The 121,896-nt window shown below is 42.9% G+C and overlaps 1 protein-coding gene across 3 annotated transcripts; it reads left to right on the forward strand.

Annotated features, from left to right (window-relative positions):
- Positions 1 to 22,927: 22,927 nt before the first annotated feature.
- Positions 22,928 to 117,512, forward strand: AGPAT3 (1-acylglycerol-3-phosphate O-acyltransferase 3). 3 transcript variants are annotated; one of them, XM_035546005.2, is made up of 11 exons: positions 22,971 to 23,179; positions 63,659 to 63,779; positions 64,306 to 64,385; positions 96,403 to 96,629; positions 101,316 to 101,485; positions 101,665 to 101,826; positions 104,435 to 104,588; positions 105,034 to 105,136; positions 108,113 to 108,188; positions 110,451 to 110,649; positions 111,136 to 117,512. In XM_035546005.2, exons 4-11 carry the CDS (start codon positions 96,452 to 96,454, stop codon positions 111,222 to 111,224), a joined length of 1,131 nt encoding a protein of 376 aa, XP_035401898.1. In that variant the 5' UTR covers positions 22,971 to 23,179; positions 63,659 to 63,779; positions 64,306 to 64,385; positions 96,403 to 96,451; the 3' UTR covers positions 111,225 to 117,512. The 3 variants fall into 3 exon arrangements, with proteins under 3 accessions (XP_035401895.1, XP_035401896.1, XP_035401898.1); XM_035546002.2 differs by lacking the exon at positions 64,306 to 64,385 and having other exon boundaries at positions 22,928 to 23,179; XM_035546003.2 differs by lacking the exons at positions 63,659 to 63,779; positions 64,306 to 64,385 and having other exon boundaries at positions 22,960 to 23,179.
- The last annotated feature ends 4,384 nt before the right edge of the window (positions 117,513 to 121,896 follow it).

Consider the following 121,896-nt stretch of genomic DNA (forward strand, 5'->3'; position numbering starts at 1 on the left):
GTAGCATCCAAATGTTACATGGCATCTAAAACAAGCAAACAAAAACAACTCTCACACATAGAAGACAAGCCTCTCATTGTATTAGCAAGCCTACACCGTGTCTCTGATATTTAGAATAAGCAACTTCCTCTTGTGTGGGTTTGCTAACACATGGTGTAAAACAGTTGTAAGAAGTATATCCATCCTATTTTTCCAGAAATGTGAGTGTCAGTTCTGTCTTTTGTGGCTCAGAGGAGTTCTCATCTTCTGAAAACTACTGAAGTACAAATTGTTTTTTTCCTTCCATATAGCATGGATAACAGGGGAGGGAAAAAGGTCTTTGTTTAGCTGGAAGTACTGTAGTTACCGCAGATGGCTCATGATCTGCAGGGTTAATATGGATTATGAGAACTCAGTACTCATATGTACTCGTTATGAGTACACTATCATACAGATGAAGTATTCCATAATTTATACAGGTTCAGATAAAAGTAGGTAGAGCGGCCTTCAGCTTGTGGAGGTGTTCGCTTTAAAGTCTTGGCCAAGCTGAGCCCTGGCTGTACCCTTATTTAATAATATGTATCAACATTTTCCACAGAAATGATGTGCTATCATAGATACATAAATATTTAAGATGAAATGTGAAAGTTGCTGTTCTTTCTGGAAGGCCTATCACTGTTGTGATAGAAATACTCCACTGGTGAGCAGAGACAGCAGTTTTCAAAGCCAGAACTTGTCTCTGTAAGGCAACTGGCAAGCAATGCCATAAAACAATTCTTCTTGTTGAGTAGTGTGAGCCATACGTTTGCATTTAGACAGCCTTTTTGTTAACCAGAGTGGTCGCATTTCAGTAAGCTCATGCTGGTTGCAAACCAAATATCACACGTGTTATTTGTCCCTTCTACCAGTAGGTATAGGGGAGCAGTTGGCTCCAGTTATAAGCAGTCACAAAACAAGTTTGTGAAAAAGCTGGGATCAAATAAGGAGTTTTTCTTTTCCCGTTCCTAATATTTATATTTAGAAGAAGTTGCAGCATAGATATAAAGCTTAATCCTCTCCCGCTCCCCCAAAGTGAACCTCCAAATAAGAATTCACACAGGGAATCTCCTGCCTAGGTGTCAGCTCAGATCCTCACTATCACAGTCCACTGGGCAGCAAGGAAAAAACTTAGCTTAGGTATACAGATGAGTATTTCCAAAAAAAAGGACCACAGACCGGGCATGGTGTAAAGCTCTTCAAGTGGACAGGGAGGAATGGGGAGACAGCTCAATTCTCCCCAAAAGAGGAAAAAGGCGCTTAGTTTTGGATCACCCTAAAGCATGAGTGGAGAAGGGAAGAGCAGTGAAGACCCCGGGGAGCTGTGGAATGCTCTAGTGAGCAGCTGGGCGTAGCAATGCGGGTCCTGGGAGGGGAGATATCCCACTTGTTCTCAAGCAGCCTGACCCCTGCTAAAAGCCTTCATCCCCTCCACCTATGTCATGTCTCTGCTTTACCCACTTTGCGGTAAAAGCCTTTTCACACCTTGCATGACCAGATTGTAAGATGCTCAGTGGGATGGTAGCTGTTCTCTAATGACCCCAACAAAGCATCTCAAATTCCTGAAAAATAAGGAAGACACATTAAATTTAGGATTACTCTGCACCTGTTAAATGGAGAAAAATGACCCATCCAAGAAATGGGGTTAGCTTTGTGTATATAACTGTCATGGGATATTGGAGATTTCATTAAGCATTAGGCAGACTCGGGGCAAAAAGGAGCACTGAACATAAGAAGGAACTCTGTAGGAAGCACTTGCTTTGAAGAGCAATTAAGAGAAGGTTTCAGAGGGATATGACAGGTCACAGCCTGATGCTTCAGTCATCTTGATGGAAATCTGGTTTCTTGCAGATCCATTTCTTGCTGTTGTCACTAGATGAAGGCAGAAATTGGAAATGCTTAGAAGAAAAGGATCATTTACCTCGTTGCTGACATTTCCCAGATATAGTGGTCTATAGTTGAAGTTAGGGAGGAGAATTAGGAACGGGGGATACGACCCACTCCTTCCAATAAAGCAGCAGAAGAAGTGGAAGAAAAGACCCAGGAGATAAAGGAGATGATCTTGGAAAGCTGCCAATTTTAAAACCCTTTCCACTTTTAAACCCTATCTATCTGTTCAAATACCTCCAGATATACATAAACATAAGTGTTAATACTAAAAATTAGCTGGTAAGTGTAATCATTTAGGAGAACATAGCGCTACAACTGAGGGGGTCAACTGGTCAATAGATTGTGTTTCCATTTGGTGTCAGAATTAGGAACTCTTTTAATTTGTTTGCCTTTCTGCTTTCAGATGCAGGAAATCAGCGCAGCAGAGCTCAAAGTGAGATTTCAGTGAAATGTAAAGATTTTTATACTAAATGCAACTGATTTCACCCACTGACACTCACACCATGTTCCAGCTGTGTGCAGTGAGATGTGTGAACCCAAGTGTTCTGGCCAAGGGTTGCTCGTGCGTTATGTAGAAAAAGAGACACGGGCCAGCAGTTCCTCCTCATTGGTGATGGCAAATAGGTTTTGGGATGATTAGAGGCCAACAGTTATGGTATGGCCCTTTGGCCTCATAGAATGAATCACCTAGGTTGGAAAAGACACAGTTTTGCTTACTTCATCCTCCATAAAGTTTAACAAAATCTGCCGTGCTTTGTTTGCATTTTCACATTTGGGGTATCTCAGAGGTGCCACCGAGAGGAATGGCACAGGCAGGGCGCTGTAATTTTGTTGCTTTCCTCCAGTGGGATCTTCTGTTGACGAATCATCAGAGCTGTGGGTTTATCCGAGCACAGGCCTTCTGGTCTTGGCATAAACAACATCTTCATTAGCATATCATTGCTGCCAGTGGGTCCTTGGGTACTGGCAGAGGCTGCTTCATTAACCCTGGCGATGCTGTTTTTCTGGTGTTTTGCACATGCATTTCCATTCATGCTTCATTCAGTCCAGACTTATTCCTGTTATAAACCTCCACAAAAGAGTAGCTTTGGCTTGGTGATGGACATGCTGTGTTCGTTTGGTTTCCTCACCACTTCCCAGAAGATGTTTTCTGAAATCCCTGGGCTTTTTGTGTCTCGTTTCTTTTGTTATTTCATCGGTTGAGTTTTTTCGCCTGGTTGAGGACAATCACTGCTGTTTTCAGCAGTGGCAGCAGCTGCTCTGCGAATCTAGCTCTCAGGTGACTGTGTCCACACAGGCTTTTTGCAGACTGAGGTGAGTTGAATTTGCTCATGCTCTGAGCAGCAGCAATGCTCCTGAAGTCATAAAAATCTCCCAGCCAGGATTATAAGCCCTCAGAGACTTGCAGCAGGGCAGGGATGCCTCCAGCTAAGGAAGAGCTTCAGCATTCCTCATTATTATCTGGGGAAAATGACCAACACTGGTATTAGCCCAGCTTTTACCTCACTGAGCTCTGAGGACTGGGTCCCTACATTCAACTTTAAAGTAGGCAGGCAGAAGAAAGTCAGAGAGAATGGCTGGATAACACCACGCAGGCCTGGGCCTTGCCATCACCCAGTTGCACGACCACAACTGCAAACCCTCTTGTGCTTTCTGGACAGATCTCCTGAGGAAGCAAAGCTCATGCGATCACGCTGCCTGTCACTTCCCCCCTCAAAACTGACCATTTTCATCCGAATTTAAGAAATGACTTGAAAACACAGAGCTGCTGAAGTTTTCATATGTGCCACCCTTTGCAGTTTGCACCAGCAGCTGCAGGTTGTGTTTGGCACCAGCACAGCTGTGGCTTAGGGATGGCCACAGGGGAAACTGCCTTTGGCTTAGGTGGTCCATGGGGACAGGGGAGGAGGTCGGATGTAGGATGTGCACATCCAGGGGTGGTGGACATCAGCAGATGTGAGGGGAGCTGGAGAAATAAGAGGGAAAGGGTGAACCACAGGTGACATATGGAAGGAATCGGGAGATATTGTGTGAAGAGGAGAGAGTAGGGCTGTAGGATGCAAGCCCATAGAAAATCGGGCTTCCTCAGCTCTGCTTCTGGCAGAGCAGTGTTTATTTTCCTTAATGTCAGCTCAGGGAGCTGTAGCTATACAGCTTGTACCTCATTAAGGATTATGACTCAGAGGCCCAGCAAAATTGAGGTGTTTGGTCTCTAATGTTGCAGATTTTTGTCTGTGTGTGCGGAGGCACCGTTCTAGTTCTTGCAGAGTAGTGCTTGCTTGCAGCAGGAGAGCAGGGCTGGAGCTAGATACACATTACTGCATTTCATCTTTCTTAGGACATTTGGTATATTAGGAAAAAAGGGACTGACTTTCAGGGGCTTTTACGTGACAGTGTGGCTATAAATCTACCACTTACACCTAACACACAAGAAGCGGTGAATAGAAGCTGGCTTTTTTTTGAAGAGCACAAGTATCCTTTTTTCTTGCTTTTTTCTCCATAGCCTTCCTAGCTATTCAGCTTACATAACCCTTTTCAACTGACTAGTGGACAAAGCATATATACTGTGATTTTTTTTTCCTCAATGTGAGAGGATAGCTTTCATTCACTTTGGTTCATCACAGGAGATATGACTAGGCACTGCCCATGCCCTGGTGCCTGCGGACAGGGCACTCCTCAGCTTTTTCTCAGGAACACCCCTCTTCTCTGCTGCTCTTCTTGCTGGGACCAAGAACAGCAGAGTTACCTCCTCTGTGCTGAAGGTACTTCTGCCTTCACCAAGGGCTTTTGGAAGCCAAAATTCCTATTTGTATACCCCTCCTTAATTTAAGCTACATGCTCTGGGGAGAAACACTCCTCTGGCTCAGTGGCTGAAGGGAAGGCCAAGGTAAGTGAGGAGCTGGGTTCCTTGCTTGTGGAATAGGAACACAGCATGCACAGACCCTCTGGATCACTGTTCCTGACTTCTCATCTGCCTCGAGTCTCATCAAGGTCCTCAACACCCTGACTTTGGCCTTGTTTGTTTTTCCCATTACTGTTTTTGTTGACCATAAGCTCCTGGTCTAACTGCCCTCTTCCTGGTTGGGAAGACCTGATGAAAGACAACTTTCTAATAGCAGTTAACTCTGTCAAACACATGTATACTTGGGGGGGAGTGAGGGTTAGTCCATGTGAGAGATAGTAAACAGGGTGGGGAGTGAGCAAGTGGTATGCAAACAGGAAGCAGAGGGGAATGATTTGTGTTTATGCCCAAGTGTGTTTATGCCTTGGTGTTTATGTCCAAGCACACATACCTGAGTCAGACCAAAGGTCTGTCTGGCTTAATATCCTGTCTCCAGCTCTGTGTACAAATACTTAAGGAAAGAGCATAAGAAATGAGGCATTCACATATTTTTAACATGTTAAACAGACGGTTTCTTTGCATAGACTGTGAGTGTTGCTGTGGGTTGTTACCTGGCCTCCACCAAAACATATTTCTATTGTTAATACCTATTTTTTTTTCAATGAGTTATTTACTTTTAGCATTATAAATTAATGTTGCAGTTCTGAGGAGGAGTGACCTGCTGAGAGTTAGAGTCAAGTTTTCTGTAGTCTCAAGTTTTCTGCAGCCAAATTGAGCCATACGTAGAGAAATATTACAGATGTATAGAACGCAATACAGTGCTTGCACACACTAGCCAGTATCCAGCTATTGATAAATACTTACATTTCTTATTGCCACTGTTGTGTTTTTATGACACCTTGTTCAATCTTTACAACCTTTCAGCAATCACTGTCACAGCTTTTGAGTCGAGGCTAATATAGGACAACTTGGGGTGGCCTCCATAATTCACTGCAAAATTAAGCTAGACATTTATGGAGTTGTCCCTTCAGTGCTGTAAATAAGTAGAATTGGAATGTGCATATAATTTACCTAGCTGTTTGAAATAACTTGTTAGAAAAGGGGAAGAAATAAAAAAGTAATTAACCTACTGCCACGGAAACGGCTCTAATGGAAAATGACTTTCATGTGAAACAGGCGAAGGGTGGAAATTGAATCTTACTAATTACTGCTGCAGCCCTTGCAGTTCATTGTGAATTTCTAGTTTGTTACTCAGATTTGGGAATACCTGCATCACTGTGATAGGCAACACAGAAAGTCATCATAATATGCAAACAAAAGGTCAAAAACTGAATGTACACAATCCCGACATCCATCAGTTTTACAGTATGACAGCTTAGGTGTCTTCTGTAGTCCTCTGATTAGCCCTCCAGTATCTCTTGGCATGAGGATGACCTATACTAGCTTCTTCATTTATTTTTATTCAGACACAGTACCGGATCTGTTTTTTAATTTACAAAGTCATGTATGGTTTTCACTCTCTCAGTATTTTACAAAATCTCCTTCTTAACATATCAATATGACAGTAGTGGGGAAGCTCATTTTCTGGACGTCTGAGACAAGACACTCGATGAGCTTGTGGGAAGAATACACAGCTTTTAGAAGGAGGTCAAGCTAAGGTTTGCTTAGGTTTTTGCTCAGTGTGGATTCTGTAGAAATAGGATCTCTGGAAAAGAGGATACACCAACAATATCACACCATAAGCTTGCTTTCACTCCATGCTTCCATTCTTTTACACCTTTATTATCTAGCTGGGAAATCACCAAAGAAACCCCAAACCCAATTTCCACTGGAATAAACAGAACACAGGACCTGGCATCAAGACTTCCATCCCACAGTGCAGCAACAGATGCAGACTGCCAAGCTGACACTGTCCATAAGGCCCTGAAAGCAGAATCTCACCCCCCGAAGTCAGTGGAGCGTTATTACTGACTGCTGTGAGGTCAGGGTCTCACCTGGGAGATTCATCCAGATCATGAGCTCTGTACAGTAACTAGTAATACTTAATGTGAACGCATACTTTGTGCCCTTTTCCATCTGTGTATCTTAAAACCGCTTTACAAAGGAGACAAATACTGTGCAGCTACAGCAAAATGAAAGAAAAAACACTCCTACAAGTGATGACAGTGAAATTTTTCAGATACAGTTTTCCTTCCTTGTGTCCATATTTAAAAAGCGAAGCAGGGAAAATTTCTGAAGAGCCTTGAATAATATCCAGTTTCAGTGCAGAATCCTCCACATAGTTCTGTTAGGCTGCAGACAGTGCAAACCATATCGTCCTTGCAGGAAATGGCCATAGTGAGCCCTCCATAGCCACCTAGCCCTCCCAATTAAACCTCCTGCAATACTGTGCATGAGCAACCTGACTCCAAGAGTATTAACAGTAACGTGTGACTCTGCAATCTAACAACATGCTTACATTAATATTATGAAATTACTGTTTGCATTGCAGTAATTCCCAGATACTCCAGTCAAGAGCAGAGCCCCTATAGTGCTGCTCTATTGTAGATTAAAGCTCAATTTATGCCCCAGGGAGCAAGCTTTCTAAAGAGAAAAAGAGAGTCCCTGCTGGTATACAGAAGGAAGTTTAATTGACTCCTGCCTGGGTGTGCTGCATTACCCCAGCTGAGGATACAGCCCAAAGTAGCTGTGACAGAAGGGGGATAAAGGCCAAGTGCTTGTGCTGATTGTATGCACAAGCCACTCTTGTGTTTCCCACCCTACTTTTATGTCATGGCTATGTCATCTCACCTCATCTGCCTGTTCCTCAGTGCATACTTTTAACCTCCCCCTGTCCAGCCACCACACACACGTCCATTGATTAACCTTTCTTTCTCTTCATATGTACGGATGGTCAGTTCCTAAAGCCACACTTCCCTACCAAGACCTCCTCCAAACAAGTCTCCACCCCTGTCCACCCTGAGGACACCTTCCAGCTGATCCCATCCCCACCAGAGCTCCTTCCATCCTGCCAGTGAGCATCTTGTGGATGTTCCCATATCCCTGGGGAAGTACTACTCTGACCTCAAGGCCAGCACGCTCAGGGGTCAGGACCCAGAAGCAGGGTTGGTGCCTGGTGTAAGGTTTTTGGGCAAGGGGCAAGGAGGAACACTTCAGCTCCCCCACCTGTGTGTATTGCTGCGAATCATCTATTAATTGTGTTGAACGAAAGGCAAATGCCACGATGGTATTTCTCATCAGTATCTCACCCTGGGAATTGCAGCCTTTCTAATTGAGACAGAATAAGGGAGTTTGACTTCACATTTTTGTTTTCCCAAATTCTGGAGAGCTCAGACGTGACTGCTTACACAAGCAGTAACCCCACTGTTTAAATGACAAGTTAAAGCTCCAGGGTTCAGCAGCCATGGCTGCTTAAAAGTAACCACAGTGCTTGATTTTGATTAATAAGAGTTTTGCAAATGGAGCTGGTAGAAATGTCTCATTCCCTGATCTCCTCTTGGATGCTAATCTGTAACGCTGTAAGCAGACTGGTTTGTTATATTCCTAGGAGAGGTGAAAAACAGATTGGTAAGGAAATATCCCCAAATATATCAAACTGTACTAGGGTAGAAAACGAGCATCAGTTTGATACAATGGGGAGAGATTTTCCTTTTCAAAATTGGACTGGTATCACTTTTTTTTTTTTAAAGTACATAATTTTATCTTCCTAGGTGATACAAAACCACCTTCATTACCATCTCAGCAACCTGGTAAAATCCTAGCTATGTTTTCAGTGTTGCTGCTTATCTACGGTGACTCACACAAGAGCTGTTCCACTAGTATTATTCTTCACAATCAAAGCTAAAAATAATTGATGTCCCTGTAAAGGGACAAAGACTCCATCAGATAGGAAGAGTTTTTATTAAGCAATGGGAGTTTGTTGTGTTTTGTTTTTTTTTTTCTAATTTTGAGAGACTCGCTTGCAGAAGCAGCCTCTTCTGTTGTACAAGATTTTCTTAGGAGCAAATCAATGCATTTAATTTGATTTTGAACCTTGCTGCACAATCAATAATGCCTCAAGTCTGGAAGCAAACCTCATGGAAAGTGACTTCAATCTGAGATTGCAAATTAGTATCCCTAAAATTCAGATATGAAATCCCTTTCCCAAAAACCAGGAGTGGTTTGCTTTTCACCGAATGCATATTAAGAAGAGGGCTATACATGCTAGTTATAAGAAGAGGCCAAACTCTGGTGTTGCTCTGAAAAGCTGCAAAAATAAGGTGTAGAAATACCCAAAAGACTGCACTCCATGTCTTTATAGCCCTACAGGGTAGTCTGTTCTCATATGTGGATAAGTATATTTGCTACTTCAGATGCCAGTGATGGCCATGCACACTTGCCCAAACCCTCGGGCTCTTGCCTCTGCAGAGACGTGCTTGTGCATGCATTGGATGGGAAGACAGAATAAGGGCAGGCAGCATCTCCTCTTTATTGGCTCTCTGCCCCGATTTTTTTGCAAACCAAGGCACATCCCAGGCACGTTCACACTTTGCGTGACTGGGCAGTCCATCTTACTGTGCGACTGCATCATCCACGTTACTCACTGCAGGAGGCTAGAGAGGTAAGCATTTACACCGGGACTGGATTAAGCAACTGGCCAATCTCTGCCAAAACTTTTCTCCTTTTTATAAAACACCAGCTATCTAGCTTTTAGGCCTTCCCTTCACCCTTTACCCAATTTCATCAGTTCTCTTGATACTCACATTATGGTCTATTTAGCCCAGCCCCCATTAGTCATGCATTTCCAATGAAAAACATGCATTTCCAGAGGAAAAATAATTGAGCTCTTTATTGCTTCGTGGCACACGCATGTGTAAAGAAGCCTGACTGCAAACTGTGAGCATTTTGGGGAGGAGACAAGAGACAATGTAAGAATGACCTTTATCTTTTTGTGACAGATGGGAATTTGGAAGCAATTCTTGATTAGTGTAAGCTGTCCTCAGATTTATGTCCATAGATTCGATGGATGTGACAGTTAATTTTGACTGCAGACTTTCTTTTGCTTTTGAATTATTTCATTTTTTTCCTGTTTATATGTGCTTGCAAAAATTCTCTGCAGAGCATTGTAATTTAACCAGTGCTGGTCTACGTAGCTCTGGCTCTTTCTCACACGTTATTCGTAATTTCAAAGGGAGCTTTATTTAACAGGAATACCATAGTGAAGGTCTGCCAATATTTTGACAAGCAGTTCCCACAGAAATTTACCCCTTTAGCCTGTGACAGACCCTACTAAGCACCTTGAATGGATGAGTTCACACAGAAGAGGGATTTGCAGATTATAAACCACATGGAGTTGTGATTATGTAGGGTGAGGATCTCTACAACACAAGCCACCTTCCCAAAAATTGTATTAGAGCCTTGTCATCTGGGGGAAAACACCCTCAAAAAAGAAAAAAAAAAATATATACATATATATATATATATTTTTTTTTCAATTTTAAGGTTGCCAGAAGTAGGAAATCCACCATAACCATTGATACAGCTTTCTAATGGATTGCCAGAAATGGGAAACCCAGTGTTAGTACAGCTTGGTAGTGGTTATCTCTGGCCTCACATTCTGGATTTTGCATGATATTTTTAGTTTGGGTTTATAGCTTCGGTGAGTCAATTGGAGTTTTTGTTTGGTAGATGGAAGAGCCATTACTTATCAGATTTCTGTCCTCATGTAGGTATTTACACCATATGATCTAATTATCATTCTCTCCTTATTAAGCTAAATGGTCTGAGCTACCTGAGAAATCCCAAATCTAATTTATTACCCAGTCATCAAGAACTGATGTGTAGAGAATTAAGGACATTCTTCTTGTCATGTCTTTGTTGTCTTGATTAAGTTTGTCTTCAGGCATGATTTTGGGCTAGATCAATGCTTATTAATTTCTTCTTCTTTTCAACTTGTTGCTAACATGTTGCCCTCCTGAATGACTCCGTCAGGACTATTTTCTTCAAAGACAGGTCCTCCTGAGGCTGTGGTGAGGCCACACTGGTTGCCCAGCTTTCTAACTACATAGGAGTTGGAGTGTCAAAACTGAACCCCTCGGTCCATGTCACTCTTCCTAAGTGCACCTCCCTTCCAGAGCCATTGGCTGTCCGTGTGCGCTCCTTTTCCTAATTCAGAAATTCTTTTCTCTCAGTAGTCTAGAGATTCCCCAAAAGGACTACAATTTATTGTGTGTCACGTGAAGATGTGATGCTGATGCTGGAGTGCACCCTTACAAATTAATGGCCTGTTAATCAGTTCGGTAGGCCATATGATATGAGTTACACTGGGAGGCTTGGCCCCAAGAAAGGCAGAGCACTACTTCTGTGGTCTCCGGGCTTGTCTCGAGCAGGATGTTGGTCTCCTTTGTTTTAGAGTAAACTTCCCAACACATATCACCTGTATTTCTTGGGCAGTTGGATTTGCATTTTGAGAGCACGCTTGACTACTTCATGGTTTCTGTTGAGCAATCGTCCACAGTGTTATCCCATACAGCTCTCCTCTGTGATCAGGCGTCTCATTATTTGTTCCCTAATAACAACTTCTGGCTGTGCAGGATTCCACAGATCCTCTCCCCACAGCTTGTGGAGCTCTGCTCACCCCTTGCTGCACAAAATACCACGTTGTCTCCCCAGCTGCCAAGAACTCCTCCCTGCCCTCCTCCCTCTGTGATTAATTCCTTTCTGCCTTGAATTTGGGAGGAACATGGCATTCAGAAAGCATTTTCCCCTTCCATTTGATATGGACTTTATCTTAATATTACCTAATGAATGAATTCAGGCAAATGACAAACAAAATCGCCATATACTATTTACTACAACTCTTTGTACATATTTTCTGGTGTGTTATAGAATAGAATGCTTCCATGTAAAATGTTCAGTAAATACAAATTGGAGAAAAAAAAAAAAAAAAGAAAAAGAAAGAAAGGGAGAAGTGGACAAAATGGAAAATGAAGATACTTTCTTTGGAGAAGGGGAGGAAAAAGAAGGAACTGATTTTGGCACCTCACCGGGTGTGTGAAAAAATGTGCCATATAGTCACTATCTAGAGCTTTTAAAAAGAAAAAAATAATAATTTTAAGGACTGTAAAGGTCCTAGTTTCTGGTAGGTAAGTTTCAGAACAACAGTAGGTTTGAATTTAAGAGAAATTCTTTGGGGAAATCCTATCAAACTTCCCTTCTGTTTCTTGCTAGAGTAGTAATGAAGGGCTCCTTGGAACCGCTGCCAGCACTCACTGTGCTGTGCCATGACTGGAGATTATGGCTTCACTGTTTGGCCCAGCCATAAGATTACAGCCAAATCAGAGCTGTGATTGCATCAGTTTCACTTAATTCCCTTTCTTGATTTAGGGGAAGAGAAAACAATGTGAACATGAAATTTTCTTCCTCTTTCTGACAAGGCAATTATGCTGAATGAATCTTTCTTAAGACTTATCTTAATTGTTTCTGGTTTTCTGCAGTACATTTTCTGTGTTGCTGGGGGGTTTTGTGTGTGTCTGTGTTGTTTTTTTTATTTATTTTTTCTCTGAGAGAAGCTGCCCTTAAACTCCTAACTTAATAATTTCAAACTACTTTGCACGGCAGGTAGAACAACAGCTATAAAATTTAATGCTGCTAAAGGAATTGTCTATATCTATATATTAGAACCATAAATGTGTATGATCTGCAGGCAGTGAGCCTAGAAAATCTTTAATTCAAGATTGCAGATACTTCCTCTTATCTCAGTGACATTGCAAAGCATTACTTAATCAAAACTCCTCGCTTCTGTGTCATCCCATGCTGACGGCCAGAAGCTCCCTACACAAGTTCAGCACTCGATACTAAGACATTGCTGGTGAAGCTCTGAAAATTGTTAGCAAACCCAAATGGCCCAAGCCTGCTTGGCCTCCTGATTACAGTCAATGCAGAAGGTCCTATTGCTTTAATAGGTGTCGAATCAGGTTCACGAGGAACAAGACTGGGTAAAAACCATCTCCACACAGCAAGTCACTGGGCAGTCATGAAAGACTATCCTGGTCCACACTCCCTCCCCAGCTGTGAGAAGGTGCCTGTATCCCCCTGCCCAATATTCAGGGCTTGCCTGCCTGGACTGGTGATGGGGCCAAGGCTGTAGAGCACTGCTCAGTGAGATGAGGCTGATGCCAGCAGCTAGGAACACGGCAGGGAAGAGAGTTTACTCTGAAAGAGTTTACTTAAAGTCAATGAGATGGCACAGGAGGCATCTTTCAGGTACAGGTCCCACTTTACAGTCAAATAATTAATGCCCCCTAAAAACTAGTACCATCCCCAAGTTTAGAGGTAGGTAAATAAATGTTGAGATGTCGGTGTGCTTCATCCACTGTTGTAATGAGTGCTATTACAGCAGAACCCAGGAGTCCTTGGCAATTAAACCCATGGAAAAAAATACAGAAAGCTAAGAGCAGATTTTTTTTTTTAAAGTCTCCAAAGAGTTAACTGAAAGCATCCTCTTTGTTAAATATGTCTTAAATTTCAAGCAAGGCAAATATTCCATACCAGTAGCACACTACCTTGGGATCTTTTTCCTTTCTTGTTTCTCCCTCTCGGCAGAATTTGAGCTGATTTCGTGCCTTTTAATGAGCTGCCTCCCAGCTGGAAATTACAACTTCTACTGTTTCCCAAACATCCCTGTTCAGACTGTTTTATCAAATACACTAATCATCAGTATTTGTTCTGCATGCTGCTTGGTGGAATATGTTGTAAGGAAGCAACGTCTTGTTGATTTGAAGAAGGAAAATCAGGTTATTAACTTTTACTCTCTACCTTCTCAGTACTTCCAGCAGTTAGTACTAAGGCTGGAAAGCTGGTCTGTCCACATGGGGAATGAAAGCAGGTTAATATACCAATTTAGGACAACGAATTTTGTTTCAGGATCCAAACAAGAAGAATTTGTTTCTTGCTTGGGCTTTATGGCCACTTTATTTTAATCTGGGAAAAGCTGAAGGCATCACAGCAATGGACCTCTCAGCTGTTCTTTCTGCGTGGCAGGAGCGACGGCACTTAGCTCAGTCCTCAGCCATTATCTGAAATTTCTCATCCGGGCTGAGGGCACAACAGGTTGTGATGGATGGCTCATTTGGACTAATTTCTCTCCTGCTTCGTCATGCCTCTTTTCCCCAGATGTGAGATGCAAACCCAGCCAGAGTGTGCAGCCTTGGGTGAGACCGTGGCTCCTTGCAGCCCATTCATCTTCATTACCTGCCTCAGCTGCCAGCAGCGACAGCAAAACAGCTCTCCAGACCAGCGCCACCGGTGGTTTTCCCTGTGGGAGGTGTAGAACAATTCGGTTTCTCCTCAGTCCCACCTAATGCCCAGGCGGCATCAGCCTGCCTGCCTCTGTGGGCTCCCCAGATAGAAGTGAGCTCCTTGGCCTGCCTGGCTGCCTTCCCCGACCACCTACACAGCAGTAACGCAGGCTGTTGTGCTACCCATGCCTCTGCGCCCATGCTGCTGGGCCCCAGCGGGCTCCCCGGGCTGTATTTACTCAAGATGCTGGGCTGCAGTTTGCTCATCCCTGCTCTACAGGGCTGCTTTGTCCACAAAAGCAACTGGGGAGCTGCAGCCATGCAAAATGTACCTGCATCTGTTCGTGCGTGCGCGCGCTGTATCCCACCTGCAGTACTTCAACACCTAGTTCTCTAACAGTTCTGTCGCAACAAATATTCCAATGTCAAATTCTGTATAAGCAAAAAATCCCTTTTTTATATGCAAAGGTTTTTCATGGATCGGAAATTATTGCAACCAATAGTTCTATTTTGAATCCATAGTAATTTCAGTCATGATTTAAGGCATAGATGAAGTTTGCTCATTTATAGAATCAGTCTTAGGCTTCCTTGTGGTTCATTTTTCAGCTCTTTTCATTTAGAAAATTTGATTACTATTGCATTAAAACCATTAAAATAGATCATTTAAAAATTATATATAGTTTTACACTACTTCATACTTCTTTTTCCCAAACAGAACCTGTGTAAGTTCTTACTAAAATAATTACCTAATTTAACATACATTTATTCCAGTGCTTAATTTTTGCATTCTTAATGTACTGAGTAATATAATGTCAGTAAAAAAAAAGAAAATTAATTGGATGCTAATTTGTGCCAAGCACTATTAATAAAGAATGGAACTCATTTAAAAATGTGGGGAGTCAGTATTTCATATTTGAGATTTATTTGCAATAGAGCATTCACTGGCTACCCGTTGGCATTTAAATTTTTAAACAAAGGAAAGACTACCTGCTCCTAATTCTCTAACTTAAAAGTATCTCTTAGATGTTCTAATTGCTCAAGTGATTGGACTTCTTCACATTTTTTGAATTTAACAAGACTTAGAAAGAAAATCTTTCAACAATGCTTCTTTCCAGCCCTGAACAGCTGCTGATTTTAGTATCTTGCCACATATTCCCTTTCTTTAATTTAATTTTATTTTTTTTTCTGTTTCATGCTTTGTGGATAGTGTGAATTTTAAAAAGGGCAAAAGTGTCCTTTTATTAAATTCTCTGAAGATGATAATACAACAGCAAAACCAGAGCATACTGCTTCTTTTACTCTTTAAGGGTCATACAATCAAGGAGGCTAATGTGGAAACTTCAGCTCTTGGTACCACTAAAGGCAGAAAATTGTAAAGATGCTTTTTAGGGAAACATCTATATTTTTAGGCTTGGTTTACATATGATAATATTCTCTTGGTAGTAGTTTATCAATAATTAATCAGTAATCAGTAGTTGCTGCATGGCCATAAGAGACTGGTGTTAATTCCTATCTCCTGGCTCTCTCCACGCCCACGTTTGGCACAGAGGAGTGTGCGGCTTGTGAATCCCACAGTTTCTGTTGGGAACCCCTGTGATTATCCAAGTCAGCGAAAAGCCTGTGAACCGGGGGGCTCCAAGCTCTGTGTTGCCTGCAGAAACACTAATGAGCGCTGTCTCATCCCAAAAGCCAGTCCTCAGGGAAGAGGCATTATTATTGTCAGTGAATCTTGCCCCAGGACAGTTTCTGGAAAACAAAAACAGCAAGAACAAACAAACAAACAACAGCTACAAAGAGAAAGAAGCAGCAGCTTTCTGATACTCCAACACAGTACAGCACTGCGGAATTCAAGGCATGTCATGAAGCTTCTGCGCCTTTAGTGATGATTGATTTGGTCCCACCATCCAGCAGAATACTAAGTCTGTGTGTATCCTCCTGTGATGACTTAGGAAGCTCTGTTTCCCCACTGTGGTCTTCAGTTAGATCAAAGCAGAATTCATGTTTGGGACAAAGAACTTTGTCATGCAGCTTCATGTGATAATTTGATGATTCCTCGTTTATAGATAGGGCTATACAAAAAAAACCCAAACATCTCTTTCTTAGACTCTGTGCCAATGCTAATGGCTTTTGCAGCTCCTGTGTCACAACTGAAACTCATGAAGCACCTGTTGTCCATTTTCTCTGCAGCCATTTTTCTTACCTGGGGGCTTGAAGTACATTACACTTACCCAGCACTTCACAAATCCCTGGTTTTTTTTTCAAAGATTTTTTTTTCATGACAACAGAGACAGTCTGCTTCTTATGACGATCTACTTTGATCTGCCTCAGAGGCTTCCTATCAGTAATTGCTGCTTTTTTCTTCTGACACAAATGCATCCAAACATTTCTTCCTAACTGCAGAGATGCTAAAGCAATTCTGATAATACCGAATCTGCCGTACCTTACTTTCACTTCCATTTCTGGCAAATCCAGGCTGTAACATGACTGCAGAACTGGCATTTCTCAGCACTTGTGTTTCCTGAATTTGAAGCAATTCAACATCAGCCACGGGATTTCTAAAGCTGTGTGAATTATCAATGACTTCCATGCTCACTTGTGGGGGGACAATGTTCACCGTCTCCTTTCTCCTCTCTACAAAGCTCCAGAAATGTGACAGTTACATTGAAATCTGCTATAAAAAAATGGTATGTGCAATAAACTGCAAACAATTCACCAGCATTTTGTAAACCAGAGCATCAGTAACAGATGTACAGACCAAACAGATACTATGATAGTCAATTTTCACTTTGGTGATGTCTTGGGAAAATTATTCATGCGGAAAGATTAACATATATAGAAAGACTACAAAACCATACAGATAAGCCTATCTGAATGAAACGTTGCCACAACCTTGCATACTAGTCCCCATCTTGATCTGAGGGGTAATTTAATATAATACCCTTAGCCTACTGCATTTACTGATGTCACAAACAGGGTCTGGGTTTTGTCTTGCATATATTGTTGTAGCACCAGTCTGACTCTGCTAGTATCACCAAAGCCACACCTGAGAAACCCAGAAAGGAGCCAGGTCCATGGATCAGGGGTTGTATATGATGTCAACAGATAATGCTGGACAATCATCTTGGGCTTCATTCATACCTTAGGGAGAGAAAAGTGATTTACTTTGTGATACATACAGCAATATCACTAAATCTTTGTCATTTTAAAAGAATGTTTACTGAGTTTCAGGCTGGCAAAGCCACAGATTGCTAAAGAAAAGCATTTTGAAGTACATCAAAACCGTAGGGGGAAAGCAAATTCCTTTCCACATAACAGCACTTCGATGCACTACACAAACCATGCTTCCCAAACCAAAAGAGAACATCTCCTTCCACACAGCCATAGGAAATCAGTTGTCATCTATATCAGGGATCTGGCACGCTGCAGTCTTTTATCTTGTCATGTTTTACATGTTTATACATAACAGGGCAGCCTGCCAGCAGCTCAGGCCAATAACAGCAGCAATGGCTGAGCTACGAGTGGGTAGGTTTTTGCTGGAGCAGCACACGAAATAGGTATGGTGGTTTGTCAACATTCAGTTCTGAGTACTGGGGCACTTCCCACAGTGCTGACTGCCATTAAAAACACAACAAAACGGAAACGTATTCTAGTGCTGTTTGCGCTAGAATGCAAGGTGCTGCAGCTGACAGAAAAGCTCTCCTTATGCAGGACGGAAGCTGAGGAATCCGATTTGCATTCACATTTTGGCCCCCATCCACCATTCTTGATGGGCAAAGGAAAATCAATTCAACAAGCTCCCAAAATTCCTTTAAAGACTCAGAAAAATAATTTAAAAAAAAAGGCCAACTCCATTTTCTATGTCTATGGCAAGTATCAGAAAATTCAGAATTAAGAAACACCAGTAAATTCAGCTCTGTCTCCTTGATGCCATGTGTTAAGTAGGGTTTTCATTTTCGTTAGGTCATCCTGCTTTGCCCAGATGTTTCCTATGGATGGACTGGGTCAGTTTTTCTCACACTGTGGTCTGGGAACCAGGCATGATTCATAACTTGTTGGCACGTGGCAGACAGAACAGGCTACCAAAACTCAGCATCAAACATACATGTCTCTTTCCCTGTATGCAAGCAAGAAAATAGGCAGGGTTCACAAAAGGAAACCTAACAAAGAGATAAGCCAAGGCTTTCTGTGGAGCGTTATGTAGCCCTTGGACTGGATAAAGGAGCATCAGACTATGCGGTCTCCAGGGTCCTTTCTAGAGCCAGACTTCTGTAGCCTCACAACACACCACGTGTTGGATTTGTTCCACCCAACACAGGTGTTTATACCCAGCCAGGCTCCCCCTTTTGTCATGGGGAGCCAGGCCTTGCTAGGAGAGCAAGCCTTGCTTGGCACATACTGCTGACAGGAGTCAAACCAAGGTAGCTTTTACCCAACATTTCCTCAGATCTAATTACATATATGACTGTGATCCTGCTTTCCATGTAGAGAAAAACTCCCACTAATGTTAATGGGCATTTTTTCCTTAAGAAGTACCAGATACGGCCCTTAGATTACATAGAAAAATATATAATTTCGATATAAGTCAACAGCGTTTGGTTCAGCTCAGAATGCCTTGTAAGAAGAACAGGACTAAAACTCACCTCAGGGCATCCAAAGATAAAGAATGCAATTTGCAGAAAAAGTATAGGGAGCTGTAGTTACAGAAAAATGTGTATTGTGTATTTGTATTGTGCAAGGTTTTGTTATTTGCCTAGCAGCATGACCTATTTCTCAGCATCATGTGATATTTGTATTGGAAGACTTCTGTAAAGAAGTAGAATTGCTTTTCCAGTGGGAAGGATACAAATCTGATTTTCCTTAATTCTGCCTGATAAAATATTATAATGTAATTTTTCTTTTTTTGTGTTTAAACTTCATAAGCCTTTTGAAAGTTACATATGTGTAAAGCATATGCATCTATGTATCAGTTGTTGGCAGCATGTAGCTTCATTAAGTTTTTATTCAGAAAATGTACAGCACGGAGAGAAAATCCAAATTAAATTACACTTGGATTTAATATGATTTAAAGACCATCTCCCACCACAATCGTGGTTAAGCACTTATCTAAAATGAATGAAGGGAATCTAAGCCACCTTCCATGCCTCTTGACTTATGCTGGTGCCTAAGTTTTCTGCTTGAATTTGGCTTAGCTGCCTGAAGTTTTTTCAATTATGCACACACAGATGAAAATCTGTGTATGTATGTCACTACTGGCTGAAACGATTTGGCATTCCTAAAACACTAGCTTTGAGAGAAGACAGAAAAAAATCACAACATAACTGAGACATTTAGAAAGGAGCTAGCTATACAAACTCAACAGCTTTTGAAAAGCAGGTCCCTTGAAGTATGTGCAGTTAGACACTCAAAGTTGGCAGTCCCTTCTGAGATGGTTGATATATCTATTTTAAGCTTGTGACTTCTTCGTTTCTAGTTGTATTTCTTCTAACACACTGGAAGCATTGTAATTCCAGTGATAGGGCAGTTTTAAGGCTTGTATAACTCAAAAGTGACCAAATGAAAGCTGACTACACTTTCCCAAAGGAAAAAAAATGCTTTGTGAGCTGAGAAATTTCAGCTCTAGCAGTAATTATTTTTCAGGCAATTGCTAGAAAGTATGTATTTGTCAAAATCATCAGTGTGACAATACTGAGAACACAACAAAGTAGAAAAAACTAGAAATGATTATAAATGCAATGTTGAACATTTGGTAAGCTAAGAGGATATTCAGTTAGGTTGGATTTAAAATACTAACCTCTTAGATGAATTCTGTCTTGATATCCTTTGTATTACAAGCACATCAATGTGTTGTATCTGCATGGCTTTTTTTTTTTTTTTTTTTGGTTAAGACCTCCAATTAATTAGGAAATTGGGCTTAAATTTAAGATAGGATGTGGCAGCACGAGCAAATAACAGTGTTGCTGCTAGGTCATGCTTCTACTTGTGTGACCAATGCTGTGTACTGGCATTTGCTGGAGTGCCCCTGGATTTTGAAGACCCCATCCAGCAACCAATTCAAGCCTCCTTGACCTTTCAGCAGCTGATGCATCACGGCTCAAGCAGCGAGCATGTGGAGAACTACAAATGGTTGCCTGGCTTCTGCTCACTCCCAAAGTTAATCAGCACTTCGCGGCAGTTGACGGGAAGTAATGAGGAGCTGTCTTTGGAACGAGGTGTTGAACATGACTCAGATACAGCTCAGTATTGAAAACTAACATGGAAACATCCTCCAGCGATTTCTAACCGTTTGAGAAACCAGAATGAGATTTTTGGGGGGCTATACTGGGTGTGATGGGTACAAAAGGGATACATTTCAAAAACAAAGAGAACTAACCCCGAGTAATGCTGAAGAGAAAGTCTCTTCAGATGGAGAGGAAATCTGTATCTCGTAATTATATTCATATTTTCAGAAAAAAATGACAAGACAATTAAAGATCAATGTAAGACACTTCCCTTCAATCAGACCCTGTAGACCAGTTCGGGTGACATGAAACAGCTGCTTTCCCGATACTCTTAGATAGGTTTCAGCCACTTTGATGTTTTAAGTGGTTTTTGCTCAATAGAAAAGACTAGTACTGCTTTATTTGAAATCTTGCTTCATGCACACAGTGAGCATTGCTTCTGTGGAACAACTCATTTTAAGCCTGGGGATGATAATGGATGAACATCAGGACATTTGCTCTCAGTTTCACTCCATGGTAATGGTCAGCAATTTACAGAGCTGTCAGTAACTCAGAAAGAGAAGATGCTGCTTGCCAGTAAGATGTCAGAGTGCAGTCGAGTAGGAAGGTGGAAATAAATTTCTTGGCAAACTTTACAGATACTACTTTATTTTTTATTTTTTTTAATGCTGTTTCTATATTCACCATTTCTATTCCCAAACTTTAAATATATTTTATTTTCTTTCTCTGCCTATCTCTCAGGCTAAAATATCCCCTCCACATTCAGATCTCAGTTCTGATAATTTGATTGTTATATACACAATGCTCGTATAGACTTCAAAGGACATTACAAGCACATAAGGACTGCAAAGTGGGATTGCCAAAGTATGATAAAAGTAGGGTATTTTCACTTTTCTGTAGTTAAAATTTGGGTGGAGCAGAAATGGGGTCAGGCAAGCTTAACTGTCTTCCTGTTAGTGATACAATCTGAAAAGTCTTCTGACTGAAGAAATTAGGTTTTTACAATTAAACTGTCACAAGCTACTTCTCTTAGATCATTTCCTTGAATGAGCCTTTGTTATCTGGAAACAAACTTGTGAGGTACACTAAAAGTTCACGCAAGGGAAAAACGGAAGCTGTGCAACACCCCCATTTTCTCCATCCTCATGCAAAACCAGATGTAGCACAAAGCCAAGCTGCAATCACCTGTGTACTACTACCACAGAAAACGAAGACAAACAGGAGGCTCAGCACTGGAACCCTCAGAGGAATGGTAGATTGCTTCTGTTTCGAGCTACACAGGAGACTGCAATCATCTGTGATGTTGTTCGGGAGTCACAGAGGCTGCTTTAATTTATGGCAGCCTACTATAAAAATACAGTAGGACAGGAGACCGGCCAAAGATTTTGTGATTGGACAAGCTGGCATGGGCTGAGCAGCACTAGATAAGGCTGGTCAGAACTGCCAGCAAGAGGCTGAGCTGGGGGAGGAGATATCAAAAGAGGGAGAGAAGAGAAAGCTACGTACGCACCTGACCTAGGGCAGAATCTCTGCCTCGTACTAGAATCCACACTCAACTGGAAACCGGTAGTGAGTCCTGCGATAGTAAAAGCACAGCAATTAAAGGATTTAATGGCACCTCGAGTAAACACAGGACATGAATATTTAGATATCACTTGCGTGTACTTTTCTAAAGTAGATCCTGTTACTACGTTCTGAATGTCATAGACTGCAAGTGAAAGAGGGGAACATTCAGAACCTAAGCAAACGATAAAAATGCTTTTTTTTTTTTTTTTCCCCCCCCAAGATCTCGCATGCCTGCTGAGGGTAGCATGTTTTATTCTGATGATCTGGAGTGCGTTATGACCACTGTTTTTCAGCGTTACTGCCTCATGCTAGCCTCCTCAAAATCCCCATTCTGGAACGAGACGAACTGATTTCAGAGGTAATGAACGTTCACAATTTCATTTAAAAGGCTCTGAGAGTTGCAAGCCGTCATTACCTTGAAAAGCAAAACCAATTTAATAGAGGCATCAGGAAGGCTTTGGGAGGATAACCTCAGGTACTCGTATTTCAAACCGGTGTCCCAGCAGCAAAGGCTTTAGGGCAGGTTCGTGACTTCCACTGCACCGGGAGGGAGGAGGAAGAGGGGAGGAAGAGCTCCCTGCTCGGGGCTACTTGTGGGGGGGCCTCATGGAGCTCTGGTTTTTGGCCCAGGACCAAGGGAGCTGTCATGGCCCTGTACCGCTGCATCCTGATGAGAGTGGGCGAGGGTCTGAACAAAAATGCTCCTTTGTGAGATCTTGTTTTTCTTATGAAAAGAGGTCCCAGCCTGTATTCCTTTTAGTCTACCTTGCTGTGGTGGGACCGGGACACAAAGACATTGTCGCTCTAGAGCGTTTCATCTTCTTAAATTTTCCATTTTTCGGTGCGCGGTGACCACCCCCAATTCCTCCCTTTTTCCCCTCAATTCGCAGCCGGAGCCGGGCCGTTACCTGCCGGCAGCGTGCCCGTTACCGGCCCCTCACGGCGCCGAGCCCACCCCGCCGGGCCCTACCGACCCCGACCCCGCTCTCCCCTCGGGGGTCCCGGGGCGGGGGCGCTCCCCCTGGCGGCCGCCCCCGCCGCCTGCCCCGACCTTCCTCCTCCTCCTCCTCCTCCTCCTCCTCCTCCTCCTCCTCCTCCTCCTCCTCCTCCTCCTCCAGCCCGGCTTCTCCTGCCCCCAGCGGCCCGGGAGGAACTGAACGGGCGCCGCACAGGAAGTAGCGGCTGCGGGGAGCGGCGGCGCCAGCTGGGGCTGCGGCGCTCCATGAGACCAGGCTCCCGCAGCCGCCCGGCCCCGCTCTTCTCCGCCTCCCGGCACCGGCATCAGCGGCCGAGCCCGGGGGCTGGAGCCGGAGGCTGAGCCGGCCGCAGGCGGCTCCGGCTTCTTCCCGAGGAGGCGGCGGGGAACGCAGGTCGGTGCTGGGATGGGGAGGGGGGTGCCGTGCCGTGCCGTGCCGTGCCGAACCGGGCTGAGCCGTGCCAGCGCCCCCACCCCGCTACCGGTGCTGGCGGCTCCCCCCCCCCCGCCAGGCCCCAGCGCCGCTGCTGCTGCGGCGGAGACAGCGGGAGCCGCGCCGGGCCCGGCTCGGTCCGGTGGGGTGGGGGGAAAGGAGGCACCCTTGGGTAAAAGGGGGCACCCTTGGGTGTGGGGGGACACCCTGAGGTGGAGGGGGGGGGACAGCCTTTGTGCGGGGGTGGCCGCCTTGCGGTGTGTCCCCCGCCCCCCCCCCCCCCCGGGTGTGCGGAGGGTGGGCGAAAAGTGAGGGAGCAGCCGTGGAAATATGATGGTGTGGGCAGGGGGAGACCTGCTTGTGAGGGCAAGATGGAGAAGAGCAGACCCTATCGATCGGGGAGGGTGAGCCCGGTAGGATGTTGCTGTGCCTGGGTGCTGCCCTGGTGATGCTGATGGGTTTAATCAGCCGCTAACCTGACGTGCGGGCATCCGAATCGATAAGCACGTTGGTTATCCCCTTGTAGCTTTTAATGCCCTGTGTTTAAAGGCAACTTAAGAGTTGAGGCAGAGCGCTACCTGCTAGACACCTCACCTGTGTGTTCATCTCTGGTGTTCCCTCCTCTGTGAGCCTTCCTCTCCCGTCCTCGGTCAGGCGGCGAGCAGCTGCGCAGCAAGCACGGGGCAGAGTTTGCAGTGATCTTGGGGCTCTTTCTTCAAAGCAATAGTAATCTCATTAGCTCAACCTGTGCCTCATGTTTATCAAACTCATTGATTCCAAGTCCAATATAAACTTAACGGCCTTTCCCCCCTCTCCTGCGCTGAGGGGAAGAGGCAAGGGTACAAGATCATGAGTTTGCCGTGGGAGAATTGCTGATAGGTACAAGCGTGTTTTGGAGGTAAAGTGGCAAGCGCTCCACTCGTCCTGGCGGTGTTTCTGGTGCTGGACTCGAGCACTGCTACCTCTTCCCCTCTGCACTTGAGGCTCTTTGTTTGAACTACAGGTCGTTGGGTGAAGTTCAACATAATCACAGATAGGTATGTGTATTTTATGTTTTCTTAAGTTTGGTTCTATCAGCAGTAACACCCGTACAGTCATTTGTTTTAAGACCGCAGCTGGATATGAGGTGATGGAGTGTAACGGAGCTGTAGCCTGCAGTGAACTCGCTTTGCTGCTGCGAGTGCTGGGCTGGTACAAAGCTCCTTGCAGTGTGAACAATTCCAGGCCCTTGGCTTTTAAACATGAATGTCCTGGTCTTTCTTGTCACTTCCACAAGAACCTTGGCTTTTGGTTCCCTTTGTGCTCTAGTCCTTCCCCTTCTTAACTGTTGTTACTGAACCTTCAGTACTAAAGTTAGGTGCGTTAAATTCAGTACCTTTGTTCAACCTTATTTAAAGACAATCTTAAGTACTCTAAGGAACTTTTATTATCCCTTTCTGTCTTTAACTTCCACCTTCACCTCTCCACCCCATGCCCACACTTAATTGGAGGAAGCAGGGTAGAGAACAGTGGGTCTCTGAATATAGCTTGAATTCAACAAGTACTGGAAGAACGCCTGACCAGACGGTCTGCGCTGCGCACGACTGAAGCGGCAGCACCACTCACCAGAACTTTGTTCTGTGGTTTAGCAGCGCCTTGCGCATAGCTCAGGCGTGGCCTTGCTCGAGAGTGCCTGAGTTGTACCTGACAAGCGCTGAAAGCAGACCTGGCTGCAGTGGACGTGATGTTGAGCAGAAGTAAGGATGCTATTTACTTTTCCCTGTTTAATTTCTTTCACCCCCAAAGAGGTGTATAAACAAATAGGACAAAATTCTGTTTACAGTTACGTGGAGCTCTGCTAGTGCCAAGTGTGCGTCCTTTTTCCAGTAGGAGCAAGAACGCTGTCTGCCCGGTATTAATCTTCTTACGAAATGAAACTATTGCATAGTCCTGTGCTAGCTTAAGTTTTTTTTTTTTTTTTTAAATTTCTTTCTGCTTATGTTTGTAGAAAGGTGCATTGTTTTCAAATCCTAAATGATGTTTTGCATACTTGAGAAACTATTACGGAATGATTGGATTTGAGGCTTACTTTTTATGGGGAATTGGTGTGAATAAAGTATTGCTGTTAACTGAAATGAGTTCACCTATACTAAATCTATGATAGCTATAAATTACTGTGGGCTGCTTCTATGCTTTATAGAAATACAAAAACCCCAACAGAGGTTGCGTTCAGTCTTGCTCCTTTGGCTTATGAGAACATAAATCTTGTTAGCAATGGCCAAGGTGCTGACAAATGTAATTGGCATCTGCAACGGCTAATAATGCCTTGTTCTTTCAGTGCTTTTTGAGTGTTAATGCTGATTATTGGTGGCTGTGTGATAGTCTGCTTATAGTCAGTGCTTGAACAAAGAAGAGGTAATTGGTACCTTGAATATTACTAGAAATGACAAAACGTGAATGGAACCATAAATCTCATTGCATCCTGGACTGTTCCACTACCTTCTAGTGCCGAGCCCCTGGTACATTCTCTGTCTACATTTACATTTCAGGCTAATGTCAGGAAACTTTGGCTTGTGGTTAGTTTTTAATAACAATCGATATCATCTTTTGAAGTAAAACTAAAAGGGAGGGAATGTGGAGGCATTAGAAGGTGTTACCCAATTTTCTTGCTTAACTATGAGCAGAAGAAACACAAATTCCCAGGCCTCTGCAGTGTATGTGATGAAGACATTCTTAAAAGTGTTGCGTTAAAATCACTTTGCCGTCCGATAGGTGCTCTGTGGGGATTCTAGACGTGAGTCAGCACCCGAGATGGGGACCGATTAGAGGCAGTACACAGGCACCAACAGGTGAGATCCAGATGATCTCTGAGGTGCTTTGGGGTACCAGCAAATGAAACAATAATCTCTGCTTTCTGTTTTGGCGTGTTAATTGCAGAAGTCCAAACTGAAAATGGCTCAGAAGGAAACAAACCCTTGGTTTACGTAGTTCTGATGCTCCTGAGATCAGCGCATACCTACAATTTACCAGTAAAATGTTCTTGTGCCTTTGAGTCTGGATGTGTTCAGGAGCGTGCGAGACGTGACCTTGGTGAGAAGCTGGGCGCTTACAGCTGCTACGGACAAGTCATAGCAAAAATGAAAGAAACGTGTGTCTCGTTTGTAAAGACCAGCCTGGGAGCACTGCTTTCGGACCCAGTCCTTTACCACAGCACCTTCGTCTGCTGTGTCTTTATCTGTCGCTATCTAAGCCTGCAGGAGGTAGACAGCATGACTGTGTGGTTTAGTAGATGGGAGGCAGGAGGTTTGGGTTCATCTGTGCCCAGGTGAGGTTTCTGTATCGAGAGCCAGGGTGACTCTTTTTCCACTCCAGGTCTGTCAAACCGAACTTTTTCAGTAGGAGAGGGCAGCGACCAGCCAGGCTGGGATACTCTGGTGTGTTACCAAGGCAGTGCTGGGTGAAGGTTATGGTACCTTCTGGAGACGAGGGAAGGAAAGCCGTATCAATGCTACGTATAGCTCAAGCCATGTGAGGATACAGCCCATCAGGCTGCTGGACAAAAGAGAGTATTGTTCTCACTTTTCTGTTTCATTCCTCTGTTTCATGAAGAAGTTGATGCAGTTCTGGCACCCTGACCTTTCCCAGAAGTTGTTGACCTCTACCTGAAATAAACCTGGGGGAAAGCTTGTACTTGTTACATCTCCTTGCTGTGTGCTACTGGTGCTTGTGTTGCTTTTTTGTCTCTTATTTCCTCTCTTTGCTGTTCTCAGGCATGCAACTTCTAATGTGTATTTTGTAGGGAGAGGGCATAATTTTGGGTTACTGATTGCCCTGGGAACCTGGGACTTGGGCTTTGTGAGACCTACTAGTGCAATGCTGACTTTTTTTGTGTACCTGTAGGTGCCAATTCCTTGGTAGGGAGCTAAGATGAAGTAGTAGCAGAAGGGAATAAACTTTCTGCTGCATCTTGGATGGGGAATGAAAGCCAGTGTACTGACTAGTCCTAGTACTATTATTTGTCTTGCAGTAGTATCAATAACACGTTGTTTGCTTTCCAAACAAAAGATGTGGTCTGTGTCCCATGGATCCTTTGAAACTTTTTGTAGTGGAAACGGTAGTTCTCATGGCCAGCCTTGGTGCGGTCTTGTTGTCTAATTGTGACTACCGCTGTTGTTTGAGACTGCTCGAAAAAATGCTTGTCCTTGAAGGAGGTGTTGAGCTCCCAGTGGTTCATGAGAATGAAGGGGCATGTAGATTCCCTGTACTTTTGGAGTGCAACAGTTTTAAAAAAAAGAAAATTACAAAGGGAAGAGGTGGATCAGAGTGTATGTTCAAACACTTTCAATCCAACTCCTCCTCTGTATTTGTATCTGTGGAAGAGCTGTTTAAAACCTTCAAAATGTTTCTGCCTTGGTGTTTAGAGCTCTGCAGTGGTCAGGTTTAAGTAGTACGCCCCTGGCCCCTCTCCGTGTGTAGCACCTCTTCTCCATGCTGACAGGCTCTCGTTTGCTGTAAAGGAAATGGGATTTCAGCACAATTTTTAGTATTCCGTTTTTTTTCTTTCTGTTATTGTTCGCATGTGTTAGCATTACTTAGGTAATTATAGTGTGTTTGGTAGGAGTCCTGACAGCCTAAACTGAGTTCTTTGTCAAAAATGTAATGTTTCCCTTTTAATTAAGAAAGACTAGAACCAGCACCTGAATCTATTAATTAAATAGTCAAAGTTGATATCTATTTAGGATATATTAGTGAGCAAAACAAAATGCATTTCTCCCTGAAATATTGCCCAGAGTAAATGAGCTTCTGTGAGGCTTTTCTGTGGTGGAGAAAAAAAAAAAAAAAATGTTGGTACTGCATCTGTCGCAGATGCGTGGTCGTGCAAAATTCATGTGAAATCTTTCCAAATTCTATGGGACACAAAACAATAGGCACTATTTCTTCTTCAGAGCTCTTCAGAAATGTTAAATAATCCTTGTGACAGCCCTGTGAAGTGGGCATTGTGGTAATTTTTTAATGGATGGCAAAACAATTAATCGGCATTGTCTCCATCTGTACGGTGGCAGTGGGATTTTTCACAGTGCCCGAGGCCTGGCCTGCTGCTGCTGAAACTTGCAGCCCCATTAGCAAGGGGTGGCTCAGTGCATCTTTCTGCTTTTTCCCCTGCTGTAGCAGTGCTGATGAGAACTTCTCGCAGGTGTGGTCGTCGTCAGCATGCAGGTGCGTACCTCAGGATGGTCCCTGCGTGTCCTCACGTGGGAGGAATTTCATGTCTTCTATCTTTTTCCGGCCAGCATCGCTTCTTGGAGGAGAGGCGTGCAGAGCTGTTGGCTGTGCTGGCATCTGTAGAAGTTACAGTTTGCCTGGAAGAGCAGTGTTGCTCGAATTGACTTAGTGCAAGTTTGTTCATCCGTGGGATGAGGTCCTGGTAGAGCCCTTCCTGCTGGGCTCCTGCCAGGCTGGCCTCGTGCAGGGTTACCTGCTGCCTCGAGGCTGGGCTCTCCAGTCCCTCTGATCTGAAAACGCTGCAGATGCTGCTGTTTCTTTTGCTATGTGAACACTGGGGGTATCGGTAAGGTGAAAGAGGTCTGGGTCAGCTGGACCAGAACTTCCCGTTCCAGGTGCTGTATCCGTGCTGTTCCAGGTCACGCCAGCATCTCGGCCTTTCTTTGCAGCCTGGCTTTGGTTGCTGAGATGTCTCATCTCTTCTCCTCCACCATTGCTGCACCATGTAACCCTTCCAGGAGTTGTAAATGCCACAGCAGATGGCTTGGGGAGGCAGTATCTGTAATTACTCTTGCAAGATTTGCCTAAGCTTGACTCTGTACAAAGAACGCTTTTTTTTTTTTCCCTAGAGATTCAAAGTTGTCAGTACTGCAAATGCAGATTTGGTCTTTTCGGGGAACACGATAGTTGAAATGTATGTGTTATGTGCTGATTCAAAAATGTTCTGCCTTTCCTTGTAACGTAATTCGTATGATGGTTTAGTGTTAGCAGTTTTCAGTCTTCTCCTGCTGGGTCAGGTTTCAGGTTCCTGGTAGCGTTGTAGGCTAGACTGCTTATGGACCCAAATTTTGATAATGGCTGACACGCTGTTAAATAACACAGCCAGAATCAGTTTATTAGATAAAGGTGGATTTTTAAACCCATTAGCTTGACTGGTAGTGTTACACAGGTTGCAGTGGTAATGTCGTTCCTTCTCCCTGCTGACCAGAGACGCGTGGCTATGTGGTTGACCTGTGCATCTTTAATACCTAATGCAAGTCTTTTTGTCTCCCAGTTGCAGCTGTGATTGATTGATCCCATGCCTTGCATGCATGGGGGGCTCTTCCAAGGGCTCCCTTGCTCCAGCCACCTTCCTGCAGTCCTGGGCTCCCTACCAGGGTGTCTGAGAAGAGCTACTCCTCATTCAACAGTCTGGTGCCCATGGTGCTTGGTTTATTGACTGTATAGCCCGTCTCCACGTTAAACTGGAGTTAGAAGAGGGATGAATCGAAAGGAGAAGAGAGGTTTTCATTTCTTCAGTTCAGTTAAGGCGCTGTAAGCCAAAGCGTGCAGGCCTGCTGAACAGCGTTTTATTTCCTTCTGGTTTTCACAGCAGAGGGTGACACCTCTGGTTCTTCCAACAGCTTCCTGGAGATGCTCGCAGGTCAGAGCTGGAGTCCCTCCTTTCCTAGGGAGCGTGAGGATCTGGTCAATGTTTCAGAGATTTTTAAAATTCACCTTGTCTGTAAAATACTTCTGGCTAAAATTTTAAGCAGCAGTTAGAATTTGGACCAGATTCCAGATCCTGCTAATGTTCTTTTTCTCTGTTTGTTTATCACTGGAATCGTGGAATCAAGGTGTTTTTGTTTGTTTGTTTGTTTTTTTAATTATTTATTTTATTACTATTTTACTTGTCTTTAGCTTTCCTGGCCACCCACTGGCAAGCTTTCCTTGAAGGAACAGAGTCCCATGTCTTCAGTAGTCTCTGTTCATAACTAACTCTTTTGAAACTTGTAAATGTTTTTCTTGTTGAATTTGTGTGTGGCGTCCCTCTTGGCAGCTCTTTGAAAATAGATGTTTCGTTTACAGCTAGCACTGTGACAAGGACGTTTTTATGAGCTTTCTTAAGAATTGAGATTGCGTAAGCTGAAATGTAATGTACCCTAAGTAATGTAGTTTGATTTTTGTCCCCTCAGGTTCAGTTGTTTTTGATGGTGGAAACTGAGCTGGCTAGCTTAACTTTCCAGTTGCATTTTCCCCAATGTCTGTCTTTGATGATGGTTCGAGACCTATCACCACCAAATGCTGCTGGACTCCTTTCAAGCCTTCCTACCCAAATACACGACCAGAAAACAATCGATGAGCTCCCTCCTACACACCCAGAAAGTACTGAGTTTGCATGCCTTTCCTTAAAGCCATACAGCAGCATGTCTTAAGCTGAGCTCCAAAGGCAGGAGCACTCCTCCTGCCCTATGGATCACTGGATGCTGGGAGGCTGTGCAGCAGCAGGGTCACAGTATAGGATCACAGAATATCCCGAGTTGGAAGGGACCCATGAGGATCATTGGGTCCAGCTCCTGGCTCCATGCGGGACCAGCCACAAATCAAATTGTATGCTTGCCATGGTCCTCTGCTCTTCCCCGGCTATTACGTGCTGGCCTCTGCAAGGGATGTATTGAGTCTGGGTGGATCTTGGCTATGACCTGGTGTAGATATGCCTGTTTTCTACCTGGATCGTGCTCAGCCCAAGAAAGCACATTCAGCCTTGCATTTGAAATTAAAACTTTGATCAAAATGGCATTTCTTCAACTTGCTTCTTGCAGCTGAGGGGATGGCTGTGAGCTGGGCACTGTAACTTTATTCGTGAGAGAGGCTTTGAAGCATAGTCTTAGAATGAAGATGTCAGCTAAACATATATGTATGCTTATGCTATTAGATGTGTACAGTTAACAAGCAAGCTTTCCTGTGCATGTAGGGAAACCCTCTTGATGATAGTTTTCTTTTTCTTTAATCTATAAACTTTTGCCGGCAACTAACTACCTGAAAGGAAGGTGTGGGGAGCTGGGAATTGGCCTCTTCTCCCAGATAACTAGTGATAGGACTAGAGGGAATAGCCTCAAGTTGCACCAGGGGAGGTTTAGGTTAGAAATTATGAGACATTTCTTCTCAGAAAGAGCAGTCAGGCCTTGGAACGGGTTGCCCAGGGAGGTGGTGGAGTCACCATCCCTGGGGGTGTTCAAGGAAAGGCTGGACGTGGTGCTTAGGGACATGGTTTAGTGGGTGACATGGGTGGTAGGGGGATGGTTGGACCAGGTGATCTTGGAGGTCTTTTCCAAACTTAATGATTCTGTGATTCTAAGGAATTAAGCTTTATTGGCTGAAGAGTTTCATTTTAGTCTGTGTATTATAGGTTTTGTTGGATTTTCAGTAGCAATATTATGCTGGCCAACGAGAACTGACCTAGGTGGTGCTGATATTAAATGGAATTTTTTGTAGCAGCTTGGAAAGTAGGCTTCGTAGCTTTCCAGGATTCAAAGGTATTAATAGCTGTCCTGGAAAAAAAAAAAGCAGGTTTCCTTGGTTTGCTGTATACGGGCACTCACAGCATCATCTTCATTATATTTCACAGTAAAAGCCAGGTAAACAGCATTCATCGTCACTGAAATAATAGGACCTGCTGTATGCAACCTGTTTTGAGCCTTACCTCTTTAAAGTAACATGCCTGTATTTTTCTTGAAGCAATATAATCTCTTCCTTTCTTTTTCTCTTGTGACTTTTTTTTTAATATGCTAAACATTAAACATTTTCCACAAGTGCAGGGATCTCGGTTTCTTCAAGCTCCCTGGCTCTCAGTAAGCACCCATATGGTAGGTCGATGTTTGAAGGTTGAACCTTTGCTTTTCTTTGAAGGCACTGCGAGTGGGAAGGCAGTGCTTTACATTCGTCTGCACTAGTTCTTCAGACACCAATTTAAAGGCTGCCTTGATGGATCCCAAAGGAAGACATGAACCACCAGGAAGAGTTATCCGTGGATAGCTTGGCTTGCTGTGCCTGAGAAAGGAAGAGGAGGAGTTTTTGTTTGAGGGAAACAGTCAAAAGCTTTACAGCTCTTGGCATTGCATTTGAAATTAATGCTGGTTGCTCTTCACACCCACAACTGCTGCGAACGAAGGAACATCCGTTGAGGACGTGATTGGGTTTATAGCATCGGAGTGAAGGAACGTCCAAAGAGAATGTGGGTTTAGGATTGGCTTAACACGTGTTTCCTTAGTCGATTTATTTTGATTAAAATCTTTGCGTAGATGGCTTTTTTAACTGAATATTTAAGCAAGTTGAAAGCAGGCATTTTACTGTCTCTCTTTAATTTGTGCTCTTGCTTGGTTTAGCATTTTTTTCTTTTTTTTTTTGAAAAGATGGTGCTCTCCTCCTCCTTCAAGAAAAAGTGGATTTGTTTGGAAAGAAATGCCTACTATATTGTAACTCTGACAAAGAGGCACGTGGGTTAGGTAAAGAAACTGCTGGCTTTTAAGGGGATGGGCTCAGTCCAAAAAGCTTTGAGAATGGCCTAAATCACGCTGTGCAGTTTGTAAGCTCCCTTTATGACCCTTACCCATTCTGTTCTAAGTGTGAGCCTAGCAGTGTTACGTAGATGCTTTCACTGGCTGACCTAAAATAACCAACTTAAGATTTCCTTTGTTGTTTTTTTTTTTTTTTTTTGTCTTTCCCCCTCCTGCAACAGGCCTGTCCTTTTTGAATTGGTCGGTGTTACCTTTCCTGAGCTCTGGCTGCACAAAGAGGGCACAGAGCCACATTACCGTGTGTTCAGGTTTCTGCCTGACCCGGCAGCACGATGTGGGGCCGAGGAGCAGGGGAGAGCTCCTGGGTGGGAGCATTTCGTCTCAGGGCAGATGGGGCTGGCTGTGTACCACATGTGTAGTTGGCTCCTTGCTCCTCCCCAGCGCATGGGGACGTCAGCACTGAGGAAAGGTTGGCAGCATCTTTTCCAGTGGGATTGCAATTTAGTCTGGAAGGGGAGGAGTCCATTTGCTGGCACTCTTAATCCCTCTGCCTGAATAAGATCAACCACAGCAGCCTCACTTTTTGGTGATATCATTGCCTGTGTTCATTTGTGCCTCAGTGCACTGGAGTCTCTTTAGTTCTGTTCATTAACACTGCTAGGTTGGCAGAACGTCTAAGCAAAAAGAGAGCCCTAGGCTTGCCTGTGTTTGTACCAAATACCTGTTTTGATAATAACGCAAACCGTAGTGCTTCCACTTAGCGGTTCATAAACTTGAACGTGAGTCGGTCTTACAAAAAACCCAACCAAGCAGCCCACAAAGCCTCCTGCCCCAGAAGAAGAAAACAGACGTGGTAGGTTGGGATGCATGCACGCTGCTGTGATATGAGTCTTCACAGCTTGTTTTAGGCATCGCCTCGTAAGGAACCCCTTTTCCCAAGGTCAGATCTGTGAGAAGAAATGGAAAAAAGTCACTGGGAAGTCTGGAGAACGTTACCAAAGGGGAGGCTTACAGAATGAAGTTTCCTCTATGAAGAGGATGCTTGAAAGCCTGCTGCAGAGGAGAAGGGAGTGATCTGCTCTCCGTGCCCACTGTAGAGAGGACAAGAAGTTACAGGCTTAAGATGCAGAAGGAAGGGCTGGAAAGCTTTGGAAAAAGCTTTCTGTTGCCAAATGGAAGTTATGAAATCTCTGATGCTGGAAAGAACTCAGAAAGAAAGGATCCTGGCAGATGCCTCTGGGAAGAGTTGGGGCTTGGTGCTCCCGCTCTGGGGACGAGGGTGCTGTGTCCTGTGTGGGAAATGCACTGTCATTAGATGTGGGCAAGGGGCAGGGAGGAGCCCAAGGACGTACATTCTGGCAGCCCTCCCCTGTCCTCAATGCTGCTGTGCAGAAATGAGTGGGTTGAGGGTGAGAAATTAGTGTTCATGATGAAGCGAAAGGTGATGGAGAAGCTTGGCTATGAAAGGTTGAGGACAGCAGGGTGAGGTGACCTGTTGGAATCCCCTTCAGCTGTGCACGCTGCAGTTTTGTTTTGACAGAAGCTCATGCTCCAAGTTTGCTCTCCTCTAGGAGCCTGGCGTGCTGTAAATCCCAGCACAGGGCAACACAGACCAGTCTGTAAGTCAGAGTGACCCTGGAGGGGTATTGGGATTTTTGCCCTTCTGGCAAGGGGTCCTTTCAGACAGAGGCATCCTCACATCCTATTTTCTAAGCATGTGGGAACAATTCAGTTGTGGCCCACGTGTGCTCCGTGCAGAAGGTGGAGCGAGGGAGGGTGTGCTGACCTTACAGATCAGCCTGAATCCGGGTACTGCAAGGATCGTGGTGTCTGCTTCCTTTGTTTTGCTGTTTTTCAGCCGCTGAGCTCTCGGTAAATTTCTGTGGCACTGAATTAATTCCCGACAAGCAGCCAGAGTACCTTAGAGTTGCTCCGGCCAGAAGCTGTAACTACCAGCGATGTGTGGAGGGCACTAAACAGCAGCTGAAAGGCTGGGCAAACCTCATTCAGAAGTAGCCAGCGTGTGCCCTCGGAATTTCAATGCGAGCTCTGGTCCGCTCTACAGGAGAGCACTGCTTGCCTTTTTGGCATTACAGCCACTGCAAAAAGCTGGTGGGTGCCGGAGTAGTTTTGCAAAATGAGAAGTGATGAATTAGAATCTTGAGTCAAGTTTCTGGCTCGCTGTACTGGCGAATGAGTATTAGAGACGAAGTAGCAGAAAATTATGGGCTGCGATGGTCTGTCACTCCGTACGAACAGCAGAGAAATACCATCCAGCTTCCTGAAATGCTGTCTTTTATGCGTGGTATGCCTAAAATTGTTTGGCAGGACATATGGTCTTCGCATGTTGGTAAAACACAGGCGATCTAGGATGCTCCACACAAGGAACTTCTTGTTCTTTGTGTTCTCTCCTCGGCAGTGGCCAATGCCTAACCTTGGCAGTACTGAACCGCCGTCAGCTGCATCTGAAAAACTCATTGGAAGTGTGGATATCTCTCATGTAAATGAGACACAGCTTGCCTCCTTATGGCTGTGAGGAGCTTCAGTCTTCCTGTCACTGACTGTAGAGTGTGTGCATAGGTAGGAGAGACAGAAGAGATAAATTAAGCCTCTATTGAATGACTCAATAGCTTTTGTGTGAGTTCGTAACACGCTGCTTTTTAAAATGCCATATGTTCTTATGAGAGGGGAGCCCTGCTGGGTTTCTGCCTTAATTCCAGAGTGCCCTTAAAATGTGATCCGATAAGATGGAAGCAGTGTGGATGCTAGCGTCTAGTACACGGATCCCATATCTTGGAAGACCCTGTTTTTTTTGGCAAATACAGCAATATCTATGGTTCACAAACATGATGTAATCCAGTGGAACTACACCTGTGAGAGGATATAAGCAGCAGAAAGCTAATGCCTGCACTTCACCCTGCTTGTTTGCTCTGACAGGCCAGCTAGTCCTTGTTAGCTATGTGCTTCTAAACCTGAGAGTAATTGCTGTACAAATTAAAAGCCTGCTGCACTGATACAGATCCTCCCTGCAGCTGCAACTGTCCTACGGCAACTGTGTTTAACAAGTTCTAACAGTGTCAAGTGCACACCGTTGATGGTGATTTTTCTTTTCTGCCCCCAGCTGAATTCCTGCAGGAAACTTTAGCTAAGAAAGAGGGTGGATCTGCTCAGGCGGGTGAATTTATGCGTATCCGCCTTATCCTGAAATCTTGGTGTAATTTTCTCTTGTTCACCTCTTCCTCCTCTTCCTCATTTCGTCCCACTTACTGTGGGTTTTGTCGGGGCTCTTTTTAAGCATTTAATTCAGTCGCCAAATTGCAGTAATGAGCAGGTAAGTTTAATGCTGTGTTGCATGATAGATGAAGTGATTGTGCTAGCACTGCTTAATCTTGATCTCTGTATTTGATTTTTGTATTTCCAGTGTAATTGGATCAGCTTTTCTGTATTGTACCTGCAACCATTTCTTTTGTATACTGGCAGTGTGAGAGAGGGGAAGGAGGAGCATGGAGGGAATGAAAAGGACTTTTCACTACTCCTGTGTTTTCCTGGATTTGTGTTTATGTGTGCATGTCCGCTGACAACGAGCGGTACTGGCAAGAGGACTATGGACCAAGCCTGAGGTGTGAGGTCTCCAGAGCCGGTGGGACCTGGGCTCCTGAGGGGTGAGGACCCTCTCTGCTCCGTCTGGGCCTGGGTGACCTTGGCCTGGGGCTGCAGTGCTTCTCCCTGAGGCTAACAGCAGCCTGTGTAGGTAGTGCCAGCATTTCAGCTATAAACGAAGCCGGGGGGCTTGGGGAAGGGTCTTTGCTGAAACAGAGGAGGGTGCAGAGGGACATGCTGAGGGGGGAGGCTGTACAGTCATCCACTCTGCCTGTCGCTTCCTTGCACTCCTTTGCTCTGAATTCCTGGAGCAGATCTCTCCCGGCCTCTCCTTACGTCTTCTCCCACCTCCCTTTCTCCACCCCCTCACCCACAGCTCTCTCCCTTTTGCCTGGTGGAAGTGAGTTTAGATCTTGAATCTGCTCGTTGCCAGACTCCTTTCTTTCCTCCAGCATGTCCTCGTCGCATTGCTTCTGCTTCTCCCTCCCCTCTCCCCCAGCCGAGAAGCTTCCCACAGCTCTGGTAGAGGACGGGAGGGCAGAGCTGTTCTCCAGAGCACTCATGCAAGTGTCTAAGAGCCGCTTCCCATTTTTAGGGTGGCAGTGTCTCTGCTTTTTCTAGGGAGTCCTAGTTTGCTGCTTCGGGTCTGGATGCAATCCTAATTTATGTAGAGATCCTATCTTAAGACTTGTTCAGATGTTAGCTGTGCACAGACAGCTTTGCAGTTCCTGTGATGGAAGTGATAGTTTCTGCATGCTGAGGGAGTTGTGTAAGCTTGCTAAAGACCATGGTTATATTGGCCAGTTCTCGACAGCAGCTTTGTAAGTTATTTGATGAGAAGTTATTTTGGGAAGAAGAATGTAATCGGGTCAAAAATCAAACTTCAGCAAAGGCTCATTTATTGTGTACGGGTATGTTTCGGTTGCTGGGCGTTACTCACAATGGAAGAATTCAAGTGTTCAAACTCATTTTTACTGGTGGTCTTTCCTCTTGGTCATGTGTGGCTTTCTGACATGGTTTCATTTTGGACTACCAAACACTGATTTCTCTTCTGTATTAAATGTGCATTGACTGTCTATTGGAAGTGTTTCACTGAAAATAATAAAGCCCAAAGGGGAACAAAGCCATTTCCTTTTGCCTTAGTGTTTTTTGGTAGATCAGCTGTGGTTATGTTTTGTCATGACCTATAACATTCCTAATATGAGTTTGAAATTCAAAGTCCTGTCAGTAAACAAAGCAAAACCATTGTAAGATGAGGTGGAGTACCTGGTGTCTAAAGCCATGCTTCTCTCATGCTTCTCTCATGTTTGCTTCTCTCATGTTGTGGTATCAAGGTGGCTCCTATCAGTGATCACAGTGGCCTGGGAGAGCAGGGTAGAAGGCATGTGCAGGTAGAAAGGACTTTCAGAAAGCCTGTGTATCAGATAGTTAATGTTTAGAGTCAATGCCTTTGATCCCTAAAATACAGGTTTTTGAGTTTGTACGGTATGCTCTTCCATATTGGAGCCTGATCTTGCTCTTAAGAGAAACTGCCATGATATTTCATAAAGCTGTAGTGGGAAGTAGTGTGTACATGTACGAGTGGACTGTACAGGAGTACAGTGAAAACCAAGTCCTTCCATGCTGTTATCTTCTATTTGCCTTCTGTGCAGATCAGTTTTTAGTGTGTGGTTCTTTCATGGTCGCTGTTTGCAAAATTTCAGACCGATGCTGTGCGAAGTATTCCAAATATTTACTTTGAGAATGCATCTTTCTCATCTCCACACCGGAGTTGTGTGGCCTTTCATCAAAGGAGTGTGCTGGAGGGGAGTAGGAAAGTAGAAAATTAGGTGCTGCAGAGTCTGGTGGGGTGATCTGAGCGCCTAGTGTCATTTTAGGGACTTCAGGATGTTTCTTCTGGCCTGGAACCACTACTGTCAAAGAGCGTTGGTTTCCCAATGGTCTGGTGTCACATCGGCTGGCCCCTTGTGGATGTCATGGATATACAATGGACATATGTGAAAATGGCATTTGGTGCATGTGTTTAAAAGCAGAAAGCTCCTCTGTAAGCATTGGTAAGAACTTCAAAGGAACAGCTCTTTTTCTGACTGGTAGCCCAGAAGTGTTCCTAATTAATAGGCATTTCCTCAAACCTCAGTTGTCTTCACCTCCCTGCCTCACTATTTGTCTGTTTAAAGCCGAAGCTTGAAGTGCCAATGAGCAAATACACCCATGGGTAAGCACATGAGCTCTGTTTAAAGTTACTTGACTCTCACAAAGATGCAATTTAATTGCTACGTAACTTGTTTAAGTTGCACTGAAATGAAAATCTGAGTACTCTGTAATAAAGGAACATTGCATGGATTCAACGCTGCAAACATGCAAGTGTGTAAGCATGTGAACAGTGTGGCTTCAAAGATGTAGGGTTTGGTTTGTGGGACTGGAAATGCTGTAAACCCTGATATTCTCACTGTTGGCAGGATCAAAGTTTTTGCTACGCATTAAATAGTTTCCAGGCAGCTGAGTAACATAGCGTCTGATTGTTTCCTTTCTTCCCTATTCCTGGCTGACAGTGTCATAGCTGTTTTAGTGAAATAATCTTCATCATACCAGAGGCATGCTGTCAGACAAAATGAGCAAGGTAGTGAATGGATTGCCGCAGTGAGACTTTGCTTCTAGTTTCCCACTGCCCCTCAGCACTGTACTTCCAAACTAATAAATAAATCGGAATATTAAGTGATAGCTTTGTAATACATCTGATGTTTTAAAGAAACAGAGGAAAACATCTCCAGTGGTTTCCAGCTGTGGAAAAATATTTGTCATGTGAAGAGCAAAGGCATTCCCTAGTAAAAAGTACAATTAAAAATTGTAATTGTCATAATCATCGTCAAAATCTGAAATACTCCTTATGAATAAAAGAACCATAGTTACAAAAACACCTTAGAATAGAAGGTGTGATATCCGTTTTGAGCTGTGGAAGGAACGATTAGCGTGGATATTAAGACAAAGCACAGCCTCTGAAAAGTGGTCACATCAATGATGCCAACTCAGGTAAAACTCATGGAGTCTCTGAATGTTGTTGGTCTTGGTATCTGAATGCCTACCAGAAATTTAACTGATGCATGTTATTTGGTCATTAAACGTTCATTTTGAATTTAAAAGCAAGACAAAACCACAAAAGCAGCAACAAGAACAACAAAAAAAAACACAGAACCAAACAACCTCCCTATATGCAGAGGCATGTAAAGAAATCTGTGTAGATTCAGTTGTTTAGTGCTTTCAGTAAGCATTTCGTGTTTTAAGTACCTTTCCAGGAGGGGAGGCATACAGTGGAAGGAAAGAAGTGTTGTTGTTATTTAAGTATTTATTTCTTTTCTAATTTTTTCCATGTCCAGGGAAAAGCTGGAGTATAGTTGGCGGAGTATAGATGGTGTATAGGTTTAAGAATCAAGCAATAGGCAGAACCTTAAGCATAGAAATGAATAATTAGAAACCTTCCCCCAGTTTAGTAACATACACACATCTCTTTAGTAACCAACACTTCTTCAGAGGGTGTTTAATCCAGGTTATTGTGCTGCTGAAAAGCAAACATCCTTTCCTTTGGAGTGCATCAAGTGCTGGTTACAGTCGTAGTTAATGTCTGATTTCAGAAGAAAATGTTAACTGCGTGTTTATTTTACTGTTCCTTTATCTAAAAATCAGCCAGGACTTTGCATATGGGTCAAAATATATTCTATTCAATAGTGCGTACATTGTAAAGCAAACAGTCTTGATTACAACGGTGTGTTATAACATTATAATGAAGTGGATAAAGAATACTGTAATTTGTGATTTCTAAATAGTTCAAAGTGTGTTTAGGGATTGTAATCAACCACTGCTTTGTGGTGTGACAAATTGCTGGTGGTGGGGCTGAGCCAGTCTCCATGGGGCAAGCAGAGCTTGGGCAGGAGGCGGCGCTGGAGCACGGAGCACTTTGGTAGGTGGTGGCCAGGCAGGATGGCAGCTTCCAAAGCCAAGTGTGGGTCCTGGAGAAAAGCACTGCTGAGAGCTCTGCGGTTCCTTGTGTCCGCATTGCTGGATGAAGCGTGCCCAGAGAGAAACCTGCTCGCATTGACTTTTGCCCAGCGGTAAAACTTGTTGAGGGTTATGACAGTATTTCCCAGATCCATCCTTCTTTCTATCAGCAGCACCAGGGTTGACCCAGGGGATAAAGAGGGCATTCGTATGTTTGCTTTACCTGTGCACTTTACCCTGGTTATGTGGCTTTTCCAAATGGTATTTATATTTTAAGCAATGTGAGATTGCGGCTGGATCTCTGAAGGATGTCCTGTATCGAATTCTGAAGAGAGTGGTGTTATGTAAATAGTGTTGGTGAATAATTGCCGTTCCTCTCCGGATGTGGTTAGAACCAATACAGGCTCGGTCCAGCCGATTTAGCAATGCCTTCCTAATTGCTTGACATGGCAGCAGCACGTGCAGTTGGACACGTCTGGCAGTAGCAGGGTGTGCAAACGTGCAAGCATCTCACCACCAGCTGGTGAGCTCCCGGGGAGCATAGCATCATCTGGGTCTTCCACAGATGAAGAACAATGTGTAAACTTGGAGCCAGCAGTCCCTCTGGGCAACGGGTGCTAGGCTGGGTCACTGGTGTTCCCTCAGGTTCAAGTGTAGGTAAAGATGGGAGGCTGTTCCTGGAGGAGGCTGTGAGCTGGTCTTTCGGGCGAGTAGTTCCTCGGGTCACTGTTGTCTTTAGGAGCCATCCGTGGTGCCTGCAGCTTGTTGGGCAGCACACAGCGCTCCTCATGGACACCTCTGAAGACCTAAGTCTGTCGGCTTAGGAGCTGCAGGAATTGCTTGTTATGTGTGGAGCGGTGCAACCATATTTCTGTTTGTTAAAACGGGATGGTGATTTGATATTTCAAAGTGATTATTAGGCTTGGGGGTAAGGAGAAGCTGGGAACTCGCAAAGGGAAAGCAGCAGTTCACTAGCTTAAGGCTTCCAAATATCTTCTACAAGTCCACTTGTACAACTGTCAGAGCGCTTAATCCATTTACTGCTGAATGCACTACGCTTATGAGGATGCTTTATCAACGTGGAATTTTATTTTCCACGTGCCATTTTAACCTTTATGTACATTGGTTTGTCATTTTATGGATTCCATACTCCTGGAACAGCAAACTTTTTTTAAATCTCTCCAACACTTAGGAAATGTTGTCTTCATGTATGAATTTGTTTCCTGTGGTGATGATAAGGAGACTGTTTTCTTCTTCCATAGTATATAGAAATAAATAAGTGCTATGGATGTAGAGAGGCATCTCACATCGTTGTTGTTGTTGGTTTGTTTTTTTTAGTTTCTTAGTAGGATACAAGTGGCTCTATTATTCCGTTTTAGCCACTCGTGGTATCTGGGAAATGAGGATGAAAGGAAGCCTAACCCTGTGCTTAGAATGACAGCTAGGTGTGTGTGAAAACAGTTTTCTGACATTTGTGTACCATGACTGTTTTGCATTGAGCATGAAGGGAGGCTGCCTTACTGTGGTTCCCCCATCAGTCAAGTTCAAAAAAAAAAAAAAAGCGTCTGGTTCCTCAAGATTACACTGTTCATTTTGTAATTTCCCTTTATCCTTTGTGTTTAAACATTTTGTATGGAGAAAGATTTTTTTTTTTTTAATGACTTATTTGGACAATGTTAGTTCTGTATAGTCAAATGTTGTCTTTTTTTCTTTGATTTTTTTTTAAAAAGGCATGCTGTGAAATTAATCTGAAAAACAGTAGGTAGATCGAAAAAAATAGGACTACTCTTTTTAACAAGAATAACGGAGCTCCAAGGAGCAGAATGATTGGAAGCAGAGGAAAGCACACACATGAGAAAGAACAAATTATATTTTTTATGAATATGCTGTTTAACAGGTAAAAAAGCCTTTCTGCATGGGGCATGAGTAAACTACGCTAGTGTTTACTTTCATTGAGTCACTCTGGAGTCATTTGACTGTATCTATACATTAAGGTCATTTTTGTCTCTCCAGATATCTCCAGAGCGAATGCTGCTTGGGGCATCTCGGTGCAGGTCACTGAGCTGATCCGGGGTAGTATTGCACCAGCTGTAGAGAGACTATTGGGGACTGAAGGAGGAAAAGATGGAGGGGAGAAAAACGTGTCTTCAAATGTGTGGTGTTTTTGATGTTGTTGCTTCAGAGTGGAAGAAACGGTATGGATGAAACAGGAATGTAGGTGAAAAGCAAAAGGAGGTTTACAAAAAAAAACCACATTTTTACTTTCCTAAGACTTCTAGAAATCTGGTTTTCCCTCGAACTTTGCGCTTTTGCCTATGACTTCTTGTGTACACGTACGATGCTGTGTATGCATTCTACCTTTTTTTCCCTTAATGACAGTACTCAGTTACAGTGTAAGCTTTCTCGTAGTATTTACCCACTTATTTTTTTTTTCCCTGGATGTGATTTTTAGAGCAAAGGTAGGAGTAAACTGAGATCTGATGAGAGAAGTGATCTCTTACACCTCCCCCAGCGCATTACCTACCGTACAGTGCCTGGCAAAGGTGAGAGAAGCTTGCTCTGCTGCAGTAAATCAACTTTTTTACCGTGTTCAGAGGCTGATTGCTTTCACCGATAGAGCCGTAAGCAAGACAAAACAACTTGCTTTAAAGCTTCCATGGCTAATGAATCGGTCAGTACATTTTGATTTGCTTTATGTGGTTTGCCTGCTTAGCTGCACCTGACTCTGAGGTTCAAGTCTTTATGCCGTTATGCGGCAAGCCTGTTTGATGTGGTTATTGTCACTCGACCCCATGGCTCTTGCTGGGAGAAGCCAAGAGAGACTTCAGGTGGGTAGTCCTGTGCTTCCTCTGCTTTTGTACATTGATACCTCGTGTGCTGGTGTCTCCTTTCCTTTTGCATAGATCACACCGCCTGCACGGAGCCGATGTCCAGGTAGAGTTTCGCTGCTGTGCCTTGTCACGTAGCTCACAACAGCGGAGTAAATAAACAACGGCTGTATTGATCAAGGCAGCGTGTGGAGGAATATAGGGGCTTTAAAAGAGCACCTGCTTACACGTTTCATTTGGCCAGGGGATCACTGGTTATAAGGATTTGTCATCTGCAGGAATAGGCTGTGTGTAAGCGTGATGGGGTATTTTAGGTTGGGCATTTTCCAGGCTTACTGTCATCGTGCACCACCTGGGTCGTGTAAGGGCAGTCAGTGTGCCACATGGGTGCCACCCAGCTGGACCTGGATTCTCTGCTGCTGGGGACTGCATGCTTGAAAAATATTTGCCCTTGAAAGAGTGATCTGAAGCAAACATCACCTTGACTCCTCCTTGCTCTGTCTGCAGCCCAGTCTCCTGCACAGAGCTGGTTTCTCTTGTCCAGTTTTTCCTTTCTCCCATGCCTGTTCAACTAAAAGAAATAAGATGATTACGTATATCCTCTTGGTTTCTCTTTTTAGGCTGCTCTTCCTCATTCTAGTTCATTATCCGTATGCTTTCTTTGTTTACCCTTGTATCATCTTCTGTACTTTCTCCTTCTTTTCCTGTCCCACCTCCTTCGCTCATCCGCCTCAAGTCATGGGTCACAAGCTAAAGGTAGAGGCTCTAAGAACCGTCCCAAGGTTAACCCCATGTTTCATAAATCTGTACTTCAGCTACGACTCGCCTCCATGAGAAGCATCCAGACTTGATTTCAAAATGCTTAGTCATGAAGACTGTCCTGGCCCCTGTGGGTTGTTCCAGCAGCTGGTGATCTCTGGTGTACATGGCATATAATCCGAATTTTTTACTTTTATCCAGAAACTGATGGCTCTCATTTACCAAGCTTTAGGCACGGCAGCTGTGTTTTATCTGCCATAAAACTTATTTCTGTGTGGGGACTCAAACTGTGATAAAGTTTGCTTCGTTTTTCCTTTTTTTCCCCCCTCCTTGAAACAGCTGTTATTGTTGGGTCTGCTGCTGAAGGCTTGTTTTCTGATGGCTGCTGTTGTTTGTAAAGCTCCATTCGCACCTTTCAGCCTGTGAACATTATCCTTGAACTCCTGAAGGCAGAACTGGGCATGGCAATGCAGCAGCATGATGGTCCCCTCTCCTGTTTATATCAGCCCCTCTTTTACACCCAGGCCATGTTTGTTTTTCTCATTCCTCTCCATGCTGCCTGACAGTCATCTTGCATCTTCTATGTCTTTTGTTGCTCCCATTTCTTTTCCTGCCTCTCTTACAGAATTCCCTTACCTGCTTAGCTTCCCTTTGCTCAAGGACTGTCCCTGCTTCAGATGATGTGGGTATTTTCCTCTTCACTGTTTTCCCAGGACCTAATTTTTATACTTTTTGGGTGGAGGGACTAACCAGCTTGAAAGCCCCTGAGCAAGTACTGAGAGACTATTCAGATTGGTCTGCTCTTAAGACTAGCTTTGGAGGAAATAATGATCCCAAGTCATGAGGCTCGCCAGCCTAGGGAATTTAATACGTACATAGTTCCCTCCCTTTCTTTTCAGCCCCTTGGTATTTAGAAATAAAAAACCTGCCTTTTTGCTCTTCCAGGTGGCTGTCGAAACAAAGCATTTGTGGGGAAAGTAATCCTTTCAGTCACCTGGGAGAAAAACAGTGGAAAAAATCACCAGAGTTGATTCATGAAACCTGGTATTATTAAAAACCTTGATGGACAGACTGAGTGCATTAGATTTTTTCAGACTACAACAGTAAGGACCCACTTGCTTGAAGTCTTTTATAACTTGCAGGGCGTGAAATAAGTCATGGAAGCTGTTGATTTTTTCAATTCACAAAGGAATGCTGGAAGATGCTTGAGGAGAGCGAGTACTTTCTTCCTGCCTTCAATTTAACAGTCTGCCTGTTCTGGGGAGAAATGCTGCTCCTCTTTGAGAGGTCATTCACATATTCAAATAGCAGTATGCGGAAACAGAAAACTCTTTCAGAGCAGGTGTCCAGAGATGCAATAAAAGATATCTGCTTGTATCTCATTATACCTGTCGTTACAGAAATCTAGTGAGTGAGTCTCTAGTTGCCAGTAGGAGAAAGCAGTACTGGCCCAATAAATACAATATCTGTAGCAATATTAGATAAATACTGTTAGAGATACAATGATATTGTTACAGCTACCATGATAGAGCTGAACAATAAAGAAGAGGCCCACTGGGAGCAACTGAAGCGTCATCTTCTTTCTCACAAACTGAAAGCTCTTTTCTGCCGTGTGGAGAAAAAGGACAAATAACTAAAACTTTAGTATGGGACACGTGTGAGGCATTAGGAAAAATTAAAAGGTCAGATTGTGTACTGTTCGCATTGAGGTTAGAGCCTCGTGTCTCAGCTGACAGAAATGAGGTCAGTTTTGTTGTTTTATGTTTTTCTTTTTCAAAGAAAAGAAAGGATCTGTCAGTCTGGCATAGGAATGAAAACCCACTCTTGTTCCTTAAAGTCTCAAATTGCTTGGAACAGACTGTATTTTGTGAAAAGCTCCTGGAGCATATGTGCATTCATGGTTATAATTTTTCCTTATGTAGTTTTTGCTTTGATGCTTGAAGAGTGCACCAGTCCTAGAGGTGGGATGTTACTGCCATTGAAAATGTCACAGGTGAGGAGACAAGGGGCAAACTAGTGTTAGGCTGAACAAAAGTGTGCAATGTGTTTTTGCCCCATAATACTTCTCTGTCCTGTTAAAGGGGCTTGGGAATACAGTTCATCAAAGCTGGAGCTGGCCTGTACCTTTTATTATGGGTTTAATGTAACTGATCTGTGACCTAGCTGGAGGGGCAGGAGGATGCTGATCAAATCTTTGTAACCAATAAAAAACAATTAGAGAACAGGGCATATTTATCAGACGTTTTACAGGGAAGAATACCTGGAAGCTTTATCTTGTGTGATGAATAAAGAATTCAGCTTGTGCAGGTTTCTTTTAGTAGTGGTGGCAAATTTTCATGTGAAGTACTGATAATGTATTTTAGATAAGGGCTTGTTCTGTGTGAATACTTCTGTGCAGGCAAGTATTTGCATAAAATTTTTCGTTAGAGTAAAATAATCCAGAACACATCCACCTGATGGCTTTAGCCTTGAATCAACGCACTTGCATGGCAGCTTGTCTTTGCAAGATTAGCAAGCTATAGGCTCTTCACTTACCTGCTGTTTGGTCTGTCGGTGCTCTGGGATTCACTTTCCAGGAAGCTTTTCCAAGGACAGCAGGTTATTGCAACTGTGAGCCCAAATTCTGGTTCCTGTGATTCTTCTACCCTTTGCATTTCCCATTTTGGGGTTGCTGTCGGGCAGCAAAGCAGAGCCATTGCTTGGTGGCACGATCCAGAGTCATGAAGTTATTTAAGCTGCAGCACACATCTGCGTGATCACACAGCTTGCTTGCTCTGCCCGTTCAGTGCTGTGGCTTCTCAGCTGATCTGGGTGGAGGAGGAAATGCAACTGCTGCTTTTGGATGCCCTTATCTGCAGCAGCCTCTCCTGGAGATGTATTTGGATATGGAAATGAGCGTGGCCTGAGAGGAAGAGATAGCCGCGCAGGGCAAGGGCGGCTGCTGGTGGGAGCACAGCCACCGTGTGCTGGAGGTCATCTTGGCAGAACTGCTGCTGGTCTGGGGCAGCTTGGCACAGGAGCAGGTGGATGTGAGAGTTCCCCTCTGCCTGGCTTTCTCTGCAGCCGCCACTGCCTGGGAAATTGCTGTCTCCTGCTGCTCCTATGTACTTATGTCTGTGTCTTCCTAGTATTGTGCCTGCTCTTGGCACGAAGAGCCACGTGGCAGCATGCTGAAAGGCAGCAGTGGCTCCCAGAGCGTCTTAGGGTCACTGATGAAGCCATCAGTTTGGAGCCATCCATCTCCCAAACAGGCCCCTTTGTGTCTCAACAGAGAAATGTCACCTTACACGTTTCAGAAATGGGCTAACTGGCAGAGGCTGGGGATGTCAGGAGCCTTAAACTCATTCCAGCATCTTTGTCAACGAGAAAAGAACTTGTGTTGTAGAAGGATGTTTTTCCTACAGTTGCTGTGGGTGGTGACTTGCTTGCCATTCCCTTGACTTCAGTGTTTTCACGAGCAGTGTTTGTTGGTTTTGTTTTTAAGGTGAATGGCAGCCTGGAGGACTGTAGGGAGAGCACCTCATGGCAAGGCTTGATGCTGCAGTCTTGAATGCTGCTTTTCAGGTGCTTGAGATTGTCTTGGGGAGGGGAGAAGAGGAGGAGGTGAAAACCTTGCATAGCAGAAGAGGTGCAATAACCTCTACAACAACTGAAGAGGCAGGAATTGGGCTGTGTAGGGTTCCTATGGGGAACTCAGCTCTGCTGTTTTGGTCCAAGGGCTTTTTAAGGTTTTTATAAAAACAACTTAATAGAAAACACTTCAAGTTTTTTTTTTGCCTGTAACCTTATGAAAGTTACACAGTGAATCTAACAGTGCAGCCTTTAGGCCAGTGGACTATAAGTTGCTGCAGAAAATATCCTCAAACTAGTGCAGGTTTCATGAAATACAGCTGTAAATATGTCACAAGCTCATTGCTTTTGGATGCACCACTGATACTATCCTTGAAAGAATTTTTATGGGTTTTCCTTTATCTTTGCTGTGTTTTGTGTCTTGGTGCTCCTTGCATGTGCAGTATCAAAAGCCTTGAGTTTTGCTGTTCCAACACTTTGGAGTTCGAAGGGAAGTGCCCGTGGCTGGATTTCTAAGGGAATGCATTTGTTCCTTATGGGCTGTAGGATGTGCTTGGTTGGGGATGGCAATTATAACCAAGAAAACTGCACCAAAATGTTTTTAATTCAATGGTCTGCTCCTGCATCAAATTCAGCAGCTGTTTCATAATATTGCTATCTTCTGCAGCGCTGTCCTCTGCCAATTCTCTCTTCTTTCCCCAAGGAGAGTGTGCACTGGTGAGCTGATTCATCAGCCCAGTGATTTGAGCTGTGTTCAAATCAGTTCTTTCCCCAGGCCTCAGAGCGTTGTCCAAACATAAACAGGAGTGCATGGTACAAAGGTTTTAGTCTATAGCTCTGCTGAGGAATTTCCCTCAGCATTTATGAGGGTCCTGTTATCCTCGTTGGAGATGGAACATTTCTGTCCCCTCTTTCAGGCAGCTTGCCAGATCTGCCTAGCCCATTCCCTGAATTTACATTTTGATTCCCTTCTCTCCCTGACACCAAGTTTAGCTACTCCCTGGAGTGAACTGCCTCATTTGGTTTTCCTTTTGTTCCCCAGCTGTTTCTTCCCTCTTTGGGGAGCCAACACCAAGGTCCACCAGAGTATTTACCTCTATGTAGGGATAAGTTAAGTGTGAGAGAGAGAGAGACCTGGTATCTCAGATTTTAGTGGCTGATAATCAGTTTTGGTTGGGATTGTTAGGGTGAGCATCTAGTGCAGGAACTGGGAAAGCACAAAAATAGAGCAAGTAATTACTGAAAAATTCTACCTGTCTCTAGAAATAATGTTAAAGATTGGTGTAATTTTTTTTGGTGAATATGGAGCAGTCAGCTTTGTTTGGCCTTCTGGCCTGTCTTTTAGCAGCGTGGGTCTGGCAGTAGAGTATTGCCTCAAGTAACAGTGGCTGCACTGCTTGGTGGGGTGCATGCAAAAGTAAAGTCATACCCTTGCATTAAACTCTCTGTATAACTTGCAAATCAGCACAAAGTCCAGCAAAGAACAAATAAACAGGGGAAAAAAAGGGGAAAATAGGCTTCTACAGCAGTTTACCCTGAGCCCATGAGATCAGAGAGGGCTTCAGATCCTGAGATGCTGATTAATACTAGCTCAGTGTTCGATAACTTCTGGCTTTTTGAATGTCATGTTTAGAGGATGAAGTGGAAAATATACCCAGGTGAAAATGTTCAAATTCAGGATATTGCTCAAACTGGAAGTCAAAAGGACTGTGTAGTTTGCTTTTCTGCCCTTATCGGTTGTTCAAATATACGTCCCAGTCTCTGACTTTTCTAGTAGTTGTAGTGACTATAACTATAAAAACAAACATACACCTTGTGGGGAAAGGAGGATTTAAAAGGCACCTTCCCAGCAGACACCTCAAACATAAGTTTATTAAGACAACCAAGCCCAAAACAACAGAACTGGAGTGCAGTATAGCACATATAGTACATAGTACTCACAATGCCTTTTTAGCAGAAAAAAAAACTCTTCCCAGCAGTGTGGTGCCGGGTTTTGGCTTGGGTTTTGGAGCTGCCCTCTGTGGATTCTTCTGCACAGGGAGACAATCTCTTTGCCAGAGGAGTTGTGGCTGACTGTATCTGCCTTGGTCAAGTGTGCGGTGCAGCAGGAGCAGACCAGTAGATCAGGCTTCAGTTTTATGGGGTTTATGTCTCCTTAGTGTTCTTTGCATTCAGGTTAGCCTGCTCCCCAGACTCGCGGCCCTCCCAGTGCATGTGCTGCAGAGGTCTCTGAAGAAAAACTGACCCACTGACCTCTGCTCCTTGGGCTGTTTCTCCAGGAAGTGTCAAATTGTCATCTGTCTCCTTTCACAGGAGAGGTGCTAGCACATCATTTCCTTGCCACTAGTGCCTGTGTAAGCATCTTGTGGGATCAAAGTTAATTTCTGTTCCTGCTCACTTGAGTGACCCATTCAACCTGCTGCCTTAATTAACCTTAATCAACCTGCTGACTCTATGAGATTGGTGTTTTTCACCACCAGCTGCCCAAGGAGCACAACCAAATGGCCAAACTCTCACCCTCCAGGACGTTCTGTGGTTTGGGGAACAAGGCAAAAGTAACAACTTTGTCAGAAGTTTTGTAGCTGCTTTGTCTCTGTCCCTGGTGGGCAGGTTTGGTGTATCAGGATGCTATTGCCCTCGAGACATGAAATGACCAGCAGTGGGCACAGAGCCTTTGAGTATGAAAGGTCAAGGCCTTCTGCCATCAGATGGCACCGCATCTCTGCTGTCACCAAATGAAACATTAGCAGCCCAGACCTTGCGCAAAAGAGGGACTGTCATCTGTAAAATCGCATGACCTTCAGTTCCTGCTACCAGTGGTGAGCTGATGTGGGGTGAGCGGGTCCAGTCTGGGTGTAGTTCAAGGCTGTCTTCCAAACCTTTTAGCTTAGCACAGTGCATGTGGGTGGTATCAACAAGATAATCTGGGCCTTTGCTCTTGGTGAATCCCCAGGCAGTGTGTATTGATTCCAACCTGCTGCCTGGCTCAGAGCCACCGTTAGGTAAGCAGTAGGGGCAGCCATTTGGCAGTCCTGCAGGCCTCAGACCATGGAATGGGATTTCCGGGCCGTGGCCTCGTATCTTGCCTTGTTGAGGTGGAATGTGTTTCCTGGTCCTACCCCCGCAAAAAGTGAGTATTTCCAATTTCCTCTGAATCACAGGTGGCTACTGAACCCTCATGGCACTGAGAAAGTGGGTGAGTCTTTTCTCAGGCCCCTTCATCCTCTTCCTGCAACTCCTTCCATGCTGAGCCTCCAGGGACCCTGGGAGACATCTGCAGGAGGAGGATAATCACTGGGGAAGTATCAGGAGTTGGACTGGAGCGCTGCTGCTCACCCTCGATGACCAAATGTAGTGAATGGCTTTCAAGTTTTCACACCTCTTGAAATATGAAAGAGGGAGCAGAGTGAAGGGAAGTGTGTTACTGTGCTTGACCACTACAAGAGCTACTCCCTGCCTTGCATTCCAAAGAAATGGAAACAGCCCAAATTATGGTCACCATCAGCCATAGATGAAATTGAAAGCATTGCTGTGGGTAGTGCCTCTACCACATTATCAGCACATACCCTACTGTGCTGGGGAAGTGGGTGGCCAAATGTCAGGGTCTTTGTGGGAAGCCCTGGAAGAGCAGAACAGGCGTGTGCTTGGTCACCAGCACTGAGCAAGGCTTTTGTACAGGGTAACAGTGGACTAATGCTTTCTGGTTTAGCTGCTTGCTATGCCATGAGCAACAGCAGTCTTTTGCCCTTGTGGAATTGCTTTTAAAGGCATGACAGCCTTCCCAGTCAGACTGCTGATGTTTGTTTTGACTCTTAGCAGATGCAAGATCAGTGCACTGCAATCGGTTTGAACTCTTGTGCACATACCCTTCTTCCCTAGCAATGGGTATAGAAAAGCAGTGAGCTTACCTGGGTTGGAATCAGAGATGTTAGTGCAGGAGGTTGTTGATGCTGGCCATGGGGGAGAAAGGAAAAAAGTTGTTGTCTGTTCCCTGCGTGTTGATGTTTCCCCACCTGCAGGGTCTGGGAAGGGGAAGCACAGTGATGATGGAGGCCGTGCTGTTTTACAGAATCTCCTGTGCGCTGACCCTGGCCCCAGTGCAGGCACGTCCCTTTGTTCGGAGGTAGGGTTGATGTTGTGCCCAAAGACCTGTTTGAAAATGTCTGTAGCAAGGGTATGCCTGCCATGTGACCCCTGTGGCCTTTAAGAAGGCAACCTTCATCCCCTTGATCTGTGCCACTGATTACCAGTCCTCTTGCACTCCCAAGTCAGCAATCTTGCTCCTTGGTTACTTGGCCACCTCTTGGCACTGGAGATGCCATGGCCGCCTTTCAGCATCACATGATGAGCAGTGCTGTCTCCATGTGACTCCAGGTGTCACCATGCTGGGTCTTCTGTGAGGCTGAAGGGGTTGATTTTGCTGTAGGAAAGGACATTTGGAAAGAGCACATTCAAAGTAAAACTAAGAAGTGGCAGCATTCAGCGGTGAAGAAGGCTACAGAAGAGGGAGGGCAGGTGTTGAGGAAAGAGAAATGGTACTGAGGCAAGAGAGGCCTCAGTGAAAGATGAAGCGGTTTATGAAGAGTTGAGAGCTGGCGGTTAAAGTTGAACACAAAAGCACACTACTTAGGGCTATGGTGTGCCCTTTGCACTTTTCTCTGTTTAGCAGAGGGTATTCCAGGTATTGCGTAAGGCTGTCGGAGTCTCCTGCTGACTGCTTGGGATACGCTGGCGGACTTTGGGGAGGTGCGGCCTGCCTGTTGCATTGGATGCCTGTGTCACCAGTGGGCTCTGGGCTGACGCTAAGTGGATCTTCTGATTTGGTTTCATCCTAAGGGAGTCTGGTATGTGCACACCAAAATCACTCTGTGACCGAAGTCAGTGTGCCATAAGCAGAAGTTATGAGGTGTTCCCTTCAAAAGCAGAGCAGTGCTGTGGATTAGTGTACAGTTTTAGGTCACTTGAGTCAGTGGCTTTCTCAGTGCCTTTGCTGGCTATGGCTAGGTCTCAGTGATGGTCTTGCTTGTCTTTCCTTGCTGCTTTTTCCGGCTTGTCATACTAGGGGCAGGTGCTGGAGGTCTTGTTGCAGTCTTAAGTCCTCTGAAAGAAGCTATTTTTGTAGCCCATGTGTTGGAGATGATTCTCTGGACTGCGGCACTGCTGTCCTGGGAGTGACCCCCCCCCAAGTTGTTTGTTTGGATGTGTCCTTGTGAGTCTGTGTCCCTGGCTCTTGTTAGGAATCGGCCCATATCTTTAGGATGTCTGCAGGGCTCTGCTTCGAGAGGCACGTTGGAGGGCTCCAGTACTGAGAAGGGTATGTGAGAGACGCTGTATCTGTAATTACAAATGGGTTATACCTAGCTGCATGTTACTGCCTTTCAGTGGTTATACAGGTGGTTTCACAGGTTATATGTGGTCACTTTGACACCAGAGTACTAACAAAAGCCACAAAACAGCTTAATTTGGACATTAAATAATATAGCAGAAGGGAAGAGTGCCAAAGGTGAGAGAGAAGGAAAAAAAACTTACTCAAAATGCATGTTTCTGGACAAACTTTTTTTTGCCATGCTTTCTCTGGAATTTAATCCATTTTGAAAAGGGGATTATTCAGTTCACAAAAGGTAGACAAATTGTATGGGAAAGAATTGCAATGTGAGCTCAGTGGATTCTAATCCAGGAAATAAGAATAAATTTGTTATCCCTTCTTCCACAGCTATACTCCTGAGCAAACCCAAACTTTGTGTTGTTTATGGGACACGGGTTTGGCTTGGTCGTGGTTTGTTTTTTTCTTTCTTTCTACAACTTTGGATATTTCTGTTGCCTTGCTTTGGGGTACTTTACAATGATAAACTGTTTTCTTTGGTAGTAAAAGAGGAACTGGCAAAAGTAAGAGAATTTTTTTTTTTGGATGAATTTTATATGGTTAAGAGGAGAGGATTCTTGAATTAGAGCTAGCTATTTCTTTTTTGTTTTCTCCAGGAGACTAAAAATTAAACCACAGCTGAATGGGAAACATTTTAACCAGTGGAAGAGGGGAAAAAAAAAAAAAAAGGAAAAAAAAAAAAAAGCAGTTATGTGGGTTTGCTCAGTTAAAAACCTTCAGAGCAGCTTGTTTTAAAATTGTGTAAATTTAAACTAAAGTCTTGCTGGCTTCCATAGTGCAATAGTGATGCAGTGCAAGGTCTTCAAAGGCAAATATTCAAGGGTCAGTCTGCGGTTGATGTAACGAGACACACATACTTCTAACTTGTAAAAGCCTATAGTGCAGAAGTAGGGATTTTCCAAACCTTGTGGCAAGTTGCAAACTGAAGTAATTTGCACTGCATCAATTCAGTAATAACCTGACTCTGACTGAACTCATTCGTTTGATATCAGTGTGTGCAGTGAGACATTTCTGGTTCAGTTTCATGCTATGGAGTCCCTTGCTGTCTCTTGTTTATTCTGGGATTAGAGAGCTTAGAGATACATAGGTAATGCCAGTTGGAAAAAAACTTGGAGGGTATGGCTGAGTGATGAGATACGCCTCTTGTAGATAGGGGTTGTCTGGAAAGAAGACTGTCCTTCAAGGTCAGAGGAGAGAAGTTTGAAATTTATATACAGGGGTAAGTATTTTATCAGCGTATTTCCCCTAATACCCCAAGTTTTCCTATTATGATATGTTAAGAAACCTAGCATAACACAAACTTTTCAAATAACTGTGGCTGGGTAACAGGTACCTTTCTAGAGCAGGAAATTGAAATGCTTTTAGCTTCAAAATACATTAACTGATTTTTGATGATATAAGACCCTGTCTTAATTTTTCTTTTTTAATGAAAGCTTACTACAACTAGGAATAGCTTCCTTGACACAGTCTGCTTTTCCTGTCTATCAGAAGTATCTCTTTCCCACACAAATAACCCACGCCTTTGATAATCTGTATCCTGCCCTTGAAAACAAATTTTTAGCTAATTTGCATAAGATCAGAGGCATGATGATATTGGGGTAGAATAAACGCTTTGGAGGTAATGGGACCTGAGTCTTGTGGGCAAGAAAGTGACAACTCTAAGGAAACAGAATAAGGAAGAGAGAAGTAATCTTTTGTTGCTTGAATATTACCCAGGATGCTGCTGTCACTGCTGACTTGAGGTTTTGATGAAGTGTGGTGTGTCCCAGAGCTGGAGGTGGTGCTTTCATTTTGCTTTTAATAGCTATCCCATAAGGTTTGTTGAGATTTTTTTATGGGGGGCGGGCTCATGGTGGCTTACACCTTTCAAAATACTTCAAGTTAGCAGTTCTTAAGCATAAGACTAAGGTGTTGCATCAAAACAGAATGATAAAAGGGTTAGGCTCAGGAGTTTGCTTTATGTTTGTTTTTTTTAAGCACCTCTTTGTAACTTAGAAAATGTTATTCTGTGTATACTCGTAACCCTGAGGCAAGTATGGTTGAATGGGTGGTGTGACATGCATGTTGCAGTGCTCATCAAGCTAAGATTCATAAAGCAGGCTTTCCAGTAGAATATGTTTCCTGGTAATGCTTCATCAGGGATCGTGCTTTTTTTTTCTCTCCAGTGAGAGACAAAGGAATAAATATAGAACAACTCAGGTGCTAAAAATATCCACAAGCATTGACGTCTGCTTCTTCTTCTTTTTTTTCTTTAAAAGAGACCTTTTGGCTATTTAGCAAGATGGTTCATATCTGCTCAGAATCATTTTGGCTGCAGTGATTTTTGAGGGAGAGACAAGTCATCTGATCTTAGAGAATAGCGTATCTTGGTTTGATTTAAGATTGAGATGTGGGAATAGACCAAATGCTGAAAAGACTTGGTGTGGGTGATGGCGCGAGAAGTTAGTTTAATTACTGTAGCTGTAGAATATGGGCATTTACAATCTCAGAGATTAGAAGACTGCTCAGCTCTTGTGTTTATGGAAAAAAGATACTAAATATCTCAGTCAAACACTGAGATATATAATAGATCTCACTGAAAAGATGGTCCCTTGATAGGAAAGCTGCTTGTACTGAATGGCTTCAGATACAGTCTGAATTCTGGCCTCCTTTTAAGTGTGAGATGAGGAGATGAATAATCTTCCAAAAGATCTCTGATCTTAGAAGCTGAGATTTTTCAGAGAAGGAGAATGATATACTTGAAATGGATTTTGAAGTAATTCTCAGTTTGCAGATGATCTGCTGCAGACATGATTCTTTGCACATAGTTTGCCACTGAGTACATTTTGAATAGCCTTTAGAGATCTCTGTTCCGAGAACAAACTTGTGAATCAATTAATGTATTTAAATTAGTTGAAGATTAGACTATTGCTTCAGTGTCCTGCCAGGTAAGACTTCAGAATATATTAATTCAGCCTTACATTCCTTTATTTACAAATGGTGCATACATTTCAGTGTCCAGAAGCATTGCGATTAGCCAGAGCAGGTGCGTGCTGCTACTCCTGCTGCTGCCAAAGGGGCTGTGCACTGGATGATGCTCAGGGAGGAAGGGTTGAGGCTTTTTGGCGTTTTGCAGGTGTGTTGCAGCTGCTAGCTTACAGCACAGGGAGTCAGAGGGGACCCAGGAGGTGTCAGCCCTCCTTCCTGACAGATGTTAACCTGGCCTGCTTGTAAAGGCTTCTGGCAATTGCTCCCCTCCCGCCTCCCAATACGTGATGTGATTGTGCGTCACCATCTTTCCTATATGAAAATAACGTTCTTTAAAGCCAGCCTGGCACGGCTTTGGGGAGCAAATCATTCCTGCAGCCCCCGGGTGTTTCAAACCATGACCACCACATCCTGCCCATCGCCATCCCTTCACTGCGGTGCTGCTGCCTCCCCATTGCCACTGCTGCAGCCAGCTCTCCCTTTCCAACTTAACAGCAGGTCAGATGTATATCACGGTTTAGGTGTTAAAAATAGCTGGCACCTGCTCTGGCCACACTCACCCAGGGTAAGCTGGGGCCCTGCTGCTGCCTGTGCCAGCCGCGGGGCTGGTGTGAGCAGCGGGAGGGCTGTGGTGAGGCCTTCTCCACCTGCCGCAGGTGGGGCAGCCTCAGCCCCTCAGAGGGCTTTGTGTCGCCTGCTGGCGGGCTCGTCAGCTGCACTTGTGTATGGTTAATAAAATACTCATTTTCTGTCTCTGCAGCTGTACTCTATTCTATTTGAGTTATTTTACTCTGCTTTTAACATTTAAAAAAAAAGAGTTTACTCTTTTGCTGTGTTTGGCCAAGTCCAAAGTCCGGGCTAGGACAACGTAAAGATAATGCATCCTGTTAGGAATTACCTTGTTGTTTTAGATTATAATTAGCTCAAGCTCCATCAGCCTTCTGGAAATCTTATTTATGTATTTCTGATTAATTAGAAATACTATAAAGATAGTAATAAAAAACTTCCCATGTGTAAACAAGGTGAGGGGGGGACACTAGTTCAAAGGCCAAGGGCACAAATTTTTCTGGAGCAGATAACACTAGGCTGTGGCATTTAGCTCTGTTGAAGATGTGTATTTGAAAAAGAAAAACAAATCTTGTTGGCCACTTTTGCTTGGAAAGGAGTATGTGGAACATGTCTGATTTCCTGAGATCCTGAAGAGCTGATGTGTGCAAAATTATCATCTCCTTCACTGAAATAACTTCACCCGTAACAGAGAAGAACACTTTTCTCAGAATACAGGTGTGTTTAACTGTACTTTCCTTGTCTGTGCTATTGAATGAGACATGACAGCAAATGCGGCTAGTTTCACCATTGCCCATTCAGATCTTACGTGCAGAAGTTCAGAATTTTAAAGCTCTCTTTAAAAGGCTTTTACTTTCTTAATGCAGAATGTGAAGGCTTTTGGGCAGGGAATAAATGTCTATTTAGGTCTGCAAGTGCTTCAGAATACATTTTATTTCTAAAACTTGCTCTTCATGTTCATTAAAGTTCTTAAGTAGGTTACTGTTCTATATCCTTTTAATTTCACTTGTGTTTGAGTTATGAATAAACAGAAATACATGTAATTAGTTTAGTCAGGAGGAGCAAAAGAACTACAGAGGAGTAGGAGGATCCATCAGCTACAAATAGCTGCCATGCAGGTCTGTGCCCAGTGTTGGGATGTGGCTCTCTTGCCAGCAGGTTGCTGGTGCTAGCGCTGATAGGGGTGGGTGCTTTGCAGAAGCTTTGAAGCTTGAAGTGTCTCCAGAGTCAAGGCAGAGCATCAGGTGGGCAACAGTGAGACAGGTGAGGAACAGTATTAGAGAATATTTTTAGCCAAGCCTGCTTGACTCACGACCCTGGTGGCAGTCCCTTGTTAAAAGGTACTTCGTGTGGAGAGGGGAGAGGAGTCTGTAGGTGAGCTCAAGGAGATGTTGTTTGTCTGCGTACGGGTCTTGGGAGGCTACAGTCTTGGGATCCACTACGTGGTTGGTCTCTGAGTCGCTTGGCCTTGCTGTGCCTGGTTTTTGTCCTTCACAGATGGGGAAAAATAGACTTCCCCGCACCACAGAAGGGTGGCAGGGCTCTCTGCGTCAGCACTGGGGAGAGGAATACTCAGGGAACTCGAGCCATGGGGGTCCCTTGTGGCACAGGCACGGGTGGGACCAGCTGGCACCCCATGCAGCCTGCCTGCCTCTCCAGAGGCCACTGGTCCATCCCACCATGAAGAGGGCAGCCTCTCTGGCTTTCTTAGTGGAAGGCCTCCCTGAATGGATATGGGACCGTCCCTTACGCTAGTCTTAGTGCTGGCACAGAGGGAGGCTGTGTGGTGGGTGGGACTGAGAGCAGAGTCTGGCCCGGGAGGCCAGCTGGCCTCAGGGTGCGTTGCGCACACAGAGGTGGCTGGGAGTTTTAATCCTGATATAACTAATACTTCGTATGCACGCTTTCTTTTTAAAACTGCTAGATACTGGAAGCCAGTAAAGATATTTCTGTCAAATATTAACTGGAAATCTCAAATCCCATGAGGTAATTCCTTAAGATTAAAGTTAATAGTGAATTTGTAAGAAAATGGTTAATTTGGAGTACCTGGAAAGTCTGCTTATGCAAGGTCACAGCAGAAAAATTAGCAATCAATTTCTTCTCATTAGTGACTAATTATGAAGAATTGTGTTTTGAGATTTATTTTTTTTTCCCCAGACTGAAGGCCATTAAAAGACCTACAGCTCTAAAAGCTATCTGTAAATCTACTGTACACCAAAGAAAACTTCAGAGTACTGGGAGAAAAGCTTTTGCGGCCTCATCAGTGCACTGGAGGTTTTACTCTGAATGTAGTGCTGGGACTCTTGGTCCCTGTGTTTGGGACAGGGCATGAAATGAAGGCAGAAATCTACCTATCTAGGCCTTTAATCAGGGTAAACTCCAACATAATTTTCCAGCTGCTATATATTTGTTTTTAAATAAACAAATAAGAGTCATGACAAGAATGCACACTCATCAGGGGTTTAAACTAAGCAATTTAGTTGTGAACTGGGGCAGCTAAGGTTCAGGTGCATGTTCCAGTTATGAAGCAGTAATCCCCAGCAGAAGGCTGGGACATAGAAAAGAGGGCAGTAATGTTTTAGCTGTCACAGCTGAAAATGCTGGAGGATGCTTATCTATCAGAGCCCTGGCTCCACAGAAAGCTACAGACAGGATTAGATGTAACTTGTCTTCTGGTGGTACACAAGCTCGTTTGTGGTGGGTAAACAGAGAAGTTTGCAGAATTAAGAGACCATGGATGCATTCATCTGCTTCACTTTGCTTATCTGTTCTCCGTCTTACAGAGAAGCTCAAAACTGAATGGTTTGGTTGCAGGTTGTACTGGAAAATTAAATACTTTGTTTGCTGCAGAAGTCTAATTTCTGTCTTGAAAGGGGAGAGCATCTGTTGTTGGTCCATGTAGGTCAGTAGTCTGCCTTGCTTATAAAGGATGCCTTGTAGAAGGATTTACAGCCAACACAATGATTGGTAGTTTCTCTGTCATCTCATAGTTTCCATTTCTTTAATGAGTCTAGCTCCTCTCTTCTCAGTCTACTTAAGCCACCTGTAGCGGCCATGGCAAGAAGATTTACAGTTCAGTTATGCGTTGGATGGGCAGAACAACAACACTTCACATGAAGTGTTTTAAACCCCCTTATACCATTATTGATACTGCCCTAGTTTTTCTACTGTGACTGAAGACCTCTTTCAGAAAGCACTTTCAGGGTCTATCATTTCCAGTTATTGTTAGAGAAGAATTTAGTTTTTAGGTGCTTTCTTTCTAAGATATGATGGTCACAGTAGAAGGAAGGTGACAAGAAGTAATTTGCTGAAGCCCTTCAGTGGATACCTCTATGGTTATTAAGTGCTGCCCTTGTGAGATGATGCTGAAGACAAAGCTGAATGTATTCAGCTCTGAGTCCTGTATGTCCTGAATGCTGGAATGCTAAGAATATTTTCAAAGTAGAGTTATCAGGGTAGCTAAAGGAGATATGTTTTTTGGGGTTGTTATATTGAATTCAGTGCAAGGTGCTATGCAAAAGAAACGGCATCAGCATTTAAGCGTGCACATGTATATTTAATTGAAGAGTTTTTTTTGAAATGGAAAAATGTGTGTGCTTGAATGTGACTTTTTGCTCAATGTATTGCTTAGATGTGTGTGTGTTCAGTCTAGGCAGACATCAGAACAGAGATTTGATATATTTGCAGTTTCTTGTCCGTGGTTATACTTTGAAAAAAAAAAAAAGTGGAGAAGATAAGGATCCTGAATTGAAAGGCTCTTATGTTAGGGCTCAAATACTTGTGCAGGCACCAATACAGTAGAAGGTGTCAGACCAAACTTGCTTTCAAATCCTGTTTTCTTGCATAACACTGTCTTGCTTCAGTACTGAAACAGAAATTATTCTACCAGTTGCAGTCTTTCATTATGGGAACTTTGACCTTAGCATTATCAGTTGTAGTGGAATGTCTGCATGAGAGAAACCATACAAATGCAGTGAAAAGGCAAAGATCCTTTTGAAATCCATGAAGGCAGTGTTCAAGAATCACTTCAAAGGCAGGAAGAGTACTTGTTCCAAGGAGCAGCTTGGCTTAAGCAATGCAATTTGTTGACCTGTAGCATGCTTTGTTGCATCAGTTCTGCAGATTGCTCTAGCGTGGGATATTGGGAAGTAGGACTTAAATGTTTTTATGCTGAGCTTTTATAATGAGCACTTTATATTACTGTACACACGTTTGAGAGTTGTAATGTAATAATTTTAGAAATTTTATTTATTTTAAATTAGGGGATTTTTTTGCCTTTTTGATGTGTAGGGAACGTTACTTGAGCTCTGTAGCCTCCCCTTTAAGTCAGCTTTTTTGTTCCTGTAACTCCCACACTTGTACCAACTTCCCACCACCAGCACTGAGAACCAGCTGCTTTTGGTGGTTGTTTTATAGACCCTTCAGCAAGTTTTTGGACAGGACAGCCACAAAAATAGTTGGAGCTGTAAAGAGCAGCAGGTGTTGTATCGTAAATATGATAAATAAACTCATTAATATAACATGGGCCTCTTTAAACATGTAGGTTCGTGATCATGAAAGCTTCTCTGACAGCTTTGCTGTTCTGGTTAGGTTGCGGCCTAAGCTAACTCCTGGCCAGCTGATGGCTGTTTGTTCTGGTATCAGCAGCCTTTCTGGCTTATTCCCCTCCCTGCTGTTTATCCTTATTGTCTAACAGGGGGCAAGTGCACCTGCTGTAAACCACTTCGTTCAGCTGTGCATGCAGGTCTCCATGCATGCTCGCAGTGTGGAAGCCCTCCTTCAGACTCGCTTGTTCTAGATCCTCCTTCTTGAACATGGGCCACATCTCCTGTACAATAGTTCAGATGGGATTTTAGCAGGGCCTCCCGTGTACTTCCTGTCCTTGCTGGAATTGCTCCTCTGGATATATCCCAGGATTGCACATGCATTTTTCACAACTGCATCTCGGTGGTGACTGAGGCGTTTTGTGCTAGGATCAGCTGGTACATCCAGGCCCTTCTGCTCCAGGCACTGGTCATCTTCCAGCGTCTGGCTGGGGCTTGCTTGTTTTACATATGGGGTTGTGCTTTGTACATTAATGTGTCTTCATCCCACTTGTATGGCTCCAGCCTTTGAGATTGTGGTGCCTCTTGTATGACAACTCAGTTCACATTTGCGTTGAAATTGCTTCCCAACTTTGTCATCAGCTGCTGTCATTTTTTATTTTTATTTTTACTTTTGTATGTATGCCATCATTTGGTTAAAATGAACCAAAAGACTGATTTTTGGCTTGTGTTTAATGTGTTCGTTAGTAACTTCGATAATGTCTGCAACTTTTTCTTTCCATGGTGTCTGTCACCATCTCTCTTGGGCCTGGTGTCACTGTTCCTCTACTGGTCTCCAATTTTGCTTACTTAATGTACCACCACATGGAAAAGCATGATTCAATGTTTTCTGGAGATCCAGATAGCTGAGAATTACTTGCACTTATTTTTAGTAATCTCCCTTCAGCAAACCTGTTATGTCCTAGTCTCTCTGTAGCTTCATGTTTTTCTCCCTGTAGCCTCATGTTTTTCTCCGTCAGTCTTTGCTGAAATCCTGTGTGCCATTGATGCCACATGCTCATGAGTTCTGTAGTCATTTCTATGCAGAAAGTCAAACTGCATCATAAAAGCACTAATATTAAAGTCTTAAAATGAATCTACACTTTCCACATTTGGAGGGAATGAGATCTCTTGGTTTGAAAATAGCTGAATTTAATTGTGTTGAGCAATTGTGCTTTGGTTTCTTGGACAACTTGCGTGAGAAAGAGTTGCAAAAAGTGGCGTATCTCTTTAAAATGCTTGCCTGGTCATCTCTTTTCCTTGTCTCTAATGACAATGGCAAAAGATGGTGGTACCCTTTGCTCCAAAAACCAACAAATGCATTTTGACAGGAAACTGGCCTTGGGAGCGGTGCCAGCCCAGATGGACTGGCAGACAGCAAAGTCATTAACTGCATACAGACCTAAATCCGAGGTAGCCCGTTAGTTGCTGAATGGCTAACTGGTGTTTGCTAGTGTGCTTTGGTGTCAACGTGATGGCTGCACAAATTTGTCAGAACTAGGTCAGAATTAAGCAGTTTTTGAATGGCTTGGTATCCAGGGTAAATATATACTGTGTGATCCTACATGCCCGGTCTTTATTTCTGCTCCTCCTATACAGCTGTCACAGCACTCTGCTAGTGTCTAAGGGATTGAGTACCGGTTACTTCCAGTGCCAGGTATCTGCTGGGAGTTCTTTCAGAAACCCACCTCTTCCTGTAGACCCTACACCCTGGTTAAAATCAGTAGGAAATGAAGCAAATGGTGTGAGAAGAACATTATTGCTCTTAGGGCTTTAATCTTTGGTAAAGGTAGCGGTGAGTTTGAGAAATGCTTTGTATTCCCTTTTGTGATGCATCTAACTTGCAGGACAGGTGTTTGAAGAACTTTTTTTTTCCTTTATTAATTATTATTTTTGAGAAAATCGGGTTTTCAGTCTAAAAAAGCACCCCCCCCCCCCCCCCCCCCCCCCCCCCCCAAATAAACTCAGGTTTAGCAAACTGATTTGTAGATTTCTGCACAAACCTTGCCGAGCTTGGAAGGCTTGTGAAATTACATAACACACTTTAAACAAGCCACCTCTGGGTAAAGTACATCTCTAATTACTGAGACTAAATTATGTAGAAAGTGAGCTTGTGTCTGAAGTAAATCTTCAGTTCAGTAAATCTAAAATTAAATAATGATTAACTTAATTGCTTCAGGATCATAAAAAAACTGCTCTTAATAAAATATAGGGATTAAGTGTGTGTTTTGAGAGTGGATAATTGCTTCTGCTTCATTTTCAAATAACTTCTATCAAGACAGGGTTTTGTAGGTAAAAGAAATACCTTTTGTTATGCTTATTAGTAAAGCTAGGAAAAGTAGGCTAGTCCTTAAGTATGCGAGCCCCTTCTCCATCCTGAATAGGAGCTGCAATTTCACTACTAAATATAAATTGAGAACATTTGCTTTTAATTTCATAGATATGTGCCAATCAGACCTTCTGAAAGCAATAGTAGTTGTTACCTGTGGAGCAGGGTGTAATATTAGTATATGGGAAGAGGTTTGTTTTTTTGTTTTTGTTTTTTTTTTTTCCCCCAAAGAAAAGAGAAAGATGGGTAATGTTTATAGAGAGCGGTTGAGTTAAAGAATTTGTGACCAGCGTTAGCAGCTCTGTGTTGTTTGCATTGTATTTTGCTTTTAAACAAAGTATTTTCACCGTGATTCATTGAAGAATATCTTTTTTGCTTATAGGCAAATGAGAAAGCAAATCTCTTGAAACATAAGCAGTGGTACTTCCCTGGAGGGAGGAGATGGGAATTCTCCTGTTACTCTGAGAGTTGCCAGGTGCCAGAAGTGGTCCACAGTGGTGGTGGTAAGAAAGAAATCTTCCCCCACATGTCTGTATTTGCATTTTGTCTGTAGCAATAAGATGCTTTTAGGAAAAAAAAAATTAAAAAAAAGAGTGCAAATCCTGTTCTTTTCATAGATCTATATGAATTGCTAGGAGAGGCATCAAACGTCTCCCACTCTTGGTATTTAATTTAGGGATGAAACCTGCGCTTCAGCTTGGTGCTTGCTGTAGTGTTCGCTCACACGCTTTCTGGAATGCTGTATCTGTTGGTAGTAATTGCAGCAAAGACGTAACCACAAATAAACCTCTAGAGGACTCTATAAATGCTAAATTGTCTCCTCCCCCCAAAGTGTAAAAGGGGAACTGTGGCCTTACAGCGCTTTGAAGTGATTCTTACAAACTTCTTAGAAATCTTTTGAATGCTGATTCTAGGGTCATCTTAGACTGGGCAGCCTTTAATCCAAACATTCTTAAATTTTATCTGATAACAACATGTAACAATGTTAAGTTACAGCAACAGAATTCTTATTTTTGACCTTTTTTGCAGTCTGTCATGAATAAAAGGTGACAGCAAAAGTGGAAGGCTGATGAGACCCCACTGACACAGCAATAGGACAGTTTTTCAGGGTAAGATTTTAAAACCCCGGAGTGTCTAGTGTCAGATGTTGACATTTTAATGATGATCTCCGTGATACCCTGCCCTCTTTGTGGGCTATTAATAGCTTTTTTTATAAGAAAGTAATTTACTCCTGGTGATTTTGCACACACATGCAGTGTTGCTTTGGTATTTTATAGTGTTTCAAGGTCTATTATAGGATTAGTCTTCTCCCACAGAACTTTAATCTTTGTGAGATTTTTTTCAAAGCTCAGATTCACAGAGCAATACCTACTGGATCATCCACAGAACTGCGTTCAGGGCGTGTTTTCTGACTCCGTGCAAAGGTATACTCCATTTGAAGTTGTAGTTTTTCCTGCTATGAAAAAATGCTAAAGCATTCATCATAGGTTATATTGGGTGGGCAAATAACCACTTCTGCAAGCCCCTGGTATTCTTGGATCAAAATTTTACATGCACTTTAATTATCACACCTGAATCTGGTTAATATTGACCATCTGCAGCTTTGGTAGGTGAAGGGACACAGATGAACAAAGCCTTGCTACACTGTGGTGGTGACCAGCGACTTTCAAAGCTGGTTCTGCAGAATGCTTTTACTCGTGCTCGTTGCCATCAGTGCAAAAGCAATACCCCAGCAATGCGCGAAAGCCTATTTTTTGTGGATTTGCTGTTTTATAGCTTATTTTTCAATTTATATGGCTCCAATTTTTGCCTTTCTCCTTCTTGTGTGAGGCCTGAAAAAGCCATTGACGCAAGCGTTACTGAGAAGCAAAAATATGCTGGTGGGGGGTCAGGATTGTATGAATTGTGCATGGCTGTTGAATTTTCAAGTTCTGCTTCTGTTTGGAGAAGAGAGAACTTGGGCTTCAGGTAGCCTAGCCCTGCAGGCTGCAAAGCCTGGTGCCTGTGCCCTTTGTGTAGCATATGCCTGGGTCTTTTATCTCTGGTCGATAGAGCCTGCAAGGAGGAATTGTCTGGAAATGAAATGTCCTGAATGAGGTGGATGGCCATGCTGGAAGCTGCATGGGTTGAATAATCCCATGAATAATTCCTTCACCTTCTTGATTGTTTAGATAAATCCAGAGTGGGTCGATAGATATTAATATGGATTAGAGAAATTTTACTGAGAGCTTTTCAGTGTCCCAGTGGACACTTCTTATACAGAACAAATCTCCATTTCATGAAGCAAAGCACAAATGGTACCAGCAGGCACGCACTCAAAGAGGTGAGGGACTGACTTATGGAGGGACTGAATTATGATAGCATTTCTCATAATGGCCCTCTCTTCTTGTTGAGGCTCGTGCATAGGCAGAGGCCCTATGGGTACCATCTGCTGTTTTTGTCCTTACTGTACATCTTCATGGGGAGATTTCTCTTTCTCAGGCTTGCCAGCATGACAATTTTGTAACAATTATTGGAAGAGTCATTTTTAATATAAATTTACTTGGGGGCCACAGGAAAAAAAAAGAAATATTTGCAAAGACAAAGATCCAGCAGGCTACAACAAGAAGCAGCTCACAAAAGCAGTAATGACAATCGCAATTTCAAGAGTTTCTTTTAGTTCAAACAAGGAGAAACATAGAGTACATTGGAAAACTGATTGCATTCTCTGTTTTCATATTTAATTTACCAGCGTAACAGGCAGCTTCGAAGCCTATGAAACAGAGGCCTCTTCACTGGCAGACCGATACTCTAAAACGCTGCTACTAAAGACACGTTCCCTGCTGTTAGTCTGTGGGATGATTTTAAAGCCAAGAGTCTACTTTGCACAACACACAAATGTAACGTTCTCTCCTATCTGTTTTAATAGCACCCTGAGCTGTGATACTGAAAATGAGAAAGGACTAGTGTTCTTTGCTAGTCCAGAAGCACTTGGGAAGTTTTGTTTGTTTGTTTTATATGTGAATTATAGCATGGAGCATTCTCATGCCAGGTGGGAAGTGTGGCTCTGAACTCTTTCAGGATGGGGATAATACTGCTTTGATCTCTTTCGCTTTGGTATATCGACTCTAACTATTGAGCCTCTATATAGCCAAGAGGTAACAGAGGGTGGCTCTCCTTATGATTTTCATTTGGAAGAAGTGTACTGGCTGTGTTTTGTGAAGCACTCAGTCCTCGTGATCTATGAAGAGAGTGGGACTACACCACTCCAAGTTTTGATCCCTAGGAGGCTTAGGGAAAGAGCAGCATTATCAGAAGATGCTGGCTGTGCTTGGGAACAGGACCCAGCACTGTTCAGTCCTGCCATGGTGGTCAAGGACCAGTCCGAGCATGGGAGAATCAGTGGAAATCAAAGGCCCATAAGCTGAGTCTCTAGACCCCAGGCAAGAGAGTTTGGTAACTGCTGCTTCTAGGAGCAGGTGCCTAATTGCAGCTTAAGTTCTAATTTAGGTTCTTAAAACTTTATGAATGTGTTCTGTAGACTGCCTTGCATAAGGCGTAGCTTTAAACAAGTTTGCTGTTAAAGCCCGTTTCATTTAAAATAGCTGCACCACGGAGCTGGATTGTGCAGGGACCAGCTCCCTTTATTCAGCCAACTACTGCTTGCCTAGTAGGGACATTTATTTTGAGAGGTAAAAATAATCCAAACTAAAACACTGTAGAAGCTATAAAGGCATGTACTATTATGTATTTATAACTGCTCTGAAAATGTAAATGTCGCAATGGGAGCAGTTGTTTTCACTTGTTTTTTAAGTTGTGAAGGCCACGTGTTCAGGACCTTTTGGCAGTATTTTCTGATGCAGCAGGGAGTACAGATGGGGGAATATGAATGCTGTTGCAACCAGCATTATTATTATGCCACGTAAGCAAGGTCAGTTCTGTCACAAGGCTCTGTGCCTTTGTCATCTCCTTAAGGGAGTCTCCGTTTCTGCCTTGGTTTTGGTGTTCAAGTTTATTTGGACCCCTATCCTGGTGCACAAGAATGGTTTGGCTAGAGACTGCACAAACATACGCATTTCTGGTTGAAAATGTCTGGCAGATAAAAGGTATCCCTCTCAAAAGAGAACATCCTTTGTATACTGCCAGTGTGACAACAGAAAGGAGGAAGCTGAGGGCAGCGTGAGGAGATAATGTGGCTGCTGTTGTGCTCCACCATGGCGGAGAAGGGGTGTGCAGGTAGGGCAGCAGCTCAGGCTGCTCAGCGGCATTGCCAGGCCTGTCGGACGGTGGTTTTGCAAGTCCCTTCTGGATGGCTGTCAAGGAAGACACTCCTCTACTCTTCTGAGTTTCTGCCATACTCAGCAAGGAATCATCTAGAAACTTTGGATATGTGTCAACGTGGGAGCAGAAGGGCTAACATACAGAAGCAACTTCTGTGATTCCTTTTTCTTCTGTTGCAGATATAGGAATGCTGCTTAGTGTTGTGGTGTGTACCTCAGAAGGAAAACATCTTTGCTGCTAATGACTGCAGGCTAATGTAGCACTAGGATATTTGGTAACACAAACTTACAGCTCAATTGCATGTGCTGCTGTGTTCAGGCTGCTCATCCCTTGGTGCCTGCCAATACCAATTTCTTAGATTTAGTTAGGTTAGCTGTTCCCTAAATCAGTCTACTGAAATGATCCGTTTTCTTTTTTATGAAATAAAAATTCCAATGTTCTAAACAAAAAAAAATATGGTTTAGCTTTTTTTTTTTTTAACAGACTTGGGATCAGTAAGTACTCTAAAAGCAATCACACAAGCAAACCTCAGGGCATGCTAACCCTAAGTAAGAGTTAAGAGTGAGCCTCTTGCAGTGCCTGGAGTAGGACTTGTGAGCAGTCAGTCAAATCAGATGTCTAAATAAGCTCCTAGTTGCCCGCAAGTAATGAAATTAGTTACAGAAAAATACTTACTAATGCAGCAAAGTTTGAATTATTACAGATATTTCCAAAACCTGGCTGCTTACAATAAAGGTAAGAGGAATTTAAATAGAATGAATCAAAGGAAGTAATTCATGTTTAATGGGCTTAAAAGTGAACAGAACTGACTTCAGACTTAAGAAGCAATTATGCATTGCTGAGTAAATAGCATGAAGGTTCTTGTTATGTATCTTGATTGGAGAAATATTAATTCTTTTAAATTAGTTTTAGTGATTAGAGCAGTCTGTTTATTTAAAACGAAGCTAGCATGGTTTGCTAGACTCATTGTCTATAAATGTGTTCTATATTAACACGTCACATTGAACTGCAGGCAGTTTTTAATATCCTTGAATATCTGATTTTTTGGCATATAATTGCAGATGAGCTAAGGGTTATTCTGGCAGATAAAAATGAATCATAAGAGCATAAATGCTGCTTCTCAAACCATTACTCTTCCTGACTGAGGAGCTTTTGAAGAGCAGTGCCAAGCTAGCAGCGATGGCATTCAGAGATCACGGCACATAGGTTGTTCTTGAATGGGAGGCTTTACTACAATAAACACCTCTGTTTACTAATTAGTTTCTAATTTTTCAAATGACAGGGAGCAATTTTTGATTTGGCACTCCCAACTATTCTGAAACGATGCAAGCTCCAAGAGAAACGGGTGCCTGCTTTTATACTACTAATTTCAGCTGATACTTCTTTTGGTGCTTTATAAATGTCCCAGGTAACAGAAAACAATCTCTGCTCCAGTGATGTTGTGCATCTCTGAGAGACGTGGAAGTGATAGTGTGGAAGGTATTGAGATATAGAAATTTCCAAGCACACAGTTGTCCGCCTTGCTCGGGGTTAGGTCATTGAGAAATCTCCCACAGTTGGATTAGTGTCAGTACTATGACACCTGTAGGACTGAGAAGGTACTCACAGCATCAAGATTATTTTTAATGTCCCTTTGTCTAGATCCAGTCTGAGCTAGTTTATGTGACGCGATGATAAAAAGAGCAGAGAGCATCTGTCAAAACTTGAGTGCTTTTGCTGTTGTTTGGGGAGTAGCCCTCATGCAGACTAGCTCTCTGAATTTCACTGGTGCAACAGAGGCATGCGTTTTTAGTGGGCCAGTCATTTCAAGTATCCCTGCAGTCTTCAGTAAAAAGATATTTAGGTCACCTCCCTCTCAAAAACTGCATTAAAGGGCTACTGTTTGGAAGAAGCTAAACAAGCGAAACTGAATCATGAAAATGCTAACCGGTCCTCAATTTCTGATCGCTGTTGGAGTTCAAAGTCTGCAAGTGTTACCATAGAAGGGACCCCTGATCTGAAGAATTCATAATGATTTAACTGTATCCTACAGGAGGTGTATTTATCAATAGGATGCCAAGCTACCAAGAGATGAAAGATCTTAAGGAAGGAGGAGAGCTACAAATGTTTCTTTTCAGGTCTTTCTCTCATATGGGTTTTTAAATAGATGGGCTGTTGGCAGAACAATTTCTGTTGTTTCCCAGTTGAATGGCCAACAACAGTCCAAATTTTAATAGCATACAAACTTTCCACTTCCAAATTAATTTTTTGAATGAGTTGGGATAATGTGTTTATGAAGTGGGTTGGTTCTAATTTAGAAAGATTGTGCCATGTGCAAAAGCCTGTGTTCATGTGCCTGAAGTTCAGCCTTACATTCAAAATGCGACGTTCTAATGGTTTGTTCTTTGTTCTTGTTGGTATGTTTTGGGTTTTTCTATTTTTATTTTTTCATTTACACCAAAAAGATGGTATGCTGTGTGGCTGCTGTCAGTCTTGGTATTCAGGTCAGAAGGGGCTGGTGTGATCTTGTCTGAGAACACAGAACAAAAAACTTTGCCCAGCACATATTTGCTTTTGCTATCAGTCTGCTCGATAGTCTGCCCTATCTTTTTAGAAAGATACCCTGTCTTATGTATATGCAAAACGAGATCTGACCACAGGGATGATTATGAATTCGGACTGATAACGGCATTGTGAAATATTTGTCTGTCAAATCACCTGAAGGAAGCATAGCTGTTGTTTTCTGGCTGGAACACGCTGCTGATGACAGTTGAGGTGATAGGAAAGAGAATAGAAGTTGGATCCTGTACAAGGAAGAAGGGGGGGGAGTGTGGCTTGCTGGCCTTCTCTATTGCTCTTTCATGCATTCTCACCGTTTGGGTTGTAAAAGGCAGACTGTACAAAGTAGCATTGCACTGAACATACTCCTCCACAGAATCAAGCTTGCGTTCTGTACCTCTTGTTATTCCAAGCCACGTTTTTCACCTATTATTCTTTCTTGACTGTAAATAATGGGGTTTTATCTGAAGCTGCCTAAGTGACAATTGTTCACCCAGTAGAACACTACCGCTTCTGGTTTTAGTGTTTTTAGTTTTTTTTCCCATGCCTCTCTTGTTACTGAGATCTTCCAAAGCCAAATACTTCAGAAGAAAGGCTTTCATCTTCTATCCTTCTCCTGCATGGTCCACACCTCCCTCCCAGACTGAACCGCTGCAAATTTTCTGGTGGAAGCTTACACTTCCTATAAAGAAAGGTCTAGAGGAGGTATCCTTGTGCACGTAACAAATGTCAGCCTAGTGACAATAGGCTAGTTAGTCTTTTGTGTTTGTCACAGATCCATTAAGAAACTTGTGGATGGTAAGCTACAAATGCATGGTGTGTGTTCTGCTCTCGAGCTGTCTTTGAGAGCAGCAATTCTCCATTGCTGGTGAGTCGTGAACAGTTAGAAGTTTGGTGGTACATTTCACAGAATGACAGCATAGCAGAGGTGGGAAGGGACCTCTGGGGGTCACTGGGTCCAACCCCCTGCTCAAGCAGGCTGCCCAGGACCATGTCCAGGTGGCTTTTGAAGATCTTGAAGGATGGAGACTCCCCAACTCTTTGGGCACCCCATTTGCAGGGTGCAATTCTGCAAATGCTTTTCTGTGGAATTTCTTTGTTTAGTACAGGAGAGCATGAGCAGGGGAAAATTTTCCTGTTTCTCTTGTTTTTTTTTTTTAAGCTGTGGTTTGTACAGCATGTGGATAGCTCTGTTGTCACGTGGGGCCTTCTCTTTATTGCATTTTTGAATTATTTGGTGATTTATTGAAGCATCTCCATCCTGGAGGGGTGAGGTAGTGGTAGCAAACACTGAAGAAGTGTGAAGCATAAGAGAAGCCAATGTGCTTAGTGTCACATGTCCTGGTCCCCTCTCAGGAACGGGTAAGATGGAGGCGGTCAGGTTGACTCCAGGAGCCTGAGAGCCTTCCTGCTCCTGCATGGTTCACGCGTGGCACCAGTCAGGCGGCCACAGGGCCGTTGCAGAAGAGTGTTACTGTGGCTGCAGTGATAAATCACATTGCTCCTGTTTTGCAGGCAGTAGTGTTTCGTACCTAAAATTTAAAGCAGCTCAGCGTTTCTTGAAAGACAGACTTCCAGTTTCTTCCCTATTAGTATGCACTACATCAAAGAAAAGCTTTGAACTCAAGTAGGGGCTCGTAGGCACGCATGCAGTGTTTGCTGAGACTTCATTTAGCAGCAGTCAGAAGCTTCTCCTTGTTCAGCCACAGCATATTTGCATGTTGACAGGTATCTCCTGGTTGGCTCTTTTTTTTTTTTGAGGTTGATTTTTGCATAATTTTCTATCCAGAAAGTGAAGTGTATCATCCCTCTTTTAATGCTTAAATCTTGGATGATTGTGGATTGGATTTTTTTTGTTTATCCCTTATTTTGCATCCCTGGTTTAACAGGGAAGGAAACTGCCAGAAAGCATTTTCTAGATTCACCCAAGCTATGTAGAAGATGTAGACTCAAATTTATAGACACCCGCCTCTATCCCCATATTCCTCTTCCTATTTTTATTTATTTATTCATTTATTTCAAGCCACCAGCCGTTCTCTGTGGCTGAAAGTGGGCCTTTGGATGGGTCCCTGGATTTTACAGCTTCTTGCATAGATGCATGTACGCTCACGAAATTTCTATTGTAGTTTATTTTTATCTGAATACAAAGAATGAATTCCCACCTGCTTTGAAAATTTAACCACTCTGAGCAGAGGGGAGCATTTTGTGTAGTCTTAAAAATGAGTAGACACTACTGAGGTTTTTCTTAATCATTGGCATCTTAATAATTAAGATTGGCAACATAGTTTAATTATATAACATTGATTATTTCACACAATACAAGAGGCCTATTACTCAGAAATCATTTTGTACTAATAGCACTTCTGTTAGATAACTCCTTTCTGTTTGTTATGTAAGGGCTGGTATTATAGAATCACTGTTTGAATACCAGCACTATAATTTTAGAATTGTTTTGATAAATGAAATACCAAATAAAACTTGTTTCAGATATAGACAATTATTGCAACTTCCTAATTAATTTTTTTTAAATGAGGCCTCTTGATAATTGCTACTCTTGTTTTGGTTTTTATTTACAAAATCATAAGGCTGTCCTGTGCCCAGCCATGTTCCATTATATGCAATTTTTATAATGAATATTGTGCTCTGGAAAAGTACTGATCAGCAGTCCTGCAAACTGGTGATTCAGCTTCACCTACAGAAACATTGCAAGGACCAGGTTACAGATTGTGCATGTCTGTAAACCCGCTATCTCTGAACTACACCTGTGTTTGTCCCTTAGGTTCTTGTTATAATACATAACTTTGTATTTATAACTGAGAACAGAAACAGTGTGACCAGTCTCAGGCTGGGAAAGATGATCCATAGAAACTTCTTTGGAGCGCACAAATACTATTCCCAAGCAAGAAATCTGGTTGCAAGCTGCCTCCTCAGCTAACACGGGTGTGAATAACAGTGAGGCTTCTGCCTGTGTAATCACTTCACAAATGTGCTTGAGCTACAGGTGAGGTTGGAAAAGTGTTTGAAATATGCCTGGACTTTGCACAGGACACGATGGGGTAGGAAGACCTATTGAATTTGTGCAGAGAAAGCAACTGATGTTTTCCTTAGTCGTGAATGCTGGGTTGTTTCTGTCCCAGTTGAGAAGTTGTTTTTGTGAAGGACCAGGTTCATGGGACCTTTCTCACTGCACTTTCTAGCATATGGCATGCTTATCTTGTGCTTGCTTTTAAACTCAGAGGCAGCTTCTTATGCTCCTTTCTTTTTTCCACCCAGCTCTGCTGAGCTTCACGCCAGATTAAATCTCCTATTGGGCTGTGATTTTTAAATTCACAGCCTCTAGTTTCCTTTTTGGCCGTGTTTCTAAATAGTTGCGAGCATTGTGTGTTTCTCTGATTGCCAGACTTCCTGTTTATTTTCTCTGGTACAATTTTGTACCGTCTCTTCCTACTTTACTAAAACCTCTGTGGCTGCGCGTGCCGGGCAGCCACGGGTTTCAGGGGAGACAGAAGTACCCCACAACTCGCTGTATGGCTGCTGCCCAGGTTTGGTCAGCAAATGGAAGCGTTGGGTCTGCAATGCCACTTCAGTTTTTCTTTGGTATTTTAGCTAGATTTTGCTCGGGTTTGTTTTCTTCTTGCTCTTTTTGGAGGCCTGGCCCTTCTCACATGAGGATCAGCTATGCCAGCTGAAGGGCCTGTCCCCACACTGAGGGCTGTGGTGTATCTGCGGGTGAGCAGCAGCCACGCTCTTCCACCATCTACCTGTTTTGTCCCAGTGTGGCAGTGGCCTCAGGTCTCTGTTGGGATCGCGGTGCGGAATGGCCCAGCAGGACCTGGACCTCCGGTAGGCTTCTTGCTGCTTTCTTTCCCTGGATCCCCTGTCACCACCTTGTTAACCAGCCCACAGGAGCCGGCCTGCTGCAGCTCAGGCCTCCCCAAAGCCCTGAATCTGGAGTAGAAGAGAGAGAAAATACCGTCGCCTGTAGCGTGGTAGAGCTCTCCTCCAAGACCTGCAGAGGAAGGGTAAGGGCAGCGCAGTCCCAATTTCCCCTCCACAGAAAGCACCCTCCAGCCTGCTCCCCAGCTGGCTGCAAAGCCCCTTTCTTTATTCACGTTGTTAAAAGACCTCCTTTCTTCATACTGCTGAGGCACATAGTTCTCCAGCCTTAGGAGGACTGTGCTCTGGAGGCAGACCAAACCCTTTCTTTGCAGCCATGCTCCCCCAGATCTCATATTGGCTCCTCAGAGAGGAGAGGTGGGCTTCTCTTTCTTACTGTCTAGGGTTGTCCTTTCTCAGGTCTTAAGAAAAACAAACAAACAAAAACAACCACCACCATAAAACGTGTCAAGCAGCAGTACTGGGCATACGTACCTCACCACGCAAGTGAATCCAGTTGATTGTAGCCTGGTAATTTGCTGTAAGAAGATTATTGGATTAGAGCACAAGCCTGGTTTGTCAGCACCACCGCCTGACAGTAATATTTATTGAGAAGTATTACCTATTTTAAATGTTAGTCCACTTATGCCCCCATCGCGCCTTCATTCCTTGAGGTGAGAGGGGCTTTTTTAGTGCAGTGTTTCACGAAGCCACGTAAAGAAGAGGACACCTAACTTTTTTTCCTCCTGTTGCTGAGCCGGCAGTTTTAGTAGCTGCAGCGCTTCCAGATTTACCTCGATGTGCTTTTGTCATCATAATCCCTCCTCCATGTCAAGACTAATTTGCTTTCCTAGCAAGGACTCACGTCGCCCATTTTTGCCCCTCCATTTTTCCTCCTCCTTTTTTGGTTTTATTAATCAATAACGGACTGGGAAGATGTTGGTAGGCCAGTCGGGTGCATGCTTGCTAGCTGGAATCTGTGCTACGCTCATTGCGCTGGCTTTAGCCTATTACTTGTACTGGTAAGTTGGATTTTGTGCTGTGTCTATGGCAGTGCCGCTGCCTTTAAAATGCTTTCCTGGGTGGGATAAAGGGTGGTGGTCCTTTTGCAATGCTCTCAGAGGCTTGATGCACTTACTAACGTGCCGGCAGCTGTAGATAGCATCCCTCGTTCCTCCCTTACCCATGCAAGTGCCCTCTTAGGTCTCATTGGATTCAGTTTCGCTGCTGTTGTTTGAGGTTTCTGTGTATTTTTATTCGGCTGAGAGTATGAGGGCTATACGTGCTGTAGCAGGCATTTGAGAAGACTGCAATTGTCTTTCCTGTTCATTGTGAGAGCCTTCTTAAATTTTCATCTCATTTTCATGCTCTTGGTTACTATTTGTGTGGTTGTCTATCTTGGCACTGAACTAGGAAATCAGGCTGTGACAGGCTCACAGTTGGGGTGTGTGTCCCTGTCACGTTATTTGTGTGACACCCGTGTCTTCAGCACTTCACGAGAAATCTCAGGCAGGTGTGAACAGAGGACTACCGTAGGGTTTTTTTCCCCCCACCAGGAGCTCAGGAGGTTGCTTTGCCCTGGGGGCCAGAGCAGGTGGGGGCATGGAGATGCCGGGACAGAGGCCGGGCGTTCCTGGCTTTTCCTGCATGTTGGCGGAGCCCTCAGCAAGGTGTCTGCGTGGGCTCTGGGAGAGGTAAGGGCAGCACAGGGCTGCCCGACATTTCTGGGCTGGCATCATTTCTCCATGTGCCCAAGACTTGCAGCCAAAAGAAATCTCAGAACTTCGCAGAGCTGCGTCTGGAGTAAATAGCAACTTTTCGAAACCTGAGTGCAATCTGTTGACAAGTTTTAGTCGAAAAATTACATGTCGCTTCAGCTGTAAAAGAAAAAGCCTGCTGGAGCCGTAATTAATATGGCTATGATTGGAGAGCTTTCCGAGGGATGTGATTTTGGAGAGGACAAGTCCCCAGAGTAACGTGTGGGTTCTTTTGTTTGTTTGTTTTATAAAGCAATGAGGAAACAAATAAATTAAAATCTGTGGGGTGATCTTCTCGCCTTTTTGTTTTTGCCAAGTATTTCCTCCAGGCGATTATGCTTGTGCTGTTTACAAGCCTACAATCCTCTGTGTGTGTACGCACGCACTTCTAATATTGATGAGTTTGTTTATGTTTCAGCTTTACAGTGAATTTCTGCAGACATGTAAGCTTTCAGCTGTACAGCGTAGCAGCACAAATTAAAATGTGCATCATTACTATCCTCTTAAGTCTTCAAAATGTTCAAGAAAACAGGACCTATACAAGCGACATAACATTTTTAACGTTAAAAAACAGGAAATGCAGAGCTTAAATATGTTAACAGCTGTACTGCTAAATGTTTGTGGGTTTCGTAGTTTTTTAATCAAAGAAGGTACGTGTGGTAGGTGTATATGTGAAGAAAGTGTAGTTTAATTCTGCAAGTTTTGACTCACTGTTAGATTGTATGTATGATAACAGTTATGCTTTTGTAATGATACAAATGTAAACTTGTGTGCATGATGTACGTGGGTATAGCATGTACATCTGTCCTGTAAATTTTTTCCCTGTGTTGTCCACTCAAATTCTTGACTTGAATCCAGGTCAGATCTGCTTTGCGGGACAGATTACAGTTCTGCACGCTGCGGGAATTAACTGGTATTAGATCAGATCTTCTTCAGCAGCCTCAAGGTTCAGGAGAAAATTAATGACATCATCTATTTATTTGTGAAAAAGAAGCTCATTCAAACCCTTCTGATTAGATGTGGATGAAGCCTAACAAGAATTCCTCAGTGCTTTCTTGGCTTTGTTGGTTTTAGTTTTTTTAACTCTTTGTTTTGCTGCTGCTTTATTGTTGCTTACCAACACTGACTTTGGTAAATATTTTAAATAATTATTTTTTTAACATGTCTGCTCTGTAGGAAGTAAATAGAAAGGCTTAGTAACTAGAAAGACTTTTATTTTAAATATATTTTTTTAGTTAGTTGGTCTGCTGCAATTCTTCTACAGTACCCTCAGACAGAGCTGGGGTGATTAAGATCAGAGATCACCAGTTCAGCAGGGAATCAACTTTGCATATTGAGAGATTAACCTGGTTTTTCTGTAATTCCATTTCTTTCTTTCAGAAAATTCTTTTGCTTCTCCTGGGTTGGAGCAGCCTTATTAACTTGCTGGATAGGAGGCATTTTGGTCACCTTCTGGGCTAAATGTAGTTCAAACTCTCAAAGATTTCATCTGAGGAAGCAAAGGGTCTTTGGTACTCTGGGATTTAGTTGGCAGCGTGCAGGCACCTGGGGCTGGTTCCCTTGCTGTGAACCTGATGCAAGAACACTGCCAACCTCAGCAACAACTCAGGAAATCCAGCCAGCGTGCTCTTCCAGAACAGAAAAATAATAGTAATAATAATGAAAAAAAGCATTGTTCAGATACGTGAAGGCTCAGGTAGCTGTAATAGATATGCAAGGGACTGTAACAGTTACGACTGCATGTGATTTCAGGAGACTGTATGTAAAATAGTCCAGAGACCTCACAAGCATCTTCACACTTACACTTCCACACACAGGCTCATTCTGGTATTGCTATGAACACCTCAAAATATACTGAGCAATCCATTGTATATACAGGTTGTAGTACGAAACTGAAGTCAACAGAAATTATTACAAGAACGTGAGACTGCAGATTTTCTTTTGCAAGGCATTACTGCCACCGGGAATTTGTTTGGTTAAAGTCACCTCACAACATGAGACCCTAAAAGAATTTTCTTTCCTCACTAATCAACAGATTGCTTAGTGCATAAATAATGGATTTATCGTTCTATATGTGCTTGTAATCACTTAATATATAGGATAAACTTATAATCCTCTGCTCTATTTTTTGCTTTTTTTTGTTCTGTTTTTTCTTTTTTTTGAGCCATTCCAAGCTAACATTTGGCCAGCAAAGGAACCTGAAATACTAATATGTTTTTAGTTAGATTGCTTGGTATACTTCTTATTAGAACTTAAGGTAATTTAACTTGATGATTTGACCATGTTCCTGGCCCTGCCTTGTAACTTCAGTCCTGTGTTGAAATGCCTGGACTTGCCATGAATGTAGCTGCTTAATGGTTAGATTTGATGAATCTATTTTTCAGAATTAAGAGCAGAATAATTCAGATCAGAGTTTTGGCTACTGTTATACTGATGTCTTGTGTACTGCAGTACTTGAGCATTTTTTGAGAAAGATTGAGAAAGGGGGAGGCCTATGCTATAATTGCATGTATATTCAAGGAGTTTTAATGAGATGCCTAATTGGCCATTTGTTTTATTTGCTTTATTGATCATAACTGTGGCTTGCTCTCCTGATTTCAGGTATTTGAAACAATAGTTTAGCATGTGATCTCTCATGTCATCTATCTTCAGCTTCACTTAGATTTTATTAGCATTTGCCATCACTGTGTGCTTGGAGTGAATATTTGCATTGTACAATGAATGTTTTAGTTGCCATCAATCTGGTATTTTAGGTGGAATAACCTGGAGATTTCTACTTTGTATGAGTTAGAGGAATGATTTACACACCAAGGGGCCAGGCACTTCCTGTGTCTGTACAGAGCCTGTTGAAGCTGAGGACTTGGGGAATTACTGCAGTGTAAATGCTACGCTAATCAAATATGAACTTAAAGTTCTCCTCCTGTCAGTTTGGTATTTGATTTGTGTTTTTTTCGGAAGAGGATAGCACAGGGGAAGTCTGTATACTGGCTGCCTATTAAAATATTGTTTTAAAGAAATATTCACTTCTGGGGAAAATAAGTAGGCAAAAAGGAATAGCCAGATCTTCTGTTACTGTTTTCATACCACTTCCCAAACTCTTATGGGAGCAGCACAGCTGATGGAAGAGCCCTGCTCCCTGATGAGCCCCCATCTTTCCTGCGTGGTTGAAGGGGGGAGAGTGCCCTTTTCAGAGAGGCGGGCCTTCGGGGGGAAAATTTAAAAAGCAGATGCCTCATCCATACTAAGCACGTTCGCATATCTAAACACTGGTCTACCTCACCAGCTCTTAAAAAGACTTGAAAATGCAAAGAGGGTTGGTGCCGTGCAAGTCAAGGCCTTCAGCACTTGGGCCTGCTCTGCCCTCCCAGCGGGACGGTGGGTGAAACACGCGGTGTCCCCAGGCCTCTCTGTCCTTGCTCTGTGCCTGGTGGCAGAGCAAAGAGCTTAAGCTCTAAGCAGGCACAGCTTACGGTGCTTGTGAAGCCGATGACGTTTCTGGGGTTGAGAAGCTGGCAATTTTCTCAAAACAAAACGGTGGGGGAGAGAAGAAGCATGCTTTGGTTGACAAGTTCACTGTAGAGAACGGTGGTGAGATAGGATAGTTCTGTCGGAAGGGACCTACAAAAGTCATCGAGTCCGACTGCCTGACCACTTCAGGGCTACCCAAAAGTTAAAGCACGTTACTGAGGGCATTGTCCAAATGTTTCTTGAACACTGACAGGCACGGGGCATCAACCACCTCTCTAGGAAGCCTGTTCCAGTGTTTGGCCACCCTCACAGTAAAGACATCTTTCCTAATGTCCACTTGGACCCCCCCCAGCCCAGCTTTGTGCCATTCCCTTGCGTCCTGTCATCGGTGACCAGGGAACAGAGGCCAGTGCCTCCCTCTCCATTTCCCCTCCTCAGGAGGTTGCAGAGAGAAACAAGGTCACCCCTTGGCCTCCTCTTTTCCAGGCTAGACGTCCCAAGTGTCCTCAGCCTCTCCTCACAGGACATTCCTTCTGGCCTCTTGGCCAGCTTCATTGCCCTCCTCTGGATGCTTTCAAGGACCTTTTTATTTTGTGGAGCCCAGAACTGCACACAATATTCAAGGTGAGGCTACACCAATGCTAAATGGAGAGGGAGAATTGCCTCCTTTGGCTGGCTAGCTGTGCTGTGGTAAATGCACCCCCAAATGTTGTTTGCCCTCCTGGGTAAATGGTCTGCACCATCTTTAAGGGAGGCAGAGGAAGAACAGATCTGAGCACAGTACAGAAGCTCATTTTTTTGGGTGCATCTGTAGAGATTGTTGCACTTTGTGTGTTGTGATAAAACATAACATCTATTATTGGTGGATAATGTGTCCCTTACCTATGGGCTGCTGTGATTTAAATATCACCACACCGGTATAAAACCCCTATAAATTCTGCTGCTATATTTAGGCAGCTTAAACTAAAGTACTGAGAAGATAGGTGTCCTTCATTGACTCAGTAACTGTCTATGAGATGAGTGCCTACAGATTAGACTGCCAGTGTCTTCCTAACACAGGCGCAGCACCAAACTGTGCTCTTTTAAGAGTGCAGAGTATTCAAATTGTGAGTTATGGAGAAGTTGAAGCTTTGAGCAGTATTCTGAATGTGGATTTCAGGGGGTTATTTCTGTGCTGTTGCTGCTGTTCATGGATCTGCAAACATGGAAATCTTAAATATCTAAAAACTCATTACCCAAAGGAGTTTGTGACTACGCCCGTGTGCATAAACTGTGAGTTCATCCAGGCTGACAGCATTGCTCTGTATTTAAATCTGGTGGTTTGAAGGGGTTGAGCTTGGCAGATTTTCAGCCTGCTTCGCTATGGCAATAAAACTTACACTGTTGGGCTGTTCTAAAACATTTCTCTAAGTCCATCCCCTCAGTCATATGTTCTGAACTCACAGAGCTTTCCAACCACACTTGGCTGGTAGGTGGAGGAGGGATAGAGGGTCTTCAGAATATTTGGATTCCCACAAGCTTTGTGGAGGTAGCCAAAGAAAGGAGAAAGGTGCCGTTAAGATCCTTGCCTTAGGGAAATGTTGAGACATAAATTTGGGTGTTCTCTGATATCATGCATCTACAGAGATGTGAGCTTGTAAAAGTCAGTCAACACAAAACTGCAAATTTGTAGGTAACCAGCCTTTTGGAACCACTTACTAAATTCCTTTCTTCGGCAGGCTGCTTTGTAATGATTAATGGCCAACTCCTCCAGCTCTTCTGTGCAACCAGAGCAGTTGTTATGCATGAGCAAAACGGCGATCCCGATGTATTTGTTGGAGTTGTAACAAAGGGAAAAGACGAGAAATTAAAGTCTGGAGAAAAGACTGGAAGAGTGGCTGTCAACACTGCACAGCCTGTTTTTACTCTTGAACACAAAACAAGTTGACCTGAGGGACTTTGCTGATTGTGCCTATTGCAGTGGCTGCTCCACCATGGACCTTTTTGGAAGATACGACAAGAGAAACCAGCTTCTTAATGCTGTTGAAGAACTTAATGAAAGAAATGCCCTAAGTAATATTTAACGTGCATCTATCTTGAGAAGAAAAATGGGTGGAGTTGCTTTAAATCAAAATTCAGGTTCACAGAGCTGGTAGAGGGGAAAAAAAAAAAATCTGTGGCTGAGTTACCTGATAGGGTATGTGTATACTGCAACTGGGAAGTGATTAGTTTTAAAGGAGGGGTGAACTGCTTGTAAGAGTAGCCATGGCAACATAAAGCTCACTGCAGGCTGCAAAAACCACCTGGGAAGTGGAGTGAAAGCAGGCAGCTTGGATTTAATTATTATTACTCAAAATGCATTGCCTGCCTTCCTGATGAATGCCCTTGATGACATTTTAGGGAGGGAGGGAAGGGGTCTCAGAGTGGTCTCCCATGGTCAAATATGAGGTCTCAACACCTTTTTTCCTAGTGGGACGTAATCGAAGGCCCAGAGTTTTACAAGCATTCATTAAAAAAATAGTAATGATGAAAAAGTAGAAGGACATATAGATGGAACACATAGGTGAGACCTCCAGAGTGTGCCTTTTGAGTTTGGGGAGGCTTTCAGCAAGGCTTATTTCGCAAATAGGTTGGATTGTTCAGGACTCTGTCCAGCTGGGTTTTGAAAACATCCAGGGCTGGGATTTCCTCAGCATCCCTGGGCATTTTGTTCTGTGCTATACCACAGTATGTACATTGTTAATGCAGTTAGCAGTAGTACAAATTGGTGTCGTCTTTTGCCATCTGAAAAGAGAGAAGGGAGGCAAGGAGTGGACTTTGCTGCTTGTTCCTTTCAGAAGAAGTTCTGGGCAGGTGAAGGGCTGGCGGTGGTGGTGAGTCTGACCCCTGACCATTGCGTTTGGGCTCTTTTAGTGTGGCGCTTGTGAGATATGCCTGGGGGATGTGTGCCTGGCTGGACACAGGCCCCTGGTGCTGCAGGACGTGTGCCATGGCAGGCGTGGCTCCTGGCAGCCAGGTTGGTGCTGCCTGCCTTGGCATTGGATGTGCCTGGGTGCAGGCACCCAGAGGGTGACCGACCAGGTGGGAGAGGATTGTAACGTTCAAGGTGGTGCCATACTAAGGCCAGTAACCATACCCAGAGTTTGAGGAGCTGATGGGCCTTCTCATGAGTCAGCATCCAAAAGCGAGCAATAGGGAGGTATTCTGGAGGCTGCTTCTTGGGAGAGGCCGGTTCAAAATGCAAACCAAGCGTCTGAAGTTTGGTGGTCTTGAAACTGAAGAAAATCTGGAAGCAGCCCATGGGTTTTGGCTGTTGGCAGCCTTTATGTCTAGAAAGGGAAGAACCGTATCTCGTGCTCGCATCCAGTTCGGCCTTGTCTTTATGAAGACCCACCCTCATCCTGCAGTAGGAATCTGCCAGGCAAAAAGATGTGGTCAACAGCTGGGATCTCTCTCCTTCTCCCACTTGTCCCATGGTCTGGAATACATGCTCATCAGTAGCTGTTCTGAGGTAATTTACGCCGCGTCAGCATCATGCATGTATTCTGGTCGCTTTTTTACAGTCCAGTTTATGTATAAAGCTAGAAGCTGAAAGCCAATTTTTGGGATGTGTAGCAAAGGTCATAAAGTGCTCACAGGAGCTGTCACACAGGGAAAAATTGAGGAGACAAATTAGCCGTATATATGGGAGTAGGTAAGAAGACGACAATGCCATCAGAGTATAGATATCAAGAGTCCATTGACAATGAGGAGAGGAAGAAGCTATGAGAGAGAACTAAATAGAAATGATAGCTTGAAAAGAAGTGTCAAGAAAAAAATGTTCTTAAAATACAATAGCTCTTGTTGAAAACTTTTTTAGGAGAAAACACAACTGAGGGAAGTGGCTTGTAGTGACAGAAGATTGATGGGAAACTTGAGTTCTTGGGAAATTACTTTAAAAATAAAACTCACAAACCATTAGGATACTATTTTGTATCTTGTGTTCAGGAATAGCGTCAAATGCACTTCACTAAATAGACTTTCTACTTAGTGCATATTGCTATGACAAGGGGAGAATTAAAAACGAAACCTTTCTTGTTCTCAAGAGATCAATAATAGAGGCTGCGCTGCTGAAAATAGAAGTTTACGTGGTGAGGAGATGAGATAAGTCAGGGATATTTTAGGTTTACTATCCTCTTGATGTGTCTGAGAAATTTTTGGATTGACCAGTGATTGCTTTGCTAGCCTACTGGGAACAAGTCTAGTCGGAGGAAGCCGATGCATGGGCAGAGCGAAGGAGCTGCAGCAACATGAAATGTGCAGGCGGGTGGATGCGGCTTCCTTCCTGTGCCCAGAGTTGGGAAATGAGTAGCCAAATTTAGTTGTCTTTTTCTTTTTTTTTTTTTTTTTCTTGGCAATTATTAAGCATCTCCTGCCTGACTAAATCAAACTGTGGTGGTGGTGACATTAATGATGCCTCTGTGACATGGTAGTAGCTATCAAATTGATGTCAGAACACCAGATTGTCATTTTACTCCACAGATTCAGCAAATGGGGGGGGGGGGGGAAGTAGTGATGAGGATTTCTTCTGACATATAAATAACTACTGTAGTTGCATATAGTGAGGGGAGGGAAATAGTGTGCTAAATATATTGGCTTGGAGGTGGAGAGTGACGAACAGAAAACCTGTTCACGTTGCAAATTCAAATGTACAAATCACAGAGGGAAGCATGGTCTGAGGGTGGCCTCTGCTTCCCCGTGCTGCTTTGTGCCTGTATTCAACCTTTTGCCTTCCCTGCTCTCAGCTGTTGAGCTCTCTGCATTTCAAGGCTGCCATCTTCATCCTGCTCTTACCTACCTGAGTTGAACTTGAGGCAGAAGTCTTGAGAATAAAGTTTGGGCATCCTCCCTGCTCCTGACTCCAAAAGGATCCAGGGAAGCTGCGGTTTTGAAGGTTTGCGCTCTCTTTGCGGTTCTCAGACTGAATTTACTGCTGACCTCAGTAGTAACATATATCAGATTTTCTGTTTTGCAGTTGTATGGCTCGCTTTGGAAAATGTCCCTCCAGGTCAGAACTAGTTCCAAGGGACAGCTGGGAGCCACACACTTGTCATGGAGGAAGCAATACGCTGACCTGAAAGCAGGCGATATTTTCCAAATGATGCATTTTTGCACAATTTTTCACTTGTAGCTCCCTAGACCCTTTGCTGTACTGCGAGGAGTGCTGAATTACTGATGTTATGAGATTTATTCTGACTATCTAGAAAAAAAAAAAATCTCAAGTTTTAATGAAATCACTTGAGGTGGCTAATTACTCTGTTATTTACTGCTTCTACAAACTACTTGATGGCTAGTGCTCTGACAGGCAGTGACTTTCTGTATTCAAAGAGGCCATAGGTGCTCTGAATTTTTTAGCAGCTTATGAGCTGTACAAATAGGAGCAGGTGGTTTGGAAAAGGGTGCTCCAGCAAATCTTTGTCAGATTGTAAATCTCTGCTTGGAAATGGAGAAACCCTAAAGTTTCTCTCAGAAATATTTTTTTAACCTGCTTTAAAAACAAACAAAAAAAAAAACACAGACGAAGCGTCTTTAACCTGTTCAAACTTCAGTATTTGGGACCTAAGGAGAGACTTGGTACAAAACTGAAGTTGAGATTAATGTAAGTTAGAAAGTATGGTAGGAGTCAAGGTAGTGACAAATGTATTTGTTAGCATTTTCCCCACAGCATTCATTTAATGCTTAAAAAGGGCTCTTATCAACATCTAGACATCAATTTGACCAAATTGTTTTATTATACCAATCATAATTAATGTAGTTTCAGATTTTTGTATTCATAAGAACACATTTTCACCTGTAAAGGCAAACTTAACTGGTTTTATAATTCCAGAAAAAATGAAAGGCTTTGGAAGCCTGAAAATCTCCTCTGAACAGAATTCTTTTCACTAAAAAAAAAGAGTAACCATGGCCAGAACATGCTCACTTTCAGAACAGAACTCTACTGTGAGGGGAAAAACAAGACTTAAGTACCACGGAAAGTCTCGCCCCATTTAAAATTGAGACCTTATTTTCTCCCACCTGTTTTTTGGTACAGAGATTGTGAGAGACTCTTTCCTTCTTCAACTCCCAGTCGGGTTTTCAACTTTGAATGAACTAGGCGAAGTGAAGAAAATAGTCTCTCTACACCTGCTAGCTCTATCGAAACCAGAAGTAATTAAGGCAAAAAGTCTTTCTTCACAGCAGGAATTGAAAGTGCTTGCATTTGAGGGGAAAATGTAAGCATAAGCATTTGCTCCATAGGAAAGGCTGAAAATAATAGAGCTGCTAAATGCAGAATGTGATTTCCTGGTGCTTAAATCTTGACTTGACCCCCAGTCAGGTGGGGCAAAAGTCCTGAGCTCTTCAGAATAATAAAAGTACTGTTTTTCAGCGGTATTGAGAAGAGCTCACTGAGGCAACTTATAGCATGAGTTATTTCTGTGGTTAGTTGCATGTTTGTAATAGAATATATAGTAAGTTTTGATCTCAGTCCTCTTTCATCATTTTCGTCAACTGGAATGTTTTTTTTGTTTGTTTGTTTTTGTTTTTGTTTTTGTTTTTTTTTAGAAATCAAACTAAAAGCCTGAGCTTTATTTCTGTACATGTGTGTGTGTGTGGTGCTGGATCTGAGCCCCTCTGGCACTGTTGGTAGCACCATTGCTGGCCAGTGGAACCATGCCCCCAGTATTCAAGGTATTTATGACACAATAGCAGGGAGCTGAAGAGAACAAAAGTCAGATAAAATGAAAATCCATCACAGGTATATTTTCTTTAGCGTTTGTGAAGTTAAATGTAAAGCAAGGATCGGATCCAAGCCATTTAAGAGTTGGGAAGAATTACTACTTTTTGTCCTTTTGGAAGAGAGTATAGATCAGATAAATTCTGACTTTCCTATTACTGTGTATTTGATAATCTGTGCCTTGGCTGAACAGGAGAAATTCAAATGACATCAATTACTTCTGTGGAAAGGGAAAAGATTTGATATTCTTGCCGCATTGCCTGAAAAAAGGATTCATGCTTCTGTCAAAATGCAAATTTTATCACACATTTATGGGATCACAGATACTCAGTAGCATTCACATAGGCATGTAAACAGCAGTGTGATGGAATAAATAATGTGCTGACTTGATAAGAACGTTTATTATGGCCAGCCCAGCCTTGTGACATTATGTGTAAATTGTGGAGTCCATGCTCTCCTAACCTGCAGTTCGCACCCTGTCCCTGATTACAATGGTAATTACGTACAGACCATTTCCTCCCATATGCTAGCAGGGCTCCTGGGTTAAAATGAAAGTCTGTGAGGCCTACAGCTGCTCTTCTGGAGATTGCTGATAAATCCTCTGCATGTTATATATATGTTGTAGCAAAGTTATTTTAAAAACCATGCCTGTGTGGAATTCTGCTTTGCCATACTGAGACCAGCTGAGGAGCCCGGTTTGAGGGTGTTAGTACACTGTTACCCACCAAATCTGCCACACCTCCAGAGCATCCAAAGCATGAGTGCTTGACCTGGCTAAGACAGGTCCAATGAGAAGTAGATTGGCTCCTGCTCCCCCTCCCCAGGGGTCTGGGGCCCTCTGTCATGTGGAAACATTTTCCAGTCCCAGCCATTGGATTGGGCGTGTGTGTTTGCAGGCACTTAATCCTGCTGCTGTGTGATGGAGAAATATTTTATATCATTTCCTTTCTATGAGAGAGAGGTGTCTCTCAGCTCCTCCTGAGGCTTGAGCAAGAGGTACTAAGAGGGGTATCAGAGCAGATCTGCATGGACAGCTGTAGGCTGTTGTTCCACTCTGTCCACCTTCCACTTTGGCCAGCTGAGACCCAGAAGCCTTAAAGCCACCTCACTGTGGCACTGTGCCCAAGCTGGTAAGTCGCAGCTCGGGAAGCTTCACCTGCCAGCAGCAGCAAGCATGCGCAGCGCAAGCAAGCGGGCAATCGATAGGTGCCTGTGGGGTCCTGCTCTACATCTACAGCATCCTAAAGCTGTACGTTGTTGTCATTAAGGAAAAGATTTCCTGTGTCTCCGGTTTAACTTTGGGAGCAAGTCAGAAGCGTGCAGATACCGTGGTTGTTAGAGGTTTGCTGGCTTGTTTTTCATGGCAAGCATTCAAAACTGCTTGCATGTTTTGTGATGCTGCTGGCGGTTTCGTTTATCGCAAGTGCAGCGTTTAAATGTTGTGTGAGCTGCTGCCGAGCCATGCAGTAAGCTCCATCTAGCTGTTGGCTCTCACAGGTACCCGCTGCCTCACATATAGGGGGTGAAGAGGTGCAAGGTGTTTGCAGATGCCCCGGAAACTTTCTGGGATCCCACTGAGGAGTGAACCGTGCTGGGAAAAGAGAGGGAGCGTTTAGCACCTAGATGGTGCTAAATGGGAGAAATCCCATCCGGTACTGCATGGCAGGTATTGCATCCTGGTGGCATGATTTTAAACACCTAAAAAGTTAATTTTAACATCCCAGCATTGCCTGTTGTCTGTTGCACTTGAAACGGGGCAGAAGACCTTGCTGTTGCACTCAGAATGAGATTGCAGCGAGCTGTTAGGGGGACAGAAATTACTTGGCTGTCAGTCGGAGACCTGAAGTGGAACTGTTAGACCTGCAGGAGCGTGCTAAGTTGTCCAAGAGCTTCTCCCAGCCTGCTTCTACTCCCTAAGCCTGTGTGATCTGGAAACTTGACAACATTTTTCAGGATTTGGGGTTGACGTACTGACTGAAGACCCTAATGGGAGGGCAGTGCCTGTAGTGCTGGGCACAGTGGCTGAATGGCACAGCAGCGCCGTGGCATGCAGTGGGACGCCTTACAGAGCCAGCAAGCTGCTGGGATGTGCAACAAAAAGGAGGGTGTGATGTGAGAGAAGGGAGAGAGGGAACCAGGGAGCTAGCAAGGATTTGCACCCCAGGTCTCCCATTGTGGGAACAGGAACTTCTGGGCTTTGGCTACAGTGGCAAAGAGGAACCAATAGCCCCCCACAAACAAAGAAGGGTAGGGGGAAGCTTACAAGTTCCTAAGAGGAGCAAGACTGGCAAAAGTTGTTCAACAGCCATCTCTGGCAGAGTCATATTTAACTGCCTGTCCGGAGCCACGAGGAACTTGGAAAGCTGTTTGTAGTTCCTATTTGTGTCTTAAAATACACAGAATACAGACAGTGTTCAAGCTCATGCATTGCATCATCAAATATCTTGCTCTGTGCTGTTTTTTGCCCTGTTTTTTCCTTTTTCTTTTTTCCCTTGCGAATTGCGGCCTTGTTTTTTCCCCTCTCCCTGAACGAAAGCCGGAGGCATCCCTTCCCACTGTGCCCTGCCATGCCAAAGGCTGCGAGAACACGAGTCCCCCTTGCCTTGGGTTGATTTTCTTACATCTCTGCCTCTGCAGCAGAGGCTGCCTACTCACTTCTTCTAGAGAGGTAATATCTGCGAGGTTGACTTCTGTGGTGCTGCAAAGACAAGCCCCGTGTAGCCCATAGGAATACTCCACATGGAGGAGAGGTGTGGGACCACAGGCACCCTTTGGGAAGCTGGTGCATTAAAATGTGCACCTTCACCTGCAGTTTAGCTTAGCTGCACTGCAGTAAGGCTTACTAAAGAGCAATTTCTTTCTGGTTCAGTCAACCAGAGTTGAATAACTTATATTTTTTGCCCTTAACTGTTGGCTTGTCCCCTTCCATTAAAGATGAAACCAGGAGTAACATCTGTCTGTCTGGTTTTCAAAATGAGTCTAGTTGTATACCACACAGAACAAAATTATATGTGGTGGTTGTTGTTGTTATTTTTCTTCTTGATAGCAAGCAGGTCACAGAACTCAAATTTGAACTCAAATGCTTGCAGTCTGGTAGATCTCTGTAATTAATAACATTCACATTTAAGGCATGGTTTCTTAAGGCCGAGTTCTGCAAGGGCTCTTCCAAGTATCTCTAAGTACATACCCATAAGCCCATGTGTACCTGTGAGAAATGCGACAAGTTTGCAGAGTTTTCAAATTATCTACTCTAAATTTTACACGCAATTAAGTTTTTTTGTAATAATACAGTTTTAGGAAAAAATGATTGACAGAACCACCACCAACAAAAAAAAAACCCTGTCAGCATTGCTTATAGTGAAGCGAAAGTGCCAGACTGCAGACTGAAAGATGGCAAGTGGTGTTGCGTGTGTACGGGGAGAACCGGCACACTAACACCTACAAGCAGTTGTGAATGAAGTGTTGTAATTGAAACTGTCCTGAGTTTTCTAAACCTTAAGACTCTTTGTCCTCCTGAAATAAATTTGACGTACATCCACGCACAGCCAGGCCTTGTCACCGGACAGCAAAAACGAGAATCCTGTAGTGTCTCACAGCTGCAGCAAAGTGCACTATGGAAAAAATGATGTCACCTGCGTTCACTGTTTGGGCTGAGCATCACTGAAGTCATCTGGGCTGGTTTCACCCAGTGAACTTGCAACACCATCACTCCAGTTTTCATGTCATGAGCAAATACTTACAAAAATACCCCTGCTTTCTTCACAGATAGATGCCTGCGATGAGAGAGGTTTCCCAAGCAGTTCTTCCTTGTGGTGGCTGCCTTGCGGTCAGCACTCTTCTAAGCAAGTCAGGATTCATTTCAGTTATCTGATCCATTTGTTTAAATAGAGGCTGAGCTAACTGGGGATGTATGTTAAGCAGAAACTGAATTTGTGCGTACTTGCTCTTTTTTTTTTTTTTGCATGCGCTGAGTACAATAAAAGGAAATGGTTGAAATCAAATTTGGAGAATAGCCATTTTAATATTGTTTGTGTTTGCAGCTGTAATGCTGTAGCAACAAGTTAAGAAAATATAATTTCACCTCTAGCAGAGGCATTAACAGTGCTTTCTGCAGCTAGCGAGGAGACTTAATCATACTGATAACATTTCATTTAGGGCAGGAAAGAAAGGGAAGGCTGCCCCTCCAGTGCAGTGATAAGTAGTATCAGGAGCTGCTTTATCCCCTTCTGGTTCCATCAAGTCTTTCGAATGTTTTTCTCTACTTTGTTCACATTGTCTGTGGTCTTCTGTCTCTAAAATACAAGTTAAACAACTGGTTATCTTGATTTTTATTCATTTATTTTGAGTGATGTATATCTTGATAGGAAGCTGCCCCACGTTTTAAAAGCAGGCAGGGGCTCTGGGCTGAAGTCCCATAGGACTCTTCTGGATGTTCTTCATAGGGCAGAGGGGGTGGTGGGGTACTCAGCAGATGGCACTGCATAGAAAGGCTGCCCCACAGCTGGGCCATCTCCTAGAGTGGGACTATGAGGTGAAAAGGTGGCTTTCTGTGGTCACTCCTCAGCGGTGCTCGCTGGTATGTGGAAATTATTCACTGCCGTGTTTTATTTTGTAACCTGCTCTCTCTTGAAGCATAGTAAGTTCATAGTCTTGTAATAATAACATTAAAGAGTTGCAAAGAGTGGAGGAAGCAGGAGCAGGGGACTGGTGTTTCTGCTGAGGGTGTGAGTACCTCATGTGGCTTGCTTTCTGATCTTGTAACAGTTTCTTATGTTTACAGAAAGCTTTATTGCTCTGACTGCTGTTGTCCAGAGTGACCATCACATCATGCCTAGAGTTGTCTGCTATGCTTTATTTCATGTTCTTCCGCTACGGGTAATTTCTCCAGGTAATTTCTTCAGTCTGCGCGCCTATTAAATGATGATGAATGTCAGGGCAATGTACACAGCTTTTTTTTTGACCTTGATATACCAGCATCTCATTAGGATGATGAGTCAAGCAAAAGTCTTCCTGTATGCTGTAAATAGACTAATCTCACCAGTAAACTCATCAAAAATCTCTAAAGATACCGAGCCAAACCTATTGACAATACTGGAAGTTTCTGTGATTTAATGGGTTGTAGATCCAGACCATTAAATTGAACGTATTTGAGACAGATAGTGGAGATAATCTTTCACTCTTAACCTTTTCTAGAAACTGTGTCTTGCTGTTTCAAAGCCAAGAGTGACAAAATTTCAAGGAATAAATTCTCACGGTGGTAATTCAGCAACTTTTTTTTTTCTATTTAAGGTCATATTTGTAGTTCTCACAACTTGGAAACAAATCTGCATCTTTGTGACCAGAGTTTGGTGTAATGTTCTCTTCCATACACCTTGATTTTGGAAATTCATGACAAGCAGGATTTTTTAATGAACTCTGAACCAGCCTTTCATTTCATTGAGGGATGTGCAGAGAAATTAAATCTATATCATATCAGAAACTAAGATAATCTTCCTGCCGTGCTTACGTTTTAAATGCTAGGTCTATGGCAGATAGTATGTCATGCCGTCTGGGATGTGGTTGAGTAGTAGTCTATTATTTTACAGTATATCTGGAGAATCCTTAGTACAGGCTGTTCAAATGGATACCAAAACTATTTTTACCCCTTATTTCCTTTCACTTGCTTTCTAGTTTTACTGACTAACTGCTGTTGATTTAAGCTGTTTTCTAGCTACTTACATAGCTCTTGTTGCCAGTGGTTCTTACAAAACTGCACTTCTAAAATAAATCAGGCCTGAGGGGAGACTGCTTTTAGTGGTGACATGGCAGAGTGGGCAGGAGCCTCAGATTGCTTCGTTGAAGTCTGGTGCAAAACCCTGGGTAATTACTGTCCTTTTGGTTTTGTAATTCTTCTGCATCGTGTGGGTTAGGCTCCTTATCCTGGAAGGAAATGTGGTGCAGTGGATGAAGAGGAAGACTATCGATTACCTACTTTCTTCCTGACCATTTTCTTACAGTGGGAATGTTTGCTGTGATTGTATCTTTACACCTTCAAAGGCTGGATAGCCACTGCTCTTTTGGCTTTTAGCTAGAAGAGCGTTGTATATTCTGCAAGGGAAAGGTTTCTTAGAGATAACTGAGAAAGTAACTTGTAAGCATTCAACACAACTCATTAAATAACCGGCATGTTCTTGCGTGTTGTGTCCCAGAAATGTCCAGGACAATAATTCACTGCCCCTATGGCAATGTAGTACCTCTGAGAGATGCGAGGTTGATGAGACTGGGACCTTTACTTCAATTTATCCACCAAACAGGGCCAGGTGGTGGCATTATATGCTTTCCGTCACATCTCTGCCTTGACTGTTGGATAGCTGATTACTACCCATGGATCTTCTGATCTTGTAAAGGGAGGTAAGGGAAAGGATGCTTTATGGTACTAATTTTCATAGCTGGCTTTAGAAGCGAAGTGAGTCACTAGGGGAAACTGGAAAGTAGAAAGTATACTGCGAGAAGTTTTCATCAACTCCTGGCTGCTGCTATTCATACCTGTCCTGCTTATCCACACAAAGCAGCTCATGGAACAAATCGTCCTCACTTTGAACAAAAAATAGCTTTTTAATTTTCCTTCGGTGTTTTCAGTAAGCAGAGTTTGTAGAATTCTGAAAAACGGCGAGGAAACTGTTGATGAGATATGGCCAACAAAGTGCCTTTTGTACCGCTTTTCATTTGCAACGTTATAAGTTTTTCTTCATAGACAGGGTTTGCCAAGGTCATACAAACGTCAAGGAGGCTTAAAAGACCCAGCATGAAAAATACAAGAGCAAATGGCAGAATTCAGTATCACAGGGTTTCACGTGATTTCTCAACTAGCAAAAATGTGAGGTAGGTAAAATACTAGAATTCAGGGTGGGAGCAACATGTTCAGAGCAAAGGATGTCAGTAATTAGTTTCATAAGTGGAGATAAATATGGTACAGTAGAGCAGAAGCAGCTGGGGAATAGAAACAGAGCATGCTCAGAAAACTGAAGACAAATGGCTAAAGATGTAAGGACTGGCTGCAGCAGCTTCTGTGGTTGTCAAGCATGGGAATTCTCACTGGGCTGGAATATTAGAACTGGTGGACCAGTTTGTAATTTCACGCTCGTATTCATGCATACCTTATGAATTTCAGAGGGTTGTACAACATGGCAACAATAAATGAATTAAAGCCTGGAGTTAAAACTGGAAATACTGTACGTACAGAATGATTAATGGCTTAATTTTCACTTTTGAGTTCACAAAGAAATTCATATTTCTTGAAATGGCTGTAACGTGATTAGTGCATATGCTGCATATGTCTTTTAAGCTGATTTCATAATGAAATGAGGCTGATGCAATCTTGCTGTCTCTGCCATTCTCCTTTCTAATGGCTTTTGAACTTGGTGGCAAACTTCAGCCACATTTAACAGAGAGGTGGAGGTCTCAGAGCAGGTTAATCGTTAGGACATTCATGAATATAGAATGCTGGGTAAAGGAGAAAGATGATATTTTTACTGAGAGGCAAGAAGCATCTTAAAGATACCAGCAAATTCATGTGAATGAGGAACCTCAAGACACAGCTCTTGCCCTTTAGTTGAGAGTGGTATAAATAAGGGTGGGAGCTCAGAAAGATGCAGAGCACTTGGGAACTTTCTCACTGGAGAAGAATAATACTGTGGGGAGTGGTCTCTGGTTTTCATAAAGTCAAGTGACCCTGCAAGATAAGGCACTAAAAGGTAAAGTGCTGTTAAATGAGTGACTCGCAAAAGGGACATCAGCTCTTCTTGGGCTGTGGTACCGCTGAGGCCTGCAGTCCCCACGTGCCCAGGGGTGCGGGCTGACGAGGCAGCCAGGCCGTGTCCCCAGGCAGAGCCATGCAGCTCTGGAGTCCTGCCAGAGCAAGGCGATGCCCAGAGCACAAGGGTGATAAATCCTACTTCCACACGCAGAAAGCTGGAGAAGCAACATGCCACAGTGTCTCCAGCTTCCCCTTGGGTAAAAAGTGATGTGTTCTTTTGGGTCTAACACAGCAACATCCTTAGTTTAAAGGACAACCAGCAGCACGCTTCAGACTCTGCTCAAAGCAAAGGCGGCATGAAAGTACAGCCAAACCACTTTATTTGAGGATAATACTTGAAATTTTCTTGTTCTCCTTGCTGTTTGTATGCACTTTGGCCCTTGTCTGAAAGGGACCAAGCGGTGCCTTGAAAGGTAGTAAGAACAGTGACATGTGTGATGGGCACAGGCACCAGCAAAGAAATATCTGTGTGGAGAGAGAGAGAGGGAAGCTGTTCCTTTCAGGCTTGGTTGGACTGGGAGTTGGGGTGGTTTAGATTGGATATAGAAGGAATTTCCTCACAGAGATGGTGGCCAAGCACTGGAGTGGGCTGCCCAGGGGAGTGGTGGAGTCACCACCCCTGGGGGTATTTAAGAGACATGTGGACATGCCGCTAAGAGATGTGATTTAGTGATGGGACTCAGTAGGTCAGGTTGGTCATTGGACATGACCTTGAAGGCCTTTTCCTGCCTAGCTGATTCTATGATTTTGTGACAAGAACGTGCTAGTTGAAAGACAAATGAACCCATTGCTGCGTTAGGGAGTCGAACACCGGGTACCACAGGTACCTCCTGCGTGGTGTGGGAGCGGCGGTGTGGGGTTTTGGCTGCGTGAGACAAATGTACCCTGCAGCTCTTCAAGGAGGGGAGAGGAAAGGAGAGCTCCACTTGCTTCATGTCGAATGTGAGTTTCTGCTTCCCAACAGCTGTTCTTAAAGTAATTTATTAGTGGAAGAAATGTTTCTTCCATTCTTATAGGAAAACACTGGGAGAATTTAGATTATTCATCCTAAGCTTCAGTATCAGCTTTTTCAACTCTTTGCTTTCTGTGGTAGGCACAATAGTTGCTATATTGAAACAGATTTTCCTCCTCTGTAATGTGCTTCTGAAGTGGCTAGATTACTAATGATGCAAACAGATTTTAATTGTGAAAAGGCTGGACACAGCATGAAAGGCACTAACTGAGGTGTAGAAGAGACAGTAAGAAAACAAGCTCTCCCAAGTTAAATTGCTGTTGAGTTTTATAAATAGCACCATCATGTAAGCAGGTGGCATCTGGTTCCTGACAGCTAGCAGGTACTTTATTTTCAGGCTTTGGGAACTTCTGCATCACTTTTGGATGCTCAGCTTGTCAAGTGTGCTTGTTACCATCTACTGGTGGTTCTGGTCATTTGCAGCACTCGCGATGACAGAACACGAATACTTTCAGCAAACTTTGGCTGAGGCAGAAAATGAGGGTCATGCCTTTACTTTTTGGGTGAGACATAAAGTATGTGGTTTGACAGCCTGTCTGGACAGCCTGGCTGGCCTCATTAAAGGGCTTCTAGTACCCAACAGTGCCAGATAGCGTGGTGTTTGGAATAAACTCAGTCAGATGGCTTGTTTAAAACATTTTGTTGGGTTACATATGTACTGGTGGGATTTGCATTGTGTCATACTTGTCTAAGATATGATGACTTTGTGCTGGTTCACACGTCACCCAGCTTTCTGCATCAGGTATAGGTGAGGCCTGTGCCTGAGGGAATGCTCTGGCTAATTCATGGGAGGTAATTTTCTGTGCCAAAGCTCTTTACAGATTGAGTTTATATTGCTACTTATCCTAAGGACTTTTTATTATTTTACTCTTTTTTTTCCCCCGCGCTAACTAGTATATCTGATTGTGGAACTGTGGCTTGACAAAGCAAGACGTTACTAAACTTGCTCCAGCATGGTTTTTGAATGTGGTAATACTGAACTTCTTTTTTCATGCTGTAGCTTGCCAGGTGGCTGCTATAATGACCAGCCCTGCTCTTTTCGTCATGAAACATGCTGTGGGGCGAAGAACCTGCTCTACAGATGGGCTGCTGCGCTGTTCTAGTCAAAGCACGTGCAGAACAAAGCCTCTGAAGCCCAGCAGCCCTCACTCAGTGCTTATTCAGAAGAAGTGTGCACAGAGCGCTGGTGTTGAAGGCAGGCCAGGAGGGCATCAGTTCATCTACACGGCTCTGGAGGCATGGCATACGAATAAACCCATGTTTATTGGGTGCAGGAGGGATGAAGCTCCTGTTGCAGTTCAGGGAGGGCACAATTGCAGCCCAGCTTATTGGCTCGTGGGGGCTTGAGTGGTTCCCTGTGAGCACGTGTCTTTGTGTTTCTTCCAGTGTTAAGTCCAATTGTATGATCTTTGTCCGAAGAGAGGGTGAGATTCGTCTTCAGCTAACAATAATCTTATTAGTGGGCTGTAAATTGAAAGTAAAGATTTATTCCAATCTTTGCTGATGGTGCAAATCATTTCCAATTTGTTGTGTGAAGACCTGAATGAGGCAGGCTCGGAGAGGAGGTTTATAGGGCTGGGTTTCTGTTGCTGAAGTTGCATGGACTGTTTATTTTAGTGCTCCCGTTTTTCCCTTCCCCAGGGTTTGTAAATCCAGGCTCAATTAGATGCTTTCTTTTCTCTTTCAGGACAATTATTCTGAGTGACGGCCCTTGCACACGCTTCTGAGTGGTTATCATGGGCTTCATTGCCTTTCTGAAGACCCAGTTCATAGTTCACCTCCTCATTGGGTTCGTCTTTGTTGTGAGTGGACTGATCATTAACTTCATTCAACTATGCACGCTAGTCCTCTGGCCCATAAACAAGCAGTTTTATCGACGAGTAAACTGTCGCCTTGCCTATTCGCTTTGGAGCCGTGAGTATGCTTGAAGGAGACGTGAGGTCTGGGGATGGGAAGGGGGGGTGTCTTCGATTGCTCTTTGTTAATTTAAGGAAGAAACACATGTATGTATATGCATGCACAACAGAGAGAACTGCTAAGTTTTAAGTAGACTCCTTCAGAGCAATTCAGAGCAGCCATCTTTTCTGAAATATTGGGAAAACATACAGGAGTCAAGTGACTGAGACGTACTGTCACTCTGTCCTATAAAAGGAGTAGATAGTAAAGCTCCTTGCTACCCTGACACTACCTTGCTTGGTGGGAAACTGCCGATCAATACCATCATTGTCCTGCATCAGAGACTGCTGAGCAATGGGAGAAAGAGGAATTCAGAGACTGCTTCAGGTATTTGGTGTAGGTGCTATGTTGACCACTTACTTAGGGGCACAAGTTGACTGTGTGATCTGCAAGGACAGATGTCTGTCTTAAACATCTAGTGTAAATGCTTTTGTAGCTGGGCTGTGTGACAACTGCATTCTTCTTATGCCCTGCAGTATTCATCTATGACACCTATGTCTCTTCTTGTAAACAGTTTTCATCTTCTGCCTGTGGGAGAGCTCTGCAGTGAGTTCAGCTGCTTTGATTTCCCATTTTAAGACCTTTGCAAAACTTCGTCCCTGTGGATGGTTTTCTTTTTCCTCATACAGCTTAACAGGACAGCAGATTTCTGAAATGAATGTTTAGAAGGCTCCTTAGTCCAAACGTCACCTCTTATTTCCGGAGTGAATCATCCAATGAATTTATACATTTCCATTCTCCATCTTCTCCCAGTATGCATGGCCACTTACCTTAGTGCTCAGCATCCAACTCCCACTTTGGATAAATGCGTCACCTGAATGAGTACTTAAATTACAATTGAGCAGTCCACTGACAGGCACCCACATTTAAGTCATCAATGTGAAGTACTACCAATAAAAATGCTCCAAAGTATCTAGTTTGGTTGCTTTTTAAGGTTTTTGTCTTTGTCCTTCCTGTGCTTTTTGTTCTACCTATTTAGACTGCTGTCTAAGAAGCACAGGAGAAGGGAAATTAAGTAGAGTGGCAGGCAAACTGTCAGGAGAAAAAGGTATTGTAATGGAAAAAAGCTATAGACAGAAACTTCAAAATTAGCTTGGGGCGTGAGATGGAGGTGTATGGGATTTTGTTTTGCTTGTAAGAATTTCTTTGTGCTTTTTAATAACTCAAAACCTGATCTCATCCTGCAAACTATTGCTGCACAAGTAGTCTTTTTTCAGAGGATGCGTGCTGCTTGTGCCTGTAAGGCTTGTAGATTCACACCCTTGATTTCTGCAAGTTAACATTGTGTGTGGAAAAAGCATGTTTTAAATGCCGTTATCTGTACTTTGTATACACTGAAAATACCCTACACTGTTGTTCAAAAAGGTTTGGAGAAGTTGAGTAGATAATTGGATTGCACCTAGGATAACCCCTTGTGTATAGCCTATTAAAAATTAAACGAGTGAGAAATTAAACTGTGAAAATTAATGTAAATGTTACGTGGGATTGCAGAGGGCTGATGGCCTGTAGTGGAAGAGCTGACAGAATATGCACTTCAATTGTGATTTATAATGAAATAAGTGGTGTAAGTGTAGCAGTTCAACTGTTGCCATTCATAATGAAATGTGTTCTATTATACGGAAACCTTTCGCAGTGAACCTACAGCTTGGTGTTCTATTCTAGATGCTACATTTTGGTCACTCGCTCCAAACTGTTTGGGTTGAGGCTGAGAATTTTCATGTAGGAGCTCTCCTTACAGTAGTTGTCTTCCACAAAAGCTGTTCTGCCAGTCTGGCAAAGGAATGGTGTGCAAGAGTAGATATATAGGTGGTTGTGTGTGTGTGTGTGTGTGTGTGTGTCTCCGCTGAAAACAAGGCTCTATTACTATATTTCTTCTTAAATGCATAAAACGTGGCTTCAGAAGGGGAAGGAGATACACTCTACCCAGTGTCCATGGCAGACCTTTGGGGAAAGAAAAGTAAAGATAGCAAGAGAGGGATGTGTTGCACTTGAAAACTTTCTAAGAAATAATGAAGCACTGAAATAAGTCATCTGGAGGGGCTGTGATTGAGATATTTAAGGATAAGTCAGACTAGTGAGCTCAAACTTCTGTCTGTTAGTGAGGTGGCATCCCCTCCTCCCCATCCTTCCTGCCAGGGCCTTCCTGGAGTAAATTGGTGCTGGGGATTTTTGTCAGACTCTGGGCTAAAAGTACTTCATTGCATATTTAATTCATGAAGGGTAGTCTGTATTCCAAGTTTTCTTGTGTCAACTCTTTTCAGATGACTCATGCCTTTGAATAGCAGTGTGTTTAGTCCAGTTCCAAAAACAGTCTCTCAAATTTTAGTGCTTTAAGCCAAGAGATGCATTGTGCCTCTTGTTTATTTTGTTTCTGGATTGCTTGTGAAGTCATAAAACCACTTGCTTTGGTGTGTTGGAATCTAGATGGCAAGAAGGGTTTTTGCTGTAGTAAAGTTCTCAGTGGCAGCTATATGGAGTATCCCAAATGTTGCATGTCTTACCTTCTCTTGGCTTAGAAATAGTGTCTTGCTGTATCATTGACAGGATCAGTACACATGAAATATCTTAACTTCCCCACCACCACCACACAAACACACACAAAAAAGGAAATGAACCCACTCCTTGTTATAATAATTACATCATTTATCAGTACACTTGCAAAGGACATCTGTTTCCTTATATTAATTCTCTGGTTCATCGACCCTCCTCTTTCAGTGTGAACTCTGAGATCTCTAAGCAAAGCTTCTTCCACTATTTTGGAATACATAGTACAAGGAATACCTTGCAGAAAGTCATCCACACCTGCCTCTGCAGAATTTTTACCTGATCTTGAGGAAAAAACAGACCCATTTCATTTTATTCTTGATAAGAAAATGAAGTATCTGTTGCAGATACTGGAGGTGTTTAGAAGGGGAAATTGCTTGGAGTATTACAATTTGGTACCACTACTCCATTCTCCTGAACACCTACTTGGAAGAGCATAGCTCTAAACTGAGGGCATTCTTGCTGTCCTCTTTCCCCTTGCACTAAGCCAGCATAATCAGAGCAAGAAAGGTAAGCCATAACATCATTCCCAAAGGAGACAAAGCTGTAAAAAAAAAAAAAAAAAAAAAAAAAAAATAACTTCTAGCTGGTATAAAGCTTTCTTTTTTCTGCTGTAATTCCAGTCAACCAGGGTTACACTCTTGATCAGCAAATTGCATAAATTTTTTTATGCCTCACAAATGAGCAAGTCTCGAAAACAGTACAGGAGAATAGCCTGGCAGATAAGTGGTCACACAAGGAATACAATCTGAATAACTAATCTGAAGAAGCTATGTAGCTTCGGCAAGTTAGGATCATTTTCCCTACTATTCACCTAGATAGTGTGTTTGCCTTCTCATTGATGTGGTGCAAAATTGGACTCACTCTTACTTGGCAGCTAAGGTAGAATACTGTGAATTGTGGTCACGCTGATCAGAAGCCCTTGTGCAGGAAGGCACCGCTCCATTTTACAAAACCAGGGCCTCCCGACAGGAAGTTGGAGTACAGGGTGGCAGAACCATGTAGATGTGGAGAACTGAGAGGTCTCCTTCCAGTTCTGCATATCTAGGCCCTGCATATTTGTCATAGTAACATCAGAAAAGCTGGAATTTTTAACTGCTGTAGTTGTGCTACCAAATTTTGATTATATCTGTAACTTACTGAAATGAGAAAATACCAATGACTACAGTTTGCATGGAAGCAAATCTTCCTACTGGGAGAATGAACTATTCTCATACTTTTTATAGATGTCCCATGATACCAGCAATACTTTCCATCTGCCTTGTTGTACTGAAATGAGATAAATAGGCTAACCATAGCAACTACACTAAATGTGTGATGAATTTAAATGGAGGGTCTTTTTAAGATGAAACAGATGGAGGTGGAAAATAAAAAGAGTGAATAATGAAGGAAATGTGCAGAGTGGAGTAAGAGACACCGGAATATTGAAAAGTTGGAGAAGACAGGGGAAAGGGCTCATTCTTCGCTGTGCAAGAATGAAGTAGTTTACTATTCCTGGCTTTGCACAGGTATTTTGATAAATTAGCTTGATTCTCTGGTGCTTCTGACTCTGTTGATGACCATAACATAGAATGATAAGAGTCCTAATATTGAAATCTCTTGCAGAAGACCTGTGACATCATATGCACTTAAGAGCCCTTTATCGTTCTGTTTACTTCCATAAAGCTTGTTTCATGTTGAGTAAAAGCATTAGGCAGCATCTATGCATAATTTGTATTCCGCCTGGGAGAAAGTGCACTCATTTAGTGGAGCAATCAGCAGCTCAACTGCCTGTTTTCAGGTATAAAGTTTTGTGTATTTTTTCTGGTTATCATGAAATTTCACATTCATACTACAGTGCCCGAATTTGCCACCATTAAAAACTTGTTAAAGTATTCATAAAGCGTATATCTAGTTCCCTAAACGCTGCTTAAGGATAGCGTTGTGATTTGGTCTATACCTGTACAATCTCTCGTTTAATCCCTACTGGATTGGGATGAGATGACGACAGTGTTGTCAGGAGCCAGAAGAGTCCAGGCACTGAATGGGGCTGGAGACTAAATGCTAAACGTTTTCTGTAAGCATCACCTCTAACTCATCTGTCTTCACCATGTTTGTCAGAGTTGGTAATGCTGCTGGAATGGTGGTCAGGCACAGAGTGCACCTTGTTCTCTGACGAGGCTACTGTGAATACCTTTGGGAAAGAGCACGTCATCATCATCTTGAATCACAACTTTGAAATTGACTTCTTGTGTGGCTGGACTATGACAGAACGCTTTGGAGTACTCGGGGTACGTGGTGCCATGAGCTTTCCCTTCATCTGAAGGACTATGGGTCTATTTTAAACCCATGCACGTAGAGTTTTCCAGATAAAACTCCATCAGTTTTCCGTCACCTTAACCTTAATGCTTTTGTTTGATACACATCAGCAAATGACATTTTTGGATTGTTGTTTTTGTTTCTCTCCAAGAGTTCCAAAGTTCTCGCTAAGAGAGAGCTACTGTATGTGCCCCTAATTGGCTGGACGTGGTACTTCCTTGAGATTGTTTTCTGCAAAAGGAAATGGGAAGAAGACAGAGATACGGTTATTGAAGGATTAAAACGTTTGGCTGATTATCCTGAATATATGTGGGTAAGTGTCGGGTTCCTCCGCTAGTATCGACTGCTGGAAATGAAATGGTGAAGGTGGCACTATTGTGGTACAGTAGCCTTGTATATCAGGAGAAGGTCTGCTCCCTTCTGTTCCTCACGTGCTGTCATGGAAAATGTGTTCTGTTTCAGGAGGTCTTTTGGGATATGCTTGTAAAGTGTGGCTCTGTTTTCCTGTTGGTAATTAAAGGCATTTGGAAAGCAGTTCAGAAGCTTGCACAGATGATTTAGAAGCTTATAATGTACAAATCAAGCTTGTGTAATACTTAAAAATAAGTTCAGATAAAATGTATACCTTTTTATTATTTTTAAAATAATAAGTAGCAGCTCATATTTGACTACTAAATCTATATAATCTTAAGTTACGTTTTCTGAGGTAGACACAACAAAAATTTCTTCTGGTTTTGAGTGCATCTGGGTGGGGTGGATGCACAGACCATGAATTTTAGTAGGAATTTCTTCTGTTAGTATGTTCTTTGATCTGTAAAATTAGATGTATCCTAAAAAGTCTCTATGAGAGCATATGGTAAGATTACAACTGTTTTTGCAGTTATGCTTCTCCTTTTTATTTTGACACTATTTGAAGCCAAGGGTGGAACATATATGTTTCATTATGTACAAAGTTGTTAGATTTTACTGCAGAAATACAGTAGTATAATCAACCTATTAACCTTCTTTTAACTTTGAATGCAAATGTTTTGATAAGTTTACTGTTTAGCTTTTATAGCAGTGTGTTTAATGTGGAGTTATTTGGCTCATAAAACATTTTAAGATGCTTTTTGCACGGTTCAAGTGAATTTCAATATTCAGTAAAGCTTGTTAAAATGAATAGTGAAATAGTAGGTCTTAACATGTACATAGTGAATGGATCATTTGTTTTTTTATCATTACTACAAATAAAATATCTGGACAATGTGTTTTAAACTACTTAATTGCTTGAATACATGGGTATGAACTAAATATATCCTCCTGATTAATGTTTAAACATATATATACACCAATTAAAATATGCCAAGACTTTATTTTAATTGCAAGTCTATACGTTATAATGATTCTATCATTGATAACCAAGAACTAGTCTCTAGGGAAAACAACAAAAAAAAATGTAAATGCAAAACACAGTTATTTAAATCAAGACTTCCTGCTTGGTAATTTAAATCATGATTAAAATTGACTTGAATAAATCAATTCCCTATTTTTTGTGCATTCTAAATGTTGCAATTAGCACAGTCTGTGCAACCTTTCTTCGTTAAGTCTTTTTCACCCAGGCCCTGCGGTGCAGCCTGTACCTTGCTCACATACTTGGCTCGGAAAGGTTGCTGCACCACTGAGTACAAGAAGGGGAGAATTTGGTGCAGCAGAAAGAGAACTTGAATTTAAGACCAGAGGCTGGGCGTACAATATTGGCCTCTGTACCTTCAGCTGTTCTCACCACCTGTCTGCGGTGGTCAGTCGGGTTTTGGTAATGGGAATTCGTTCCCTTAAGGGCCAAATGAAGATTGCAGGGCCAGCTTCCATGCTGTCACGCACTCAGGCACTTCCGACTACTGTGTGTGTGGCTTTGCAGTCCTAACATTTTGTTCGATTTACCTTTTATGATGCATGGTGTGTATACACTACAGAGAAAAAAGTCAAGCAGCCACAGCGCCGACAAACAGCAGGTATATGGTGACTCACTCAACAAGTGTTTCTTTCGAACTGTAACATTACAGCATTGCATGAGGCTGCTGTGAGAAAGAGCAGTAGCAACCTTACCTTCCTGCCATGCCCGTTGCTTACTTGTGATGCAGAGGTTTGTGTTTTTGAAAGCTGCACTGTTCCCAAGGAAAAATGGATGTCCACCTTTCAGAAAGACCAGGGATAAACAGAAGTTCACCCCAGGGCGCTCAGATGGGCTTTGTTTGTCTGCTCTTGGCTTTGCTTCTGGTCTCTCTCACAAGTAGAGCAGATGTAACAGAGATGCTAGAGAAGGGCAGATAAATTGTTTTGTGCTGCATGAAGTCAGGGTGGGAGGATTTAAGTCTTTACTTGTTGCTCAGGATACTACACTCAGATTGATGCCTTACATTGTGAACAAGGTAAAGGTTTTAGAGAAAGGCACCATTTTTTATGAACACAACCGATACAAGTTAAAAATAAAAATCAGAAAATCTTTCAGGCAAACAGGTCTGTCCTCAGATGAGTAGTTCTGGTTGTACAGTACAAATTTTAAACAAGCAAGTTAGTGATTAATGTTTTTTTCTAAAATAGTCATGTACTGATAATTGGATTGCTTTCTCTGATTTGTAGGTTAGTCCATAACCAGCCAGCTAAATCTTTAATGGATTGTTTTTTTCTTTTTAAATAAACATTTCAGGTATAACTATTTAGATTTTTGTTACCTTAAATTTGCTTCCAATGTAGTTAAATATAATCTATGCTGAATGAGTTGTAAGGTGGTACTTGTGCCTCCTACTTGATGATCAAATCAGGTAACTGAAGTGTGTGTGTGCACCGCTGTATGTTTATGTTACAAAAATTTTTTTGTATTCTGCTTGGTTTCTTGTAGTCACAAAATATCCTTGTTTTTGCCTTCTGTCTTATTTTACTAGTTTCTCCTGTATTGTGAAGGAACTCGTTTTACAGAAACCAAGCATCGTATCAGTATGGAGGTAGCCGAATCCAAGGGGTTGCCTAAACTGAAATACCACCTATTGCCCAGAACCAAAGGTTTCACCACTGCTGTCCAGTGTCTCAGGGGAACAGGTACTGGCAAGCTGCTATTCATTCTTCACATTAATTGTAATGTATAGCGCATTGTAGTATACTCTGTTGTTCATTTTGTCCATTACAATTAGCAAGTTGGAAGTAATAATCATTCACCATGTCAACTGTAATTTGTGCCACATAACTGTTACCACTCTTAAAAAAAAAAAAAAAAAAACTTCTTAGGTGTGTCATTGTTGCTTAGTTCATCATGTCATCTTGTGTTTTGGTAACACACGTGCAACATAGATGGGAATGTCAGGTGGCTGAGAGAGAAAAATAAAACATGTTAAATAAAACATGTTAACACAAAATAGTGAAGGACTCTGCTACCTGACATCAAGGCTTGTGCAAGGCCCTGTTGCTGTTTAATGCAAGGATGCTGGCAACATGGTTGCTAGAATTGCTGATATAACATCTTTTTTTTTTTCTTTTTTTGCAACAGTTGCAGCAGTGTATGATGTAACACTAAATTTCAGAGGAAACAAGAACCCCTCCTTATTAGGAATTCTTTATGGAAAGAAATATGAAGCAGATATGTGTGTAAGGTGAGCATATAATGATGGTGAGCCCTAAGATGCATGCTTTGGCGTGTCGAAGTGTATTCGGATTTCACAGGGAAGCATCCTCTGCTGTAGTCCTCTTTGCTTTGTCATTCAAGTTTCTCTGCAGGCCACAGAGACCTCCTTGTCATGCCCCCACCCCAGCTTCAGTTTATTTTCACGTTTCAGGTCCCCTGATTTTGCCCAGCAAGTCAGAGAGCATTGGATGGACTTTTTAAGCCTGGTTATAACTGTACTGTCTGTCCAGCTGGGGTTTCCCCAAACTTTGTGTGGTGAGGGCACTTGCATGCCTTTCTTTTCTCTGCTGGGAACAGAAAGGAAGTGTTCTGTTCCCTACCCAGTCCCTTGTGAGCATACGTATAGTATAAATAACCTGCCCAGCATCAGTAGTCTCCTGTAGAAAGTGGCGTAAAGCTCCTTATTGTGCCAGTTTGTCCCCTTCTCTCACATGGCTTGATTAGCAGATTAGAAGTTAAATAATGCTGAAATTCAAATATATGAATGAGGTGGTACATTCCTCACATTCTTTTTTTTTTTGCCTGAAAGAGTGATTGCTAACCCCTACCTCCATGCAGCATGTAGGTGCATGCATGCACACCTACGTGTGCTTTCTCTTTCTTGCTTTCTCCTTGTTGCTGCCTTCTTCAAAAGCTTCTTGTGATCATAAAAGCTACCAATGCTTTCCTGTTGAATTTCCTCTTTTCCCTTTTATGTCTGGACTTGACAAACGACCTGGTTGTTCTTCCCACAGTTCTTCTGACAGCTCACTTCTGGTACTTGAAGTAGCAGGACTACTTGCTACTTCCCTTACTCCGTTCACCTCTGGCCTTGGGTCTGTGCACTGCAGGTGCATAGCACTGGCTCTGTACATTGTCCTAATGAAAGACAGTGTGTCATGCCAGAGCTTCCAAGGGTGAAAGACTTTATAGGGACCTGCACTTATTATCCATTGTGTCAAGGTACTGTAGCAACAGTTCTGTGGAAGAAATGCTGTCCCAGGGGAGGCAGGGTGCTGCAGCCCTAGTGGGGAAGGACACATCCCTGATGAAGAAAGTGAGCAGACGACTTACAAGTTAGTTAAACAGCATGTAAGGTGGTTGCCACCTCTAATTCCATACTGGCACTACATGTGTGTTATGTATTTACCTAGATCCAGGGTACACGTGCATGGATGTACATCTGCATAGTTATACACTGAGCAGCTGCATTCAGTTAAATATCCTATGGCTTGCTAAGCTATCCTATGGCTATTGTATCTCAGTACAAGTAAGTTGGTCTTATTTATTGATGAGGAGAGAAGAGAAATGTTTTCATTAGTCTTTAGAAGAGATTTGGTTTCATAAAATTCTGTCAAAGATAGTGTTGCCAAGTGAAATTACTAATTGTACCCTGTTAAAGAAGATAATAACTATGTTTTTCTGTAATTTTGATTTATAATATGTTTGTGGACTGAATCAACATTCTCAAGATGTTTTTCTATACTTGAAGCTTCCACACTGTATCGGGGAGGAAACTATTATAAAAAAGAAACTATTTTTTACAGTCGTCTTGCTGAAAATTAAACATGTCCTTGATGTGCCAGCAGACTTGGCTTAGATAGAGAAAAGAAGTATGTAAGCTCTTGTTCTTCATATATGCGTATGAAGCTACCTGTATAGAGGTAAGAAGCTTAGCTCTCTGCAGATGATCCAGTCTTTCTCCTGACAGGCTCCAGAGAAACTGATTAGCTAAATTAGTAAATGTTGTTGCTGTGAGTACCCTCTAGTGGTGATACCAATACAGTAAGGATTTTAGCAGAGAGCTTTCAGCAAATGAGCTGAGCTTTTTTTACTGCGCTTTTGTTGAGCATTATTTATATTAATTGAGCGTCTCCTCCTGTTAGAGCTATTAGAAGGAAATCTGTAAAACCTAGTTTTCAATTTGTTTATAGGATGCAGAAACTATTAGAAATGCATTAGAATATCTTCCCTCTGCTGCTGCAGACTCAAAGGCTTTAACTTTGCACTGTGGAAACATATTCCCTCGTTGAACAACACCAGATAAGTTGTCTGTGGGATCACTGTGTCTGTAGCTCTCCCAAAAGTCATAGTCCTGTTCTTACCGCCTGCCCTGCTGTAAGAGGAGCCTGATACCAATGTATGAATGTTAACAAAATGTTTGAGCTTGAGGGTGTAAGAGGTGTGTGTGCCTGCCCTATACAAACCAAGCAACTTCTTTCTGAGTTGATCCAGGATGCAGAGTTGTGTGCTGCTGAGAAAGGAGACAACACAGACATGCCATTAACATGCTCACCTATCAGAAAATAAAAGAATGCAGGAAAATAAGTTGACTCTTCACAACTAGAATCTTAAAAGGCTCCTGTTCTCAATGAGGTCAGGTCAGTACCCAGAGCTGGGCATACTTTTCCTATGCACTAAGAGAACTATATGTCTCTACCTGTATGGCCAGAGAAGCAGAGAGAGAGAGAAGAAGTACAGACTCTGTAGGTGTTTTTCCTTAGAGTTGGTACAAAGTGAATTTTTAACCACCCACCTCTCATTCCTTCAATTTTTTTCCCTCACTAGCAGAATATAACAAACAGTTATCCTGGGTATTGTCACTTTTGCTTGACTTTTTCCAGCTCTGGGTGCTTCTTTCTGAGCTCATTGGAAATCAAACAGTAATGGTTCCAGTGAGAGGGCAATAGCGTTTTCATGGGAAATGCTTACTTTACTAATGTGCTCAAACTTGATGGGTGCTTATACAGTTTGTTTTGACTTAAGAATCTGAGTTTTTGGCAGAGAATCAGGGGTTATTTAAGTCCCAATTCTTCTGCACGTAAGAGCTCTGCCATTGGTGACAGCATTACTTCTAGTTTGTGCCCTTTACTAAATGGGAGGTCTTCCCTCATAGAGGTCTAAAGTCAAACACCTAGATTTTGACTTAATTCTTTTTCTTTTTTTCATCTCTCTACTAAACTAGGAGATTTCCTCTGGAAGACATCCCTCAAGATGAAAAGGAAGCTGCAAATTGGCTTCATAAGCTTTATCAAGAAAAGGTAAATGGCTTTGCTTTCTTTTCTCCCTTTCAGGACTTCTAGGGGAATGTGTTAAGGAACTGAGAAATGCACACCATTCCACTGAAGGGAGAGAAGAGATGGAAATATTGTAAATAATTTGGCAGCCGTCCCTCAGACCGCTGGAAGGAACATTGCAGATGAGCTGTAAGGGAGCCCCTTGGCCACAGAGGGATGGCTAGTGAGTAGGTCTCAAATTGCTGGGAAGCAAAATGGCATTCAGAGTTAAGGCTGAGTTGCGAAGACTAATAGCAATCTACCAACCTTCTTATGTTCGTCATCTCCCAGATCTCTGTCATACTCTTCTAAAAGCTCCATATTCCCTGTGATGTTTTTACATACTCAAGAACTGTATGTTGGGGCAGCAAGTCAAGGCTCTTTGCCGTAATTGTCCTTTGCTTTCATGTTTCTTCCGCTGTTACTTTCTTTCTGCCTTCATGTGATACCAGTGCAGTGGTCTGTGATGCAGTACAGATAGCTCCTGAGATCTGCTGCCAGGGACCAATGTAGCACAAGGCCAGGGCGCCTTTGGAGGGCTTAAAGGTTTTTCTCATTTCTTTTTTTTTTTTTTTTCTGTTAGATGGTTGCTTTCTTGACTGCAGATTGAACAGTTCTGTGGGGAGGAAGAGAGAACTGTAATTTACTTTGCCCAGCCCTAATTGGTGGTTTGTTGAGCTTCAAATGTGATATGTGATTGAGTGATATGTGTTGAGCTTCAAATCTTGATGTGTTACTCTTCTGTGGGGGCAAATAGGAGCACAGAAATATTAACTATCCCTGTCTTTCTTCTGCTACGATAACCTATGCTGCAGCATTTCCAAGCTTATGCTTAGCCTGTAGGTAGGCAGCAAGTTATAAGGGTCTGGAAGTTTCATTTTGTTCATTTTAACCTAATTTGTTTGAATACCTAAACTCTAATGTGGTTCAGGTGGAGGAAAGTTACCTTACAAAGAGCAGTAGTGACCATCATCTATACGCCCCCCTAACCCCACACCTCCCATCGGCAGGGGTATCAGATGGGCTTGTGAGTCAGTGTAATACAGGATTAGAGAGCTTTAAAAAAAAAAAGATACTTGAATCCTGTCTCCTGCTATCATGTTTGTGCCTTTATCTAATTCCCTTGTGAAGAGACTTGTAGATGTGAGAATTCCTTCTGAAATTGTGTGATTTGAGGAGCAAACATCAAGATGTATTGTTGAGGGCTCTTCTTTCTCAGTTTCTTTGTTAAGCAGTAAACGCGGGGCTAACCAGGTGCAGCCCAGAGCACCCACTCTGCTTGGCTCTGTTCCTTGGGCACAATGCTCTGCTGTGCTTGCAAATTGAGGTCTTGGTGTTCCTTGCTGATGTTTGCTGTACTCCATTCAACTTCGGTGAGAGGTGTTGTCAGGGGAGTTATTATTTATATATATGGGTATTGTATATATTGATCTTATGGTGGGAGCAATATGTTGTAACTGGAATCCTTGAAATCGATGCAGTGTACAATAGGTACGTCCTCAAAAGGCTGTGTTACTGGCAAGAAATGCCTTGAGCTTCTCAGCCTATCATAAGGGAAGTTAAAAGAAAAACAGCTTAAGTAGGGGGGAAAAAAGTAAGAAATAGCCTAACCTGAACCATCCTTGGTAATGGCTTGGAAATCTCACAGGGCAGTCTTATAAACCTGTGGGAGAATATGGGCATGCCACTTCTTCCTGTTATTTGTTCTGTGATTGCATCTGTCTGCGGGCTCAGTTGAGAATGCAACTGCTCTGTTGAAGTTTTGTGGTTACGTACAGTGCTGTCTAAGCTGGTTAGTTTGTGCTTTGTCTTCTTTTAGCTGTATACGTAGCACTTTTCTGCTGTGACTTCAAGAAAAGTCAGCATGATTTAGTAAGTAAAAACAGGAAGAAAAACATCCAGCAAATAGACAAGTAATGTCTGAATTGACCCCTGGCCTGACAGTGCCGTAAATTCCTAAGAAATTAAGAGAACAGATGAAGATATTTGGTAGTGGAAAGGCTAATATTGTTTCAGTTTCTTATTGTGGCCAACATGGCCTTCAAAGGGCTAATACAGTAGCCTTGGCAGTTGACAGAAATGCCCAAACAGCAAAAATGCAAAAACAGCAGATGGAAATGGATGCCATGTAGTCTTGACAGACATTTACCACAGATGATGTCCTTGGTGTTGTCCTGGAGTTGACTAGTCTTGGATTGCTTAATGTAAACATTATGAACGTGTTTTCATCTGTCTTCTTTCTCTCAGGATGCTTTGCAAGAGATGTATAATCAGGAAGGCGTATTTCCTGGCCAGCAGTTTAAACCTCCTAGGAGACCATGGACTCTCCTAAACTTTCTTTTCTGGGCCACAGTTCTCCTCTCGCCTCTCTTCACATTTGGCTTTGGAGTTTTTGCAAGTGGATCACCTCTCCTTATCCTTGCATTCCTGGGATTTGTTGGAGCAGGTAATAAAAGAAGAGAAGATGCTAAGTACAGTAACATGTAACAGGATCTGTTAGCTTTAATAAGTTCTGTGTATTAATGAATATCAATGGGACTTGCAGAAGAGTACTTGGGGCTCATTTTGTAGTCTTTTATCTTGTATAGCATTTTTATCATTTGAATAGCATTAATCCAGGCAGACTTGCCTTCATATTTTAGGCAGCATCTGTAGCAATCAATATCAAGTGGGTCTTGCAGCCCATTGCTTCGGTGCCTGAAGGAGAAAATACTGACTGCACACCTTGTCTGTGATATTTAAAAAATAAAAGTAAAAAAATAAAAATTCATATGCAGCTTCACGCAGTGCACAGTTGAAAAGCAGTTGTTTGTAATTGCTTCTGAATTCGGTCTTTGAATAACTTAAAATTCTTCTTGTGTGTTTACATCTAACCTCCTAAATCCTTGAACTGGATTTAATATGTCTCCCTTTTCTCTGTTATGTTTTAAAGCTTCCTTTGGAGTTCGTAGACTGATAGGAGTAACTGAAATAGAAAAAGGCTCCAGCTATGGCAACCAAGAATTCAAGAAAAAGGAATAACTGACAGCTGCAGTTCAGCACATATAATGAGACTATGGTACCTGATTAACTTCAGTTAAAAAAACAAACACTTAGAAACTATCTTTTTCTTAATAACTGATGACTAATATTAATGAATAAAACTTGAGCCAAGAATGAAGAATTTGGAGGCATCAACTGAAAAGAACGCATCAACTTTCTGCCTGTTTAAGGATTACTGTAGTCAAACTATGGGAGAAAATCTGGGGTGGGGGGGAGGAGGAAATTAATTTTTCTTGCTTTGTTGGGGGTTTGGGGGTGGGGGGAGAAGAGAGGTCATTGGGCATGGCCATGTGCATCGTCAGATGACTGAATACACTGGTTTCTGTCAAGAGCACTACACTCACTTTTACAACAGGAGCCATTGAATGTTTCTTCTTGCTAAAGCCAACATAGCATTTGATTTTTCAACTTTTTTATTAATGATCCAGGAAAAAACAACCATTCTTTAATTAATTATAGATGTTCACTGGATTAGTCTCTTTGGAAAGGTTGTGTTTTCATGGCTACAGATTAAATCCTATTTGTATGTTACACTGATACATTTTATTTTCAGGCAACATCTTAAAACTTCTATAATGTAAGAGAACACGTAATGGAGTTTGGAAGCAGTGCGTTACTGATCAGCACATGACGTAGAACAGATCCATTAGTATTAAAAGAGTATAAAATTCTCATCGTATCTCCTGCCAACTGCTCAAGGCTGTTTAATTTCTAAATATTACCTCAGTCTTGAGTGTTGTTAGCCCTGTTTCACATCATGTATGTATGTAATTTTGAGTCTGTTTGCATTTGTTTTGTTTTCTGAACTAATTTTGACCGTGGGATTTGGAGTTGTGCAAAGAAGGAAATTTATTCAATTGTCCTGATGTTTTTTCCTTTTATTTCTGTTCACGTCTGTCATCACCAAAGTCCAGTTCAACCAAGATCTCTCAGTAAACTGGGGGATAACGGCAGAAACTAGCACAATAGTTTTCAAAATCTTGTATTTTACAAGAATTCTGAAAGGAGAGGTCTGTAGCAGTAAGATTCCAAACACCGGCATCTCTTGAACTTCTAGTGGGAGTTTTGACATTGATTCAAATGGGGACCAGGATCTTACCCTGTGTGCTGTAATGGTAGGGTGTGCTGCACTTTCTACTTGGTTGTGTTATAGATGTTAATGTGAAGAATATTGCAAGGTGAGTTGTGCTGTTAAGCATTAGAATGAGTGTGGGGTCTCTTCAGGGATTTAAATATCTTTAGTTTTGCTTGTTGTCCTTTGGATTTTTTCACTAAAATAGAGATCAGAATCATGGCTGTACCTCTTATTTTTTCATAAACGCACATTTTAAGACTTTTGCAGATTGCTGCTGTGTGCACAGCTGCAGAATTATTCTCAAGTAGATGGGAGCTACCTATATGTTTAAGTCTGAAGGCCAAAATCTGCATTTGGCTACGCTCAGAAGTTGGTGAAATGGGTTGCAGATCTACAGCTGGGGGCAGAAACCAACTCTTGAGGTCTGCCATTTTAGCTGCCATTTAGAATATTTATCTCACTCTTGCAAATAGCAGATCTTATCAGAGCACTGATTATTTTTTATCTTTGCTCTAGCAACCACAATAAGAGAGTAATCATCTACCTTCTTTTCATATTTACTCCGTTAGAATGTAACCTCTTCTCCCACAGGTTTTTCTGTCTAGAAGAGCAATTTTGTAACTTGGAAAAATATTTTACTGTGGATCGTTAGTCACTGTTCTGTCATGCACTTGATTTTTATTAGTGGTCTTTCCAACGGAATGATTTGAAGGATAACCTATGTTGTCTGTCTCCTGAGACTCATCCTCACCGAATCATTGTACCTGTAGCTCCAGCATTACTGTGTCATCTTTCTACCCTACAAAAAGTCTTCCCTAAGACGGGACACAAAACTGTTGTTCATGTTGGTAGAAATTGGAATATGATTTGGGAATTGAGGAGAATAGATCCTAGCCATGACTCTGTTTTCCTTACTGAGTGTTTTTGTACTCTGTCTTTAAATATGGTTAGAATTCTAAATGCTGATAAATATAACTCTGATTTTTCCCTGTTTTTTAACCAGAGGGCTAAAACCAGTGAGCTTTTCTTTCTTTTCATTCCCCCCTCCCCTTTTTTTTCCCCGTAAGTAATTCAGTAATGGATATAATTCTTGTTTGTTAGAAAGATGCTACACATGCTGTATACTTGCTTCCTGAAGATGGTATTGAGTGTATATATAAACTGTACCAGCTTAGCAAAGTGAGGCTTGCAAAGCAGGCTGACCACTGGCTGTTTTATACTTACACTTTGGGTGGTATATTAATAGGGCATGACAAGAATTTGACAAAATAAATCCCTTCTTAATGTTGAGAAGAGGGGGAGTGCTTAAAGGGGAAGGGAATTAATAGCCTTTCTCTTTATGGGATTCTTTTCTCCTCTTAGTGCATGTAACTCCTTATTAGGAATCATGGGATTAGTGCATGTACATCAAGGGGAGAATAATCAATGTTTCATATTTTCTTATAACTTATTGGTCATGCTTTCTTTTTCAAAATATAATACATGCATCATCATTTACTTAATTTGCTCTTCTAAACGGACATATCAGTAACCATTTGGAAGATCGAAATATACAGCAATGTACAAAACAGTGAAAAACAACACAAATCTCTTCATTTTGAATTTTATCTCCTCAAATAGGAGTTTTTATATACGCACGAGCGCACACATACACAGAGTATGTATAAATTAAAATTACTGGAAATAGCTGAAGTTAATGTCACTAATGAAGATTAGCAGGTGGCTTGGATTGGAAAAGTGAGCGTAGATTTTATATCTTACACTATTTTCTTCTGGTTTAATAGATTATAGCTTGTATATTTGACTACCAAGCCCTTTAAGAGCAATAATAAACAAAAATATATCATGTTTTTTTGTCTTTTGCTTTTCAACCATGCTAAGTTTAATAAACTTAAAGCTGTAGGATCATTTCCTCTCTCCACCTTTCAAAACATTCATTTATTGCTTGATCGTTTAGATTAAATACCATGTCCTCCAGCATGGACCTGCAAGCTGACTGTCATGGATCTCAGCATTGACTCTGAAGGTGACTAATATGGGCCATGGCAGCACCCATCGTTGTCGTGAAGAACAACGATATTGCTCTCAAAGTGGGATTTGCAATTCCAAGATAGCATCATGTCGACCTACGTCTTAAGAAGCTGGTGGGAGAGCTCTGAGGCTACTGGTGTTGTGATGTCTCGCAGTTAGGAAGGCACAAAAAGCTGATGCTGAAGAAGGATGGGTTGTGATCTGTCTGGATAGCTGGTATCCAGAGGTCTTGGCTCAATAGGGATTACAGTTCTCTGTTGCTCATTGTGGGCTGAATGTGCTCTTGCAATTGACTTAGTGTTACTGAGCAAAATATTTGTCTCTGGCACAAAGAGCATGGGCAACGTTCCTTTGTTTTGCTTTAACTTATCTTGAAGGGCTCTATACTTAATTGCTGACCAATGAATATGACTACTACCTTTTGTCCTAATTGCCTAGTGTTCACGGAAAAAAGTGAATGTGTCTGCTCACTTCCACGTGATACCGCTTGTCACATCTACTGATGTCTGTATACTTGCTTGCCTGTATTTTCTGCAGATGGTTCGGTTATGACCTCCTGGCTGGAACTTGGAGCTTTCCAGTTCAACTAATACTAAAGAAATCATCTCACGTAGCTGGGTTTTTGTCTTCCTGCATTTTGGGCACTGGTTGACATGCTCAGTAGGTATGAAGTGACATAACTCTGTTTAAGTCTACTGATGATGCAACTTTGCTGCTTCTGAGCAAAACTTTGTTAGGGAGGGTACGTCCTTCTCAGGCCTGCCTCACATAGGCCTGCATTACCTGGTAAGAGGTCTCTCTCTGGCATCAATGAAACCAATAAATGGGATTTCACTAAGGCTGGAGCAACTAACAAGGAGTAGTCAATGTACATCTGATAATTGCTAAAGGTACCGTTTCTGTCTGGGACTACCCCAAAACCTGTATTCACTTCACGTACGTTTTGATTAGAGAAACATGGGGTTGGAGGCTTTTACTAATGCTGAATTCACACTGTGCAACGTTTCAGATTGAAGACAATGTTCACATATCTTGGCATCTTGGAGAAGTACATAGTAAGTCTAAGGTCAACATTGGATAGACTTAGCCCAACTGTGTTTCATACAGATGCTGAAGGCCAATGCAAATACAAGTGAAACATCCATTCCTAGGTTCCCTTTTGGAAATTGGACGCACTGGAGTAGCTCACAGCATCTCCTGGATGCCCATGTGCTTATGTCACTTGGTATGAAGTTTCTCGCTCGCCGTAGTCCCAGTTGCACGATCCTGGCTCATGCCTGGGAAGAAAAGCCCTTCTTCTTCATGGTAATGCTGAATTTGTACTTTGAAGCAGTTTGTCACACCTGCTGGTTTCCATATTTCTGAACTTTTGGATCCATAACGGGCTGCTCTGGAGCTGCCAGCACTGGGTGAAGCTGGGGTTTGAAGCAGGTACAGTTTTGCTGAAAGCTGCAACACGCACAGCTGAATGGAGGAGAAAGACGGACAGATACGGCCAAATTCTTTCCCCCAAGCCAAGCAATGGAAGAATTGCCAGGAGCTTTGTAAACCAGAGATGAGCATGTATGTGGGCAGGCACATTCTGATCTGTAACATGAATGTGAAACCACTTGGTGACAACTTACAAGGTAACCCTCACTATTTTCATGCAACTGGGGTCAGAATTGGTCTTGAAGGGCCTATCTCCTTGTTACAGAGGGCAACTTTTTATTTTGTCACACCTCCTATTTATCTTGAAGAATAGTTTATCTGATTGTCGCAGTGATCTCTGCACCAAGATCCCTGCAGATTTAAATAAATAAATATTTTTGAGGGAAGACTTACTGGAAGCCAGTGTAATGGGGTGTGAACCACATTTGCTACCCACCAGAAAATGGCATGGAAACACTACACGATTTGGAGTTGGGAAGACAGTGGATTGGCATCCATAAGCCAAATGTGTCATGTTTCTCTTATCTTTGACCTCTCTAAGTTTATAGAAGATTGCCTGGATTTCTTAAAATGTTACACCCATACAGACTGGCACAAAAGCTACTCTGCAGTTTTTGAAACTCAGAGGAAGGTTAATTTTCACTTTTCAGAGTGCTTGAGTGTAGTTGATTGTCTATTTCCAAAAAGCTTTACAAACTCCATTAGCAAGAGAAGCATTTTATCTTTTTTAAGAGGAAATGTATTTTAAAAATAGACACTTTATCAGAAACTGGAATATAATAGTAATTTTTAAACCTAACTTGGAAGTATTTGAAGTATTCTTTAGTGTAGGGGCTACCACCACTAATTTTCAGTCTTACCTGATTTTTTTTTTTTTTTTTTTTGCCAAGGTATATTTTCAAGGAAACCATAACAATTTACTAGTTACATCGCAATCTAATTTGAGAAGAGCAGAAGAGTAGGTGGCACAGGCTAATCAGGAATGCAAATTCTTCCCAAGGCATCAGATAGACCTTTATTATTTGCACTTGTGCACAGAGACAAGCTGTATCACTTGCATTATTTTGCTTCAGCTTTGTCAGAGATGTACGCTGTGACAATTGAATGCTACTTGCCTGAAAGCCAGGAAGCTCCTGTAAACTGGCATGTTACTCACTCATAAAGATCACCAGCAAGTACCGTAGCTTTAATGAAAACCTCTTTAATGAGAAAACTAACCCTCCTTAACGTTATTGATCGGTTGTTACAAACTCATGCTTTGGAGGGAAGTGTCATGATTATTAGCCAAATCTAGCAAGTAATAAAACTGTATACAGGGTACACATTTACTGTGCATGTGTATATATTTTTGTACATTTTTACAGTTATTTCCTACACTTGATTCTTTTGATGTTCAGAAGAGATGCGTCTGAATCTGGTTAAAAAAAATAAAACAAAACGAAGCCTAACCCTGTCACTCACTGTAGTTTCTAAAAAGAACTGTGCCCAAACAAATACACAGATTTACAGTGCTATGCAAATTTCACTTTGTAAGTTGTCTCTTAAATTTTGTTTAAGTAGTTCATGCTGTTTTTACTGAGCTTTCAGAAAAAAAAAATGCAAACGACTCGTCTTGTAAAATAAAATAGTTTTGGCTGTGTGAAAGTACTGTATATTAGAATCTCGTTCATGCGTTCAGTTGCTTATCTGAACTGTTTGTATGTGACTTTGTACATAATATGCTGGCATAGATTTTTTTTTTTAATTGTGCTTAAGAAAGGGTGACTGCCCAACATCTGTTTTTCTGCACTGTTCCTGAATAAGTAGCTGATATGGAAAGGGAAGATCTACATTCTTTTCATATTTGGCACACTTTTTTGTAACTAAGCGTGCACTAAGGGCTATTTTGCTTTTTGTTTTGTTTGATTTTATTTCCATTTATGCTTTTTTTTTTTGGTCTCTATCCTGCAAACTGATCCATGCAAGGGCCACATGTCTGCAGCAATAATCTGGGTGGATCACCATTTCGGGGGGACTGGAAACCTGGGCATAGATAACAAGCTAAACAGGACTTCCATCACTGTCATTAAGAACTGGGGAGGGACTGTGCATTACTGCACCATTCATAGAATTGGTGTATGAAGTTTTTTCACGGTTCTTTCACATAACCATCTTTCACATAACCAGGATGCAGAAGGAAAGGATGTTTCTTCCCAAGAAAGCACAAAGCTGTATGATCTAAGAAGCTGCGAGTCCAGCAGGCTAAGCTGGCTGTACGAGATAGATGCTGTAGATTAAACCATTTTTTCAAATCTCACATCTTTCAAGTTTCTATTTTTCACTCTAAAGCCCACCCATGTTCCTTACCTGCATGTCACAGCATATGCTTCCTCCTGGAGGCAAATGGAGGCCTACTGGAAGATCACTTAGCACTTTTGTTCCCCTTTCCTTATTTCTAACAGAAGGCTGCCTAACAGAAGCAGGTCTCTGCAGTTTCTACCTGGCCTGTTTCTGTGCCTGTGAGGTGGTGAGCTAGTATCGCCCCGAGGCATTAATTCTTCTTAGTGATACTTGTGCCTGTAACAAACGGCTGTGTGATATTGTCACCTTCCTCTTGTCATCTTTTTGCTGAACTGCAAGCTCTGAGTTCTTGGGTCCTCTTCTAAGTTTTCCTTTCTCTGATCCCTTGCTCTTTGAATATACCAGAGCTGAGCTGCCTTAAAATGATCAATTGGTTACACCATGTGTACAGGTACTTTTTTATGTAAAGATGGGTACTGATTCAACAAGTATGCAAGCAGAAGCTTTTTGTTACTTCCGTGGTTTGCACAAAACCAGCTTTTCATATTTCCATACCTACATTGAATCTCCTCAGATCCATAATTCATTTTTAAAGGCTGATTATTTTAATGTGGTGTCTTGAATGGTCTTTTCAAGTACTATTTTTTCAGCTTTAAGGTGAAAAACATGGGTTGAGATTTTATCAGTACAGCATAATAAAGAATTACTTTAATTAAAATGGTATGATCCTTAATACACACATGCAAAAGCCTTGAAAAAGCCTCAGCTGATGGCAGAGCTCTGCTCCTCCACGTGTGCTGCCTCGCTATGTGCTATAGAGGGCTGTTGCTAATTTTTGTCCTCAGAGGTGCATGTCTTCTCTCACTGCCTATTAAGTTACCCTTCTGTGAATCCTCTCTAGTGAGCTGTTTGCTTTCTGTTCAGCCAGGCAATGTCAGAGAGACAACAACATGGACTGGAGAAGCAGAAACAACGGGGTAGTAGGGTGTGGGGACAACATGGTGCTTGATGGGCTGCGCTGTACAGGGCAGCTGTGGAAATGGAAGAAAATGTTTGCTGCGTGGATTGGCTGAGGGCACAGGGTATGTTGTTAGGTTGTTTCTTTCTGTATTGAGCAGTTTAGCTACATCACAGTGACCTTTATGTGTGTCTTCTCTTAAACCCCTAAAGAGATATGAAGCTGATTGTGGTGGTGGTCCTTTTTGGGTTTGGTTGTTTGGGGTTTACATGATTCTCACTTATTCTACCCTTTTTCTTCTAATGTGAAGTTAACGTATTTGGTAAAACAGCCTGGACTTCCATAAAATGAATGCAGTATCCTCAATACCTGATACAGAGAGCTGCTGCACTGGGAGTGAGTTCCTGTTTCAGATGTGCCAGGCTCCTGACAGCAGTTAAATTGGGCACAGGGCTTTTTGGGGGTAGGAGAAGCAAGGGGGAAAAGGTGAATGCACTTTCTGTGTAATTCTGAATCTGGAATCTGTTCCTGAGAGGCTGACAGTCGGAGTACATCTATCAGTCAAAACTTTATGTATGTAGAGCACACGTATGTAGGTAGATACCAGCTTGGTAACTGTGGTGTGGGTTAACGAGATGCTCCTGGATTTTGACACCCTATGGATCCACACCCATGAACCTATAATATTATATATATATATATATGTATATATATAATCTCCTATAATGCTGTTATCTTTATGCTCCTGCTGAGATGAAGGTGTGCGCCAAAGGGACAGGATTGCAGTGGGCTGTATGGTGAACCTGCTGGGGCTGGAGCTGCTGCCGCTGTTCTACTGCTGTTTGGGATAGGTTGGGAGTTTGCTAGCTGGTGATTAATCCCTCTCACCTGACAGGCAACGGGGAAGGAGGTTATGGATGCTGTCTGTCCAGACTCATGGCCTAGGTGTTCAAATTCTCTGACACCCGATGCGTGCCTAGGCCTTGACAGAGTGGCTGGTGACAGTGTGGCCTTGGCCAAGGTGTGACAGGAGCGTGTGCTTCCCCGTGCTGGAGCAGGACCCGGCTCAGTGACGTGACCCGACCCCCTGGCAGCTCTGCTGGAGGACAGTGATTGCCCGGACAGGGAGAACAGCAGGGAAGGGAGTTATCTACTGAGCAGGCAGAGTGAGCCCTGTAAGAGCAGCAAGTATTTTATTTACTGATTTATTTTGACAATCTTAACATTGCTTTGTTGGAATCCTTTCAGCCAGCAGTGTAATGCTATTCAGGTCCACAAGGTTGTGGGGTACTGTGTTAAGGTGAAAGATTCAACAGATTATTCCAAGTTGTAGATCGTGTTTTAACGATACTGTCCCAATACGTGGTGATGTAAATTGTTGCACCTTTACGCAAGGCAGTAGTACAGCTGAGTACATACAATATGTCTGTATATTTATTTTCTCATCACTATTTGACAGAAAAGATGGTATCTCACTTGTTAGTCAGCAACAAGGGCAGCTGACTTCCTCTTATATAATAAACCACTCTTAAATGTTCTCTAATCCCAACATCTCCAAACAGAGAGGAAATCAGCAGTGTTCAGAAGCAATTCACAGGCGGAGAACGATGATGGTCCATGCACGTTGCACGTACCAGCACACATAGCTCTGGTTCCCGGTGCCTGAGTATCCACAAGTGTCTCCCACGTCTCCTCCTCCACCCCAAATAACCTAAATGGCTGCTACAGGAGGGTCAGGCATGCAGGAGCTGGCATGGAGGATGAAATGTAAGCTGGCCAGAGGGCTTATTGTTTTGTAATCCCAGAAGCAGCAGCCCAGAATGAGTAAATCTGTGAGAAGCATCTCCACCTTGGCCTCCCCTAGAAACCAGCTAAGCCATATTAACCCTTCTGGGAAGTAACAGGGGCCATCTTGCTGAGTGCTTGTGTGGCGAATGGTCTTACAACCTGGGCTGTCCGACTGGCACCTTGAAAGACAGATCAAATTGCCACAAAGGGGACAAAATTTTGGACCATTGCCACTTTCTTCCAGTATCCTGCATTGGATCTAGTCTGAGTAATGTTTGCCCTTGCTCGCCTTTTATATGCAGACAGCCCCGTGTCTGGGTGTGAGGTGGCGAGGCTGCTGGGGCTTCAGGCACTCCTGCTCAGTGCTGGAAAGGCAAAGCACGTGTTTTCCCAAGGCATTTGCTAGAAAGCAGACCATCAAAAGCACACCTCTGCTTTTGATCCTCTCCATCTGCGTTAAATGCCTCCGCACAGACAGGCCCATAATGGATAGGATGTAATGAGCAGGCTTCCAGGGAACTGAAGATAAAGAAAGCAGTAGAGCACGGTTCATTCTGAAGACAGGTTGCTTTGCTTTTCCTCACTATGGCTTGTGATGTGAACTGCCTTTGGTTTTCATCTTGCTGATGGAGGGCAACATTTGCAAAAGCTGAATTTGGTGGTGGCCTAGTTGTCTTGTGACATCTCTCTTATTTACTTGTCCAATGGAGTTACAAGCAGCTATGTGTTAGTGGCTGCTCCGTTTATAAGGAAAGGCAGTAGGAGAGAGAAACTAAGCAGGATTTAAGTATGTGTATAAATCTCCCCCTCAATATTGGCTGCGATAAAGTACAAACTCTACAAATATTTTAAGGAAAATGTTGTTTCTTGTGTGCTTCCCATCAGTTCAAAGCTCCTTGTCAAAGGCAGGAAAGCACTACACTTTGCTTTTTTTTCCAGTCTTTTAATTGAGCTGTAGTGAAGTTACACAGCCAACATTAGGGCTGGGAGCTGCCGTATTTAGTTGTAGACTCTCGTAAGTGAGCTGTCGCAGGCTGCTTCTGCCAGTCCAGGCAGAAAAAGTTCTTGTGATGCTGATTCAGGCTCTT

Source organism: Cygnus atratus, chromosome 1 (assembly GCF_013377495.2).
Source record: "Cygnus atratus isolate AKBS03 ecotype Queensland, Australia chromosome 1, CAtr_DNAZoo_HiC_assembly, whole genome shotgun sequence".
NCBI lineage: Eukaryota > Metazoa > Chordata > Aves > Anseriformes > Anatidae > Cygnus > Cygnus atratus.

Coding starts and splice junctions, on each gene's coding strand:
- AGPAT3 (XM_035546002.2), top strand. CDS start 96,452: ATGGGCTTCATTGCCTTTCTGAAGACCCAGTTCATAGTTCACCTCCTC. Junction 108,189..110,450: donor ATAAGCTTTATCAAGAAAAG/GTAAATGGCTTT, acceptor TCTTTCTCTCAG/GATGCTTTGCAAGAGATGTA. Junction 110,650..111,135: donor CCTGGGATTTGTTGGAGCAG/GTAATAAAAGAA, acceptor TATGTTTTAAAG/CTTCCTTTGGAGTTCGTAGA.